The sequence below is a fragment of the Diadema antillarum genome, unplaced genomic scaffold (assembly GCF_040938485.1).
Source record: "Diadema antillarum isolate AM-2024a unplaced genomic scaffold, OU_Dant_1.0 seq00001548_RagTag, whole genome shotgun sequence".
NCBI lineage: Eukaryota > Metazoa > Echinodermata > Echinoidea > Diadematoida > Diadematidae > Diadema > Diadema antillarum.
Window position 1 is genome coordinate 186,481 of NW_027272277.1, and position 144,179 is coordinate 330,659.

The window sequence follows — 144,179 nt, forward strand, 5'->3', positions numbered from 1 at the left end:
GAATTACATGCAATCTGTCTGATGTATACAGCCAGTACTAATCTTAGTCAGGAAGCCTGTTTGTGTGTGTAAATATTGAAAATGTCTTCTCTATCCCCCCCCCCCCCCCCAAATTAATGTACAGAGTGAACGTCATGATTTTGTAAATGTGTACAAATACAAACCATGTCCAGTCAATGCCTTATGTGAGACATGGGATATGCTGTAGTGCCATCGGTATGAACGTTGTTTTGATCAGGCTAGTAAAATTTGTTTGTTGGATGTAGTTAAGTTATCATTATTTTCTCTTTTTGTTTGTTTTCTTTTGTTGTTGTTGTTGGTGTTGTTGTTTTGTTTTGATTTGATTTGTTTTATGAAATGGTAGAAATGTTGAATGTGCCATATTGGGGGGGGGGGGGGGGGCAAGTAAGTCTATATCTTCCTGGATTTTGATTTGCCATGAGTTATTGTCTTGTATTTAAGTTTATTACTGTACAATTAAAAATTATTTGGGGGGCATATCTTTCATTAACTCTTCATCCTGTTAAGTTCATTGGGTGTGGCATCTGACACACTCAAAGCATTGTACACCTACATTTTGACCAATGATATGACAGCTTTTAGATTGTCATGTATATAATAGTCTTCTATGGAATATCTTTTTTTTTTGTTGTTGTTGTTGTTCGTAGGGTGTCTATCAGAAGCCACCTTGCAGCCAGGCAGTCTTTAGAAAGATACTTTAACATATGTTAGTCTTGTTAGTTTTACACTGTGGGGTGTGAGTCTAGAGGGAGAAAGTCTCCATATAACATGAGAGGGTCTATTGTTGTTGTGCGGCTTTGCAGCACTCTATTTGTTGATAGTCAAATTACAATGAACGATATGATATCAATACAATGGCATAGATTGCTTAAAGGCAGAGTGATTAAAGGCCACCAGTAGATGGTTTGAAAGATCTTGATGCTTTATCTATGCTTTATGTCAAGAAAATTTGTCTCTGATTCTCAATTTCAATATTATACTGTCAGCATGTCAGCATTTTTGTCCTTCTCGGATAGAGGGCAGTATTTATTCTAATTGTCAAAATCGAAACCAGTGGACTTTGCTGTACTATGCATTGTCATAGGTCTGTCAAAATCCATAATCCATTAATTTGTACTCATTAGAAAAGGATGACAATTTCACACACAGGATTGTAACAAACATTTTGCTATGATTAAAGACTAGAAGTATATTTGTCAGAAATTTTCTGGCCAAAGTAATCAAAAAATAATGCAAAATAAGAAATGACCAAAGTCAACTATTTTATTCAGTCAAATTCAGAGATGTAAGAAAAATATATTTATCATTATAGTATTGCTTTATATTTATTGTGATATATCGTGATGTTATCAAACTATCATGTTATTTCATTGCAATATTATTATTGCTATTTCTAGGCAAGATTGGCAAAACTGAACCTGAAGCTGCAATATTACCAAGATTTTGACTTTAGTTTGTTGACATGAATATCAAACATGTATAAAGACTAATTGCATACAGGTACGCAATTATTACGGGTCTCATAGATCTACATCTGTGTCAGTAAGTTTTAGAAGTTATCATCTGTGTCATCATTTTGGTCACAGTTTCTCACTCTGCACGCTATGGCAAATATTGTGTTTGCACTTATTCACCGAAACACAATTTAGACAATTTTGTTTTTAAATGAGTTCACAGCTCAAAGGAAAATTTTTGGTGTGATCCTGAGATTAAGATTATGTTTATGCCTAGGTACTGTAACAACTCACCATCGTTTATTCATAAAGGTGGATCATACATGATTTGTGTGTGTGTGTGTGTGCTGTACATGTTAAAGAAGGGAGTAGTGAAAACAGGAAAGTTATGTTTGAAAGTAAACTTCCATTCAGATTTTTTTTTCTAAGTGAATGTGACCAATGCGTCGGTAGACTCTATTTTTATAAATCATTGTGATTTTTCCCCAATTTCATGCTAATAAACAATCTTGAAACCAATTTGTTTATTGTATATTGAATATGTTTCTTACCCATTACCTTGTGAGTCACGCATTGTGCCATAAAATCTTTCATTTGGACAGTATGATATAATCAATGTGAATCCGTTTGTAAAATTTTGAGTTGCTCCAGTAGGCCTAAGTTATCTACCCACCCCTTGCAAGCCAGAAAGTTAGCCGACGGCTTGTGTCGAGTAACATCTACAGAGAATAATACACTGTACATGCACTTTTTATGCCTCCGCCACGAAGTGGTGCCGCAGGCATTATGTTTTCGGGTTGTCCGTCCGTCCGTCCGTCCTTCCGTCTGTCCGTAATGAATTTTGTGGACAGGGTAACTATCAAAACCTTTTGAGGTAGACTAATGAAACTTGGCATGTATGTGTATTAGGGGGTGAAGTTGTGCCTATCAACTTTTGAGTGCACATGCTCAAGGTCAAAGGTCAAAAGGTCAAGGTCAAATGCTTAAAATTGCACTATTTCCCCCATATCTATGCAATGCCTGAAGATATTTTCTTGAAAATTAGTGTATACATGTATTACCCAATTAAGATTCTTTGGTGAAAGTTTGGGGTCATGAGGTCAAAAGGTCAAAGGTCAAAAGGTCAAGTAAAATGTTAAAATTTCACTTTTTTCTCTGTATCTTGGAAATTGTTCAAAGTATCTTTATGGAACAAAGTATACATGCATGTACTGACTGTCAGTAGTTAGCTAGGGAATTTGGGGTTTATGGGGTCAAAGGTCAGGGGTCAAAGGTCAAGGGCAATACTTCGAAATTTTACTATTTTCCTTATATTTATGCAATTCCAGCAGGATTATTTTTTTTACAACTTAATGTATGCATGTATATTACCCACTAGAGATTCTCTGGGATTTTTTTTTTTTGCCAAGAAGGTCAAAGGTCAAAAGGTCAAAGATCAAGTGAAAGTGCTGAACTTACTACTTTTTCCATATCTCGGAAGCGGCTCAAGTAATCTTTAAACTTAGTACATATTTATGTATGTTCTGCCTGACAGTGATTCTCTTATGAATCAAAGGCCAGATGAAAATGATAACAATTTACTGTTCAATACAGAAATTGCACTTTTTCTCCATACCTTGAAAATTACTCAAGTGCGTAAACTTATGAAAGGGTCAAAGTCGAAGTTAAAGTACATGCTCTCCTATTCATCCAATTAAACATAGGTCAAGGAAGGTAAACATTCGATGCATTTGTGACAAACATGTCATTTTAATATTTTGCCAATTTTGTGAAAATGTAATCACACATTGTCCACATGTACTATAGACCTATTAGGAGAATCGTGCATTATGGCGGAGGCATACCAGTCGCCATAGCGACATTTCTAGTTTAATAATGCAAGGGACGTGAACCAGGGAACACCTTTCCTGATGATTGAGTTGGCAATAGTGAATGTCATTAATTATGCCGAGTGGAAGCCTCCTACAGCTGTAGTTGTTCCGAATGGCATGAAGTGAGCGCCATCTGTAGCTCAAAATACTGCTATGCATGAACTCTGCCATGACCATAGGTAACCTTTTTGTGCACACAGTCAATGAGCATTTTCACTTCATTGTCCTGAAATGAGTTCTCAACATCATGTAGGCCTAGTGGCGGATCCCGGGCGCATGGGGCGCGCGCCCCCTCTTTATTTTTTGTTTTATTTTGTTCATTTTTTTCTGAAACAAAAAGAAAAATAAAAATGGGGGAGCACGTGCGCCCCCTTTAATTTTGTAAAGACGCCTCTACGGAATTCCTGGATCCGCCCCGATCATATGATGCGATAGTCTTGTTCATAGACCCTCAAGCTGTTGTCCCCGAGAGCATAGCGAGCCCATCCCGGGGCTTGCCTTTCGCTGTTTGCTTGACTCCGACCTGTCTCATGCTGTCTTAGCTTGTGGTAATTATAAAAGCAGGCAAAAGAGGACCTTTGACAAGACCAATAATGTGTTAGCCAGAGGGTTGTAAAACTCAGTTGAACGATTCCTATCAAAAGGAGACGTTCAAAAAGAACTTACAATGCTCTTTACAGTTTTATTTCTGATAGAATGCCCCCAAAATAGGCCCACCATCCCGGTACTCCGGAGAGAGAATGTGAGTACTTCGTTGTATTGTATTAGAACTCTCTGACTTCTTGGTATATGAGAAATTATCAAAGGGGCATTCCAGACGATTTTCATAATTTCACATCGTGTAGTGATATACATAAATTGACATCTACATGTATAGATTGGCGGAATTTATTGTGGTCCTTGAGCAGAGAAACCACTACTCTGTAAAATCTTAAACAAATTACACTGAACAAGGATGATAACATAGGATGCTCACATACTTCAGAAATGTAGTGTATGTGCGTGTGTGTATGTGTGTGTGTTTTCAAGTGACTCGAACATGCTAATTTTTGTAAAATCTTAAACAAATTACACTGAACAAGGATGATAACATAGGATGCTCACATACTTCAGAGATGTAGTGTATGTGCGTGTATGTATGTGTGTGTGTGTGTGTGTGTGTGTGTGTTTTCAAGTGACTCGAACATGCTAATTTTCTTTTACTCGTGGCTCATACAACGGACTGATTTTGTTGTTGTTGCTGCTGTTGTGGTTTTTGTTGTTGTTGTTTTTTTTTGGGTTTTTTTTAAAGAAAGAAAGAAGAGAGAGAAAAAAAAACATTTTTGCTGATTTTGCTACAACATGCATTTCCCTTAGACACCAATGCCCGAGTATACTCTCGTCTCGCCCTCAACAGGTTTTAAAGAGGGAGCTCACTTTTCTACTCCAGGAGTGTCAGACAGACATTCGACAGGCATTCAAAGACTCCATCATATAAAGGCATCATTTACCATTTGCAGATGAAACAAGAACACAGCATTAGTGCTTCGAAACAGTTCTCAAAGTTGAGTTAGAGATAGAAACAACCAATGTAAAGAATTGAACCAGTATAATCGATGTTAAGTATATTGTTTAATTAGTATCCCTAAAAAAGTGAACAATAGTTACAAGTAAAAAAAAATTCTAGAGTAAACCGTCTACAGTAAGTATGGTTTAATGAGAAATATGGTGATATCTCCTTTCATTTTAGGCTTTCTTGCCAAAATGTTATATGGTAGGATGTTTTGTGATACTTTACTGACCTTCACATATGCATCAAAAGTGATACCTTGAACATTTTTTAAATCACTTTTCCCAATGGTAAACAGGACCTTTAATAAACAAACAAGCACTGTTACAAACAACCAGACGGGAAACTAACAACAACAACAACAACAACAACAACAACAACAACAACAACTTAAATCTTTGTTCGTTTTGGGTTTTTTGTTTTGAAAGCAGCTGCAGTACATCAAAAAAAAAAGATATGTATAATTCACATGTTTTCCTCCTTGCAATGGTGTATTATTTTGTATGTACTCAAGAAACTCTGATTTTGGGTTTGAGTTTAAGTTAATTTGTGTAACAGCAATAAAAATAATGGTGTTTAACAGCAATAACAATAACAATGTATTATATCAGAGAACAGTTTGACATTTAGATTCACAGATTTAGCACTGACATACTAGTATTAAACAAGGTAAAATAAGAATGCATACGATAATGAATACACAGAATGTTACCAGCATGCATGTATAAATAATATAATTTCCTTTAAAAGACATTTAGAAATCGCAGTAATTACAATAGTAACAATAATAATCAATGTTTCTCACCAAATCAATATAAATCCAGTGTTTATCCGTGAGGGATAAAGCATTAACATATAGTTACATGCATTGTATAGTACAGTATATCAGCCGATATTTCGACCTCGGTTTCTGATGTTCCATGTGTTTGAGGTAGAGCTTAGTTACCTTGTAAGAGATAACAGTGATAGCCTCAACAACCAACTGCTCACACACACAAAATAGTCATCGACCAAAATGTTGTACTCGGTAAGTGTTATAGATGTGAATGGTGATAAGAATGTAATAATTCTTACTATACCAAATTCTTAATCCTGTGAAACAATTTTTTCAACAGTCTTTCCAATAGAGCGTAGCTACAAACCAGTAAGAGTGTTATATATAGCAAAGTGTTTGTTACATTATACTTCAATTTACCAGCAAGGTTTCATAAATTGATTCAGATTAGCACATAACATCATTTGGCAAAATGTCCCCCCCCCCCCAAAAAAAAAGCAATCTCTGCAATATACATATTACTGAAATTGCGTTTTTTCTTGGGGGGGGGGGGGGGCTTCATTAGTCTTCATTATTTTTACAAGATACATGGCAAAAATGATATAAAAGTTATGGCGCAATGTCGACGTTAAGCAAAATCAGATCAGGAAGGTACATGATGACTTGTGTGAGCTAGAGCTTTGCAGATTTGCTCTAGTCAGAGTCAAACCAACCTTTCTATAATAAACAAAGAAGACAAAATGAGAGAAAAGATATATATCACACAACATGCACACATTCAGGCACACACAGGCATGGACCGGTGTTTTTCGACGGATTTCATGAATTGCATTTTTTTTTCTACTGGCAGTGTTTGACAAGTGGTTTATAAGCATCATCCCCTATAGCTATACCATATAAAAAGGGGGATGCGTTAGTGGTAGACCTACTACCCGAAGTGCATAGCTCTATTTAAATAATACTGTTAATTGCAATCCCTTCGCGATTTTTTACTCTTTGTAAACGTAATCTTGTGTTTTGTATTTTGCGCCAGATTTTGTTCTTCGATTCTTTCATTATTCTGACGATGTGATTGGACTGTGTGTTTTCATTCTTTTATAACATTACGTTCAATTTTCTCATAAAAGTCATAATGCGTTATATCGATGGCACTCTGTTTACTCCGTGATGCCAGTTTCAGTTCTTTTGTATCCTTTAACAATGATATATTTGTTCGGGGGGAAACCATGCCGTAATGGAATGATGTTTGTATCCTCGAATGGCGCGAGAAGAAATGAAGCAACGCGGATATAGCGGAGACTGGCTCGTTTACTGATGCACAATCACTACCTCCTATGACTTCGAGGAGTTCCATTCCATTGTAACACACAGAATGCGGAGGCACCTCGAGCGCAATTCAAACAAAAGGCGTATCACCCCAACAAACCAACCACATGTTTGTCTTCTAATTGTTCACCCCTCTAAAACGATCCAAAACTGAGGCAGCCGTAAGAATTGTTGGGCTAAACATCTCCTGGTATAATCGCTCCGTGTTTCTACCAACTTGTCGTTCTATATAGAAAAGCAGCGTTGCGCGGATTTCTTGTTCCAGTGGAGTAATTAAAAGCATGGTTTCCCCCATGCGAATGGTCGTCCGAGTGAAACCGATCGCGTGGACAAAGTTGCTGAATCTGTAATGTCACTGACACTGTAAGAAGTAGCAAGAAAAAAGGTTGGATCTTTTTTTGAGTCGAGATAATCACCATGATGCTTCGTAACTTCCCTCCTCATTTGGGAGACAAAATGCGGAACTCAGGAGCGACTTGTTTCGGTAGGTATTAAACGACAGCTCATTGTGTGTGACGGATTAATATATTATATTAAAGTATCTATACAGTTCGTTATTTCCATGATGTCTGCGAGCAGCTACAACTCAACTGGAACATTCCACTAAAAAAAAAAAAAATGGAGTGTGCGCTGCAAATTGAGTCGTTCAATCGTTATCATAATAATTTCTTTAATCCTTGAATTGTCTGTAATTCTACAAGCCAATCTACTGGCAGGGAGAGGACTTTGTAGTGGGAAACTTTAATGAAATATGTTCATTTGCTGGATTTTCTCTCTCTCTCTCTCTCTCTCTCTCTCTCTCTCTCTTGGCTTTGTTGTTTTTCATGAGGGTAAAATTAACGAAGCTTGAAATTAATGACAATAAACGAGTTATACGTAAAGGAGGAACATTTAGGTCACTTCTACATAACAGTCGCACCTGCATTGTTGACTTTCTATACAAATCAGTGCATGCCATTATATAAGTATACAAATCCATGGTTACAACTCACACAGATTAAAGGGACTGTACAGAAGTGGTTGAGGTAGGGATTCATGTTTTGAACATTCCTAAGTGAGATAATGAAAAGCCTCTTATGAAATGTGAAAGAGCATGTAATTTTAAGAAGGATTCAACGTTTATTTGATGAAAATTGGTTTTCAAATGGCTGAGATATCCAAAAAAGTGCTAATAATAAAAGGCGACATGCCCCAACTTTATTAGTATCTCTTTGTTTCACCTTGTTTTTGGATATCTCGGCCATTTCAAAACCGATTTTCATCGAATAAACTTTTGATACCCCTTAGAACTGCATGCTCTTTGACATCTCATAGAATGGTTTCTGAATATCTCACAAAACGTTATAAGCTAAATCTTCACCTCGACCAGAACTGTACACACCCTTTAAGCAGTGAAGGCTTAGAAGGGGAGTTCAGTTTTCATTAAAAGAAAATATTGGTTTCACTTGATCGAATTTGATTGAATTTGAATTTGAATTCTATAAGGAGTCTTGCAGTCACTTAATCGTTTAATTCGTCTAGGATCCAATGTCATGTTCTTATGTACATTCGTAACATATTATATGACAAATGTATTTTGAGTTGCAAGAAACACCGAGGTGATTCAGTACACTTTCAATGAATCATACGCATGTACATTGTAAAGTGATTAATTGTATAAGTTGATGATGCCTGCAAGCTCTTTGGCAAAATTGCATTCTAAGAAAGAACAACTACTGTGTCAGAGGTGAAGACGAAAGAAAAAGAAAGGTGAGTTAATACCTCCAACAGCTGTCCGAGGCAGTTATTAAAAGCAATTAACACAAAATACATGTGTGTGTATTTATTTACAATAGGATGCATAACGAATAGTCCACACTAATCATTATGATTATCACACTTACCTACATTTGACTTTCAATATCACTTGGGATCATAATGAATATTTGGGGAGGGGGTGGGGTCGGGGAAGGCAATAATTCTCGATGAGAGAATTGGCCGGATGCCATATCGAATTGGTGTTTCTTGAAAATCAAGAAAGCTATCCAACGGACAGCCAGTGTCTTCAATGAAATAGAGGCGGTAATAGGTCTCTTCGTGTTCATTATACCCCAGTCTTCTCTGTTGCAATTATTACTTCTTGCCTAATGTAACCACTGTTTAAAGGGATTGTATAGTTTTGGTTGAGACGTACTCTCTAAAAAAAATCGAGTGAAATTTTTCACTCTAAAAAGAGTGAATACAAAAAAAGAGTGAATTTCGAGTGAAATTGGAGTGACTTTTGAGTGAAAATGCTCATTTTCACTCATTTTGGAGTGACGTCAGGGATCACTCCAAAATCTTCGAGTGATCCCTGACGTCACTCCAAAATGAGTGAAAATGAGCATTTTCACTCAAAATTCACTCCAATTTCACTCGAAATTCACTATTTTTTGTATTCACTCTTTTTAGAGTGAAAATTTTCACTCGATTTTTTTTAGAGAGTAACTTCAGGTTTTTAACATTTTATGTTTTTGTTTGTCGTTTTTGTTTTTTTGCTGATATAATGAAAAACCTCTTACGAAATGTGAAAAAGGATATTATTTCAGGAGGAATTCAACGTCTATTAGTTTATGAAAATTGGTTGTGAAACGACTGAGATATCCAAAACAGAGCGATCCTAATAAAGCCGGGGCCCACCTTTTATTACAATCGCTTTCTTTTACTTTGTTTTTGGATGTCTCGGCCATTCCAAAACCGAGTTTCATCAAATAAACTTTTAACTCCTCTTAGAATAATATGTTCTGTACCATTTTATAAGTGGTTTCTTAATTTTTCGCAAAATAAAGTTTAAGTTATATGCCTTATCCTCATCTTCACCAATACTCTACCATCCCTTTAAGTTGCAATGTTAGCGACGAGAGGAAAATATATTCAGGTTCCCCTCCCCATCCCACTCAACCCCCCCCCCCCCTCCCACTACGACAGCATATTAATGTGAGGGGACAAAATAAGTCATGGTCTATTAATCATTCCTGCCATAACGCTGCCCATTAATATACGGCGATCGCCGCCCAACGTGCTTTAAATGCCGATTCCGTACTTCGCATCAACTCTGACATTTTGTTTATGAGAAATGTTGTCATGACAACTCATCAGTCGACGGAATAAAAAAAAAAACCTCTTAAACAAACAACGGAATTTTTGTTATAATCTACACCCGGCTGTCGTGCAGAATGGAACGTCGGTAAATAAAGGAATAAGGGATGCGGACAGATCGATAAAATAATGTAAGCGTAGGTGTAAACACACAGATCGATTTTTTTTTTTTTTAATACTGGCTCCTGGTTGGAAGTTTTGTTCATATTCATTTCTGTATAAGTTACAGCATACACCTGCAAAGGTGCAGTATTTATGGTTATGAGACTCACATGCAGAGTGCACTACTGGTGCGCGATGAACAAGCCGAACAGGGGAGGGAATATCAAGTAGATTTTATTGTTCAGGCTTGCACACTTTTAAGAGCATGACCATAACGTTGGTAATGGACAGTGATGTGTCTTTTCGTTGACAGATGGACTATAAAAAGTGTTGTCAACATCATATTCATACCTCGATGTGAGCGTGCGTCGGATGGACGCACTTCCTTCGCACTTCATCATGAGTGCATTTTCGGCGCCATTCGGATAATCGTCGCCCGTGGTTCGGGCATGTCGTCTGCCACGGGGGCCATGGACATGCTGGGATATGCTACGGTAATGCAGTAGGGACAGACCTTCCAAAGTTTTCTCCAGTTTCACCTCCGAATGATCTGTGACTGTTTATTGTCGTCACCATGAGCAACAGTTCCTCGGAGGCGAGGTGGGAGTGGAAGCGGCAGCGAGCCCTGATACTCGCCAATCTTCACTTCAAACAGATGCAAATCAACAAGAAAGCAGCCATTCTCAAGCGACACAACAGAAAGGTGAGAGAAATATCTATTCCAGTCAGAGCCCTGATTTAATGGGTTTTAGTAGTTCTTAATGCCTCTCCTATTGGAAATCAGACACCGGTCTATCATGAATGATAAAAATCCTTTATAACTACAGGGCTTTCCTTATACGTTGTCAGTGTGTGGACTGGCCATATCATAAACTTAAACGTCATTTTTTGCTGTTAAATTCGATACAGTTGGATTAACTGTTTAATGTACCTTATTGTCGTTTAGCGGTTTAACAATGAAGCTTCAGCGTTCCGCATCCAGTTTTCACACTCTCTTTCTGTCTGTCTGTCTGTCTCTCTCTCTCTCTCTCTCTCTCTTATACTCTTTTCATCATCAAAATTCAAACTGAAATTGTAAGATCCAGTTATATCAGATATTTGAAGCAAACTAGATTGAATCATTTCTTTCATTTCCTACACCATAATTGTATTGTGCTCTAAATCAGAATTCCCCTTCAAAATTGAATTTACGTCATTTTTTAAACTTACACAATGAATGAGCTTGAACAAGACTATTCTAAAATGAGAGGAGAACAATCCCAGATTATATATCGCATTGAAAAGAAAAAAATCTTAAAGCGTGTACTGAAACACTTAAAGATAGATATTATATCGGTATGTCAGCGGAATGAAGATACTACCACTAAACCTGTTTTTATGGCAGAAATAGGGAAACTGATTAAAAATCACAGATTTTGTTTCGTATCTGAGGTCCGTGATAAGACAGGGAAGAATAATATAAATCCCATGAGCTCGAAACTATAGGAAAATAATCCCTATGAGTCCTCCGACAGTAGGCAAACAAGGACAAACGAGGCCGACACACTGTAGGCATGGTGTAAGCCTAATGAGCGTCAGATTCTAGGGCCTTTTTGGTCTAGAGTCGCCCTTATGGACCTTATTCGCCTAGTGACGAGCTTGTGGCGTGTTTAACTCGTGATGGGCTGTATGACTCGTTAGTGTCGGACTCGTACCCGAGCAAAATTGGATGTAGGAGAGTTCTGGAAATATTATTGATATCAAAAGTCTGGTCACAAGAGGTGGGGGATGTTTCACGAAGTCGAACTTGATTTAAGTTTGACTAAAGATTATAATATGGTATGCCACTGGTTTCCTTGTTTATTTTCATTAGACTAATCATCAACCACTTCAAATTATCAGTAATGTTTGCAGAATAATTCCATTGTTATTTATTCTACATTGTATTTTCAAAGGCTGTGTGAAAAAGATCTCCAAAATCTTCATTTTCATTAGAAACTTGAGCAACATTGAAAACACACACAGAGCATACCATGATTTTAGTCAATTTTAAATGTCAAGTTCGACTTAAAAATCTTTGTGAAACACCCTCCTGCGTACCATATTTAGTCACGGGACCTACATCCTTGCGCACAATGTATGAACCATTACTATGAATATAATCAAAATAGGGCAATTATTGACCTATGGTGTCTTTATACATGTATTTATCCTGTGGTGTAGACGGTGTGTATGTACACAGGAACAGGAGAATAGCGATGATGACAATACCCAGGAATACATGGCAGTGTCAACAGCAATGACCATAACAAGGCTTATCAAGAAAGTGCATACTTAATTGTAATGATTCTAGTGACAATAAAAATAGTGATAAATATTCGCTATCATTATCATCATTATTATGACGATTATTGAAACAAGTATGCCGTTTTCTTCATTGCTGTCATTGTTAAAAGATTGAGATTTGCAGTCTAATCTGACGAAGCTTTGTGTGTATCTTCCATACTGAATTTCGAATATCGGGTGCGAAATGACTCTCCAGTGGGTGGGGGAAAAAAATCCAGAATTTGCATTCAGCTTCAACGATCTCATTTGATCTAATGCGAAGATCCCACTAATCAGCAGTGTTGTTGGTGTAGAAATCCCTCTATTTGTGCAAAAAAGCTAAAATATTCAAAAATATAAAGTATATGAATTTGCCATTCTATAATGTGTCTGTGTGTGTGGGGGGGGGGGGGTCGGGTTGAGGGGTCTTGATACCTAAAATGACGCTGTATATTTTCGCAGAGAGTCCAGGTGTACTGTAGTATGACTTCAATTGAATTAAAATATTAAATGTTAATAGCGCACATTATCATTTGTCACAGCACATTTTTTTTTCTAATTTCTAAATGCTTATTCTATAAAGATTTGCGTTCAAGGCATTATAAGCCATTTGCAGTTGAAACAAAAACCCAGTTTTGGTACTTCAAAAATAGTTCAGGAACGTGAGTTAGGAATTATAGAAACAACCGATGCAAAAGAATTGAATCAGTATAATCGATGTTACATATTGTTAAATACACAGAATATGAACAACAGTTATGATTTAAAAAAAATGTTTCAAGACTAAATCGTCTATAGTCATGGTTTATTCAGAAAAAATAGTGATACCTCCTTATATTTCAGGCTTTGTTGTGAAATATTTATATGGTAGGGTGTTTTTGTGATACATTTGACCTACACATATGCATCAAAATGTGATATCTCAACATTTTTACACCATTGCTCCCAATGGTAAACAGTATACCTTTAAGAGGGTATAGGTTGCAAATATCTTGGGCATGTTGGGAGCAACTTGAGCAGGCCCTATGCCAATCATTAATTTTAATCAAACTTTACGCTTTTACGCTTGGCGTGTTCTGTGTGCAGACCTCTCTTCTTTCTTCTCTCCTTTTCCTTTCCTGTCTATTGTTCTTCGTAGACTTGTATTGTTACCGTCTTCTCTCCTCTCGGTACTGTCTCGCGTCCAATAGTGTATATGCGTGTGGGTAATTGAATGTGTGTACGAATGTATTGTCCTTGTCTTATTTTCCCGGTACATGTGGTTCAATGAACAGTGTCCGGGCACTATAGCATTGGTATTCTATATTTTTTTTCCCGACCTGTGTATCTCAAAATAACTACATGTATATTGTTATAGAATAGTATATCATTCACTCATTATTTATCTAGCGATCCACGTCCGACAAGCTTTGCTTTTTAGTGGATCACTATTTTCCATGATCGAATTTACTTTCCGCTCGCCCACGTAGTATTTGTACAGTGTTCCTCTTTATTATTGTACATATATGTTGTTCTATAATTTGTCTCGTATATTACATGAATCTTTTGCAAGCGTTTGAACAATATCAGTTAATGACATGTATACATTGTACTATGTTTTTGATTTTCGTTGATTGGAAATAAACTATGATTGAATTGAATTGAATTGAATTGAATAATTACAGTGATCTAGAGATAATAATATGTGACCATTGATCCATTTCTATAGAATCAGAGACGAGCGCGGATGAGAGGTCATTAGGCTTATTACGTGGATTAAGTCATAAAATATGTACGATGCCCCAATACACCGTGATGTCACTCCACATACAGGAGAAGCCTTGATACACGCTGCAGTCTTTATATTCAGAAATTGTATAGAAAAAGCAAAGTGGTGCTAAATCACTATACGACAAACTGGATGCTTTTAGCAGCCAATTAGCGTTGACTTTGCCATCCTTGGACTTGGGCAGCTTATATCGTACAGGTGCCTTGTGCAAGGATGTACATTGGGCGTATACATTGGTAATTAGCTCGCCATCTGCGGGTCCATCATTCTGATTCACATAAACAGATGTTAAGGACAAAGGATTCGACTTATTCTGTGGTGGGGTCCGTTGTAGTAAACAAACCTGCGTTTCTTTTCTTGGCATTCAATGCGAGATGACGTTTCATGCATTGCCGGTGAATGCGTATTCACGAATATCGATTGACATAAAAAAAAGGAGACCGAAGTTGCTGCTGTATTTGTAGTGTACGAGCGCAAAGTCATAATACTGACTGTGCAGTATCTTATGCGTGATCGCAGTACCGAGAGATCAAACATAATTTCTGGTGCGCTTTACATGGATTTTCCCGCTATCAATTGCCTGTCTCGACATCATGGATCGTAAACGTGACATCGCCATGATCACGAATGTTTGCAATATGTGGCTGAGAGTTGCATCTATGACGCTGTGCAAATAGCAACGCTGCAAGCGGTAGGAACGTCGGTGTGGAGGCGGCTATAGCGCTCTTCGGAGTGATGTTGCTATGCTTGTCTGTCGTGGATTAACGTATTAACGTCGACATGATAATATTTGCGGAAAGTTTGAGCATGCATGGAACTCGAAATGGTAACTGCAGCGACTGCATAATTTTGGATCGTCGGATTCAATGAACCTAACGAGAGGCAGAGCATGAATCCCCAAAGTGACTTACTCGTCATAAGCCTACTTGTACATTGCGAATATAATTGGCTGATTGTTTTTTATATTCTATCGATACCCCTTTTCCATTTTACCTCGAAACAAAATGAAAGGGCTTGGAAACCCTAGCTGTTGAAAAATCATAATTATTTATATAGGTGCATCTTTGAAGGTGAATCAAGCTCGAAGTTGTAATTATGTCATCTGGTCATGCATAGTATCTCTTTCTTGACCTTCTGCGTCAAGTTTGTCCTGTAACAGTACATCGTGGGCCATCGATGGCTGCATGAAAACTATTAACTCGAATAAACCTCCGCTGCTTCCGGTCAAAGCACCTTCGACAGACTCGTGTCGAGAGTTCGGCCAATGCTATCTACGTTTCTAACATCGTTCTTTTGCAAAGTCCACTTTTTTTTTCGTTTGCGGTCTGAGATAGTTGGTGTTCACAATGTCGAACCCGCAATTTTTGCAAGTGAACGACCAGCGGGTCAACAACACCGTGTCGCCGGGCAGACGTCGCTACAAGCTGTCACCGGTGGCGCCCGGTTACGAAAGGCAGGGATGGGTATGTCAAACAAGTTTTAATGAACCTTATTTAACCTTATTTATCTAAATAACCTGACCTTAACAGAAGCTGTTCCAACATTTCTGAATGCACTAGTAATCAAGATGACTTATGAACAACATTATATTTTGAATTAAAAAGTTCATCCTTTAGTAATTGGTTGAAAGAGCTTCATGTGATTATGGATTTTGACTTTCAGAATGTGAGCCTGTTTTATACTCCATGCCCATGGTATGAAAAATAACGTCACTTTTTATAACATTATCTCATTACTATTTTGTAAAATGATGTCACAACGCAATATTGTGACATCGCGCGTTGCTTCGCAGTGCGGTCACTGTAGGATCCCTCCACAACATCACACCTACCTCATGACTTGTCGCCTCATTTTTCTCTTCTTTGCTTTTGTCCTAAATACAAAACATTGATTTCAGTCTGCTTGATTTCGAGTTTCTCGCTCAAACCATGGGCCTTAATTGGCGCTTCAAAATTACTGTTCACTTCGGGGATGCGCCCGTCAGAAAATAGTACTATTTTGGAGTCACCTCTGCCTATAGTTTTAACCACAAACTCTCAAGGCAAAGAAAATGCATCACGTATATACGCGTGACAATTTTTGGGGGGTTTGTTTGTTTGTTTGTTTTTGCTCAGAGCTTTTGAAAGCATGCGAAGAAACAGGAACTCCTCGAGAGACTGATATTCAACTAGATTTCGCCCATAGTTCTGAAGTTTTTTGACAAGAACTACTTTGCTTTGCTGTAAAAGGTCTTTACGCATTCATCATGTGAGCGTGTGTTTATGAATAACTCAAGGAAGTTTTGTTACCGACAATGGCAGCAGCAGGCGTTATAAGTATGAGATCCATTTCAAATAGCTTTTTCTTTTCACAGACGTATTGATGCAAAACTGAATCCCTTAACGAGCTTAAAGGTACAGTTTACCATTGGGAGCAGTGATTAAAACAAATGACTATGTTCAAGATATCACATTTGATGCATATGTGTCGGTCAGTTATATTTTAGGCTTTATTTCAAATTTTTTTTCACATGGTAGGATGTTTTGCATGATACAAGGAGATATCAATATTTTTCTCACTAAACACTGTAGACGGTTTAGTCTAGGAACATTTTACTATAACTATTGTTCACACTATGTATATCTAACAATTGGTTGTTTCCATCGTTAACTCACATTTTAGAACTATTTTGAAGCACTAAAGCTTGATTTTTGTTTCATCTGCAAATGGTTAACAATGCATTTAAAGGGATCAGTTTTGGTTGAGACCTAACTTCAAGTTTCTAACATTTTTGGTGAGATAATGAGAAACCTCTTATGAAATATGAAAGAGCATGTAATTCCAAGATGGATTCAACGTTTATTCGATGAAAATTGATTTTGAAATGGCTGAGATATCCAAGGTGGACCCACCTTTTATTAGGATCGCTTTGTTTTACTTTGTTTTTGGATGTCTCAACCATTCCAAAACCGATTTTCATTTAATAAACTTTGAATTCCTCTTAGAATGGTATGCTCTGTATTATTTCACAAGCAGTTTCTTAGTATCTCGCGAAAAGTTAAAAGCCCAATCATCCTCTCCACCAATACTATACCATCCCTTTAACATGGAAGAAGTATTCCACCTCTGAGCCACAATGTTTGATTGGTAATGGGGAAAATGTGTATCAAATCGTAATGGGTTAGCCTCCAGCGATGCAATCTAGAATGAACTTTGCTCGACCTTAGTGTTCCATGAAGAATCACTCGCATTAGTATGACAATGCTGTGAATAGCCTTCCATTTTCAATAACTCATCAAATTTGGCAGATATAGCATAAGCTGCAACGCGTTTTATGTATTCAGCAATGCTCACACAGTTAGAACGGTACTGGGGAGCAATATATTATGAACGGAAAAATCAATGGCCAACCCAGCAAATGACAAAAGGCATCGGACTAAAGGAAAAGAGTAAAGACGAGGGCCATTTATTGATTAAGACCGCCATTGAAACGATCTTCTACCCATCCCCGGATGTTAAGTACGTCTACCTTATAGACGTTCGACAGTAAACAACTCATACTGCAACGTTCTTTCAAACCTATCTTGATGTCGAAGGTTTTAATCGTGGTTACTGCCTATAGGTGGACTTTTCTGTTAGTATTTCCTCGATTTTTATGGTTGTTGCTCTGTATCTTATTGTTTGTTTGTTTGTTTGTTTGTTTGGGTCAGTTTTTATTTCTTTGAAACGTTGTTGCGCACACAACTTCTATAGAACTACTAATTGCAAACACAAAGCATTAAGTTCCCAAAGTGAGCAGATGAGCTCGTTCTACAGCTTAACATTATACATCGAAAATAATTATGGCAAACTCTATAACGAGTACCAGAAGTATGATAGGAATAATTCCTTAAACGGAGACAGTGAAGACGAGAAATCATACGAAATAATCAATCTAGTAAACTTGGCGTATTGACAAAATAATGTTCGATAAATTTGCATGAACTTAAAAAAAAAGTAATACTTTTCTTTTCATTAACCTTTCATTTGGATACAGCGATTATTCTTCGTACCTTAAGCCATTTCCTTCCATTTCGGCAAAGAGAGAGGGAGACAGAATATTCATGGGTAATGTTTCAATTCTTACGAGATAATGATGAAGCCCCATTTTCCTCTTCAATACCATTCCTTCAACATGTTCAAATTTACTTCTAATATCAATACCAGACAAAGTAACGGCACGCACTGTAAAATTTGTCCAGCTGGGGTAACAAAGCAGGAATCACATGAATTGGTACACCAGTGTGAGTGTGATTTGAATGCTCATTTTGACTGGTTAGTCTACTAGTAGGCCTACTTTTTTTTTCTGCCTCGCCGATCCGAATACATCATGTACCTACATTTCATTCATAATCTATTCATATCCTTTATGTGCGCGCGTGTTTGCAATTTACGATAACGCGATGGGAGTGTGATAGCGCGTCATACTCTCTAAAAAAGATTGAGTGAAAATGTACACTCTTGAAGGAGTTAATAACAGAAAAGAGTGAATTCAGAGTGAAAATGTTCATTCTCACTCGCTTTCGAGTGACCTCATCGTGCAGGGATAACTCCAAAATTTTCGAGTGAACCGTGAGGTACGTCACTCCAAAATGAGTGAAAATGAACATTTTCACTAAAAATTCACTCAAACTTTACCCTAAAATCACTCTTTTTTGTATATTGACTCTTTCAAGAGTGATTGTTTTCACTCGATTTTTTTTTTGTTTAAAGAGTAATACCGCATTTTATGAATTATTTTAGGAGAGGCTCAACATGCAATATAAGAGTCTTTGAAGTGTAATTTAGACACATGTGGTGCACGTCATTGTAACCGTGAGTCGACCAGTTGCAGAATCATAAGCCACATTAGCCACATCAATGTGGGATAATGCAATGCTGTTGATGTAGATATGGCAATATGACGTAATCATGCTGCGGATCATTAAATTTCAACTCGCCGACGCCCAGATCTCTCTATTTTTTACAACAGTTCATATCAGATTACCGTTCATCATAAACGACTGGTGTCGTAGGATTATGTAAAGCGTGAAATGTTGAAGAATAATCACCTGCGATCAACTTGTGATTAGGAATTACGTTCATGCTTTCATGCCCCAGCAACGTTTTCTAATCTAGTACATGAAGGGGACTGAATAAAAACGAGGGCACCGTCTGCTATCAATATACAATACATTATTTTGAACTATTTGCTGTTCGAATTTGTGCGTAATTGAGCAGATTGCTCTAAAAGCAGCCCATTAGACATCATGATCTACACTACAACAGAAAATAGAACGCCAATAAAAAGAGAACGTCTATTCTTTTACCGACACAATTTGCTGAAAACTACCCATGAAAGGGTACAGCACTTTGACGCGTTAAAGTATCTCATGGTAGTTACGAATGCGCCATTAATTCGAGAATGCCGCGCAATTACGTTTCATTTCGGAGGCTTCTAAAACATTAACATTGGAGGCATTTCATGTTTTTCTATATTTCGTCATCTAGATTACTAGTACATTTGATATTTTCTTGTAGAAAACGCTATCACGTTATCATAGTGTGTAGATGCATGTAAATTGCAAGGTTTTGAAAAAGGCAAATATACGTGTTCATGTCTCAGTTCAAGATGAACACACAAAATGAATAGACTGTGGGGGAAAAATACATTTCGTTTTCTTTTGCCAGTCGACATCCCAAGTTTCAACATGTAGACCCTATATCATGCTGAAGATAGTTTGCAAAATAGGATTGCAGGGGAGACAAAATGCACAAGTTACAGGTTGCACTCTCACAGTGTACGTGTTTCCGTCAAATGATAAGGTAGAGATATGAAGCTTAATAAATCTCATCAATTGAGCTGATAGTGATATGTGATGAAGGTCAAATCTGATCAAGGGAGTTTAATGGTGATAGTTTATGTGATGAAGGGTACAACTCGTCGCGTACATGTCGTATCGAATTAACCAAGATCTCGAGGCCATTACAGCTGCATCCCGCCCCCCCCCCCCAAAAAAAAAGGGTGTATAGCGCCATCTCTTATAAACATACTGCTATGTGCAGTTTCGTATAATAACGCGTTCTGACGTCACTGTGCGCATTCTTTTGGAATAGTTTTCAATAGCTGTGCGTTCTTTTGCGATTTCTTTAATCGTTTTTTTTTTCATGTAAAATGTTTCAATCACAAGCACGTAACTAGCAATCGCAAGGACGATAATCGTGACTATAATAGTACGGGAGTTATATACAGTGTATGCAGCAAAGTAACAATTTTGAATTTAGACTGAATAGGCCTAATGTCGATACAAAACAGACTCTCATCGGGGTAAATTCGGTTGGGGTAAATTTCAGTGTCTAATCTGGAGCATGAAGAAGTCAATTGGGAAAATAAAAGGTGTTTTGCCAAAAGTGGTTTAAGTGGTGCATAGCTGTGAATGAGCCAGATTTAAGCGTTCTTTACATGCATAATGATACGGAATAATTATTAATCAAAATAATTGATGGAATGATCAGTTTGAATGATGAACACAAACACGCTTGAAATTAGAAGGGGGTTGGGGATAGCAGTGGAGCAGTGTGTTCATACCACAATCCAATGCCTCTTCTCTGTAGGACCGTCAGAATGTTAGATGGTTTCCATCATCACTATAATGTTGTCGCGTTTCTTATGTAGCACATCTTGTAACTTACTTTATAAATGTGCTCACGGACCAATCGGCACTATACTTTGTTGTTTGATCGAGTGTCTTTTCAACATTCTTTATGAGTGAGAGCTAAAGTCTCACGAATTGATTCCCTGCACGTTGTTATCACTCCCCGTACGTTAATGGTTATTAGCTTTCCAACTAGCAACTTTGAGAAGCTCTGCTGAAAATTGTTTGCTGAAAAATGCTAACAGCCTTTCATTAGAAAAGATCAATTCGTCGCTTGACTATTCATTAATATTGTCCTTGCTGATCATTTCCGTAAAGTGGTCGATTCCATTAGGATCAATGATTCAGCGATCAAAGGCGACACGTTCGAATTAATAATCTATCATCGGGCAAATTACTGCGACGATCAACACCTCAATGTCAATATCACCTCTCGGCTATTTAAAGGCAGTATGTGAAACATGGTTTTCTAACACGAAATTATCTAGCCGCTGATTGGTCCTACACGTGACCGGTGTCTCTGATGTGTCTATGGTGATTATGAAAATGTTCCGTAACTTCTTCAAGAAAAGAATAGTTACAAATCTGTGATTTACTTAACTGCCTTTTCTCCGTAGATAATCATGTGATAGAATAGGGCCTACACTCATGGGGAACAGTTCGTCATCGTGAATACAATCGTTGTCAACTTAGAATGTAGATAAACTTATAGTCCTTAAATGTTTCCTCATTCTTTTGAGCGTAATTGTTGTGTAACACTGTCAGCAAAGTTTGATATAACTTTCATATTCATCTGTATAGGCCCTATATAATGTGTTGGTTAATATACACATGCATTGACATACATTATCGAGCTGAAGGGGTACTTTTTATCTTATAGAATATAATTAGAAATTATCTCTCACAGGTTATAATGGAGTTAAAAAGCACTATACCCTGAACAAAGAAGACAACTTCACAACCAGGCGGTGATTGTAGATTCGATCTCCCGTTAGCATTTTGTGACTTGTTTTCGTTGCTGTAGCAACCGCTGAGATTGTTATTTCCATAATAATACTGTTAATTCCGTCGCTCTGTGTTTGCCTGTGTTTTTTTCCCCTCATGCTGCTCAGCAATGGTGAGCTTTCTGTTGCTAGGTAACGAGTACAGCTCGGAAATGACGCTGAATGCACGAGAAATCGATTTAAAAATCTATGATGAAGACCCCTTGGAATATAATGGTATTTTGTATCTTTGAAGGTCAGCTTCGCTTTGCTTTGTGTAATTTTAAAGGACACCTGTCGTAATTCAAGACATACATGTAAATGCAACGTTGCTGATTGCGGCAGCTACTAGTGTTATTTGTGATTACATTCAATATACACATTTTAACCAGGTCCCACCTCCCTGTTTTAACCTTGTCCCTTCCTAGCACATTTGGTTTAGGATTAGAATAAAGAGCAGTGATTACATTGATACATGTATCTTCAATGAAAGACAACATAATGTCCGTCTGCAAGAGAAGAATTACGATGATAAGGAGAAATAAAAGGATTGTTACATTTTTAATTGTTTTATTTATTTCAATACGGCTGAAAAAACTGTCGGATGAAGACCTGAATGAAATACTACTTCTAGAAATTACAGAAATCTTACCATGCTTAGTGATTGATTCCAAGCAATGACTTGTTTAACCCTCTGTGTGCTTTGACACAGTTAAAGGACAAGTTCACCTTTATAAACATAAGGATTGAGAGAATGCAGCAATATTAGTAGAACACATCAGTGAAAGTTTGAGGAAAATTGGACAATCGATACAAAAGTTATGAATTTTTAAAATTTTTGTGTTGGAACCGCTGGATGAGGAGACTACTACAGCTTGTGAGTCATATGCGTACAACAGTATAAAGAAAATGTAAAGAAAATTCAACATTTTTTCACTTTTTTCGCATAATAAAAGAGCACTTGACTTGCCTCTTTCTAAAGACAGGGGGAATGATATTACCCCTAACATATGTCGGTAACGAGTCAAGGGAATGTGTACTTTTTTCAAAAGATGAAATTTTGTTAAATTCTCTTTGTATTTTCCTTATATTGTTGTACGCATGTGACATCTAAGTTATTCATACAATGCAGTAGTCTTCTCATCCAGTGGTTACTACATTAAAACTTCAAAAATTCATAACTTTTGAACGGATTGTCCGATTTTCCTCAAACTTTCAATGATGTGTTCTGCTAATATTGCTACATTCTCTCAATCCTTATGTTTATGAAGGTGAACTTGTCCTTTAATACAGTAAATCCCATAGTCTTGTGCACACTGTCCAAGTCCCTGACACAGAAGGGGTATACAACAAATTTACTATTCCATGAATGTAGAATATGCCTATTGCTTTTTCATGCTATGTTTCTATAATGGGACTCTTTGATGAAAAATGAAAATAAATGCATTGAAAATTTAAACAAAAATAATCAAAGCAGATAGACATGTCTTTAGGATGAGGAAAAGATTAATAGCAACAATAATATTTGCCTCAAGCTAGATTTTCATATGCTTGCAGCCTGCAGAAGGAGGATGTTACTTACAATGTATTTCATAGCTGTAGACTAATGCTACTTTCGTATCATAGACAGTCGCCCCCGCTTGTTGTGACAAGTAAGACCACTGTCCGGATTTGATTAGGTCACCAGGAGGCGACGGCATTTTTTTTTTAATTAGATTAATGTGATACATAGTTATGTTCTTCTTTACGTTAGCTTCATACAGATTTCTTTCACAAGGTCGTTACTTCTAACTTTGCAACCCAATCTTCACCTCACTTGTTTTCATTGCATAGGGCCTACATGTAGCTCTTGCCCGTGAGTGGTATTCAAGTGTGTGCAAGTTACAGAGCGATTAATATCTGAATTTTGTGGAGTACACAAGTAACTCAGTGTCTGACCTCTTTTTGATATGGAAGGTTGGTTAAACGGGACAAAGTGCTTTCTCAGGAATTGTCTCGGTTAAGCAGTGGCGACTGTACTTCATCTAATTATCATTAATCTCAAGATCATCAAGTTTTGTCTATGGCCAGTGAAGCGCATGTTGCATAGTTCCGCAATACACATCAGCTGCTGCTATATGTTGATAAGGTTTTCAGTCTGTCATGTTGAGTGGTTGTCATGGTAACCGTAACGGTAATCTATGAGCATTCCGAAAATGAATAGTGCTCAATTCTCTCTTATTTGAAAATGAACTCCATAAACGTGACGAGGTCACACAAAATAGAGACTCTTTGTGCAAATTGAACATTCTTTGTTTGAACTCCCACGAGATAGAGAGTCATTTACATGACTAAGCCATGCACTATGATGGTGACTTTGCAATACTGTCTCTACGTCAACATCTATATATCTGTATTGTATATTGTAGTGTGATGAATGAAGTAAATTAGTATAGTCTAGTATAGTCCAATGTACATTTCTCTGGTCAAGAATAGCGTGTTCGTGTGAACTAAAAGGGGTATGTGTCGGGTGGTGGTAAAAGTCTTGAATTACAAATGTATCGACATAGCTGTTAAAAAATACTATCACCTTTAACCGCGTGATTATGAATCAGTCCATAATTGCACTGATAATAAATTGTATGTGACAGGACACCACCACATTGGTGTCATTTTTTTTTTTGGAAAAAATAACTGAGTATGGGGGAGTTACCTTAATTTAGTGATGATGATGATGACTGTCATTGGGGAAGGTGGGGGTGGGGTGGGCAGGAAAGGGAAAGATAGTATCTGGTGCATTTTTTGTGGTATGGTAACTTGGATCATAATATGAAATTTAGTAAAGCCCCCGTTCCACTATCACGATCTGGACCCCGATCTCTCCCGATCTAGCACATCGGGAGAGAGCGGCAAAAGCGTACGGGGATCGGAAGCATCGTAGCAGCAGCGTGTGGAGGTCGGGGTTGGAGCGGGCATTTTTTCAGATCGGGAAGAAATTTTGAACCTGTTCAAAATTTCTTCCCGATCTCCCCTATCAAAATTGACCTAAATTTAATCGTACGGCAAGCGGGGAGAGCGTACTGACAGCGTAAGCGCAGCGGGATGAGCGTAACAAGGTCTTTCTGAGTGTAGTAACAGCGGCACAAGAACGGGAAGAAAACTTACACAAAAATGTCTGCCAGAAGAAGATCAAGGAGATCGAGAGGCAGAACTGTTGAGGAGGAGGATGGCATTGCCACTGCACCTGTCAGGGCAGAACATGAAGAAGAAGGAGCTCAAATTTTCGAAGAAGGAGAAGAGATGAAGAAAAAGAAGAGAAGAAAGCAGCAAAGCAGCCACCCAAAAGGCGAAGAAAGAGAGACAGCACGTGATGCTTAAAGAGGAGGAAGAAGACATAGCAGAATTTTGAAGAATGTGAAATCATCTACAACTGGAGGAAGACGGACTATAAAAGCAAGGACATCAAGAAAAAGCCTTGGAAAAATCAGCACGTCTTTGTTTATAATAATGCATTGCTGCAAAAGAACCGGGAGTTGAGGAGACTCTTCGAGGTACACAGTATATTTCTTCGGTTCTGCATGCTAATAAGTTGACGGACTGCAGATCGACAGTCGAATCGGGGTACATCGGGGTCATCCCACGAGACCGACACCCACGAGTCATACGGTCCACGAGACCGACATCAATTAAAGGTCCATGAGTCATACAGCCCATGAGTTATACGGCTCAGGAGTCATACAGCCCATGAGTTCGACACTAAGCACAAAAGGCTCATGAGACCGACACTAAGCAAACACAGCCCACGAGACCGACACTAAGCAATAAAGGCTCACGAGACCGACACTAAGCAAAGAAAGCCCACGAGACCGACAGTAGGCAAAGAAGGCCCACGAGACCGACACTAAGCAAAAAAAAAGGCTCACGAGACCGACACTAAGCAAAGAAAGCCCACGAGACCGACAGTAGGCAAAGAAGGCCCACGAGACCGACAAGATAAACAGCGCCATCTACATGTCAATTACCTGTACAGGGTGTTCCATGAACGGAAAAATAACATACTGGCGGGTGCAATTTCGTCACGCTATCAAGTGAAAGATGGTAACCATCTACATAATGAACGACATCAAATATGTATTTCCACATACTTCCAGGGGGCAGGTATGTCAGGGAGCGACATTGTTATCAATTAGAAAAATAGAATTGCATTCTTCATGCCCCCCCCCCAACAAAAAAAAAAGGAGAAGACAAAAAACACATGGTCAAATGAATTGATAAAAGAGGACAAGAACGATGTATGGATTAATTTTAGAGCTTTGATAATGCCACCGTGCTACTTTTAATAGGCTTTCCTAGTTTTTAGCTAGAAGATGGACAGGATGTACTTTTCACGTCTTCTCTTTCTCTATTCACTATCTTCTTTAAGTTAGGCTATATTAGATATCCTACCCCCGTGCTTCGACGTTTTGGAGTAAGATCTATTTGTAATTTTCTCTGTAACTATAATGTATGTAATTCAACTGATTAAAACGTTTCATATCGCAGGGAGTCACCTCGATTTGTGGCTTGTGTTATTCTCCTCCAAAACAGTACATTTTTCGTGAAATACAATAGCTGTTTTCACACTGCAAAAAGTCCGGTGTTAAATAGTGAACACCGAGCTGGTGTTAAATTTTCGGTGCTCATTTATGGTGTTAAATTAACACCTACGGGTGTCATTTCCAAATTTTAAACTGTTTTTTGAAGAGTTTCGTAGTAACTGCACTTCTTGTTGATTTTTAATTTAAACAAGACGATCAAGAATTTTACATTAAAATACTAGATTTTTGAAAAAATGTGAAAATAAATTTACACCAAAGTAACACCAGCTGGTGTGGTCCCTTATTGAAGCTGGACGGGTGTTAAACCATTGATATTAACACCAGCAAATATCAAATCAACACCATGTGGTGTCATTTTTTAATTAACACCAGTACAGTGTCAAAATAACACCAGGTACAGTGTCAAATTAACACCACGAAGTGTCAGGTGAACACTTTTCAACACCATCACAGTGCATTTTCAACACCTGTGGGTGTGGTCCTTTATTGAAGTTTGATCGGTGTTAGATTTAACACCAGTGGTGTTAAATCTAACACCGATGTTTTTACAGTGTGGCATGGATGCATCTTTTTTTTCCGAATCCGAATCGAATATGTATATATTATATAGGACCTTTATGAGAAATTGTCATTTTTTAATCATTTACTGCCATCACATTTCGTGATATTTTCTTCCTTGATAATCTGATTTTTCGAGCCAATGCAGATTAACATCATAGTACAACAGAATCTCATAAGATCCCAAAATCCGTATGTGCTATTTAAGACCACTTATCTCTCATCAATTCAATGTATTGTATTTGCATTAAACAAAATGTATAATGCTTTATTTTCTTCCTAATTCGTTGAGTTGTATTAAATTCTTGTCTCCAGCTCCACCTTCTCATCATATAATTTAAGTGATGTTAATTTGCCAGTTCTGTGACGAGTTTTCCACAAGCAACCACCTACAAGAATAAAAACGTAATGATTTTGGTAGCCACTTTGTTTATACGATTAGATTGAATTGCACTAACAATTTTTCTTACAAGCCGTTTTTTCTCTATTCAAATCATAAGCATACTCGAATCATGCCGATTTTTAGTCTATAAAATGCCTCCCACTAGAATATAATAACAATCACCAAAGGCAGATCTCTTTCTCTCTTTCTCTCTTTTATTTGGGGGGGGGGGGGCTGGGAGTAGGAATATATGAAAGAGGTGAAAGGGTTAACATGCAAACAAGGGTGTCTTGGCATCTTTAGTTAATGTGGAAAGATCTGTTGCACGCTTTTACTGAATTTTGTTCACTCTTTCACAAACACACACCCACGCAAACACAATTAAAGATCCTGATCATTTTTTTTTTTTGGGGGGGGGGGGCAACTGAAGGGGTAACAACCTGGCAACTCTTCTTTTCCATCTCTCATATCTTCCTTATGCCATTATCAGGACACCCTATACAATTTATTGGTCTATAGGTGGCGCTGTTCATCCTGTCGGTCTCGTGGGCCTTCTTTGCTTAGTGTCGGTCTCGTGAACCTCTTTTGCGTAAATCTAAATGTCGGTCTCGTGAGCCTTGTATGCGTAGTGTCGGTCTCGTGGACCTTTTAAGTGTATATAGTGTCGGTCTCGTGGGCTTTGTTTGCCTAGTGTCGGTCTCATGAGCCTTCTGTGCGTAGTGTCGGTCTCGTGAGCCGTATAATTCCTGGGCTTATTATACTTGATGTCGAACTCGTGGGCTTTATTTACTCAGTGTCGAACTCGTGGGCTGTATAACTAGTGGGCTGTATGACTCGTGGGCTGTATGACTTGTGAGCTGTATAACTTGTGGGCTGTATGACTCGTGGGTGTCGGTCTCGTGACGTGCACCCGGTACATCGGGGCACATCGGGCACTTTTCAGCTCTCTGAACGGGGTGATAGCGTGATAAGATCGTATAGATCGTTCAGAGCGTAGATACAGCGTGCATCGATCGGATAACATCGGCAACATCGCACTGACAGCGTAGCTACATCGTTCTAAAGCGTAGCTGCAGCGGCAGAGATCGTAATGCCTCATTCCCGATCATCGTAGTAAGAGCGTAGCAAGCACGTGTTAGTCGTAACTGCAGCGTACTTAGAGCGTTCTAACATCGTACTGTGTCCAGATCGGCTCAGATTTTACCCGATCCTTCCCGATCTGAGAAAATTGTCAAATCGTAGCGAGAACGGCATAGTGGAACAGGGGCTTTACTGTTCTCCAAACGAAAGCTTTGATCAACATACTATGTTCATATTCTATTGAGCCACGAACATCTGGCCACTTTACTTTACTCATAGGAACAAAAAAGCACACAGGGGTAAAGCAACAATAAAGATGATGGCGAAGGGGTTATGGTAGTTACTGTCCTCTCTAGGCAACAACACGAAATTGGTCAGCGGAAATGAACAGTTAAATACGAGGGATGTAATAAATTTTAATGGAAGCAGAAAGCACATTATCATTTGCACAGAATAGGTGGTGGACTAATCTATTTTTTATCATCCTACTTGGTCGTTAGATATGATATTCATAATGATAATAATAATGATAATGACTATGATAGATATGATATGATAAGACAACGAAATGATGGTATGAAAGAGTGAATCTAAGACTGAAAAGTACTAATTGCTATAGGAATTGAATGCCAGCAAGAGAAAGGACCTTGATTATGAAAAGGATACGGAGAATACTTTTTATTTTTTGGTAATCCCTTGAAAAAAAAAAAGTATTTCTCTGCATGTCAGAGAGCATGCACTGTCCTTACTTCGTATACCCTTTCCTACTTAATTTCCTGATGGTAATCAATTAAGGGTAATGACAATGTAAGTGGTATCCACGTATATAATCATATAACGCTTTATGATTAGCTTTACATAATATACTACGCACAGGCATTTTGCATCCGTTACAGTGTCTGAAAAATCATGACTCATCAGTTGTGCCCAGATCAAATAGAGCTCACATAACAAACAAACACACACAGACACATAAACACACATACCCACAAAATTATGATTACACTGTTTGTATAATATACATGGATACACAAGGAGAGAGAGGACACTTTCTCTGTGTGTGAATGTGTTTGTGTGTGTGTGTGTGGGGGGGGGGTGTTTAACGAATCCCGGGCAAATCAAGGTCATAACAACCTCATTGTGTAACGCAGTTAGCATGGTTAGTATCCTTGCATCGTTAATCAGCACTTGCGCCTCAAGACCAAATGATTTCACAGATACTCTTTGCCTGTGTACAAACCAGAATTGAGCCCGGATGATACATTTCACTCACCGCCATTCACCCGGGGAGATCCTCAAGCACAAGGGGTTGGTATCTTCACTCGTTTTATAGTGCGCACGTGCCTGAGTGTGTGCGTGATATGTGTGTAAAACGGTAAAATTTTTACCGGATTTGCATCCTACTTCAGTTACAGTGAATTATAGCTGGATCTTTTATGTGCGTCGTATATGACTCCTTCTTTCTCTAAGGGCTGGCGCCACACTGTCCTGAAATTGGCACAAAATGGCCGTACGCATAGGAATTTTTCATTTCGAGCGAAGTACTTTAGTCCCTAACCTGGTTAAAAGTTAAGCAATAGCGAAAGAAAGTACGATCTTTTGTTAGCAGCCTGAGAAACTAAATTGGTAAGATGGCTTTAGAAGATGCCTTAACGAAAGACCTGATGTTTAAACGATCAGAGCCGAATTTGAAAATTTCCTTGAGTGTGTGTAGATTTTATCTTTGCTTATTTTCGGAAGAGTTGAAGCCTGCTGCAGCTTTTCTCTCACCAGGACTTCGGCTGAAGATCAGATTGGCGTGCATAGCATGCAGAAAGTCTGCGTGATCACGCGCAGCATTTTGCTTTGTTGATCTCGTGAGGGCGTCGAACTTGATACCTCCTATACAATCTACCTGGTCAGTCGAAAATGGTTATCCATAGCAATGATGATCCTACTAACCACTGGATTTGAAAACAAAAACAAAACCGGCAGCCGCTCCAGCAGTCGAACTTCTTCAACACGTTAATATCCACACTAGACGAATTCACGCGGAGTTTATATCCAAACCTGACTCTGTAGGATTTTAATTCGGAGTTGTGTTGACAAGCTTTGATCACGAAATAAGAAAAAAAAATCTTACTTTCTTTGCCCTTCCAATTTGTCGTTTACTTTCTGCTCTGGCCTAGAATATAGGTATTGTGGATCATAGCATTGTCACAAATACTGATATATCTCAAATTGAATCGTAAATTGCGAAAGACGGGCGTATATGTGTTTTTTTTTTAAACGTATGTTCGTTTGCACGCCTTTTCAAGGAAAACGTTGGTATTTGCTTCATAAAATTATCACATTCACCTTTTTTTTTTCGCTGTGTCTTCATCTTAACTGTAAATTGGAAGAGTAGAATCTATCTTTTCAGTTTCATGGTGAGATAATAGCTATCTACATAGGTCTTCCTTGGAGGAATTGTAGAAGCTGATAGGATTGTAAATTTGAATTGATTCAAATAACACTAACTTAAATACTAAGTACTTGTAGCATTGGCGGCAGCTTTGAGATACGATAGGAAGACAAAACACAGTGGCAATCCCTTCAATTCATAATCATAGAATACAAACAAAAAGTCAAACTAATCCATGGATGTTTCTTAGTTCAGTCTCGTCGTCATGTTGTTGTCCCAAGCGAGATAGAACGCGACTTTACGAGGTGGAGTGTAATAAGCAGACGGACGGCGATCGATTGCAGTTCGGTGCCGATCGAAGGTCGACACAAAGCCCGGTAGATCGATGCGGATGACTTGTACGATCCTTTTGTCTCCCTATTTGAACACGATTTTGTTTTCTCCATTTCAAGATTCAAGGAAGCTCCATTGATCGACCATCAGCCTACCAGACCTGAAGTCATTTTAAGAGTTTACTTTCCATAAAACGTGGGGATGTCGGAAATACAGAGTTTGTTGTGAGGATGGCAGGAAAATATGGACGAGCATTATCAGAGTGACAAAATATCGAGGATATCATAATTATCTTCAAACAGACTCAGCGTTGTCGTCTTATGGCACCCGTGTTGGATTTACTTTGTGTTGATCAAGATGATTGGTGAGGAGTATTGTGATGGAATAACGTAAACGAGGTATGTTTGTCGGGCGTGACGTATAAATGGATATGAGAATTGGGAGGTTCGTTAAGTAAGTGAGAATTATGCGCTACGAACATTTACCCCAAAGTAACTAGTATCGTTATGGGACTTTTTCCTGTTATACGAGAGAATTAATGATCGCTATAATATGATAAGGAAAAAAAGGCAAAAAAACAAAAACAACAACAACAACAAAAGAAATATTATGTATATATCCTCACGGATTTTACAGGAGAGCCATAATGAAATACATGATACCAAAACCTTCCTGTCTAATTGAAATGTAACATAACAAACACACAAAAGAAAAACACACATAGAAACAAACAAGAAGTATAGGCAAATATGACAAGAAAAGTAAATAGCATTCATCTTGATTTCTTTAAAGTGGTGTTTTTATAGTACATGACATGCTCAATTACATTCTAATAGTCAGAAACTGTGCTTTTTGCACACTACTTTATCCCCAAGTTTTGCGATTTACTATATTATTTTAGTATCCATGCAATAAAAGTGAAAATTTTGGGAACGGGATACTTGTTACATTTAACACGTGAAAATGGTCGTAAATCTATAGGCAGAGGTGACTCCAAAATAGCACTATTCGATTCGGGGCTGCGCCCCTCAGTGAATAGTACTTTTGGAGGCACCGAGGCCTATAGTTTTCACCAGAAACTCGAAATTAGGCAGAGTTTATTAGTGGTTATTTTACATTTTGAATCAAAAATTTAAACAAAAGAAGGGGAAAATGAGGGGCGAGAAGTCTTGTCATCAGTGGCGGATGCAGTGTTGTGGAGGGTTCTTACACTGACTGTACGAAGCAGCGCACGATGTCAGAGTGTGCTTTGTGATGTTACAATTATTTTTTTGTTAGAAATTATTACATTTCACTAGTGACTACACGAAGCATGGAGTGCGCAATATCAGAATTGCTTTGTGATGTCACAAATGCTTTCTCTCATCATTTTGCAAATAATATATTTTGCAAAATGTCGTCATAAAAGTAACGCCATTTTGCAAATAGTACGCCATGGAGTGTCAAACATACCAATATTCTGACATGATAGCTGAAATGCCTACACAACAATCACGTGAAGCTCTTTCAACCAATCACTATATTCTGGAGGATAATTTTTATCCAAAATATGATATTCACATCCAAGTGCATCTGGGACGGGGAGGTAAATTATCCTTTAATCTTCGATCATTTATCAGAAATTGTCTTGATGTATCTCATTGTCTTGAAAGACGCAAAGGGTTCTTTCCTGACCCGTTGTTCTTGTCAACCGGAATCATCTCCTACTAACAGCATATAATCTTTTCATTTTCCCTCCTGCATTCAAACCTCTTCAGATGAGAAATACCTCGTCAATTTAAATATGTTTGTACTTTAATATTCATATTGTTGATAAGTTTGATTCTATACTTTCATGTCTTGTATTCCTGTTAATTGTATTATTATCATTGTATCCGCAATGACTGTATAAATTATCTGTGATTGTAAACTTTAACTTAAATTTGGTAATAAATCATTCATTCATTCATTCATTCATTCAATTTAGTTCACAAGAATGTGATTGTGAATCGATTGGTTCAATGTAATGATATATCTGTATAGATTTCACCAACACACTCCCGATGGGTTGGCATATTTTGTTTAGCATAATGATAACACTTGAAAAAAAAATGAAGATAATCTCGGTTAAGCTAACTGTCAATCAAAATATGGGATTCTTCAAAATGACATATGAACGACATAAGTAGCCAAAATGCTTTCAAAGATGAAGTCGACATTGTACTTCAATATCGGCATCATCTTTTCAGTTCTAGTCGGAGCACCAAAGATTTCATTTCTGTCGATAATGTCGTGTGCAGCACCGTCTTACGGTTCGTCCACTGTTTCTTCTGTATAATACACAACAGTAGCCATATGTTTTTGGTTTTGTTCATCTTATCAATGCCTTTGTCTTTGTCCTTACTTTTGTCCTTGCTGCTATCTATACCTCTTTGTCAGCGTCTGCGTGCCACTGAATATATCCGTCATTCAATTACTGCTCTACGTTACTGTCGCTATCGTTGTCTTTGTTTATGCGTATAATAAATTTACATAGGATGTATTGTATTTTCCTTATGCCACAAGCTGTCCACTGGTATACCACTCAATAAAAGGCTGATGAGATGTTCAATGTCACCTCACCTTACTATTCCTCCACAACCCCCCCCCACCCGTCTCTTTCCTCCTTTCTCTCTCTCTCTCTCTTATACTAAGTATTCGTTGCAGCCTGTACTACTCATGGGTTGATGATAACATACAAACCTGTCATCTACAGTGGTCTGTTCTTTTTCAAGCAAGTGCAAAATCATATAAAAGTTAAGGAAAAACATGACATTTTTCAATATGGCGGAGACAGAGAAGGGGTGGTAATATAATCAATGACACTTTACGTGATTAGAAAAAAAAATGTACTAATATACATACTTTAAGCATATATGATATTAGCACAATATAGCCATAATTATCCAATCCTTTTCAGCATTGGTTTTGTATAAATTGTTGAAATCAACAGAATGAAAATATCTGAAAATTCAGAATAGATTTAAGTTCTATCAGTGGCCAAGCCGTGCTGTTTTGTTTGTTGTCCTTTTTAATGTGTGCTTTACTTTATACTATCTAGTGCTATCTAGTACCTAGTGCTATTGCATCTTGTATAATGTATTACACTGATTCAGGAAAAAGGATCAGAGACCCAGAACTATTTCCTGTAAAAGTTTATATTTTGGTTATTTTCCATCTTCACTTCATTTTCACAATTTTACATCAAGGAGGGCCTCTGTATCAGAGCGATTACTATCAAGCAATTACTATCATACTTGATTTGATATACAGAGATTGCAACAGAACGTTTGTGTAAACGTGTGTGTGTGTGTGTGTGTGTGTGTGTGTGTGTGTGTGGAGGGGTGGGGGACTCCGAGCTTGGTGTGGTCAAGGGTCAATGAGAAAAGAGAAAAACGCCTTGAAATATCTTAAGCCTACATTATTCGGATTAGATTGCTACTTTCCGAGAAATTACCCAAAATAATGACACGCAGTGACATAATTACGTCGAATCATGATCTTTAAAGTGTGCAGAAAAGTTATGTAGATGAACGGATATATATCGATAGGTCGATACATTGTATAAAAATGCTGAGAGAGCTGAAAATATGGTAATGGTTCACAGAGACTGCAATTGTGACCCTGCACCTCAAAACAAACAAAAAGTCGCCAGACATGAATTTTTAGTTAAGACAATATTCTGAAAGAGCAGACTTCAAGCTTTAAAATGATGTATAACTCAAATCAAATGGACTCTCCTAATCTATCTAAATATTGGAAAGAAGCACAAACTCAGGAAAAGTGGGAACTGAGAAAAGAGGCTCTGAAGTGCAGTGTCTATTCAAGCGCTTAATCTTTACCAAACCGTGCTGGCTCTGCGATGAATGGGACAAAAAACAGGAAGTAAACCACCAGAGTAACAACAATGAAGGGATTATCAGATTAAACTGAAATTAAGCATGCCTCATTAACACATTCTGTCCATAATTAATGCCAACTTTCAAAGCAGTAGCACCATCCTTTCACAAGTTATTAGAGTTGAAAGTGAAGAGTGTGGACAAGGTTTTTCAGAAATGAAAAAGGGATTCTAAAGACACACCTAATCACACTATTCTACCAAAATTGTTCGAGATAAACTGCTAAAAAAACACATTTTCCTGCCCGTTTTATGATACCAAATTTTACCATAATGTAAAAGAAGACCCGCTCTTTCAGAAAATATGAAAAAGTCAAGTTTGGCTAGGTTGACCCATTTCACTTATTTTCAGTCCTCACGCAAAATCAGTGTGTGCGACTTTATGTTCGTTTTGAGGTGCACGGTCACAATTACAAATGCCTTCGGATCCTGCGCATAATCCACTGAGTAGTATCAAAGAACCTTCGTGGTCACTGACTTCGTAGTCTCAGCAACACTTGCACGTTTCATGAGGAAGAAAGAGATGGAGAGAGAGGAAAAGAGAGGAGGGAGGAGCTATACGTTAGTGCAACAAATATACCAGCGATCGGTTTCGCTGGTACCTGTTCCTACCAGAATGGTACTGTTGGTCCATGATGGCCAAAGCCATTTCCCCGTTTGAGACCAGCTCGCACTCAAACCCCGTTCCATGATTTTTCCCTTTCTCACTCGAAAACAATGTGCCAACAACGGCGTATCGATAAACCTACAGCAGCCATGCCACCTCCCTTTGTCCGCAGGGAATGTTGTTTCATACTTTGCCTTCCTGGTCCAGGCAACACATTGTTGTTGGATCGATATCGGTATCGATTATTCTCACCCGAGAGGCTCTCTATCGAGAAGAAATCTCTATCGATAAGATATCGCAGTCACGCTATTCTAACTTTGTCTGGCTACATTGGCTAAGTCCTCTTCATAACCACATCAATGGCACGTATACCGACCATGATTATGTTGCTATGCTATTATTTCGTTTGGGAATTCTTCTCTGTTAGTTTGTTTTCAACCCTCATGTTTCTTACGCTGGCATAAAGTCAGAAAATGGAAGCACATATTGACAGCTACCGAGAAGACATACTTATCAACTGTTTTATCTTCACAGGATTTAGAAGTTTATGAACGGCACTGCAGTTATGTGTTTAGGCAGGGAAAATATTGTGCATAAAAAATCGTTTTTCTCGCTGACGAAGTGCATTCATGGAGGTTGATAAGCATTAACATGGTTTTGTTTGGTACTCCAACCATGAGCCAACTGAAGTTACATTCTGCAGGTAATATTTTAGTGTTGTTGATTATACGTTACACACTAGGGCCCGAATTCACGAAGGTGGTACAAATGAAACCATGGTCTAAACCATGGACAAAAACTTTGGAGCTCCAAGTGTCGCATGGAATATTTTGTTACGAAATCAGTCATTTCGTCGATGAAATGATTACTTTGTGACGAAATGACAAAATTTTGTAACTAAATGAACATTTCGTCCACGAAATGATAATTTCGTTAACGAAACGGTCATTTTGTCGACGAAATGACCACTTTCGTAACGAAATATTCCGTGCGACACTTGGCGCTCCATGGTTTTTGTCCATGGTTTAAACCATGGTTTCATTTGTACCACCTTCGTGAATTCGGGCCATTACGTGTACGATATGTCATGTGTGAAAGGACTGCAGCAATGATGTTTCAATTCCTTCATGAGATACACTACCTGTTTTGTATTCACAATAGGTGTCTTCTGGAAGTGACGACATTGGATATCAGGAAGACTGGGAGGACGAAGAGGACGACGACATCGTCCAGCAGCCTCAGCCAACCCGAACCCGTCGTCCTCCTGTGGCGGAGGAGGACGACTACTCTCCCCGCGGCGACGCCATGTTCGACTTCACCCCGCCCCAGACACGCCTCAATAAAGCGCCCCCGAAGAAGCAGCAATCTAAGCAGGGAAGGTTCACCACGAAGGTTGTGACCTTTTACCGCAATGGCGACAAACACTTCCCAGGCGTCACGCTGCCACTCAGCGTGCGCAAGTACGCCACCATGGACGTCCTCAAGGCATTTCTCACGGGGAAAGTCTCGTTGCCTTACGGCGTGCGAAAGATATACTCCCTTGCCGGTATTGAAGTGCAAAGCGTCGAGGACTTTGTTGACGGACGCGCTTATGTCTGTGCCAGTGGCCAGTTCAACGACCGGACGCCTTATGGGAGAGCCGATCACACGCAAAAGCACTGGCGCACGGAGAAGCCGTCAAACGGACTTCGAGGATCGGACCTTAATCTGTTTACCAAAGATAGCACGAGCAACACTGTTAATGTCCTCGAGGAGGACTTTCCTAAGAGTAGGTTCGGGAACATTGCACGTCGGCACTCACTGAACCTTATTTCCAAGAACCCTTCCATTGATCCGCTGGTTGCGCAGTGGGCCAAACCACGGGTCATCCAAATTGTGAGCAACACCCATCGGTCGAGCAGGGCAAAGATTCTCCTGAACCCCAAAACCTTGCAGTGTTTCGATGATGTGTTGAAGGACATGAGTCCAGCAATCATGCTTACAAATCCACCTGTTCGGAAACTCTTCACGTGGAGGACTGAGGAAGAGGTAAGGGACACCTAATTGAAATCTAAGTTGGTGTTTTTGTTTTTTGTATGTTTGCTGCTGTGTTTTACATTTTGAAAGACACTTGATTAGGTTATATCAAGAAGTACGAACACTCCTGCAACAGTTACATTCCTTGTTACTTTGTCTTCATTGCCATGCTCGTTTCATCAATTTCCTAGCATGACAAGTCACTGGTATTGCTCAGGGAATGATATCTCAAGCAGCAACTGAGGTTTCATATTGCAATCTTCTCGCATATCTAACTTTATGTAGTTCAAAATAATTATATTTGCTCAGAAAACTGGCGAACTGTTCGTAATAGGTTTTTTTGGAGAATGATTCTTTTAAATAAAAGTGTAAAGGTATGGATTGAAAAAAAAGACCTCGACAGATATTGTTGTTGTTGTTTTTAGATCATTAATGTGTTTCTTCTTGGTGACAACGCGCTGCACGAGCAAAACAAGATTGTTAATCCCAACATCCCAGTCTCTGCATGGTCGACTGCAAATACAATTATTGTTTCTATAGTGATACGCAGACGTTACATGTACGATATCAATTGATCTCGACCATTTATGTAACAAGTGCTTCCCTGGTACTGCATTATTCTCTATGGCAACTAATCCTTTCCCTCTAGGTCCTCAGTTTCACACAACTCTTTCGCGACTTCCGGGACCACAGCATGTTCATCGCCTGCGGTATAGAGCAGCTGAAGCGGTCGTCGCATCTCGGCAAGGCGCGAAGCGAGTCCGAGGATCCCGAACCACCAGCCGCGGAGAGGTTCGAGGTGGACGACATCTTCGACGACGTCCCACGACCACAGCGGCAGCCGGCGATGGCGAAAGTCGGTCGGTACGTCACGATGTACCAGGACTGGAAGAGGTACAAGGAGAAGCGGTGGAAACGGCCAGATGAGCCCGAAGTACAGCGAGGTGAGTAGAAACATACTTAGACGACGACGACGACGAAAGCGACAGGGATGAAAAAAGAATGAAAATCATTGCGATTTGGTTTTAAAAATGTAACATAATAACCAGTGGCGATAATAACACAGGTGGAGTATATCATAGTTGCATTATGTTTTAATTTTTTTTGCACAACCCCCTCATTATATTTCTGTCTTGTCTTGTGACACATCAAAATATTAAAAATGACTGATGTCAGACAACTGACGATACTGCAGTCTTTACTTACTATGTAATGGCGTAAGCTCAACTGATTTTTTGCTGAATAGAAAGAATTGGCAAAGGAAATGCTTCCCAGAACTTATCTTTGAAAAATTAAACATCCTTAAAGATAATAAAAGTAAAAAGAACAGATTAAACTTCGAGTTGTCTGCACCAACACCGTCCGATCAGTAGTGATGAATTATAAGTGACAGCAGTGTGGAACCGTCATGCGCAGCAATATCCTCAGTCTCAATGGATAAATCAGTGATCAACCTTGGGCTTCCATTTCCGTCTGTCGTGTATATTTTGGATATCTTCCTTCACTCGTTCAGAAACTGTTTATTCAAAGGAATAAATTGCGATAGTCACCTCAGATTTTTGTTGCACTACACATTGAAAGATCCTCGCCTTTTAATGATCCTTACTGCACCACACGGTGAAAGTTCCTTGCCATTAGTGATCTTAGCTGTACCACATATTGGAAGGCCTTTTCATGATGTTTTCTGCGCCACACATAGGTGGTCCTTGCCTTTGATGCTCTCTGCGGCACCACACATTGAAAGGTCATTGCCTTTAGTGATCTCAGCTGTACCACAAATTGGAAGATCCTTTTCTTTAGTGATCTTTGCTGTACCACACATTCAGTGACATTGGAATGTCCTTGCCTCTTGTGATCTCAGCTGTACCACACATTTTCAGTTCCTTGCCTTTAGTAATCTCCGCTGTACCACATATTGAAAGATCCTTAAATTTAGTAATCTCTGCTGCACCACACATTGCAAGGTCTTGCCTTTACCGATCTCAGCTGTACCATAAGACCATTTTCTTTAGTGATCTTTGCTGCACCACACATTAGAATATCCTTACATGCCTCTTGTGATCTCAACTGTACCACATATTTTACTGTCTTTGCCTTTAATGATCTGTGCTGCACCACACAGTAAAAGGTTCCGCCTTCAGTAATCTCTGCTCCACCACATATTGAAAGATCTTTACCTTTAGCGCTCTCTGCTGCACCACACGTTGCAAAGTCCTTACCATCAGTGATCTCAGCTGTAAGGCCTACAACGCATTTTCATGCCCTTGTCCGTAGTGCCCTGCACTTCATCACACGTTGGAAGGCCCGTGCCTTTAGTGATCTCTTTTACACCTCGTATTAATGGATAGGTCCTTTGTCTCAAGTGATCTTATCTGCACCCCACATATAGGAAGTTCCTGCCTGCACCTCACACTGGAAGGTACCATGTATTCCCCTATTCACCATCACCTGTTTTTCGTCATATTGTTTTTGATGTTTGGTATTTTTTATAGCCTATCCTGCCAGCCCAAGGAGAGCTCTGCCGTCGAAGGAAGATCCACTTCCACCGATGCGACCGCGAAAGGCCTTCCAGACGAACAACGGCAACGCCCTGGCGAACAGCTTGGGCAGCTCGACGGACGAGAGCCTCGAACTGATGGATTTCGAGGAGCAGAACGGCAACGACGACGGTTCGAGGCGCGGTCGTGGCGTGCACGTGATCGAAGACCGCACGCCGTACAACCTGCGCGACAGGAAGCAGAGGCTACTGGACAAACGCGTTCAGGTAAACACGGAGATCGATGCCTACGTACAGGTAGGACGCCGTGCGCGTCATTAACAGAATGTCGCGACATGTCGTGGTAAATCTAATGGTATTATGTCGAGGAAATATTTCAGTAACATGAAATACATATCGTTACACTCCCTCCCAAACAAGAACAACGACAATAACATAAGTAGGACCTACAGTAATTGCTATTTTACGCAATTTTGACTCGTACAAGATTGAGCAATACCAGATTAATCAGAAATGAAATATTGATCGCTGAGCAATGAGGCTAAAATGTAGCTACCACCTTTGCATGTAATAGATTTTTCATTTTCTGCTGATATTAATCATGTACTTTCAACTAATTAAGTCAGGTCAAATTGAAATGAATAGATTTGTCAGACAAAATAAACGCACATCATTGGATGATTATTTGAAGTGTTTACTACCTGAACATTACAAACAAAAATCAATGTCATTCCCGGCTTGAAACATTAAAGTCATGCCATGAATCATTAATTATACTTACCACGTCGTTTGTATTGAATTGTAAGGAGGGTTGGCTAGACATCAACGTATAGAAGAGCTCTTAGATATGAAAATGTAATTATTGATTATCCGTTTAAACAATTTAACAAATGCTAAATGTGACAAAAGTAACATTTGTAAATCGATTTTTAATATTTATGTTTTACATCTTTCATTCACCCAATGGACATCCTACAGCTGCAGAACTCACCGGAAGTGATCGTCTCGGACGATGGTCAAGAAGGACTGTCACCGGTCAAGAATCAGAAGCCGCTCGGGGCCCGCCGGAAAGAGAAGAGAGAGACCAAGGGTCAAAAGTTCCTACCGGCTCCGGTCAGCGTCGAAATCCACGGTCAGCTACGCGAGTTTCTCCCGCCTTCAGACGACGGACCCAAACACAGCGATAAACTTCCCGCCAAGAAACTCAAACTGGACTGGGTGTATCCTTTTTGTTTAAATGTATTTGTGTGTGTGTGTGTGTGTGTGTGTGTCTCTCTCTCTCTCTCTCTCTCTCTGTGTGTGTGTGTGTGTGTGTGTGTGTGTGTGTGGTTCGTTAGAGGGTATGTTGAGGATACGACTGATTATTACCTCAGGTGTTTAAATGGTGTAGGTATGATTAAACGTCAAATACATTTTATTTTGCGTAGTACAGCACACTAATAATGATTGCATAGTAACCCCACAGTCATCTGAAGGAATATTCCACCTCTGTGTACCATATCATCAAGGGGCTGTTTGAAGGAATTATTAACAAACTGCTGTGTGCATGTCTATATTAGGGTGATCTGAAAAGGAATAGATTTCGAAGTTACAGATACAACGGTCAGAGGTCTTGTAATGTAATTGCCTTGCTGAAATGATTCTCCACACTATCACAATGTTAAGGGAAACGTACCGTAGGTTATGGTGTTTGGTATGACTGAAATTGTAAAATATGCTTTACCAATTAGATGCAAATGCATGAGGAGATATGCAATATACATGTTTTGTGTGTGCGTTTATATAAATGCATTTGTTGAATATGTGTGTCCTTTGAAGTTGTTTGTATACAAACAACTTCAAAGTACACATATTTTTCAACATAGGCATATACATTCATTTGTGTGTATCACATATTCATTTGTGTGTATCACATAATATTCGCGTAGGTCCTACCGCGTGTTATGTGTGTGTGCGCAAAGGGCGCATTGATTTTGTTGATTATTTTAACGTTTTACTGTCTCATTACCTTCAGCAACATGTTTGCTATGAGCCAATCAGACGCAAGGATTTCAGTAGCTTTTAACAGTTGTCAGTGTAAATCAGTGACAAAAAGTTTCATGAAACGGTCCCCGGATGTGCATTTTTCCTCTCCATTCCTTAACCTTTTACTGCTACCAAAAGCTATGGGTATCGGGGCTTCGACGCCAGAAACAACCTCTTCTCCCTGCCGTCGGGCGAGCTGCTCTATTTCGTCGGAGCCATCGCCATCCTCTTCGACCGGGACCTCGGCGAGCAGCGGCACTACCTCGGTCACAACGAAGACATCCAGAGGTACCCTTGCCGTAGAGATACACACACACACACACACACACACACACACACACACACACACACACACATGTCAGTGTGATGTAATGAGTTTATAGGCCTACACATGCGACGGTAAGATAAAATAGATATGAAAAAATAAAAAATAAAAATGAATATAGAGATACAAAATTATACCAGTATACGAGGTACGAACTGGTCAGAGGGTGAACTACTCGTTACTACAAGCGTCGCAATTTGAACAGCTTTGGCATAATTATAGCTTTCTTTCTCGAATTAGAGATAATAGATTATATTTCATGTACCCTTGAAATAAGTAAACTGAAATGGCATTGACTCCTTAAACCATGAACCTTACATTTTCTGTCCGTGCCTCTGCATGCTCTATGAATAATTTAGACCAAACAACAACGCAGAACGTGTCGCTCTTGAGTAATATTTTGTCGAGATTACGAAAGTTTCATGTAATAAAGACATCTTTTTGACACGTCTTTACACCTGTCGTCTTACCGCCGTTACAAGATCCAAATAATGCACCTTCAGTATGATGCCTACTGTCTCAAAGTCATTCATTCATGGCTACTTTTTCTCTCTCCCTCTCTCTCTCTCTCTCTCTCTCTCACCAAAGCATGGCTGTCCATCCCAGTGGTGCGTACGTGGCAACGGGCCAAATGGCTGGACAACTCCCTGATTCAACGGTAAGATACCCAGCTCCTGCACTCAACAGACAAGCCTCTTGAATGACCGAATGACTGACTGACTGACTGAATGAATGAATGAATGAATGAATGAATGAATGAAATAATCAATCAATTACTTGATGAAATAGATGAATGGATGAATGAGAAATAAGTAAATGAATGAATACAAACGTAGCTTAACCATTTGAACGAATCAAGGTATTAAGTTTTAATCTCAACTACTTGATTTAATGAATGACTGATTAAAATAATTGATTAATAACACTTGAATGAATTATTAAAAAGAAAGAAGAATTCATAATAAAGATAGAAGAATTCCAATTTACTGTCGAACAGTTAGCCGTCGCTATCGCATATTATGCTCTAAAGACAAAGGAAAAACAACTATTTCATTTCAAAATAAAACCATAGCTTGGATGTAGTATGGGTATTTCTACAAGCGTCAGCAAATCGATGTCTTTTATTTCCAAGGTGACGAAGCTTTGCGAGAAACTAATGTATAGAAATATTTTGTGTGTGTGTGTCATTTATGTCAGTAGTTATTGCGGATACTAAAGAGTTATTTAAGAAATTGCTGTTACATCAGTGACGTCAGTTTAATTTCCGCAGTTTTATTCTAAGCCAATTGGATAGTGAATTGATTTCTTAAAGAAATAACAAACCAGCAAGAGATAGTGATTCCCGTGCTGGTTCACGAAAACAACAACAACAACAACAACAACAACAACAACAAAAACAAAACAACCGCAACAACAATTTCCAATACAATGATAGGGTTGTGTCAGATTTTGTAGAATATACGATTATGTCCTGTAAATTCAAAGGATTGAGTTTTGTTTTGCTATTTCCACGAGAGTAGCCCTCAGACGTTGCGATTTGCCACTGCGTAAGTATCTTGTATCTATATCCTTTTCTCTTCTTCACTTATTTACACGTCTGTTGCATTCTCACACAGCATTGTAACGTGTGTGGTGTTTCAATATTTTGCACTGTCTGCTTGGTTGTATTTGTATTTACAGGAAAGGTAGATTTTGATTTTGATTTTGATTTTGATTTTAATTTCTTCGTCCTTAGGGGATACACACAAAGTCTTTCCTCAGTAATAATGTATTCCACGGATCATTTAGCACCCTGCATCTGTGCATATTATACATACCATTATTGAATTCAGAATTTGTTGGCACCCAAGAAACAGTGGAGTGTGGGAAGTTGTCATTACTGAATGACGCCGTGACGTCAGAAATAATGAGCTAGTAACTATAAATACACCGCTATAGATTTGTTGATGAACGACCACACACACCAATACACCGGATAAGATATATCGTAGTCTGACAAGCCGTCCGGATATCCAGTCCATTGTTACTACCATTTGCCCCTGTATTGAATGAAATAGTCCAACCTGCGTTATCATCATTCTGAAATTTATAATACCGGTAGGTGTACCTTTTTGCCAAGTTTGATTGTGTCTCAACGATATTTTGCACAGCTGCCAATTAGTGTAATTTCTATAACACAGAGTGTTTGAACTGAGCACTCAACACATAGCACAGAGCTCTATAGTTTCAACAGACATTCAAGAGCCTGATTGGGGGTCAACTCATCTGCAACAGAGGCACTTAAACAGAGAAGAATCAGTGTTAAATGACTAAAACTGACAAACAGTTTGAGAAATTAAGATTTTATTCATGTCACTGGCGCATGTGTTGTTAGGCAACGCTGATTTATACCCATTTAGCGAGTCATACCATTTTTCTTAATAGACCTTTGGAGAACACATATTCATGCTTAGTTTTGTTTTTCTCTTTTTTTTTGTCCAAATAGCTTGCTTTTTCAGTTATGTTCCCTCTTCAATTTGCGCCATACTGCAAAACTTAACCGGTCGCAAATCAGTCTATTTATAAGTAATAAACAAACGGACATTATCTGACTCTATCGTTGAAAGTGAATATTTGAAAAAAAACCCAACACCTTAGTAGTCCCCCCCCCCCCCCCATAAAAAGGGCTGTAATGTGTGTGAGAGGGAGAGAGGGAGAAAGAGAGAGAGAGAGAGAGAGAGAGAGAGAATGAATAAGTGCTTGTTTACAATGTTTATGTTTCGTCTCAACCTCGATGTAGTGAACTCACCTACTCTGCCAGCGTCGTACATTAATTCCAATAATATTTTCGATTAGAAATGCACCCTTAGTCAAATTAGAATGTAGTTTGACTGCTTCGGATGATGATGAATAATATACATTTCATTGCAGCTAATGACCTTCACGAAATGCGTGTTTGACATTTTAGGCTCGAGTATTTTTTGATGAAAATTGTAGATGTTGCCTTGTATAATGATTAATTGTTGGTTTCTGTTGTGCAACTGTCAGATGGGCGCTGTTAGACCTCTATTGTGTTTTAATTCAAGGCATTTCATGATCACTTCAGCGTTGGTAATATGTATATACCATATATATATGAGAGGTGGATATCTAATACAACATACATGCACTTCCATCGCGTGCATGGGAAGCCTTTCTAGGCACGTAGTTTCACTGACAAGTTAAAATAAGAAAATGTCTCTTTCCAGTGAACACAGTGATGAATTGATGCAAACACTTCTTATTTCTGTTGTTTCTTTCATAAAGGACATTTTCTTAAATCAACACTTACATAATCAACTCAAAAATGTACTCTTACTTTTTTATTTCTTCAGTAAAAGACGTTTAATAATCTGACCTGCTAATCGAGATAATGATTATGTGATAGCAGACCACAAGAACTTCACAAGATATGATGAAAATATTCCGCGACTTCTGAACCCTTTCTGTACCTGGGACGTTCGCCAGTGTGTACAATGCTATGGGGTTTCGTGTGTAAATCGGAACTCAAAGCACACAAGGGGTTGAACTGCCATGTAGGGATCCAAACGAAGCTATGTGATGGATGCCATATTACGTCTGTATGTACATTCACGAGTCACCACGTTTCCTTCCGGGTCATACCTGCAGGCACACGTGCGAGTCTGGGAGGTCCAATCGCTGTGCACTCACGCCATCCTTGGTCTGGATTTCTTCTCCGAGGGGATCGCCTGTCTCAGCTTCTCGAACGAGGTGAGTATGTTCTACTACATAATCATTATCATGAAGGCTGGAGATACAACACGGTATAATCATGACTAAACAACTATAGTTGTGCAACATAATGACCAAAACTTAAAAAAAAAGAATTACACCAAATTTGATGGAAATTCCATGAACACCAAAGTACATCACTCTCAACGTAGATTAGAGTACGCTGGACCTTCAACTTCGAGCTAGATCATTTCTGGATATTATATTTGCACCGATGATCGATGTTCTGTCTTTTAATTGTTTATTTTAATGATATCTCTCACGCGGGGTTGACGAGTTAGGAATCAATCCTCATGACTACTGTCTGATGATTTACCTCATGACAATTGCGCATTTTATTGCACTACACTATGTTTTAAAAAGTACTTTTGCGATTTTGTTTACAAGAATAATGGTGAATGGCTGCTGGCGGTCGAGCAAGGAGGTGATCACGTGATCAGTGTCTGGCAGTGGCAGGAGGACAGACTACACACCAAGTCAAACGTGAGTCTCTGTCCCTTCTCTACCTCTCCTTCCCTCTCATCAACCACTCATCAAAAAGTTTGGGTATATCCGTTCTAGATGGAGGCTAATTATGCCAAATGTCAACTTTCATCCAGTTGTAAACGTATTCCTCATCTACTCCATTACTATTACGACAGTGTGACGACACATCACGTGTATTATTGCCACTGTCTTTCAATTTTATCGAATGTCTTTCATCTAAAAAGGTATAAGCACTATTATCACCATACCATGACCAATCCTGTCATCACCATCGTAGTCATCTCCAGCGATAGTATTTAACTTTCATATCAACATATTAATCAACATTATCTCCATTCCACCGCTACCCCTATCATTAACAGCGTAGTCATTTCCATCAAGAGCATTTATAGCTTCCTGAGTAAAGTAAAGCAGAATTTGTATCGTTACGAATCTAGTACGTCCCTATCTTTTCCTCTGGCCGGCCATCTTTTCAAGCAATGCTTATAATGGCGGCCCTCTGCATAATCGTTTCTTAACTACAAATGTTATTCTTATCACTGCTGCATAGACATGCATACTGTCTATTATATCATTAATTTCCTTTCATATCGTTGTTTATGCAAGTCAAAAGACTGTGTTCAATCTATTTTATACATTTCCTACATGTTCATGATTATGTACTTATATATAGCGTGGTTTATGCGAGTCAAACGACTCTGCGTTGAATTTACTTTGTATATTTCCTGCTTCTTCATGACTATGTAACTTATGTATATTGATTTGCAGAAAATAAAGTATCTATCAAAATATATATATATAGATATTGGATATTTTTGTGAGGAGAAAATCGTATGTTGATGATAATTTGCTCCATCGCATTTGTGCTGGACATTTTTATAATGTTGAGTCTCCCTCACCCTTCTCTTCAGTCATGTTTCTGGTTGTGCCTGTTTTTCTATGTGTCAGGTTGCCTATTTTTCTTTACCATTTCTCTGGGGTTCGCTCGTTCCTTTGTTGAGAAGATTGGATGATCATAGCAAACGACAGTAAACCATTCAAAAAAAAATATGATCATGCGTAATTATTATGATATTGCTTTTTCCTGTCATCGTTTTTTTATATTCTCAGGAGTACCAACTACATGACGCAGCGTCAACACAGGTTCGTTTCATTTTACTGTTTTATTGAGACAAGGAACGTTTACTGAACGAACAAAAACACACGCAATCTTGCACCATTTAGATTTACCTGCAATGTACCTGGACGGAATCATTAACCCGTTTAGGACGAGCTGATTTTGCTACAACACATCTTCCATACACGCCTGTCAAAGTATACTCGGATCTAATCTTCAACGGGTTATTAACCAATCTCTTCCAAATACCACGAGGCTGCCGTCGGCAATCGGTTGCATTGAGTTTATGTCGTCTTGAGGAGCCGTTGATTTCGAATAAAAAAGAAGAAGAAGAAGAATCGACGTTATAACTTACTGAGTAAGCTCGTCACTAGACTGAGATTAGATTCATCATTGAAGGGGGAGGACAATGAAGTGACAGCCCCTTTATATATTGGGCCCCATGGAAGAACAGAATCATTCTAATAATGAATCTGAAATGGGCACTCCGTCCATTTTGTAATCTTTGCTTATTCATGTATGGTTTAAGTTTTCTATGATTTTTAATGTGAAATGGAAATTCTTTGCCAATGTGTTACAAGGTCAACGAGAGGTGATTATATCAAAACACATCTATATCATTGTATAAGGCAATTCGTTCACAAAGTAAGCCTGTCATAGGAGTTAAACTGTCACCATCTGGTAACTAGTGGTAGAAATGCTATTAGTAATATGAGATAATGAATACGGGGAAAAGAACGACAACAAAATCGGAACATATCCTTTCAAAGTTTCGATAATCCGTCATCGGCTTCCAGGCGAACACGGATGCGATCGTATGCGGCGCTTTCCATCCGTTCGACGACTCCACGGTGGTGACGGCCGGTCGACATCATCTCTACTTCTGGACGCTGCTCGACAACCGGCTCGTACGGGACAAGAGGAGCGGCGTCTGGGATGTGAGTACAATGTGTTATAGAAACTGATTGCCGGAGATATGCATTGTTTGATATGATTTGTTATTTCTGCATTCAATCAAATACAAATTGAATTCAAATTTCAAAAGCACAAAAACGAAGAATAGCAAGTGCTGTGATTGAAAATGATAACATAATATTACACAAATAGATCAGAATAAGCAACAATGTTGTACAGCAAACATATACAAACATGCAGTAAGATAAGTAAATATTTTCCAGTAAATAACAGAGATAATCGAATGCACGAGACAGCCACAGTGAGCGATTAAGCTTGAATGGATGGGGCCTCGTGAAAAGACTATCCAGCGACACACCTCTGTTTGGGGAAATTACTCGTAAGTGATCAAATGGGTAGAGTGCAATTGCAGGTGTGGGTGTAGAATGCAGTTGAATGAAGAAAAATAGTGAGCGGAGCATAATTATGGTTGTATCAAACACCGCTTATGTGTAGTTTTTACAAAATAGATAGTTGAATAGTAAGGTATGGATGATGATGACGATATTTATTTATTGATTCATTCTGTCATATTCAAACAGGATAGTCCTCTCAGTTTTTCAACTGCTTTCCAGGGGAACCCTGTGTACAAATACATGGTAAAACATTGGAGTACAAAAGACTTCATAAAAATCACATGGAAGACAGTATAACACACATTCACAAACAATACACGCTTGATAAAACACGAGACTGACATAAAAAATCAGTATAGACGAAGTGAATTATTATAAAAAAAAACATGAAGTAACTGTGTAATTAGGGTCATAACCCACCGTAGGTAAAAACTGACTGATACGATAAAATGGGTTGGTGAGAAAAAAAATACAAACAACTGAAAAGCATTGAAAAAGAAACAATCAATTTACCACCGTTTTATCATTGCAATATATATTCGTTTAAAAGGTATACACGTTGTAACTCAACTGACGGCATAATTTTCTAAATCTTTCAAGATGTAATGATGTGTCCAATTCAATGCGTTATGTCCACAGAGCGACAAGCCTGCGTACGTCACTTGTCTGGAATTCTCACACACGGGCGACGTTCTCACCGGCGATTCCAGCGGGAACATAACCGTGTGGGAAAAAGGTAAACTACACTTTCTGTTCACTCTACCTAAGTTCCATTCCTGTGAGTGTGATGTATTGAGTTTGAGTGTGAGTCAGTTAAATCACCGAGACAGTAAACGCTGTCAATCATTTCATACGGGTGCACGTCACGAGTTCGATACCCACGAATCATATCGTACAGTCCACGAGTCATACAGCCTATGTCTTTGACACTAAGCAAACAAAGCCCACGAGACCTACATATTAAGATCCTTGTTGTATCTCGAGCTCTACGGCTGCGGCTGTTTTTACCTAGTGTCGAACTCGTGGGCTGTATGACTAGTGGACTGTATGACTCAGGGAGTGTCGATCTCGTGGGATGACCCTGATCAGACGTTGCATTCAGAAGCCGCTAATTCTATTCCTTTGTGTCAAATTTCTGCACAATCAACATCTTCACAGAAAAAATAAATGCAATTCCTTTAACGTGATGTGCCATTGCATTATATTAACAGCAATGTTTGAATGCTCATTTTCCAATTACCCGAAATTAGGCACTTACTTAACAATTCATTCAATCCTGCACTTTGTGATAATATTCAGTATCGAATGAATCGATGATATCATGTTAATCATTTAACTCATCACTCTTCGTTCCCTTGCAGATAACGACAGCTCGTTCAAGCTCCGCTACAAGGTGCAGCACGCGCACGAGCGCAGCGTCTTTGCGCTCTGTATGCTGGAAGACGGCACTCTCATATCTGGCGGCGGTCTTGACCGGAGACTACTAGCTTGGGATTCCCTCAGCGGATACACTTTCTCGAACGTCGAGCGGCTGGTAAGTAGACTAAAGGGCAGTTATATTTGTTTTTGTACTCTTCAACTTTGGGGTTTCGACAGCTCAAAAGGTACATTCTTCTTTATTAATGCATTCTCTACCTCCATAATCTGTTTCAATGCTGCATTCTCCTCCTCAACACACTAATGATAATCACACACACACACACACACACACACACACACACACAATTATTTTATAGGCTTTAAAGGTCGCTACACTGTGATTCGGTTTTGACCAAACAATATATAAGCAGATAACGATTTACTATAAGCAATCAAAAGACGATGCTTTAATCCCCATGTGTGGAACAGAAGAGAGTTAATTATGTAATTGAACACTCCTTCCTAGATATCGGTATGACGTCACGGCTACACGCACTGGATAATACTAAAACAACATAAAAACTGTATGTCCGTATGATTCAGAGGGAGGTTGAGATGGGTCTCGTGTATGGAACGCTATTACATGTATTAGTGACTATCTAGGGACCTATATTCCATGAGCTGTAGTAATAGAAAGTGTTATTCTCGAAGCATGGGGTAGTGCCCATCAAACTTTATTAGATAGATTATTGTTATTACAAAAAAAGGCACTTCGTATTATTTGTGGCGTTTCTCCACGTTCCCATGCAGATCCATTATTTATTAGATATAAGATATTAAAAATCAAAGATTTGTTTTTCTTTCAGCTGGGTCAGTTTATGTTTAATTATAACACAAATGCACTTCCCAGCATTTTTTATTCAATGTTTCCACGAAATCAATCTTTTCATAATTATCCCACCAGGCGATCAAATGAGTTTCATTTACCCCTTCTAAGAACGTTATTGGCTCAAAATACATTTATATACACTGGCTTTAGATTTTGGAATTCTTTAAGTTGTGATATAAAAAATTCCTTATCTTTGAATTCGTTTAAGCGTAAGTTAAAATATTTTTTGTTAAACTCATATTAAGATATATACGATTCATTACTTAGCTGGTCTTTACAGCCTAGGGGTTCATCGTCAATCATTGATTTCATCATTGTGTATTTTTTACATTATCTTATTTGTATAAACTTTGCTCGGCTGATTGAGCTGAAACACCTCAATTCCCTCTTCTGATCCCTATGTTCAGCACCTCAATTCCCTCTTCTGATACCGATGTTCAGCGTGTTGGCTTTTCCTTTCCTTTCATTTTTCTTTCTCTCATTTCTTTCCATTATTCTTTTGTGTTTTATTACTGTCATGGTATACCCTACTGTAAAGTCATGTAATGTCGTTGTGTTTCTACTGTCTTGTTCTGTCCTGTCTTGTTCTCTCCTGTCTTTGTAAAAAAAGTTTAATGTATTCACAAGAATCCTTTGAGTGGTTCACAATTTACAAGCATGCTTTTCAGTGAACCTCTCAGTTCTTTCTTTTTTTTTTCTTCCAGACATAACGTTGTATTCTGCCGGTATGCATGTATAATTTCCTATTTGTTAACCATTATCTACCATGTAAAGTCGAATACATGCCTATGTTATATGTGCTGATTCATTTCGTGTTATGTTTGACGAAAAAGAAAGAAGGAATGAAATAAATGAAATGAAAATGAAAGATAAAAACTTAGAGCCTATGAAGATAGGTACTATCGCTGTTTGCTTGGATATTGCACTGTTACCATCATTATGCTGCATTCATTTCACGTCATATTGTTACACCAATCGGGATAATTCAAATTGTTATCCCGAATCTGTGTTTTCACCTTCGCAGTTCCCCGACAGTGCGGGTGGCATCCGGACCATCGCACCTGTCAACCCCGGTAGTCCGGACGGAAAGATCGTCATAGGAACGACCCGGAACCACATCATGGAGGGGTCACTGCAGACGAAGTTCATCTACGTTCTGCAGGTTAGAAATTGTCTTGTGATGCGCGTAATGGTTGCCTGAATTACATCAAGAGGGAAGTAACATCGATGCTAACTCATAACTTTGAAAAGATGCAGAAATGCATGAAACAGGCGCAAGGGGTCATTCACCTTCCAGTTGGTACTGACGGACATATTCGACTTTTTTTCAAGTTTATTTCTTTTCTTTTTTTGTCACAGCAACATTTGTAAGAGCATTAGCCTTCATTCATTCGATTAACCAACAAAACTAATGGTCCTCCTTTTCCGTAAAATAAAGTTGATTTCTATCTTCTTATCTGTGTAATTGTCATGCACCATGCACGCTACTGAGTGTCCCTCACCGTAGACAAACAAACATGTACAGCAATCCAAAACAACAGCAAAGGCAACAACAAAATGAACAGACAAACATAAAAAGTATGCTGCAATCAAAATGGAGGCTAGACATATTTTCTATTCGCGTATAGAGGGCAGACCACAGCGGAAAACAAGCGAATAAACAATCTAACAAAAATAAAAGCAAAAATTCGTATATTCACATCTTCATAAGACAGTATGGCGCTGAACCCTCTTATCGTACTCTCGCCACTGCACAGGGTCACAGTGAAGAATTATGGTCGTTGGCGGCGCACCCCACAAAGCCCATATTTGCCACGGCGGGCTACGACCAGTACGTTATTACGTGGAAAGCCGATACACACAAGGTGCTCTGGAAGGTACATGCAGAAGTGAGTGAACTTTACTTTACCTGGTTCGTTCCCCTTAGGACCCGGATGAATTACATTATGCATTAATTCTGTAGCAATTTCCGCATGTAAGCATCTTAAAGGTGACGACTTAACACGTAAGATTAAAGATTGTTGATTTCAAGTGCATTGCAAGAGCAGACAATCATTTATATCTCTATTTTATAAATAAACAGATCAATGAATTGATATGTAATTGCATTTTGTAGCGCTCGATTGCTGAAAGGCTTTCTTATAATAATGATAATTACTAAAAACCGAACTAAAAAGCCCTACCAAGCACTTAAACAATTGGGTGAGGTTTGCATTTCTAAGAAATTAAGTATGCAGTCTTACTGTTCGTCTAATGATTGACAAAAATATAATATCCCAAAATAAGCATGAACCAACGAAACCGTGTTATCACTCGCGAAAATAAATCCTATTATTTGTGCACGTGGATGCCCTTTGTCCTGACTCGCCTAACCTTTGACCCCTGCACAGAAATGCTGCGTGTGCTGTGCCTTCAACCCGACGGGCAGCGTGCTGGCCGTGGGCACGACTGCCGGGCGATTCATGGTGCACAGCGCCACCGACGGTATGCATGTGAGCTCAGTGCAGGTCGGCAAGGAACAAATTGACGTCATCCAGTACTCGGCTGGTAAGGGTGTATAGGATACATGAAGTCGATTGTGTCAACTACAATGTAATTTGTTAATTTAGATCTCATTTTTTCATTAATTCATTTATTTCCTTATTTATTTATGTATTATTTATTTAAACATTTATTTATTTATTTAGATATTTATTTATTTCTTTATTTATTTACTTATGTATGTATGTATGTATGTATGTATGTATTCATTTATTCATGTGTACATTTATTTATTTATTCATTTACTTATTTATTCATTTTAGTGCAATACACCTCTAGATATCAAGCCCATTATGCTAAAGACCTTCATTCACATATAGATAGTGTGCTGATTTAATGAATATTGACAGCTTGATAAACTGGTAGATTGACAAATAATCGCAATGAGAAATACAATACAAAGCATATGTAAAGAAGGATGAACTAACGTACAGTGAGGAATGATCAGTGAAATTCTGTTCGTACTTCTCCTACTTTGTAAGATTAATGTCCAATGCTACTATCTGCAGAACATTGTGTTCATTTTTATGTCGAGGCAGTTATACATTCAGCTGAAAGTTTCACGTTATTTGTATTTTGTCATTTTTTAAATTGTACCTGTTGAAGGCCTGATTTATTGTAGGCCCCTATTGTTTGTATGACATTTTCTTGAGAGGTAGGAAAATTATTTGAAATTCAAACTGAAATGTGTCTTTATCAATGTCTAAGAATGAAAATGATATTCTAATACATTTCATAAATATAATGCCATTTCCCCAGACGGATCTCTTCTTGCTCTTGGGTCACATGATCACTTCATCTACGTCTTCTCCGTCATGGACGAGGGTCAAGTCTACCGGAAGCTGGGGGTACTGGAGGTCAGTGAACTCACACCTTCTTAAAAAGAAGGATGTGACAGAAATATAATCAGCTGTATCGGCAGCTGATCAAACTTTGTGTTCTGATTTAGAGTCTAGTCATCAGAGAAAGAGAAATATCTATTTTCTACAGAGAAATTCACGAGATATACTTAAAGGGGAAGGCTAGTAACTGATCAGTGGGAATCAGTAGAAATGCTGGGAGATGATTGTTCCAATCCTTATGGGATTCATTCAAGAGTTCATTGTATATCTATTGTTGTGTGAAAATGATTTGCTTCAGAATGGTCTCATATTCAAGTAATGTGCAGTTTAATGCTTCCAGGTTAGCGTCCCTGGTCAGGGACGGAGCATTAATCTGCACATTACTTGAATATGAGACCGTTCTGAAGCAAAATATTTTCACACAACAATAGATATACAATGAACTCTTGAATGAATCCCATAAGGATTGGAACAATCATCTCCCAGCATGTCCACTGATTCCCACTGATCAGTTACTAGCCTTCCCCTTTAACGATAAGTGTACTCACAGCAAGAGAATTGTAATCAAAACAATGTAGACCTACATAACTTTTCGAAGCAATTGTACAAGGCTGTGTGATAAGCAATGTTTAAGGATATAAGATATAATAGAAAAAATCATCTTCGCGAGCTATTCCCTTTGATATGTTATGGTGCTAATGCTTCAAGTGTTGTACACAATAAGTAGGAAGAGAGAGAATAAGACCGATAAATGATGAAAAATGACAAACGCACCCAAATTGTTAATCTAGGGATGATGTATGAATCTAAGAATGTAGCAAGACGAAAATAAAGATAAGAAGAAGAAAGAAGAAGAAGAAGAGGGGGAGGAGAAGGAAGGAGTGTATATGTGCCGAAAATAAAGATTAAATTCACTCTCAATTTCTGATAAAAACGGCTTGTTAATTTTGCAGGGTCATGCCAGTTTCGTCACCCACTTGGACTGGTCTGCCGATGGTGCCTACCTCCAGAGCGTCTCCGGGAATTACGATCTCCTCTTCTGTAAATGAAGCAATTAACAACAAACGCTGCCAACATCGTCCGTAGCGGCTTAAATACAAAACAATGTTCTATTCTCTTAGTTAATTCATCGCATTCGTTGTTACACAAATTTGCTCTCTGAATGTGCTTTTGTGTGTTCGTCCCGTGGGAATCAAATACTATTCAGTTCAAGTTCACTTCATTCTTTTTTTTTTTACCTGTTCGAAATTATGTAATACCTTTGCACACTGACACACTTGTGTAGATGTGTTACACACTATAATTGTTATTCATAACATGCGTTTGCTACTGTATGATGAATTATGCGTGCGTGTAGGCCGATATGATTGTATGCGTACACCATTATGTTTACTTCCATTGAAGAAAAAAAAAACAGGAGAAAAAAAAATACACAGACACGAACACTATTGTAACAAGCTGTCATTAGTAACATTGACTATTATAATAGATACAGATACCGGGACTATAGACAGTTGACTCACGACAAGGAGAGGTCCTCAATTTCGGATGATCTACGTTTTACAAGCTTTGCATCTGAGAAGATCACTCTTTTCAATCACTTTACTAATTCTAGGCGTATATTGCAAAGCGTGCATCGTTTTCCTGACATATGTTTATCCGTTTATATATTTGTATTATATTTCATGATTTGTATTTCATCATTGCTCAGTGATATGAATTGATAAATGCATATTTTGTATTATGTATTATTTTTGTTGGTGGAAATAAATTGAACTGAAAAAAAAACACCTAAAAACCTCAAATACCTTATACATTTATTGTACTTTACTGATGGTCAATAATGATTAACGTAACAAGCAGAGTTGACCAAAGCATTTCTGGTATATACTTTATAATGAAGTTCGATGACGTTTATTTCATGCCTACAGGGGACGTGGACAGCATACAAAGGGTTAAAAATAGCGTCACGAGGGACGTGGAGTGGAACACACACAGCTGCATTCTGGGATACGCAGTGATGGGTAAGAAGAGTATCAAATACCCACATACATATGACCCAACATATGGTCCAAGGCGGAAAAGGCATATTTGATTAGCAGAGGGGTTTAGATATGAGGTGTGATATTTGTTTTTCAATTTTTCAGTACCGGGAGAGACAATAATGAAGAAAATTATACCCCATACCTCATTCTCCTACAGAATAAATTCAGTCCTCGAGTCAAGACCTGAGGGATATTAAAATGAAGTGTTACTGTCCATAGCTGGTAATTTTCTTCGCGCTGGTTACATGTGAGGTGCCGGTATTAACAACTTAACAAAGTAGGCATGGTACTTAAAACGATATGATTCATAATATGACATGGTTTCGGTATACGAGACGAATGTGAGAGAGATAAGGCAAGATCTTCAATTCAATAATCACAGCAGTAACAAATCAAGAACTGTATTTGTGACCGTGCATCACAAAACGAACAAAAAGTAGCACTCCTTGATTTCACGTGAGGACTCAAAAAAGGTGAAACGGGTCAACCAAGTCAATCTTTAGTTTTTCATATTACGTATCTGAAAGAGCTACCCTTCTACATTATTTATAAGTTTGGGATCATAAAATAAAGGGGAAAGTGCATTTTCAGTAGTTTTTTAAAACCCTTTTTTGTAGAGTAGTGAGATCAGGTATGTCTTAGAGGCCCCTTTTCATTTCTTCATAGCCCTTTGCACACTCTTCACTTTCAAGTCTGATAACTTTTGAAGGGATAACGCTACTGCTTTGAAAGTTAGCATCAATCATGGACAGAATGTGTTAAAAGAGCATGCTCAAATTCAATTTAATCTGATAATCCCTTCATTGTTGTTGCTCCAGTGGTTTACATCCTGTTTTTTTGTCCAATTCATCGCACAGCTAGCAAGGTTTGGTAAAGATTAAGCGCTTGAATAGACAGATAGACCCTGTACTTCAGAGCCTCTTTTCTCGGTTCACACTTTTCCAGAGTGTGCACTTTCTTTCCAATATTTAGATAGGTTAGGAGAGTCCATTTGAATTGAGTTATACATCATTTTAAAGCTTAGAGTCTGCTCTTTCAGAATCTGTCCTTAACTAAAATTCCATTTCTGGCGACTTTTTGTTTGTTTTGTGGTGCAGGGTTACATTTATTGTTAAAACACAATGCGGAGAAAGAGCACTTCGTAAATATTGCTGTCTGTTAGAGGACTGAGATAAGAAGTCAGGATAAATGTGTTCATTCAAACATTACCGTGTGTGCTGTTTGTATTGATGTTCTCTTTCTCCTCCAGGCATCTGGCCGCAGCGAGACAAGGGAACGGATGTGGATGCGGTGGCGAGGTCGCCTAGCAACAGGCTCCTGGTGGCTGGAGACAATCTGGGAGCAATCTCCACGTACAAATACCCTTGCGTCTCTGTCAAGGTACATATTACTCTTGAGTATATTATATTATATGAATATTATTATATATATATATATATATATATATATATACAGTCAAACCTGTCTATAGCGGCCACCCAAGGGATACGTAAAAAGTGGTCGTTATAGACAGGTGGCCGCTATAGACAGGTAATCCAACTTTGTGTGCATTGCCTACATGTACAATGTACATGTATCATCAGTGTATACATCTATAAATACTTACATACAATGTACATATTATGTGTGTACGTATGCACACGTGTGTATCATGCATAACACAATGCCGGTGTTTATGAAATTGTTGCACAGTACATGTAGCATGTGCACAGTCGTGAAGAAAGCTTAACACTAGTGCATTACTGTGACTGAATGAGTGATGAATGCAGCTTTGGCAATCACTGAACGTTGCCCGGGAATGACTGGCACGGCTAAAAAGCAGAAAAACACGCTGAATTATCTGCTCGGCTACGGCTCCATCGGGTTTTTGGCCGCTATAGACAGGTTAAAATCTACCGCGGGAAACAACATTTGTGGCCGCTGGCCGCGTTAGACAGGTGGCCGCTATACACAGGGTCTTTAACATGGCTTTTCTCTCGGGGGATTTTTCAGTGGCCGCTATAGACAGGTGGCCGCTATAGAGAGGTGGCCGCTAAGGCAGGTTTGACTGTATATATATACATATATACATATATATATACATATGTATATGTATAGATATATATATATACATATATATATATATATTATATAAATAGTGCATGCTCTATGATGCACTATACTGGATTAGAGAACGACAAATACTAAATTATCCCGAGTGCTGTTTTGTTTCACCGAGGCCGCAGGCCGAGGTGAATAGAACTGCACGAGGGATACTTTAGTATTTGGAGTTCTATAGTCCAGTACTGGTGCATCAATAGAACATGCACTAATTATTATAGTAAATAGGTCCCTCGATCTACATGTATTTCCGTAGGTCTAGGCTAGGCCCTAATTTAAAAAGCTAACAAGACTCACCGTACCGCCGGCACTGCACTTGTTACACGCAGAGTTAACAACCGCAACCTACCGTACGTATTTGTTTACGTGCAAACTGTACACAGCGCGCGTGCGACGCTAGCTAGTACAGCCGTGTAAGCGTATTGCACATCACAGAGCAGACTCGGTTATAAACACCTACATTCTGCGTCCAGGTGGCTGTACGCGCGCATGACGTTGAAATGCTTGGCCTTGTCTTACTACGTCCATCGACCGCCTAGCTCCCTAGGCCTTGCGCGAATCTCTTCGTACATAAAGCGTAGGCACGCACTGTAAGCGTTCGGTATAGTGGCACGGTCGTGCCACTATACCGGAATTTTTGCACAATCACGTGATACTATCCAACCAATCACAACGCAAATTTCACTCTACCTATTTACTATATATATATATATATATATATATATATATATATATAATTATATATTTTTTTTGGGGGGGGGGGGGGGGGCGGGCAAGGCCTGGAGCAAGTGTGGAGATACGAATTAAAACCATAAAAGCCACGATGCTAAGCGGATGATAAAGCATACCAGTGACGTTACAACGACTGTGAATTTACCAGTGGTTACAGCAAAATCTTAGTGGGATTAGCGAATTAAACTTTTTTTTTTCGTTTGCACTTTACATTGAATATTATGTGATATAATCCCCATAGATATGTTGAATATCATAAACTTATGAAATCTGTCGTTATAAAGTAACCAGTCCATACACTGGCATAATTTTGAATTTATGTATATATGTCTGCATGTATTTATATTCGGAATTTTATTGATAATAATAATAGTTAATATTTTTAGAGCACCTTTTCCACTGGATACAAAGCGCTTTGAGATGTTATCCCTGGTCGCCATAGGAGATAAAATATTTACAAATTTACCAGGCAGTGACAGTACAAGTCCACTGCATATAAAGGGATATCAAAATAAGTAGGTCTTCAAATTTTGCTTGAAGTGATCAAGTGTTGGTGATGATTTCAGAAAAGGAGGGAGCTTATTCATCATAATAACTGAATATCATTGTAAATACGAATAGTCGGGAAATCAAAGAAAACATATAGACAATTCTTGCACTATTAATCCTGTTCATTTCCTTGATGTCTTTGAAATGATAGGCTCGGTCAATCGACATCAAGCACCACAGCTCACACGTGACGGCCATCCAGTTCCTGCACGGCGGCGACCACCGGCTCGTGACCGCGGGCGGCCACGACGCCGTAGTGATGCAGTTCACGCTGGTCGACCGTCTGGGGGACAACTTCAGTGGGTTGAACGACAGCCTCTGACATCACCTGGAGCTTCTGTGGTCATCGACGTCGACTGGAGGTCCTTTTCTTCAATTGTTTGTATCAGTGTCTTAACATGTTGCTTGCCACATATGGTAGCACGCCATAGAATTGAACCCTTTCAAACTGCCATTGACTAGGAAGGAGTAAGGATGGCGGACAGTCAAATTAAAGCCTAAGCAAATTAATGACGGTCAATACTTATTGTTTCTTTCCTATATACGCCATTGTTTATTGTATGCATTCTGCCAAGAGCTTTCATCAGATCTAGTGCAAGTTGAGGGGATAGGGGAGAGAGGAGATTGGGTTGGGTCGGGGGGGGGGGGGAGAGTGAAAAGGGTATGGCTAACAGAATGACGACTGTCCGAAAAAAAAATTAAAAAAAAACCAAACTAGCAACACACATGCAGTTGAAATAGAGTCTTGTAGTTCCTGTTGCTAGAAAAAGAGTAGAAAGTTTGACGTCTGGTCTGGTTATGTGGAAAACCACAGAATCGAAAAAATCCACTTATCATAATAATCTTCCCAGTAACATGGAGCCCGACTTTCCATTAGTAGTTCAGTAAATGACTTTTCCAAAACTTGCCAACGTGTAGAATCATTTAACCACAGCCATGAAAGCAAGACTTGCCATCTGGGCGGTTTTGAACGTTAGCGGGCGCTCTTTCGTCATGAACTCCCTCTGCCATCAAATTAATGTAAGTGTCGACTTCCGGTAACATTTACCCAATGACATTTGTCATCAACGATGTTTTTTGTAGCTGTTTTGTTTTGGGTTGTTGTTGGGGGGGGGGTATTCTGCAGAATCATCATTTTAAGAAAAAAGGTAATGATAGTAACTATTCTCTCACTTGCGTTTATTTTACAGTTCATTTTTGTTTTCCCCTAACTCTGTCATGTTCCTTTTCGTAACGACATCTTTAACGATACTGCTTTAAGATTTATGTTCTGCTTGCGATGACGTTACTTAAAAATTCAAAAATGCTACCCTGACAATCAATTCAACGCTTTTAGATTGTTTATTCAAGCCTAATTCAAAATTATTAATTCACATAGGAGATGAAAAGCCTCACTTGCCAGTTCTTTTGTCACAACAATGTAAATAACACGCTGTGGTGTCATTTCCGTGTTTCCTATGATTGGATGGACCAACACCCAACTCAGGTTTCGTGTAACGATTCCAGTTCCACTGGATTATTTTGATTATTAGATTATTTGATTGACACTGATATCAGTAGCATCGTTGGTGTTGGTATGACAAACGTACACCAAGATACAAAGTTGATATCATTGCCACAGTGTCCGCACAAACCGTAACGACAAAGCTACGAAGTACTACTATGTCGATGTGGTATTTTTTTGCTTTGATACCGTGTTTTACACGAGCACATTATTTTTACAATGCCAATGTTGTGTAAATACTATCATGACGTTCCAAATAAATTACGGCAAAAATATAATTACAAACACAATGAGAATAATGAGTTATTTAGTTTCTGTCTGAGTAACCGTATTGCAATGATGTATCTAATGCCACGAGAGAGAGAGAGAGAGAGAGAGAGAGAGAGAGAGAGAGAGAGAAAGTGAGAGAGAGGGAGGGAGAGAGGAGAGAGGGCTTGAATATAATATGCATTATTGCAAAAATATTTTTATTTCATTTATTTCCATGACTAAATTCTATTTTTTTAAAGCATACGCCAAATCAAAATTAGTAATCTAATCCATACTCTGAAAGTAACGTTGGACATAATTTCTCAAAAGCAGTTACGCTTCTTGTACCAAAACATGATCGCGATTTTTTAGTCAAGGGTGCTAACCGTATAGATGGTAAAAGTTTCAACAGTGCAATTCATTCATTCATTTCATTTCATTTTTTTTCGAAAAGAACATAAATATTTCACCTTCCTTGGTAACAGGGAATAAGGTTGCATAATCAAAACAAAGTAACTGAAAAAAATATATAATTGTGGAACCTCGTAGTAATTAAACGTTGTTATGAGAACTGAAGTGATAAAGACGAAATAACAATACGCAAACTTTGAAAAATTGAGGGGAAAAGGCAAAGCTTGTAGAATGTGGGCCCCTTAGGCACAGAATGTCAAATAGAAAAATAAGCTCATGCACCAAGGGGAAAAAAAGTAAGGTAAAAAAGTCTGAAAAAAAGTTCGAAAGCGTGGAAAACTTCTTTGTGGAAAACAAGAACATTTAGCATAGAACATTTAATATTTAATTTGATATTTCATTAAAAAAAAAAAACTACGATAAAAAAGGGGAATAAGGTAAGATACATGTACACACCGGAGCATGATACATAGAAGAGCTAATAACAATGTCTACAACTGACACAGAACATCAGGAATTACGAAGCAGTAGGAACTTTCCAGGAAGGAAGAGCCAACATTATGTGAAGTCAAATCCTGAAAACATAAAATCACAGCTAACCCGACCAAGTACTGAGTGTAAACCAAATTTACAGATATCTATTTGCGACAAAACTAGGGGGGAAAATTAGAAAAGGACTGTGTAAGACATGTCGACAAGAGGGAGTTATCATTTGCATTTGGACAATCAGCTCTTTCATACGGCACCAGTACCAGATTTTTTTTTTCCGTAACCCTAACGCGTCGAAATTGCCCATTGTGTCACTTGAGCAAAGACTATCAGTGTACAAGTTGGTTTCTGTACGCATGTGCGTGGACTGCTAACCACAGAATCAGATTACAACGTGAGACGCCGTCCTCCAAGCAGAAACATAACAACGGGTTTGTGTATGGGTATGTGTATGCGCGTGTGTGAGTGGTTTGTGTGTGTGTGTGTGTGTGTGTGTGTGTGTGAGTGTGTGTGTGTGAGTGTGTGTGTGTGTGTGTGTGTGTGTGTGTGTGTGTGTGTGTGTGTGTGTGTGTATGTGTTTCCACTTCACATGTCATCGCCATCGCGTTCGGCTTTGCCTTAGGTGGTATTTCTGTAGTTTTGTTCGCTGTCTGCTGACACTTTTCCTGTGTCTCGCGAGACTTGCGTTACTAGGATGCATGCAAACTCGACGTCGTCATCAATATCTTGCAAAAAGTAAATTGGAAATCTAATTGAAGCTTGGAATAAATCATAATCAAAGTATTATATATACGTAGCGACACGTAGCGGTTTATAGGTTAGTGAAGGAACCTTCTTTGTCAAATTTGTAATCTGCTATTTACATGTAGATTAACGTCTGTATATCTGTTCATTTTACTCATGTTTGTATTCCCATATACACTTGAATCTTGTATATCTTTTGTGCCATGTGTAGTCTTTGAGTATTGTATTCACTGGTTTGTTATATTGTTATCTATACTCTTTGTTTGCTACTCTCATACCCCGAGAGGAGGTCGAAAGAGTCAATAAAATTCACAAAATTCACAAATATTTAGGTCTGCAGCGATTGCTATTGTTAAAGGGTGTGTACAGTTCTGGTCAAGGTGTAGATTTAGCTTTCAACATTTTGCGAGATATTCAGAAACCACTCAATGAGATGTCAAAGAGCATGCAGTTCTAAGGGGTATCAAAAGTTTATTCGATGAAAATCGGTTTTGAAATGGCTGAGATATATCCAAAAACAAGTGAAACAAAGAGATCCTAAATAAAGTTGTGGCATGTCGCCTTTTATTATTAGCACTTCTTTTTGGATATCTCAGCCATTTGAAAACCAATTTTTATCAAATAAACGTTGAATCCTTCTTAGAATTACATGCTCTTTCATATTTCATAAGAGGCTTTTCATTATCTCACTTAGGAATGTGCAAAACATGAATCCCCACCTCAATCAGTACTGTACAGTCCCTTTAACATTGATCATGTTTATTAAGCCCCACAAAATCAGATTCGAAGAGGGCATTTGGTCTTGGGTAACATGGATGAACTCCTGGGTTAATTTGGGTTTATCCTCCAACTTCACAATGATTCAGAAAGGCGTAGTATAGGCTCCTTTTTAGTTCAGGTTCATATATTATATCAACGTATATGATTACATTCTCATGCAATAACATCCATGATGAAGATGGGGGAGGGAAGAGAAACTGCGGGAGGGGGGGGGGAGCTGGTAATCATCGATTTTGATCGATGAAATCTCTCTATAAATATTTTAATTCAATTAGCTTTAAAAAGGCATTTTGGATCGGCATTTAAAAATCAAAAGATGTACTATTTCCATCAAAATCAATTCATTTTCCCATCCATACATGCGCAAAATTGCTCTAGTATCACGGTTTGAATGGGCTCTATCAATAATTTTTTGATATTCACTTTATCATTGCCAACCCTATACGGTCCTTCTCATCACTTACCATCGTCACCTCTACCATCACGACCATCATTGAAGGAAACCAAAACCCAAAAAGAAATGTGGATTGAGTGAAAGCAGCAACATTATAGTAGAACACATGCAGTGAAAGTTTAAGGAAAATCGGGCAATCGATGCAAAAGTTATGAATTTTTTAAGTTTGGATGTTGGAACCACTGGATGCATGACATCATGTGTGGGCAACAACATAAAGAAAATATCAAGAAAACAAATATGTTTTCACTTTTCTTGAGCAATGGAAGAGCATTTGATTAACCACTTTCAGAAAGTAGGGGGAATGATACCCTTAACATAAGTCAGTATCAATGAAGTTGATGGAATGTATAATTTTATTGTTTGTTTTTTAAGTGGAATTCTCTTCATATTTTCTTTACATTGTCGCCCATCATGGTCTCTATAGGAGTCTCTTTATTCAGTGATTACAACACAAAAACGAAAAACTTTGCATCGATTGTCCGATTTTTCCTCAAACTTTCACTGATGTATAATGCTAATGTTGCTGCGTTCACTCAATCCATATTGGTCTTTGGATTTTGGTTTCCCTTAATATCAACCAATCATTACTACCATCATTGCTTTTATTAGATTACCATGCACGACCATAAACATCATTACTATCATTTCACAACTGGATATCATCTTATCATCATCACCACGACTATCACTCGTATTACCATCGTATACATATCACCACAAGCAATATATCTTCCACCACTATCAACACTTTTTTCCATGTCATCAATCCATCAACAACAACTTCACGAAATCTCTTTCAAAGTTTTCAGCATCATCATCATTATCATAAGTCTAAATAAGTATTGCGACTGGCAATATATTCATACTCGATCCCTTCCTCCATTGCCCACATGGCCTAGCACCCGTAATTGAAACGATTAAGAGAAACGATTGAATATTAAAACACTGATTTGTTTGTTTGTTTATTTGTTTGTTTGTTTGTAAGAACAGTAGCTGCATTCACACGTACAAAATAACTGGTTATCGAGCGCGCTCCAAAACTCGAGAATTCTTGTTATACTCGCAACTTTTTATAAACTTCATGATCGATATAATATTATTACAGAAACAAACACCAGGCTTTAACTGGTATCAGATTCTCAGGTGGGTTCATGACTTTAAATGTGTATAAACCATTTGTTGTCGACTGACACCCAAAAAGGGAAGCCATGCATGATTTGCTGTCTCGAAGTCGTGCAGTATCGTACACATAGAGCTGTGATAGAAGTTTACCAGTATATGAAGTTTATCAATATCAGCATAGCCATATGTTTACTAGGTATGTGTGAGAGAGAGAGAGAAAAAAAATCAAACCCACAGCTCCGATTCTCAAGTAAAACACATTTGTAGAAGAGATTTGAAACGATCGTTTTATAATGTGTTATTTGGCACAAAATAATTTCACTTATTTTTAATAATATTAATCGATAGCCAAATGAAAATCAATTTGCCCGATATTAGCCAAATTTAAGATCTTTTCATTAAGTTGGAGCAACGAGCATTAGTTCAGAGTTATACAGATGCTACTTTCGAGTTTTTATGAAATACATTCATAGGAAACTGATAACTATAAGTTTGAACGATGATAGCACCCAAAATATCATGGTTACAGTTCGTTATTGAGAAGGTTCGTTATTGAGAAGTTTCTTTATTCCGAAGGTTCGTTATTCCAAAAGATTCGTTATTCCGAAGGTTCTTTATTCCGAAGGTTCGTTATTCCGAAGTTTCGTTTTCCGAAGGTTCGTTAATCCGAAACTGAAACAAAGCTCGTTATTTCGAAGGTTCGTAACGGACCCTATTTCATTGTCGGATCAATGAACCTTCGGAATAACGAAACCTATTTTATTTTCGGATTAGCGAACCTTCGGAATAACGAACCCTATTTCATTTTCGAATAAACGAGCCTTCAGAAAGCGAACCCTATTTTTTTCGGATAAACGAACCTTCGGAATAACTAACCTGCGGAATATCGCCACAAATGTTCGGAATAATATACCCTTTTTGATTTTCGGATTAACGAACCTTCGGAATACGAATATCCGAAACGCACAAATTCCCTATATACTTAGAGGTTTGTTAACCCTAAAGAAAGGTTCGTTAATCCGAACATTTGTGACGTTATTCCGAAGGTTCGTTAGTCCGAAAATAAAATAGGGTTTGTTATTCCAAAAGGTCGTTTATTCGAAAATGAAATAGGGTTCGTTATTCCGAGATTCGTTAATCCCAAAATCAAACAAGGTTCTGGAACGGGTCATAAGACTTTTTTTGAACGTTCTGATATAAAACGTTTTTAAACGTTCTAGAGGGTTTTCAAAAGTTATCTGGATGTCTATAACGTCCAAACGTTTTTCTGTCGGTCCTTAAAACTTTAGAAAGTTTTTTTAGTGTTATCTTACCGTTTAAAACAACATTTTTATAACGTCCAATCGAAACGTTTAAATACGGCGAAAACCTTCCACAAGAAGACGTTCTGAAAAAGTTTTGACAAAACGTTCAAATAACGAACTTGGAATGTTTCAAGAACGTTTAGAAAACGTCTTTGTGTTAGCTGGGTAAAGACGTAAAATTCAAGTCAGTTTTGAGACGCATTATTCACTTCATATTTACGACGTATTAGTGAAATAAAATTTACTTTGCTTTGCAACCTATTTACCACGTCATACTAATGACGTGACGTTAAATTTATGTCAGTTTTGCGACGTCTTTGTGACTTCATATGATAAGGCCTAGGAATTATAATTTTTTAGAGTTATATCAGTTTGTGACATATATACTGTCGTCAGAACGACGACAATTTCACGTCAGTCAACTGTCAAAAATAAGATTTTTTTTTTTGCTCAAATGGAAGACATAGAGAAACGTCATTATTGAGACTTTAGAAAGGCGTAATAACTGTCGTTTGTTTGCGGTAAATAAGCAAAGAAAACAGACGCTATTATGACGTCTCAAACTGACGCCAATAAGTCGTACTGTTGTTAGAAACCCATATCTAAAAGACGTCATATTTGTGACGTCTTTCTGACGCCTGGTTGGTTATACGAAGACGTTGTAAAGACGTGTAGATTACTAATTTAAAGTCTTATAGACGAAAATAAACACAGATACTTGACATCATATAAACGTTTCAAACTGACGTGAATATATCGTATTTTTCAAACTGACGTCAATATAATTATGTCGTATTTTTGCTCAAATGGAAGTTGTCCCAAAGATGTCATTGGTAGTCATTAGATTCGTCTAAATGACGTGTAAATCACAATTCTAAAGACAAGATTTACGTCAGAATAACGTCACGAGCACGTCATCTACACGTTAATTCATGCCTTTTTGATGTATATTGGAAAAGAAAAAAAGGAAGACGTCTGAAAGACGCCTTTTTCACGAAAACTATGTAAACAAGGAAAATGGACGTGATTTTGACGTCATTTTTAGATCGTGGGCGGTTAAGGTCTAAAGCGCATGTGAGTACCTCAAAGTACAACCATGATACAAATCTGGGTCCTAGCTGACATTTGGACGTTTCTAAACGTTCTTGAAACGTTCCAAGTTCGTTATTTGGACGTTTTGTCAAAACGTTTTCAGAACATCATTTTTCTGGAAGATTTTCGACGTATTCAAAACGTTTCAATTGGACGTTATAAAAACGTTTTTTAAACCTTAAAATAACAAGAAACCTTCTTTCTTAATTCTTTAAGGACCGACAGAAAAACGCTTGTATACGTTATAGACATCCAGATAACTTTTGAACAAAAAAAGTCTTATGACCCATGCCAGAACCCTGTTTGACTTTTGGATTAATGAACCTTCGGAATAACGAACCCTATTTCATTTTCGAATAAACGAGCCTTTGGAATAGAACCCCTATTTTATTTTCGGACTAACGAACCTTCGGAATAACGTCACAAATGTTCGGATTAACGAACCTTTTTTTTTTTTATTTAGGGTTAACAAACCTCTAAGTATAGGGAATTTGTGTGTTTCGGATATTCGTTATTCCGAAGGTTCGTTAATCCGAAAATTAAAAAGGGTATATTAATCCGAACATTTGTGGCGATATTCCGCAGGTTAGTTATTCCGAAGGTTCGTTTATCCGAAAAAATAGGGTTCGCTTTCTGAAGGCTCGTTTATTCGAAAATGAAATAGGGTTCGTTATTCCGAAGGTTCGCCAATCCGAAAATAAAATAGGTTTCGTTATTCCGAAGGTTCATTGATCCGACAATGAAATACGGTCCATAACGATCCTTCGGCATAAAGAACCTTTGGAAACAAACTTCGGAATAACGAACCTTCGGAATAAAGAACTTCGGAATAACGAATCTTTGGAATAACGAACCTTCGGAATAAAGAACCTTCTGAATAACGAACCTTCTCAATAACGAACTGTAACCATGATATTTTGGGTGCTATCATCGTTCAAACTTATAGCTATCATTTCATAAAAACTCGAAAGTAGCCTCTGTGACTCTGAACTAATGCTCGTTGCTCCAACTTAATGAAAAGATCTTAAATTTGGCTGAATATGGGGCAAATTGATTTTAATTTGGTTATCGATTAATATCATTAAAGATAAGTTAAAGATAATTTTGTGCCAAATAACACATTATAAAACGATCGTTTCAAATCTCTTCTACAAAGCACATGTGTTTTACTTGAGAATCGGAGCTGTGGGTTTGATTTTTTTTCTCTCTCTCTCTCACATATAGTGAACATATGGCTATGCTGATATTGATAAACTCCATATACTGGTAAACTTCTATCACAGCTCTATATGTACGATACTGCACGACTTCGAGACAACAAATCACGCATGGCTTCCCTTTTTGGGTGTCAGTCGACAACAAATGGTTTATACACATTTAAAGTCATGAACCCACCTGGGAATCTGATACCAGTTAAAGCCTGGTGTTAGTTTCTGTAATATATCGATCATGAAGTTTATAAAAAGTTGCGAGTATAACAAGAACTCTCGAGCTTTGGAGCGCGCTCGGTAACCAGCTATTTTGTACGTGTGAATGCGGCTAGTGTTCTTACAAACAAACAAACAATCCAACAAATCAGTGTTTTAATATTCAATCGTTTCTCTTCATCATTTCAATTACGGGTGCTAGGCCATGTGCGCATTGAAGGGAGGGATCGAGTATGAATATATCGCCAGTCGCAATGCTTATTTAGACTGATGATAATGATGATGATGCTGAAAACTTTGAAAGAGATTTCGTGAAGTTGCTGTTGATGGATTGATGACATGGAAAAAAGTATTGATAGTGGTGGAAGATATATTGCTTGTGGTGATATGTATACGATGGTAATACGAGTGATAATTGTGGTGATAAGATGATATCCAGTTGTGAAAATAAATGATAGTAATGATGTTATAATTATGGTCGTGCATGGTAATCTAATAAAAGCAATGATGGTAGTGATGATTGGTTGATATTAAAGGAAACCAAAACCCAAAGATGGACTGAGTGAACGCAGCAACATTAGCATTATACATCAGCGAAAGTTGAGGAAAAATCGGACAATCGATGCAAAGTTTTTTCGTTTATATATATTTTGTGTTGTAATCACTGAATAAAGAGACTACTACAGACCATGATGGGCAACAATGTAAAGAAAATATGAAGAGAATTCCACCCCCCCCCCAAAAAAAAAAAAAATCGATGAAATTATACATTCCATCAACTTAATTGATACTGACATAATTTATGTTAAGGGTAGTAATCATTCCCCTATACTTTCTGAAAGTGGTTAATCAAATGCTCTTCCATTGCTCTAGAAAAGTGAAAACATATTTGTTTTCTTTGGTTTTCTTTATGTTGTTGCCCACACATGATGTCATGCATCCAGTGGTTCCAACATCCAAACTTAAAAAATTCATAACTTTTGCATCGATTGCCCGATTTTCCTTAAACTTTCACTGATGTGTTCTACTAATGTTGCTGCTTTTACTCAATTCACATTTCTTTTTGGGTTTTGGTTTCCTTCAATGATGGTCGTGATGGTAGAGGTGACGATGGTAAGTGATGAGAAGGACTATATTAGGGTTGGCAATGATAAAGTGAACATCAAAAAATTATTGATAGAGCAATTCAAACCGTGATACTAGAGCAATTTGCACATGTATGGACTAGGAAAATGAATTGATTTTGATGGGAATAGCACATCATGATTTTTAAATGCCGATCCAAAATGCCTTTTTAAAGCTGATTAAATTAAAATATTTATAGAGAGATTTCATTCGATGATAACTAGCTCCCCCCCCCCTCCCGCAGTCTCTCTTCCCTCCCCCATTTTCATCATGGATGTTATTGCATGAGAATGTAATCATATACGTTGATATATATGAACCTGAACTAAAAAGGAGCCTATACTACGCCTTTCTGAATCATTGTGAAGTTGGAGGATAAACCCAAATTAACCCAGGAGTTCATCCATGTTACCCAAGACCAAATGCCCTCTTCGAATCTGATTTTGTGGGGCTTAATAAACATGATCAATGTTAACAATAGCAATCGCTGTAGACCTAAATATTTGTGAATTTTGTGAATTCTATTGACTCTTTCGACCTCCCCTCGGGGTATGAGAGTAGCAAACAAAGAGTATAAATAACAATGTAACAAACCAGTGAATACAATACTCAAAGATTACACATGACACAAAAGATATACAAGATTATAGTGTATAATATGGGAATACAAACATGAGTAAAATGAACAGATATACAGACGTTAATCTACATGTAAATAGCAGATTACAAATTTGACAAAGAAGGTTGCTTCACTAACCTATATACCGCTACGTGTCGCTATGATACGTATACATAATACTTTGATTATGATTTATTCCAAGCTTCAATTAGATTTCTAATTTACTTTTTGCAAGATATTGATGACAACGTCGAGTTTGCATGCATCCTAGTAACGCAAGTCTCGCGAGACACAGGAAAAGTGTCAGCAGACGGCGAACGAAACTACAGAAATACCACCTAAGGCAAAGCGGAACGCGATGGCGATGACATGTGAAGTGGAAACACACACACACACACACACACACACACACACACACACACACACACACACACACACACACACACACACACACACACACACACACACAAACACTCACACACGCGCATACACATACCCATACACACAAACCCGTTGTTATGTTTCTGCTTGAAGGACGGCGTCCCATTCTCACATTGTAATCTGATTCTGTGGTTAGCAGACGACCATGCCAATGGTAGTCTGTATACTCTGTAACAGCACGAACGCAACGCCTAACTGATGAAGTCCACGCACATGCGTACAAAAACCAACTTGTACACTGATAGTCTTTGCTCAAGTGACACTATTGGCAATTTCGACGCGTTAGGGTTACGGAAAAAAAAATCGCCCCCGGGGCATCCATGCCGTGCCAGAGGAGCCCGTCTTGCTGTGGCTGCCACCCTGGCTACAGAAGAGCTCTAGCGCCATCTTGTAGGTAAATTGTTACCCATTCGCACTTTTCGCGTAGGAGAGAAATCGACGTGCGGTGGTTTGGGGAAGGCGACCAGTGGGAATTACAGTTCATTATTCGTTACCCCCGCAACAAAGCAATATAAGGGTCGTTATTTCGGGTGCTGTTCGTTATTCCGAAGGTTCGCTATTCCGAAGGTTCGTTATTCCGAAGGGTCGTTAATCCGAAACACACAAATTTCCCATACATAGCTATAGACTTGTTAATCCAAATATTTGTGGCGTTATTCCGAAGGTTCGTTATTCCGAAGAAAAATGAAATTCGGAAAAATTAACCTTCGGAATAACGAATCTTCGGATTAAAGAGCCTTCGGAATAACGAGCTGTAACCGTTATTTCGCGGGTTCTTTTGTAAGGTTCGTAATTCCGAACGGAACGTGGAATGCACTCTATTTTTTTTTTTTTTTTTGTGGCGGGGGGGGGGGGGGACTAACTTGATTTAATCTGAAATCGGTGTTAAACTTTTGATCTCAATGCAAAATATCTAGCTCCGGAATATCTTGTGTTGAGATCAAAAGTTTAACACCAATTTCAGTTGAATTTCCAATACAGATGAGCCTCTACTTTAACTTTATTTCATTTCCGAATTGAATTATCAAGATTACGAACTTTCGGAATAAGAAAACTTTGGTTGATTTTCGGAATTATTCACATTCGGAATAACTAAGCTTCGGAATAACAACACAAATGTTCGGATTAACGAGCATCTATGGTATACGGAATTTGTGTGTCTCTGAGCAACGAACTTTCGGAATAATGAACCTTATCTATTTTTGGATAAACGAACCTTCGAAAAAACAAACGTCACCCGTTTTTGGGGTGGTAAGTCGTGAAAAGAAGGGTTTCAAAGATTTAGAACATGTGGTACAGCAGAATACGCCAGACCTTTTGTAACAAGTTATATTTTTGTTTTATCGTCTGTAAAAATCAATTAAGAATATTTATATCATGTGTTTCTTTTGTCATTGCTGGTTATCGTTGGGGATTTATTCCTTTAGCTCCTTTATTTTCATAGACGTCCAATGGGCGACGCTTTCACGCGCGAGAGGTGGGCAGGTCCACGATCAGGACGGGCTGATTTTGCTACAACACGCATTTCCCATAGACACTTGCCCGAGTATACTTACTCGTCCTCAACGGGTTAATAGTGATTCTCTACGCTAATTTTCAGTGCCTGGCGCAGCGGCCCTACTGCAGAGAGCGTCGTGTCTTTCACCCCACTATGAGTGCATGGTGTTCACGCTTTCTGACGGAAGAAGTCTTGCGTGAATGCTTTCAATGTTCCATTCTTGTCGCAAGAGACGCTAGTTGGTCCGTAACCATGCGGATGATAATAGAGACCTGTAATCAACACCGTGTCCAATCAGGTTCTATTATGACAACGATGCCACCATTTCATTCGTAGCAAGTAAACGTTATTTAACCAAACGATTTTATATAATGAGTCACATGGCTCCCTTTGTTCACGTTTACTTAATTCTAAAGCGCTAATATATTGGGGAAAGCGTCACCATTAGCAAACAACTGAGTACATGAAGCATGTCCACCTATCTCATTTCATTTTTTTTTTTTTTGGGGGGGGGGGGAGTTCTCTTTCTCTGCCCTCTTTTCCCCCTTGCTCTTCGTTTCTATCTTTTGGGATGCAATCATGCGTAAGAAATGATCACAAGGACAAAATGCCGTTAAAAAAGTCAACCGTATGATAGCAATCTTTTTGTACGCTTGAATAGAATGTAGTTAACCTAACAACAAAAACGCGATTTGGAGGCAACAGAGTCGCACTTGTTTGACGAAACAGTGGCCGCAACCGTGCAGATCTGAACTACGAAAAGAACTACCCAAAAGACACTGTTCCAGACAATGACGAAACGTGTTGGTTAATAAATAGTAGATGAAGACACAATAGCACGATTGTAAATGAGCGAACAACATGGTATGGATTTGCTTCTTATCAGCTCTTCTGTTCTAGGTCTGAGCTGATTATCAGATAATGAGCGCACCCTGCTTAAGTTGCGTTGGTCCTTTTTTTCGCAGTCATATCGGCAATACTACAAAACTGATTTGTGATAATGTGCGTACTTGGCATGCTGAAAGGGAGACTATAGAACTTATGTTTCTTTTTTTGCGAGATATGCTTGGAGTTGTTACCCCCTTCTTCCGTCTACTCTTTATATTTTCACTCCTCTTCATTCTTCTGCTTATACGTGGTAAATACAATCGCAAGCCACATTTCGTCCTATTAGTTCTCTTTTCATAGTGCTACAATTTTCATTGCATTTTGTATCTTGCATAGAATACCGCACATAGGCCTACATGGTTTTGATTAGGAAGAGCCATTATATAGTTCGAAGACCATAGTTAATACGTTGATTGTATCGCACCATGGCAGGCAAGACTGGAAGGTGAAATTTTACGTACAAGCTACCAATACGTTGGTTGAAAATCATTGTAATTTTTTCACGAAGTGCCAAGTTAGAGAATAATGACGCTAATTATAAGATTGATAATAACAGTGATATGATGGTATCAATAAGATGAAGCAGAAAAAGAAGAAGAATATGTGAGGGTATGAAACATTCATTATCGAATGATCCTGACTCATCCCAAGAATAAAGGAAAAGGTACACATTGGAGTAGAATAAAGTATTGTAGTATGTGCATTCTGTATCAAGCGGTAATAGGGTGTGCTACACAGAGTTTCATTGAAAGCGAGCCAAAACCAGAAAGCTACAGAAATTCAAGTTCCAATTCGTTTCATGAACAGTTACGTTGATGACAATCACGAATAATGCCATCGCCACACAACTTTCCTTCCTTCTTTGTTGTTATTGTTGTTGAAAGATATTATGAAATAACTCCCCAGTAAAAATAAAAAAAGAAAAGAAAAAGTAATCGTTGCTAACTAGTAATAATTCATTAAAATTCCATACAATAGATACAATTCTTCTCTTCTTTTCATTCACAGCGAACAGAAAAAGAAAAATCAGTGAAAGCGTTCAACACACTTGTGAGGCAATGACCGTTAGGTCATCTAATTCACAAAAGTAATCTCTACTAAATCATTCTTTCCCCGAAAACATACAAAAATCGATGGATCGTTAACTTTCCAATTCTATTTTCCGATTTTACTAAAATTCCCACTGCAACCCTGTCTGTCTGATCGCACTCTACCTTATCATGATTATTGCAGAGTTTTTCTTTTTTCTTTTTTTAAAGTCAAGACAACGATCCTTTTCTTCTGCCTGTCCTGGGGATTTGCAAAGGGACAGAAAAGGTGAATGGAGAGCTGTAATAATCTGACGAAGGTAAACACAGAACGAAATGAGAGCAGTGCTGTAGAAGTTACCGACATCAAAGGTCAACGAACTGCCCTTTTTTTCTATCGAAATAAAGGACATATTATGCGCATCCTTTGTCATTTTGTGCCCAGGATAATCACGTTGGCCGGCTTCGCTTTCACTCCCGCGTCTCGTCTTACTGCGCCAGAAAAAACGCACAATGAGGTGGACATCGAACCCTGATTTATTTCACGTGATTATCCGTCTCGATCTGTGTGAACAAAAAGGATATTTTAACACTCTTGCATCGCGCTGCGCTTTTCTGCGGGATCGTTTTCATTATTTCGCGAGCTTTTTTGTGTTTTGCTCAGAGCCGAAGACCCCCCGCTACGCAAGGGATGCTGAAGACGATACCGATAACACTATAATCGGTCATGGCGTTTTCCCTGCGTTGGTGACTTTGTGGTCCAAAGGTAATATTATGTTTGTGGCCAGTATTCTGATTCATGGATTCGAAACCTTAAACGATAAAACATATAATTAAAGAAAAGGTGTAGTTTCAACTCTTGCGTTTAGGTCCGATTTCAAATTGACACAAGCTTGCCAATTGCTGGTTTACAGCAACGCTCCACAGCTACGGCTATTGAAATGAAACAAACAAACAAACAAACAAACAAAGAAGCAATCAATCATAATAAGCAAACAAACAAAACAATTATGGCAAGAGATCACTCAAATGGTAAGCATATTTGTGAGCTCTACCCGTGAAGAAGACGGAGAACATTATCATCTCAGTTTGATATCTTTTCGTCAATTTTCCGTAATCTTCCCTAGTTTAGTTAATGTCTTGTAAACATTTCAACAACAATTGATGATGCAGTCCGGTTGATATCAAACGTATTTAATTTTAGCCAACCTACAAGTGTACACATGGAAATTGTTCTACATGAATACAATTCATATGAAATAAAGCAAGAAGCACGCACAACACACTGCACAAAGAGTTATAAGTAGGGAACTATTCCAAGGATTGTGTGCTGAAAATAAAAGTGAACATTTCAAACTTCATGAAAAAAGTAACTGGTGGTCTTCGAAGTAAATGATTATATCATAATTTCATTTCACAAACTCGTCCCATCTTTATACAACAGGAATGGTGAATGAAGAAGCGAGGGAAACTGAGTATGCGATGGTTCCCTCATGTTTTTCTTCGCAAGAGCGTTAAAGCTTGGGGGCGCACTACAGTATGCCCCCCCCCCAAAAAAAAAAAAAGAAATACAGTCAGATTTCCGCATAGATTACATTCAATGTCATGATTAAACTGAATGTTATTTTCAGGGTCCAAAATATAACAACTTACCAACATTTTGCAGAAAATCCCATTCTATTTGGTTAAGTGGTCAAAGAGAAATGTGGATCGTTGTAAAGCATGTCATGGATCTGTTTCTTCCAAGTTTAGCACTTGGATGCTAATGTGTGAACACTATGGACAGAACTTGGAGGGAAGGGATTCCCGACATGCTCTACAAAGATCCTCATTTCTCTTTGACCACTGTAGCAAATTGGATGGAGTTTTCTGTAAGATGTGGGTAATAAGTATAGTTTCATACTCTGAAATTGTATTTGGATTGGTTCACCTTTTTTAAAGTTATTGTTACGGAGGGTCCCGTTGTCATCTTTTTTTTTTGGGGGGGGGGGGGAGAGACATACGGTACATTCTATCAAATCACAAACAAGTCAAATCAACGAAGGGCTGCGCCTTATTGTAGATTTTTATTCTATAAGAGTGACACAGAAAAGAAAAGGCAGAGGCAAATGCGATTTGTGTATATGTGTCTTCCTTTATTTCGCTGTTGAGAAGAGATAGAACGTGAAATCACAGCCTGTATCATTCAATGAAATGGTAACCGACGCCGAGGCTAAGCCGTCGCATCCCGATTTATCACACCTAAGAATGTGTGGTTATGTAAGTCATACCCTCTTGATAACCATAATGTATTAATGCTATCCTTTGTTGTCCAATGAAAGAGACCGACAGGGAGCGCCTGAGAAAATGCGGCAAAAGCCGAAAATTGCCGTGACAACAATCACACAGGACGAGGAATTTACCTCATTCAAACAGTGATCCATGCAAAACAATTTTCTTGTCATTTAACTTTCACTTAGGACTTTTACTGTATTCTCTCTCCCTCTCTCTCTCTCTCTTTCTAACTCTATCTCCTTATGTTTATATATCTCTATAAAGTATCTTTCGCTCTCTCTCTCTTTCTCTCCCTCTGTATCCAAGCAACTAAAAGTAAAAGTCTTTTCCTTTCTTTCTTTCATCCGCCCTTTGACTCTTCATCGCTTTCACTTCTATAGGCACACATACGCACACACACACACACATACGCTGTTTTTTTTCTTTCTCTTATGTGCCCTGTCTAATCTCTCGTCTCAAGTTGTCTACTACGAGTATCATATGACAGAAGTCTCATCTGTCTCCAATGAAAGCGGCTAATGAGCTATATCTGAAGGAAGAAAGAAAAGTTTGAGAAGACTAATGGATAGCGTACGTAAGAGGGTTAGGAAGCGTCTTGGCGTCGCGTAGCCATGGAAACGTAAGAAAGAAAGCGCCAGACAAGATAGTTTTCTCAAACTGTTTCTCAGTTATTCTTCTTTGTCGGCTTTTCGTCTGCCAACTCTTTCAGCTTCCCTTTTCGTCAATATGATCACCAACATGTTTTCCTTTCTTGTTTTCCTTTCTCTTTTATTAGAGAATATGGAGTACATGCATATTAATGTAAAGGGTTTTTAAAATGGCAGCAATAATACAACTTGAGGAAAAGAGATGGGAATCTTATTCGTTGGCCCCGTTCAAGAGCACGGCGGATGTTAATTTACTGTGGTTTCAGTTTAAAGTGGTTAATACAGTTTCACATGCAAATAAGATGTTGAATAGAATTGGGCTGCTTGAAAGAAAAGGATGTCCGTTTTGTTAATATGTACGTTGAGACTTTAATACATTTTTGAGTGAGTGTCAATATGTTGATAGATTGTGGGTTGAAGTGAGAGAATGGATCAATGTTAACGAGGGGTTATAAACAACATTTACGACGAGTTTTGGGGGTTTTAACGATTCGACATTGAATTGTATTACTATGCTTGTGAGATATGAAATGCATGTTTGTAAAATATGTTTGTAAAATAAAAACAATAATACCTCGTTTTGATATAGAGATCGTATAAGGGAATATTATGATAAGAAATAATATATTGCAAGAAATAATCATAAGTTGCAAGTGTTTCAGAAAAAATGGTGTCCGTTTAGACACCTGTTCTCTTAATATTATGGTCCGACTCGCGATATTTCATTGTCTGTTTTTTAAAGTACTTTATTTTAAATATTATGATGTATTTTGTGTTTAGATGAATATACATGTATGTTTGATGTAGAATAATAAATATCCCATATGTTTTCCTTTCTTCATATCTGTGAAAAAAACAATCAGATTTATGATGATTCACACACATACATACACACATATAGTACACAACAGTAGCACGGAGTAGAGCCACCGTAGCCAGAACAAAGTGTCAAGCTCAATTTTCATTTCATTTCATTTCATTTCATTTCATTTCATTTCCGGCGAAAGTAGGGAGTTTTTCAGGCACGGGTCTTTGTATGATTTCTACAACGGTTCGCTTCATCAATTTGTAAAGAAGAAAGAGATAGACAGCGTGAGAGGGATGGACGAGAGGTTATAGTTAGCATAATCACGGAGTGCTCGAAAAAAAGATCGAGATGTCATTTGATTGTTTGTCTGTCTGTGTGTCTGTCTGTCTGTGTGTCTGTCTGTGTCTATAGTCTGCCACTTTTTCTAATTATATCTTGAAGAGTAAGTACTATTATGATGTTCGACCCTTCATGTGCTGGAATCAAACTCTAAGCAAACATACAAACAAGCAGACAGACAGATAAACAAACTGGCAAACAAACAAACAAACAAACAAACAGACAAACAAAATCTGATATCTAATTTCGCAACTTTTTATGCAAGACGTTCTGAAGCGCATGATCTCATACCAGTCCTTTCACCTCCTGGCTACCACAGCTTCGATTTGATGACAAATGACGCTATCCTGCCTCGGTCCCTGAGAGCTGTCACTACAATTGAGCAAACAGCAATCTACGGATAAAAGACAATCCTCAGTTATTAGCCATCATCATTACGTGGTAGTAATCCTGTTTTTATATATTACAGCACTGTGACTTTTGTGGAAAAGTCGATGGCAAATCACACCCCACTTACCTTTTTCCCCCAGCAAGGGCACATGCATTAGTGTCGCTATCATTTTGACCATCTTCTATAGAGACAGGTCGTTAATGAGGTATAGATTCTTGCTTGCTCCTTCAGGTGTGTCGAAATCACTATTTTGTTGAGAGAGAATAATTACGTGAAATTAGTGTGGTTCCATCTCGCCCGAGGGTGGAGTAATCCTTGTGATAGATTGCGGACTGATAACCCATAGCTGATAGAATGATAGGCTAAATGATGAGATCGGCATTGGGCATTATGAACATCTTTGTGTTACAAATGAATAGATAAACAAACAAACAAACAACAAATAAAAAGTGAAATACGTTGCCGCAGTAGCGCCACTACCTGTAGAGTGGACAAGGAAAGGTCGTGCTGGACAATAATGTTCTAGATTATGGATGTCCTGCATGTAGGGAATAATAGGGAGCCTTAGATTTATTTTGCTGCGCGGACGTTTGAGACGACGCTTGAACTGGACGTTCTCCTCTTCCCTGCGTCTTGTTTAAAAGTAGCTTTAGATTACGCTGAAACGCAAGGCATAAAAATAAAATGGCGCCCCCCCCCCCCCCTCCCCCCAATTATGATCGGTGCATCAAGTAGCTCTCTACGTCGTGAATTGAGCGGACGTAAAAATAGCCCAGAACGCGAAGTGAAAACTCAGGCGCGCGAGCTATAAATGTATCGCGTCTAATACGCGATTCATGCGCATGCTCAGACCAGGTTTTTTCGCCTCTGAACGTCCCCGTCGCGAAAATCTAAAGCTCCCTATTAGGGTTGGGGTGGTAGAAGACGAAGAACAGCGGAAACTCTTTTGATTGACGTCACAACTTTTAGGAGTAACTTGAATAGCCGACAGAGGCAACGTTGAGGTTTTGTGGAATTACAACAGGCTTTTCATGAAAGCGCCATGATCTCGGTATTGGTTTCGTCTTTAACTCCCTCGTATCCGATTCCAAGGAGAGGAACTCAGCATCCACATAAATCTACACACTAAATAAGCACCGGATACACCTCTCGACGGTTTTAGGGGGAACTCGTCGGATTTCGCGAACTCATAATTTTGCTGCGATGTTGACGTACTCGGCTTCCGAGTGAGCAAGTTACATCTTACTTACGTTGTCGTCACCTACGGAAGTATGGGACTATCAGACTTATGTAGTTTTATTAACCAACACCATGAATAAAGTATTTCCTTTATAATTTTCCTCATCCCCATTCCGGAAACGATTGCGACACCTTGCCAATGGCAATCGAGAATATTTTGCTGTTAAAAGAGAATTAAAAGGAAAAAAAAACACACCAAAGAAAACAATGAGAGAGGTGGAAAGAGAGAGAAAGGCAAAGAGATACATAGAGATACATAGGAGAGATATAGAACAGGAGAGAAAGAAATATATCCTGCAATATCAAATTTGTATCCAGTGAAATCTGGCTTCACTGCAATATCTGACCTCGGAAATTGTTATCTGTAATAACATTTATGCATGAAACAACTTTTACCGTTCATTTTCTGGGTGACGTATTTTGAACTTTCGCTATAAAATGCTGGAATACGTATGCGAATATGCGTGTATGTGCGCATGCTGTATGTGTGCGTGTGTTTGTGTGTGAGTGTGTGGGGAGGGGGGTTGATGGGTGTGTTGGTATGATGTGTACGTTGGTGCTGAATCCCCTGGGGCGACGGGAATATTCGTAACTGCGTGCTCCCTATTCCCACTCCCCTACACAACTTCGACGAGTCCAATCAAAATCCGCCAATAGGGATCGCGCATTCCTGCACACTTTTCAGTAACTTAGCGCTATTACGTCTGACCAATAGCGGACGGGCATGTCGGGCACACTCATTCTTCGTACTTTATAGTTATTGTTCATATCTATAATTCTCTACCCCTCCTCCCCTCCCCCACTCCCTCCCTCCCCCACTCCCTCCCTCCCCCTCCATTGCTCTTTCAACAAGCAGAATAATACGCTAAGGTAGCAAAGGTGACTACGACACTCATTGTGTCTGCCCACGGAGCCTATCTTTCGGGGTTGATTGTTCGGGGCGTATCGCTGTATTCTAGCTTTTTTATTCGGCCGTTCGAGAGACGTGGAGTGTCGGAATTCTGAGTGTGGGAAATGGTTAAGAGGTGATTTCACACGCGTGGCAAACTCTGAAGTCAACAACCACGGGAGAGACGGAGAGAAAGATATATAGAGAGACAGAAAGTGACAGAGAGACAGACAGAGAGATAGAAAAATAGAATTATGGAGAGAGAGGGAGAGATGGAGAGAGAGCAAGGATGGGAAAACAGCCAATCTCAGAAAGTGTAGAACAACAAAACAATGGAATTTACAGAGAGGCACGTGAGAAAATGACAGAAAATGAAAACACGGGACAAAGGTATACAGAACGGATGGGGAAAGATAGATGGTGGGAGAGAGAGAGAAGTATACACGATATGTGATGATAGTAAGGAGAAGCACATAAAAGGAAAGAAAATGGGATCGAGCGGCGACTATAAGAGAGGGTAAAAAGCGAATATGATTGAAGCAATGGGGCATGAAACAACAATAAGGTAAGTGACAAGATATACGCAAAAACAAAACCCGAATCAAGCTACAGAATAGAAAAGGGAAAGAAATAGTGGGGTAGAGATGGTGGGGTGAGCGAAACTGACGCTCAGTTGTTTCTATTGTGCGCGGAATAGAGGCACAGAAACAATGATTTAGATTTTGAACGATAGCCAAAAAACGTGGGAATTTCGGACGTCGAGTCCTCTAAGTGAACTTCATGTCAAGCTTCATTGACTGCTGTCCAAACAATGATTTAATTTCGACAAAATATGATACCACAGAGAAATATGATGTACATGAAATACTTTTCTTTCACTACCTCCCCCACCCTCATCTCTCTTTCTCTCTCTCTCTCTCTTACTCTCTTTCTATCTATGCAAATGCATCCATCTTTCCGCGATGGTTACATTTAATGCTTTTAAGTGGCGTATTAATCTCTTTGTCGTGTATTGGTCTTCGTCAGACAACGCGTAAAGTAATGGAAAGCGAACGAAGTGAAATGTGATAATTTTTTTAACCGAGACGAGAAACGCACCTGTACGGGAGCAAACACGAGTGCACCTGTTACCAGTTTCCGCCACATCCTGGTAAGGATCACAGCTGCTGCTTGCATCAAAGGTGTGAATCATCCTTTTGTTTCAACATTTAGGAATAATCGATAAAGGCCATCCACCACGAAACTTTCCAGTCTTGTGAGGATATGAACTCATTGATAGTCACTTTCTGCCTCGCCGAATGATTACCCTTGCCCATCGGGGAAAACATCCCACGGCTTTTTGTTTTTGGTAGATAGGAGCAGGCAGGTGTCATCGAAAGGTTCCGGGGTGCGAAATGACACCGAACGAAGAAGACAGGCTGAAGGTAAGGGGAAAAAAAAGAAAAGAAGAAACCATTCAAAGATTTGGTGTGTGATACGTGTTCACATAATTGTTGAACATTATTAATTTGTTACCTCCACTTCCAAACATGTCTTTTAAAACTTTGGGTATTTCTCTTCTCAAAGCTCTCATCCGCTCTTTACGCTATTCTATTCACTTCATGTGCTAAGTTATAGAGACTAATCCAGCCAGTACCTTGTACCTTGTTTTGATCGGTTCATTTCACGAAATTATTTTTGTTTGTCATCACCTGAGCATGTCGTCGTCAGAGGTTTGTTTTCATTGATGTTTCTTTCGGAGACAAGCACTGAAAATTAATAATACGTTCAAAGATATCATTTCGGATACGAAAAATGTGACAGCATTCGTGTAGGCGGCAACAGGACTGCAGCGATCCTAAGCAATGAAATAGGCCCCTACTAGTTCTTTTCTTCTTAAAACAATATCAAACTCTTGGAGAATATCAAAGTTACACCCATCCAACACCGGAGGTTTGCAAAGCCATAGCGAATTAGCACGTGGCTCGGAGAGCATCCGGGATACAAGAGGGGAGTCATTCTCCTCCGCTAGTCACTCGTGAATGTTTCCATGGCAACGGCGTAACCAAGGGGTGGCCCTCTTCGGGTGTTATGCAGAAAGGGTGGCGTTGGCCAGGTAATACATGTACACGCGTTACGGATGCATGACCCAACTCGTCAAATGATGCACCTGCGTCAGCCATGAAGTTGGAAGCTATTGTACCCCCTCCGGGAGAAGACTTGCCAACCCTATTGTATGAGGGATGTCATCCCTTCCCGCTTCGCTCCTCTGACTGTTCTAAAACTTACAATCACTTTACAAGGAACAACTGAACTAATAAAAGTGACTTTGACTGACTGAAAGGAGAATGGTCTTTGGAAACACAAATGTAAAGCAACTGACGTGAAAATAAATTATGGATAACATGAAAATTATGGATAGAACATCCATTTTTAATATAGGCCTACATCAATCAACTGACATGAAGCCTCAGATTGGCCTATAACTCACCCGTTACCCACGCCCATTACACAGGTTTAATGTAGCTTTGATACAGGTCATTGTAGGTTATGATCTTCAACATTTTCCTCTTCCGCATTTAAATGTATGTTCATATATTTTGTTTATTGTTTATCGATATATTCTATTTATTTGTTTGTTTGTTTGTTTGTTTGTTGCAATTGTGTATGAAATCATTTATGGTGTTGAAAATAAAATCTGAAATGAAGTAAAAAACGAAAACAAAAAACCCCCAAATCTATCGTTCTCTGTATGCTAGCACGATTCATCTTTGCATTCTCACCCACACTATTATAGAAAATCTATCTTACCCAGATGTGTTGCTCAGGAAGGCAATTCGTGAAAAAAAAAACGAGATTGAAAACTACTTCATTAAGAATTTTGAATAAAGAAACTAAAGCAATGATATAGTATAACTGAAGCCTAGCAACTGCAGCTCACACTATTCAATATCCCAGCTAGAAACTAGAAACGAATTTGAGAGAAATGTGAAAGAAACAGGTGTCATCAACTTGCCGTCCTCTTGCGACACTACGAACACGTTGAGACCAACACTTTTTGATCCTTTTCCATTGTTAGAAAATACTTTGGTTCTCTCGAGTATGCAAAAGCGCCGCGTTACAAATTACTTCTAATGGTTTATGGAAAGATTAATTCGGCCTAAAAGTTTCACAGTTTTCGTGTTCACCCTTTCTTTGAGTTGTGTTTCTAATGTGTTATAAGCTTCTTGTGTGTTCCCGATCGGCTGGCGTAGTCTTTGGCGATAAACACTCCTCTACACAAAAGTCGCTAGGAATATAATATCAGTTCGTGATCAGTGCTAATAGCGACCTGGGAATATCTCGCGTGGAAAAAATCACGGTCATCCCAAGTAAATCCTCTCAGAATTATCTTCTGGAATAAATCATTACAACTCCTTGATGGAAAGAACACAATGTCTCACAGTGTGTTCACAATGTGTTCATATAGTCGACTTTGCGAAAAGGCTCGAATTTAACAGTGTGAAAATGATTTCACACTGTGGTGTAATTTTTCACCGAGAGTTTACTTAGTAATGTTCTGGTTCACATTGTGAATTGATGATTTACAATGTGGTCACAATGTGAAGAGATTTTACACTGTGTTCATACTATGTTTCACATTGTGTTTCACACTGTGGAATACTGCATTCTTTCCAGAAGAGGTCGTACAACTTTTTTTTTTTCGTACACTGCAAAAAGTCCGGTGTTAAATAGTGAACACCGAGCTGGTGTTAAATTTCGGTGCTCATTTATGGTGTTAAATTAACACCTACGGGTGTCATTTCCAAATTTTAAACTGTTTTTTGAAGAGTTTCTTAGTAACTGCACTTCTTGTTGATTTTTAATCTAAACAAGACGATCAAGAATCTTATATTAAAATACTAGATTTTTGAAAAAATGTGAAAATAAATTTACACCAAAGTAACACCAGCTGGTGTGGTCCCTTATTGAAGCTGGACGGGTGTTAAACCATTGATATTAACACCAGCAAATATCAAATCAACACCATGTGGTGTCATTTTTGAATTAACACCAGTACAGTGTCAAAATAACACCAGATACAGTGTCAAATTAACACCACGAAGTGTCAGGTGAACACTTTTCAACACCATCACAGTGCATTTTTAACACCTGTGGGTGTGGTCCTTTATTGAAGTTTGATCGGTGTTCGATTTAACACCCGTGGTGTTGAATCTAACACCGATGTTTTTACAGTGTATAATTGTATAGTCCAAATTATATATTGATTTCTCAATCAAGACAATTTCTTCATTATTTACACAGTCAGGCATTCCTTCCGCACGTCTGAATTTGACGAAACTTCTACGGTTCTAGAATTCAGATCTTTACTATACTTATTACAAATAACAAATAAATAAGCAGATAAAGCAAGTAGGGGCACAGATAGAGGACGCCGAAAATAGACAAGGGCATATCTTTATACGTCTGTGGCATTTTATCGATAAGCAAGAATAGAAGTTTGAACATTTTGAAACCTCTCTTGAGAAAGATAAAATTGCGCCCTTCTCCAAATATGGTCGCAGATGTTCGCAAGTGTTTGTGATATGTCATACGTGACTAGAATGTACACGTTCATGGAACTTTTACGGTTCCTGAAATTCTCAATCTTTCTGCTCCTGTTCGTGGATTACTTCATCGTCTTGATTTCTCTGGATTCACAAAACGTCTTTCAGTTTCATTTAGTAGACCTAAATAGGACAAGAACGCTGTGTGTTTACAGTTATTATTTGTGTGTTTGTGTGCGGACACTTGTCTGAAACACAGATATATTTTAAAGCAACCACGCCGAAACCCTTCTCAACAGTGCCTTATTTGAAGAAAGACATCATTAATTCAATTTATTTCTGTTCAGTTCAATTCATTTGAATTTCATTCAGTTCAATATATTTTTCATTTTTTCCAGAGAACATAATACGATTCCTATACGAAAATCATAATCTTGTGTACACAATAGAAGACTGTATGCGATACAAATCACATATTCATATTAAAGTGATATAATTCACAGTCTTACAGCGTACGAATGTATTAGTTTAGACCGTCAAAAACTTTTGTTTGTTGAGCCCCCCCCCCCCCCCCCGACCAAAAAAAAGAGAGAAAATATATATAAAGTTTTGGCAAGCATAACATTTCTGATATGAGTTCATTTTGTGTGGAATAAAGGGGAAATCTGACTCTTAATTGATTCCCAATCATGAATTGTGTCAATTAACTTCAAATTGGCGTGACAATTGATAAAGAGTAGGAGAAGAAAGAATTAAGGCCGCTGTTTACCATTGGGAAGAGTGATTAACAATATTCGCATTGATGCATATGTACAGTTCAGTTGTGTAACAAAACATCCTACCATATAAACATTTTGCAAAGGGAGGTATCATCAATTTTCTCAATAAACCCAAACTGTAGACGGTTATTCTAGAAACGATTTGAATAAAACTATTGTTTACACTTCATACATTTAACAATACTGAACATTGATTGTACTGGTTAGCATTTGTACATTGGTTGTTTCTATCCCTAACTCACATTAAAAATTATTTTGAGCACTAAAGCTTTTTATTTTTTCATCTGCAAATGGAAAATAGTAGCTTAACTGTGCCATTAAAGTAGACATGTTCCTTGGTTACATTTTTTGAACATTTATGTTAACACACATTCTTTCTTCCGCTCTTCCTTAATTATCATCTGGACTCGTAAATTAATCATTTCATTTATTTCTTTGTCCTTTTCTGGAATGAAGTCTTCCAAACCGATGATGGAAAAGAGACGTCGTGCTCGCATCAACGACAGTCTTCATCAGCTGAAGAACTTGGTGCTCGACGCCCTCCATAAAAATGTAAGGCCATTTACACCTCCTTATCTACTACTTACTTTTACTTAAAGTACGTGAGCTGTAATTTGCAAAAGCTCATCGTTGTTCTGGATTTGACCCATATTGAAAGTGACTTTATTTTGTTGTATCACACATTCGCCATAGTCCGTCTCTTATGTTATGTTATGTTATGTTATGTTATGTTATGTTATGTTATGTTATGTTATGTTATGTTATGATATGTTATGTTATGTTATGTTATGTTATGTTATGTTATGTTTCTTATTGATTGGGAACAGACCCGGATGAGTTTAATTAGTCTAACAATTTTTTCTCGGTTTTTTTTTTTTTGCCCATGCTGACTTCAATGATTCCAATTAGATATTTCTACGACCACGTATATATGTTGACTAAATATAGCATATTAAATTGAAAATAAGCATTGGTACACACACATACACATACTAAACACACACAATAGATCAGATTTCTGTCCACTCGTATGGAAGCGTTAAAGGTAGACTAGGGAAAAGATAAAAAGAAATAGAGAGAGAGAGAGAGAGAAAGAAAGAAAGAAAAAAGAAGTTGGGACTGGAAAAGAGAGCATTACAGAGAGGAGACAGAGAAGGGGAGAACTTGGCCGTGGGAAAAATACTCCAAAATATTCTGAAGGTGACTCACTCGAGGGTCGTGAAGAGCAGGTAGACGGAATAATGTTTGAGTGATTTATCATGCATGAGAACTGTAAACAACACCAGTGAATTGACGAATTATCTCCTATACCTCGCACAAACTGTTGGCTTTGCTCCGTTCACAGCGAACGCATCATTCTCTTTCTTTCAATAGAAAAAGAAAGAGAGCACAAAAAAAAATATCCAAAGGGACCCTAGGAATTCTCACGGGATGGGAGAGGTCATTGTTTGGTTTTGTACAGGTGCATGGGTTCGAATGGGAGGGGGCGCGTAGATGGAGCTATTAATGCTTTTGACGTGTAGATCATACCAAAGTTTCCAGTGACGACTTAACACCGTAAGGAGCTATCTTTGCATGGGTCGAAAAAGTCGATTCAGGACGAAAGACGAGAGAGAGAGAGAGAGAGGAGAAGAAGAGTTGGTGGGAGGGGGACTCTGACAGGGCTGAGCTGCCAGGGAGAATTACCTTCGCTGATCTGACAATGATGTTTGCAAAAGGCACATGTATATCGATTCATCAGAATCATGCGAACAGGTGCACTGTGTAAGGAAGGGGGTGGGGGACGAACTAACTTCACGCTTAACCATGCGGGAAATGCCGGGAGTAATTGTATCTATGATTAATGTTACTTTTTTGTGTGTGCAGATGCTATTGCATGTTGAATATCTTTGTTTGGGTATCAGTTTCCTCACCTTCTTTGTCTTTGCTTATGGGGGGGGGGGGGGAGGGGGACTTACATTAGAGTAATGACAGTATTAACAACCTTTAATCCCCACGGGTGGTATTCTGAAAATCTCCTAAGTTTCTTCCTAAGTCTGTACCTATTTTTTTTTCCTATACTGGGGAAGAAACTTAGGAAGGGGGTGGGAGTATGCAAATTTCTGACTAAGGGAAAAGTTGGTATTCTAGAATGCACTTAGGAAAGAAATTTAGGAAGATATTTAGGAAAGCTCCACCCCTGTTCTAAGTGCGCTGTTAAGAATAGCAAGCTGCAAACATCGTGATATGCGCGCTTGTCATTCACCGCGCGCACATGTATGATATTGTGTAAAATATAGTTATGAAAAAGCCACGATCAAAGTGGTTAATATCTAAAACTGAATATTTGGATTTAACATATCTTACCGCAATAGAGAGTAACATCATACTAAACCATTTACCAGCATGATGATATTAGTAAAATATATTTGGATTGTGGCAAAATAGTTCTTAGATTAATGATATCATTAAGATATCTAAAGTCCGCAAACTTTCATTAGATTTGAGTCCCACCATGTAAAAAGTTATTCCTTAGCAAACGTGGACTAACCTACGTTGTATATAAGCTGATGGACTAAGCCGAAGTGTTTATACCAAACCGTCGCAAAATGAAGAAATGTTCCTTATTTCGAGAGCGCACTTTAAAAGAATGCTTTGTTCGCAAACAGAAGATACTTGCATCAAATATCATGTCATGTTTAACGTCCTCTTGACATTTTTGTTTGTTTGTTTGTTTGTTTGTTTGTTTTATTTTGGTTGAAAGAACCCAAGGCACTCCAAACTCGAGAAAGCTGACATCCTGGAAATGACTGTACGCTACCTGCGATCTATAAACCGGCATCATGTCGCTGGTAAGACCCGGATACAAACCCCCTGCATGGGTATCGGTAAAGCTGCATAAAAGAATCTTAAAAGATGTCATACATTCCAAATAAACAGGCACAGGACATGCTAATGCATGTAAATGAGAAATAAAAAGGTATTAATTCTATGAATACTCACAAAACTTCAGATTTTTCTAACCACAGACTTGTAGTGATTCGATATCAATAATACTGAGATTGGAGTTTATTTCAAGGATGTGTTCTCGGGTGATGCATTTATTCAGCTTTCTACTGTTCTTCCTTTCAATCTCTGCCAACGCCCCCCCCCCCCTCCGTCTATCTATCTATCTATCTATCTATCTATCTTTTTGTCTCTCCCCCCCCCCCCCCCTCCACAAAAAAAGCAGAAAAACTAACTTACGCCAAAGATTAAGTCAGTCTTTCTGTTATGAATCAGTTCAGTTGAACATCGCTTTGGGGTTGTCTTTATAGAGGACATGACATCGCGGGAAGTGATTGGGCCGTATGCATAAAATGTAGCAATTAATTGCTTCGAGCACGAGTACAAGCTTGTCAAACAAAATAATTATCAAGTTCTAGCAATTGCTTAAATCCCTATGCATAAACTTTTGTTTGTACTTAAACCTTGTGCTTGCCCTACACAAGCAAACATCATCAACTCGCTCATTTGAATATTCACAAGACTTATCAAGAAATGTTTTCCGAAAAATAGGAAATTTCATAATGTCATATCTTCCTTGTTTCTTATCCGATTTTTGTCTTCTTTGGAAAGTTCTGATGGATTTTTTTTTTTAACTTTTGGAGATTATTTTGGGGGTGGATTTCCTCTGTAAGGGACTTCTGGTTTTTCATCAGTGTGTCAAGAAATAATTCTACTTGCCGTCAACCAGATTTGCTGCTTAGTTCGATGTATTTATAAAGTTTCTTAGTGTACTCGTTCGTTTATTCAATCAACGTCTTCTGACTTCTTCGTCTCTTTGTCTTACCAGGCATGGCGTTAACACAAGACCCGATGAAACTTGCTGAGTTTCGAACTGGATACGCCGAATGTATGAAAGAGGTGTCGCGTTACCTTGGCAACGCAACACCCAATTATTCATCTAGCCACGACAGTGAGGTCAAGGAAAATACTTTTAGCATCATTAACAAGAAAAGCAATAGTGATGCGTGTAGTGGCAACATGGCGCACGCGACTGGCAGCGTGGTTGATAGAGAGATGGAGGTCCGTCTCCAACTTCTAAGCCACCTGGCTACGCAGTGTAGCAGCACCGCCCTGGATTTGCAAGGGACTGCGCCCATCCCACTGGTAAAGGGCACTCCTCTAGCTCCAGGCGTAATCAGCTCCAAGGAAGTTCAGTCGTCGCCTGTCCACGTCGGCGGAATATCTGTGAATGGGTCTGTCAATGAAACGCAAAGTCCAATGAGGAGAGCGGTAATGGACAGAGTTAACGATGAGAAGGAGTTGGCTAGACTCCCACTGCCAGTCGTCTATCGGCCTCAAAGCAGCGTCAGTTCCGAGGTACCGACTATTTCCAAAGGCGAACTGACATTGCACCCTCCTGCCAGTCAGCCCAATCTAGCACCAGGAGGGGGAGGGATTACCCTTGTACTTCCCCAACATTTCGTTTATTCGGACCATGTCCCGACACATTTGATACCAGTCTACACAGGATGCCCTCCGATCAACTCGGCATCACCCCCGCAAGCACCGGCAGCGGTGTCCTCAAACGGTGCTCGCTCATCACCAGCGCATATGATGCCCAAATCTGTTGCCCCTAGCAACCTCCAAATAACTAGCCCTGCAGGAGAAGCAACCGCTGCTTATCGTGTTATCACATTTCCATCTAATCCTTCCCCTACCACTCATCATCATGCTGGTACTAGACGTCCTTGTCAAGGAGCACGCAGTATTCACTCAGACGTAGACACTCCTCGTCGAAAGAAACGACGATCCCTTTCACCTCCATCATCATCATCGTCATCTCATTCATCATCGCCGTTCTCATCATTAGCTGTATCCTCTCCCCCGACGTCCTTCCCTCCATCTCAAAAGGCGACAACGAAACGATGTCAACCGGAACGGCTCCTCCCTCTTAAATCCAACTTGCAGTCTGCGCCATTCACTCCTGTTGCCATCACACTTCCCATCACAACACAATTCCTGCCCATCATGCCAGCTGGATCGAAGCTGACCCACCCCAAACAACAACGACTCGCCACCCCTCTCTCTCAGCCTCCCTCATCATCGTCACCACCCCAAGCTCCAGCTCCCCTCCCCTCCCCTTCCGCAGCCCGCTCGGGCACTGTCAATGTCACGGCAAACGCAGGTCGAGGAGACGATGACGTAGTCTCTCCAGAGGTCAATGCTGAGGTCAAGCCAGATCCAATGTGGCGTCCCTGGTAACCAGCTCCGTGGCAACAGTTAAAGAAGCTTTCAAAAGGGGGAATAGCAAGATCATTAAACAGTGCGTCAAATTTCTTCCTTCGTTCCCATCGTATGTATTACACACAAAGCACTCCCACTTTCAAATAATGCACTGTTGCTTGATTCGCGTTTTTATTTCTTGTTTTTCGCTAGGATAATTCTGTTAGTTGATTTTGGTAGTTGCAGCTACAGTCAAGCTATTTCCTGTGTGAACAGAGTTGTACAATATTGAGAATATCAATATAAAACTCTTCTTATACTGATTCATCAGAAAACCGAAATTTGAAATGAAGATATATCGTATACAGGAAGTTCGTTCATCATCGGGGGAAAAGTGTGCGTTGTATTGAAAAATTATTGACGATAACAGTCCAATCTTCTTATAGAATGAGATGTGACCACTATGGAATATTAACACGACGTATATAATCTACTGTGAAGTGGTATATTCCGTTAGATCTGAAGATTCGTGTGAAGTTTAGAGACAGTTCTTATAAGTTCGACGTCCTGTATATTAGTTTTGCGATTCCCATACCACATTATTTCCCTAGATGACTGTCGTACTTGGGACTCAATACAAACATAATGTATGTTTATAATACGAGTGTAATTCTGAAATCAGACTAGCGAGGGGAGTCCACTTCCACTATGCCATTAAACCAGTTCGTAATTAGCTCATGTACACATTGGTACAAATTTCCTTTCTTTTTTTCTCAGCTGGTTTAGGCACTTCACTCGTTTTCAAAGCGGCACAATGCATACCAGTAAGCTTATCCGAATGGAATTCGTGCCCAAACGAAGAATGAACTTGCGTTTAGACCAGGTGACCAGAATAGTTCGTCAGTTGACATTCTGGGTGCTGTTCGTTTTTCCGAAGGTTCGTCATACCGAAGGTTCGTTTGTCTGAAAATGAAATAGGGTTCGCTATTCCGAAGGCTCGTTTATCCGAAAATGAAATAGGGTTCGTTATTCCGAAGGTTCGTTGATCCGAAAATGAAATAGGGTTTGTTATTCCGAAGGTTCGTTGATCCGACAATGAAATAGGGTCCGGATTAACGAACCTTCGGAATAACGAAACTTATTTCATTTTCGGGTTAATGAACCTTCGGAATAACAAACCTTATCACATTTTCGGATTAACGAACCTTCGAAATAACGAACCTTCGGACTGAACACCCTTCGGAATAACGGACTGTAACCGACATTCTAGCAGGCATCCCTTTCATTGTTTTGTATTGAATGCAATAACAACTTTTTTCTTTTTCAAATACCAGGCTTACTGTCTGGTGGATTTGCTTGCAAGCACTGTTTAGATGAGGATCACGTGAATGATCATCACATCACAGATGCTTAGCTCACTAAATTAACGAAGCAAAATGCCTTTCGGTACAAATGACCTTTATCTACTCATGCGCAAAGTGTAGATTGTGAAAATAAAAAACTAATATTATTATCAGGACACTATAGTAGAAATATATGGTACAATAAAAAAGACACACAATTAGTGTATACATATTGAAGTTGAAATGCGCGTGTGTGTCCAGTACGAGATGATCGAAAAATTCCTGGAATTAGCCAACCACACCACTCCAAATTTCATCCCAATCAAGATACCTTTATACCTTGATAATATCATAATAGTAGTTATGATTAAAATAGAAATTGTCAGTAACATATACCTGTTGGTATTAAATGAGTGTGTAGACAAGGGTTGAGGCACTCGTACATAAATTGATTATGTCTGACACGTTTTGTGCCCCCTTAGAAGCCTTACAGATCGCATCCAGGTGAAAGTCACTTGAATGACAGAGTCTATCATCAAGCACAACAGCTGTTTGAGGAACCATTGATAATGATAATAATGATTTTTAAAAAATGAAGTGAATAATCCAATGACCGATTCCCAGAATACCTGCATTTTTTTTTCTGGTATAAGACATATTATGAAGTACTCTTGTTTTTATCAACAATTTAATTTAGTTCATCTATAGTCTTCTGCAGTGTAGTTATAAGGCTTGTTTTCGAAAATTGTGTTGCGCGTGCGCATGCGTTGTCATGCAGTTTGGAAGTCGGTCATCTCGAGTTCAGAATCGAATTATATTTCTTTTCTTTGTTTGTTTGTTTTTTTTTCTTTTTAGTTAGAATTAAACTGTTCACACTGTGTGATTAACATGTCGACATTATTATGTGCAGTCAGGAGTAAATTCTAGCGTGTCTTCGTCATAATTTGTATTGCATATGTGGCTGACAATAATAGTTCCGTGACGATCTGCCCTTTGCTGCTAAGTAACTAGTATGTTGTACATGGTGCGACCCAGTGCGACCTTACATCAATTTGTGCGTGCGCTCGCGAGAGTGCGTATGCAGTGTGGTGGATGTGTGCGTGTTTTAGTAAGCGTATGTGAAATGTATGAGTAGGCCTAAATGTTCTGAAGACCTGATTGGAGACATTCCATGTATTTGACTGCATGATGACAGCGTGACGACGAACCGTAAGACAGTTCTCGTAGCTAATAATTGTTGGTACGAAGATACAAATAGTAAATAGTCAGGTAGAGGGGAAGTAGAAATTTATTCTTCAAGTGAGCTGTCGAAATACTAGAATTTATCAGACAGGGTAAGTTGCTATCTTTGCGTGTCAGGCTTGGAGTACTTACAAAGCTATTCATACCACACAATATGTGAATCCAACAGTGGAAGCATTTCATTCACAGTGACATTTATCTCTCCTCTTAATAGGGATTGTATCACTATACAGTGGATATTGGATGCCATCATAATGACGGTCAGTTTGAAGCTCCTCATGACATAATCGGCTCAAAATAGGGCCATAGTGATCACACTACGTTGCTTATCCTCGAATTAATCCCCAATACCCTTTCAACAAAGGGGGAAGGTGTGATCACATCCATTCATGTTGTATCAAATAGGTCCAACGTGTGAAGGCCAGATAATTTTCCATTTAAAACTGTCTACACTGTAGCGAAATGCATCGCATGGAAAGAAATTGTAGATATACTTAACCAGTTTGAAATACACATACACGATCACAATCTTTTTATGTATCAATGATCTATCATTATTTCATAGGTTCATTCTGGTAGCTAAATTATAAAGTTGCAGAAAAACCTTAGATACAACAACAACAACATTGAGTTTATAAATATTTCGAAATATATTTCAGTTATAGAAGTATCAGTTGCACATCATCGGGGTCACAAATGGTAAGAGTAATTTCAAAACTTACATCTACTCTTATTTAACTTATCTTTCTAAGTCGCTCCTCGTCGATTTAACGTTTGATGCACCGAGCTATCCTGGAATTAACATAATTATCGACATTTTATTTCACAATAGGCCTATACTTGACAGAAAGAAACTGATCAATGATTGATCATTGAGATTCAATTCTTGAATCGTTTAATTGTTGTATTGTATGTGGTATTTTGGTTTTCGTCACGAAAAGATTGACCTGCAAACAAAGAAATATCATACTTTGGCGGAGGGATGACCCTACTCAGCGCTGTTATCGTAACGGCGCTGTCACTATATAGGGTGAGAAATTAAAAAAAAGACGTACACAATTGCATGAAAATATAAGAAACTACACGTTGAAATTCAGATTAGTATTTGAAATTGAAAATTGTATGTAATCAGAAACTCAGACATTCAAATGTAACGTACAAAAAAAAAACATTTCCGTGTCAACAGAGAAAAAAAGTGAGTATAGATTGACAGTGGAATATATGATACACAAACAATTACATGAAATCGGAAATATAATTTCGTAAACCTTTCAAAAATATGAGTGGACCCTAGGTCAATTTTAAGACATGAGGCATGCAGTGCATTGTATTGTAACGATCCTCTATAATGTGTTGATTTTTTTCCCAATAATCAGTAGGAGGCTTCCTGAGAACGGTATGTTACCTGCGTTACGGAGAGATTAAGTGTAAGAATAAATTGTTTTCCAAGACCTGAGCAATTTGAGTTTTGGCACCTGAATAAATCTACCAGGTGTGAAAAAGGCATGCATGGCATATCGGCTCACACGAGCAATAGCATTAGCATTTGGTAATCGTAAGCTTTCTAAACTTTCAGTCAGTTGGTGATGGATTTCTGCTCACTCTGTACAGGTGCTTAAATGCTGTTACCTTCTAAAATTTAAGTTATTATTATTATTATCTTAATAACCTGTGTGCCTAGTTTTTGCTGTATTGTCTTCATGATTAGTAATTAAACGGTTATCTCAGGTTTATTTTTTACTACGAGATGTTTGCCAAATGTTCCCAATGTTATCCTTAATTTAGATTTCGCTCTTGTTGGGCGTACAAATTAGTCGTCAATGAAATTCGAATAGTCCTGTTGTACAGTGGACTCCCGTTATAACAAAGTCCTCGAGACGGCCGGTTTTCTTTCGTTATATCGACATTTCGTTATAGCCGAACAAATAATCGATAAAAGACATAATAGCCGGGTTCACACGTACAAATTAGCGGGATGACGATCGCGATGCTCATCCCGAGTTTTTTTGCGAGCGTCCACACGTACCAAATTAGCGGGATAGCGATCGCGATCGGTATCCCGCTAATTTGGCGAGCGTCCACACGTACCGAATTATCCCGCTAATTGCCGATAGAGATAACAGCAAAGCCTGCAAACTGGGTCACACAGCGCCCTTCTCTATCACTGCCTGCGCGCACTTACCTTTGTCCATTGTCTTTTACGCGTCAGCGGTGTGGTTCGCGCGCTGTTGTTGTTGTGCTCCAAAGAGGTGAAGGACCTCTTCGCAGAGGCCTCGCTGTTGTGATGTGCGCATTGCATGATGGGATATAAAAACTCGAGATTCTAATCCCGACCGTTCACACGTACCAGCGCGGGGCCAATTATCCCGCTAATTGACGAACCAGCGCAAGATTTCTTGGGATTAGCATCGCGATGCTTATCCCGCTAATTTTCGGGTTTTTTCTGTCCACACGTGCAAAAAACTCGGGATGACGATCGCGATGCAAATCTCGAGATTTGTATCCCGCTAATTGGTGTACGTGTGAACCCGGCTATAGAGTGGTGATGTTGCGACCTGAAAATTGTGCTTCGTTGTAACCGGAATTTCTTTCTAACCGTGTTCGTTATAACGGGAGTGCACTGTACATGTATTCGCAAAATCGTTTTTGACGAATCGACTTTCTAAAATTAATTTGAGTATTTAATACACTGAGAGGTACTTGTCAAATCTATAGAGGAAAAAGAAAACGTTCGCTTTACAAACTTGCTCTGATTGTTCTGAATGATCAAAAAGTTTTGTATGTTTAAAGGGAAAATGTAGAGCGGATAGACTAGCTGTTACCACGTAAAATTGGACATGCTCGTTTGATCTTTAAAGAGAAATGTTCAGTTAATGAGCTGCTAGCCAGGCTAAATTAATAGCCCTTAGCTTTCAACAGCCAAGCTACATATATGTGTGTGTTCTGCTCGCTCACTATCAATCCTCGTACCCCCTCCCCCCCCCCCCCCAAAAAAAAAAATGTAGAAACAAATGTTGTTGTTTTTTCTTCACAGAACATAATATAGAAAATACAAAATGTGATCATGGGTGCACATTAATTGATTCCAAGATGAAAATTACATCTAAAGTAAGATAGTGTGTAGCTTCTCCATGACGCAAGGGGAAAAAAAATGTTCTCTCGTGCATTCCCGCCCTCTCTGCTATACTCCTTCCTCGCCGGAAACGCTTTCTTGTATTTTTTTTAACTCCTCCTCTTATCCTGCTTTTCCTATATTTCATCTCCTTCCCTCTCCTCTTCCAAGCTTTTTCCAAACCTGAGACGTAATCCTGCTTCTTAGGTTGTTGTCGATATGGCTTCCCTATGAAGAATACTCTGCCAAAAGAAAGAAACGAAAGACTTGTAAAATCGGAGGAGAGTTCGAGAGAAACGTAATAAGTTGGATTGACTTCATCTGAGTCGTTGGATTGACTTTAACTAAATCCGATTGACTTCGACTCTTAAAGAAAACGTATAGTTTTCTCTGTCAAGGTCTCAAATAACACTGAAAGGAAATATTGTGGAGATTTCGAAATACGTGAAGGCCTAATCATCTTGCGTATTGAGAGCTTTGGATGAACTAATTGGATATCATACGGATCTCGGATCTTAGTCTCGAGAATCCGGATCTGTAGGATTACGGCGATAAGAAAGACGGATGGATCCAACAGGTTTTCATCCCCGGATTTACGCACTGGAGGGGCTTCGTCCTCCCACCCCCTTCCAAAGCTAATTCTGTTTGGGACAAAAAAATATAAGTCAGGTGAAGTCAGCTACCTTTTTCAAAGACAAGGCATTTGTAAAACTTACCAATGCTATAGTGCTCCCCGAAAAAAAGTTCGTAAAACCTTGTTTTTCGGCAGTACTGATATGGTCTTGCTCCTGATTATTCCCTTCTATCCATAAAAAGAAAAGGCGGTAACCATCCGACATCCTACATCCTACCGAAACCTGCTTTTTTTTTCACGTGTGTATGACCACAAGATGAACATCCTAGGTGAATAATTTTACGAGAAATAATCAAGTCTTTATAATAATGGATGAGAATGATAGTATAATGGTAGTATAATGTTGTTAATACTTTCCCGTTCTGGGGTACTTCTGTCAATTTGGTAAGATTTGAATAAACAATTTTTGTCGACATACCAACTGCTTGTTGGTCTTGTTTTGATTTTACCTCTTGATTGCCAGGAGTATTACACTTTATAGGCAAGGCTTGCTCTCAGCAACTCTGCTCAATGAAACAGAATGTGAATTAAAGTGCTAATGATCATTGTTATGTCATCAGAAATCATAATGGTTATATGCACCTTTAATCACAATCGGGCAAAGCCATGTATACCTTGTGATAACAAAATTGAATATGAAATCAAAATGTATCGCTAGGTGACATAAGTTTAGAGTACTATACACTGTAAAAACATTGGTGTTAGATTTAACACCACGGGTGTTAAATCTAACACCGATCAAACTTCAATAAAGGACCACACCCACTGGTGTTAAAAATGCACTGTGATGGTGTTGAAAAGTGTTCACCTGACACTTCGTGGTGTTAATTTGACACTGCACCTGGTGTTATTTTGACACTGTACTGGTGTTAATTAAAAAATGACACCACGTGGTGTTTATTTGATATTTGCTGGTGTTAATATCAATGGTTTAACACCCGTCCAGCTTCAATAAGGGACCACACCAGCTGGTGTTACTTTGGTGTAAATTTATTTTCACATTTTTTCAAAAATCTAGTATTTTGATGTAAAATTCTTGATCGTCTTGTTTAAATTAAAAATCAACAAGAAGTGCAGTTATTAAGAAACTCTTTAAAAAAAGTTAAAAATTTGGAAATGACACCCGTAGGTGTTAATTTAACACCATAAATGAGAACCGAAAATTTAACACCAGCTCGGTGTTCACTATTTAACACCGGACTTTTTGCAGTGTAGTACTAGATCACACTCGACGTTTTCTTGACAGCTGAAGATGAACCAGAGAGATCTAAAGCTACCAGCCATTTGCTCTGTTAAATTTGCTTTGTTGATTTTAAAACTATACATGTCTAAAATATATATTGAAAAAGTAAACAACCAAACAAAAGAACTGTTTCACGGGCTATAGTTACACAGTCAGGCGCGAGTGTTTCTTCAGAAGTTCATCGCAGTAGAGAATGATTATGATGGCTAAAAGAGAAAAAGAGGAAAAATACCCGGATACAGGCCCTACACCAACAAAATGAGGACGATTTAGGGGCTCCTCCCCTCCACGCTTTTCTGCCTACATGAGCGCAAACCTCAGCCAGGCACGTGAACACAAGGATGGATGTTATGAGTCCTACTTCCAGTACCTTTCAGTTCTGGTCCAAGTCACGGACACGGTCCATCGATCGACTGAATCTAAGGAGCTCAAAAAAGCTAGCTAGGGTATGCGGAATAACCGATGGAGATGGCTTCACAAGGCTTCCCGTGGAACAATCCCATTTTGGATATTTGTTTTCTTTCTTGTTTTCGACACCATGGTCACTCTTGCACACTTTTCCCATGAAGGTTCTATTTGGTTCGATAGTCCAACATTCCTATTTGCAATGAGCCTCATTGTTGAAAACTGTGTAGAAAATATGAGTGAAGCAATGGGAAAGGAAGCAGCTATTATGATTATGAATGCACGGTTAGAGTTCGTTATTCTGAAGGTTATCGTTAATTCGAAAATTAAATATAGGTTTGTTATTACGAAGGTTCGTTATTCCAAAGGTTGGTTATTGCGAAGGTTCGTAATTCCAAAGGTTCGTTAATTGCGGATTTTTCCCCAGGTTGTGATAGCTCACGATCCTTCCCCATTCCTCATCAGTTTTCACCTCTGGTTATATTTGTTTTTCGGATCATTAAAAAATCGGGTTAACGAACCCCTACATACAGAGAATTTGTGTGTTTCGGAGTAACGAACCTTCGGAATGACGAACCTTACTTCATTTCCGGTTTCAGTAAGTTTTATTTCACCACGTGTCTGAAAGAAATCCGTAACATGATAAAATTTTAATATGAAAATAAAGAGTATCCATTGCAATTATGAATGAAAAATACTTATATTATATTCTATTGTACATTCATTTTCGGAATGACGAACTTTAGAAATTAAGGAACTTTGAAATAACTCTACAATTGTTCGGATTAACGAACCTCTACATAATATTCTATGGAATTTGTGTGTTTCGGGAGAACAAACCTTCGGAATATCGATCACCACCCGAGTACACAAGGTCAAGAATGTTGTTCTGACTTTAAAATGAGTAACCTAGTCAAGTAGAACAGAAATTAAGCTTGTTATTATTCCAGAAGCATGAGAGTGTGAATACATAACTTGGAAGTAGAAAGATAGAATGCCTATTTGAATGGAAAGTGTAATGGAACAGTTAAAAGCGTAACTCATTTTCCTAAGCGAATGAATGACGATGGTGTGCCTGGCGATGCCCGACACTATAGTAATGAATTGATGTTATCAGAGTTCATGCAGTCCAGCACCAAGAATGGTCGGGTGCACGTCACGAAACGTACCGACACCCACGAGTCATACAGTCCACGAGTCATACAGCTCGCAAGTCATACAGCCCATGAGTTATACAGCTCAGGCCCCCGTTTCATAAAGCTGTTCGTAAAGTTACGAACAACTTACGAGCGACTGGTGATCAGTTCTTGTGCTGAATTATGGAAATTCTGATAAATATAGCGCATCAGAACTGATCAGCAGTCGCTCGTAAGTTGTTCGTAACTTTACGAACAGCTTTATGAAACACCCCCCCCCCCCCCAGGAGTCATACAGCCTATGAGTTGGACACTATAGCTAGGAAGGCCCACGAGACCGACACATTAAACCACGTGTTGTATCTGTCAAATTCGTTGGCTGTTTTTACCTAGTGTCGAACTCATGGGCTTTGTTTGCCTACTGTCGAACTCATGGGCTGTATGACTCGTGAGCTGTATGACTCATGGACCTGTTTTCAATGTCGAACTCATGGGCTGTATGACTCGTGGGTGTCGGTCTAGTGGGATGACCCCGAATGGTCGTGCCTCCATTTCCACCTCCCGGCATTGTATACCCCGTATCATTGCAATTAGAACCTGAATTAGAACCTGATTATATGTTACGAATTATTTGGTCAATCCCCAAGTATGTATGTAATGATTATGATACCTGAAAATGCGCTGCATAATTTACACTGGACGTATATCCACTTTGAGTCATGAAATATTATTAAAAGTCTCTATGATTATATTTAGTTTACAAAATAGATTTATGCCGCTTTTCATTGATCTCTGCATATTATATGATCTCTATGTATGTTACAAACACAACACTGTTAATTTGCGTGGAAACTTGATAAATGAATGAAATGAATGAATGAAATACAGTGTATACGGTTACTAGGATTTTAGCGGGTCGTAGTGAATTGTAGGCTTGCTTACTATTAATTGAAATCCAACAATTCCCGAAATTTTCCGTTTGGTCCGGCTTTGTCTGACAGTCAGTACTGGGTATTGTCAGATTGTGGTTTGTCAAAACACTTATGTTTCGTTAAGGCTGACCAGCCAAGAAACGTGAAAATAAGGTTAATATCAATTCGTATCCCAAAGGGGGAATTACACTCTCCTAAAGACACCAAATGTGAGCGTAAAGTAACTTTATTAAGCCCTTTGCCTATAAAAGTGCCCTGTCATACTTCATTCGCTAGGCATATTTTTCTTCTGATTGGTTTGACGTTTTTCCAACTCACACAAAAAGTTCATTCACTGCGGTATGCGTAAATATGAGGTTAAGATAACAAATATTACTCCATACCGGGTGAAAAAGTCCACCATGCCTGTTGAAAAGAAACTGTATTTTTATTATCAATACCGCAGCACCGTAGTATTGTTAATTGGTTCTCAATTCCTGACTTGATTATAGGTTTCTCGAAAATGTGGTCTTTGTTACAAGTTCATATTCACTGCATTGCGTGTGTTGTGTGTGTGTGTGTGTGTGTGTGTGTGTGTCTGTGTGTCTGTCTGTCTGTCTGTTGGTCGGTCTGTCTGTGCAATGGGGGCTACATGAACAGGGTAGCTCTTATTGATGATGGGGAGGGGGATCGAGGGAGGCTGAACAGTAAAGCTACCTTGCACAATTAAATTTTCACATGTTCTCATGAAAACAGTAATGTTGATGGTAGCCACAAGATCAAACCAAAGAGTTGAAGATGACGTCTGGCCTAAACCAGTTTCCCACTCACGAAATCATAAAATACACTTTGATAAGTTGCAATTTTTATATGAATTAAAAGGAACAACGGGAGTTGTTTTCTTCGTATCCAACATTATAGTCTTTAATTGCATAGTTATAATTTTCGAGTTAACCAACCTTATGTAATCTTACAATTAACGAACCTTCGAAATTTCGCCACAAATATTCGGATTGATAAACTCTATTTCATTTTCGCTTTAATGAACGTCTATAGGTACTAGCATATCGAATTGTGTGTTTCAGTAAAACACAATAAATACCAAACATTAACCGATATGACACCATCTCTTCTTATCTGAGTGTGTGGTTATACAAATGATGTAACTATGCGATGAAAACTTTGGAAACTTTTTACCTCATAATTAAAAAAGTTCGAAGTCAATTTGCATGGTTACAGTTGGTTATTCCAAAGACTCGTTAAACCTACAATGAAATAAGGGTCGTGAATTGATGTGGTCATTTTACCAAACCTTCGGAATAACGAACATCACCCATCTTCCTCATGGTGTTGAATAACAGTTCTAACGGGTGCACGACACAAGACCGACACCCACGAGTCAACAGCCCACGAGTCATAGAGCTCACGAGTCATACAGCCCATGAGTTCGACACTAAGCTACCAAGGCCCACAAGACCGACACATTAAGCGCCGTGTTGTATCTGTCGAACTCGTGGGCTGCTATTTTAGGGTGCTGTTCGTTATTCCGAAGGTTCGTTATTCCGAAGGTTCGTTAATCCGAAACACACAAATTCCCTATACCTAGAGTTTCTTTAATCCGAAAATGAAAAAGGGTTCGTTAATCCAAACATTTGTGGCGTTATTCCGAAGGTTCGTTAATCCGAAAATGATATAGGGTTCGTTATTCCGAAGGTTCGTTGATCCGAAATGAAATAGGGTCCGTAACGAACCTTCGGAATAACGAACCTTCGGATATAACGAACCTTATTTCATTTTCGGATTAATGAACCTTCGGAATAACAAACTTTATCAAATTTTCGGTTTAACGAACATTCGGAATAACGAATCTTCGGACTAAAGAACCTTCGGAATAACGAATCTTCGGAATAACGAACTGTAACCGTTTTTTACCTAGTGTGAAACTCATGGACTGTATGACTCGTGAGCTGTACGCCTAATGGACCTCTTTTCTATGTCGAACTCGTGGGCTGTATGACTCGTGGATGTCGGTCTTGTGGGATGACCCCGTTCTAACTGCTTGTATATTCCAAAGTTTCGCTTTTCTGAAGGTTTGTTAATCCGAAAACGAAATAGTGCTTATAGTTCCTAAGGTTCGTGTGTAAGCACATTCTCTTCATGTTCAGATTATAATGAACCTTCGGAAAACTGAAACTTGCTTCTCTTTTGGATTAACGAATATTCGGAAGAAAGAATCTTATTTTTTTCGGATTTACGAACCTTGGGAACAACGAACCTTATTTCATTTTCGGACTGACGAACCTTTCCAATAATGAACCTTCGGAATGACGCCACATTTAAAAACAAAAAACTATTAAAGAACCCTATTTCACTTTCCGAATTAACGAACATGTAGGTATAGGGATTTTGTGTGTTTTGGCATGTTGAACCTTCGGAAAAACGAGCATCACCCGGTTATATCACGTTGAATGACAGTATAATGACTACAGAAAAACATCAACAAGAAACAATAGACAGAAATAATTCTCATATTCTTTTTTGCCAGTGGTGTGCGTGTGATACATGTATTATTGTAGAGTGTTTTTCTTTTTTAATGACAGAACGTATGTTATTAATTCATTGTAAACTGCAGCCAACTACCGCCCATCATCCTCTTCCACCCCTCCCCCCCCCCCTTCTATCTCTCTCTCTCTCTCTCTCTCTCTCTCTCTCTCTCTCGTCTTGACAGATTGAATAGGTGAGCGAATATTTGTGTTGTTTTGTTTAGGAATATTTTTCAATGACATGAGGACCGCATCTGGCATTTGATGAAAAGGGGCAAAACTAAAATAAGTTCGCACGTTCGGGCACGTGGGAAAATTATTGCGAGTGATAGAAATTTACATTACTAGAATGCGGAAGTGCTGAGGGGGTATTTACTTATTGTTAATAGTACGGTCTCAAAGAAAGAATCGACCGAAAGAATACACGGCCCTACACATATACACCTGCTCGTGTGGAATTCACCTTTCTCACGATCATGACTCATGGTCAATGGTAGTCTTGTTTCAAAGAAACAGAATTTAATACCAAGATTGAACATATGCAACATTTTGCATCAAATTTGATAAGGGAGTAGAAAATAATATAGACAGATGGCATTATGAGTACCAGATGTAAGTGTTTGTTTAGGTTTGATTTCGAGTTTGTGCGATCATTCACCTCCTGGTAAAGTGCCTATTTTTGGTCAAGAGTTGATCGATGCCACCACGTTAGCCAAATAAACTGCTATACCTCATACACAGGGTATTATGATCTGTGGTTGTGAAACGATTGTTATATTTTCAGAAGTTAAGAATACATTCCGTCAAAAATTATGATAGTACGCTATGTGATAAATGCTGTTCGCCTTTCTCTACCTGTCTGTGTGTCTCTATCTGTCCTTCTGTTTGTCCTCCCTTTGTAGGAAGTTTTGTAATTCTCGTCCTCATCAACATTATGATGCCATTCATAAAGTCTACCACCCAGATTGATAACTAATGGTAAGTCTTTACGTCGGCACACCTTGTGGGCATTCAATAATTATTTCATCACTCTAAACTCAAGCAGCAAAGCTTTCGTCTGAGACTAGTCAACTGCAAACGCCCTTTTTCAGAATCGTGTAGCAAACTCTCTTTTTAGCGGTACACATATTTTTTCTTCTTTCCCCTTTCGTCCTCTGAAATGTCAACCCCTTATTTGCACTTGTGCTCCTTATTTGACCACAAACGATTTAGTGCACTGGCCACCTTTAAACAGTAAACCCCCTTCGCCTTAAAGCAGCCTCAAACACAAACTAAATGCGAAAAGAGCTACAAATAATAACTAAAATCGAAGCGGTACAAAGTCAGAGCTGGCTTTGCAACATTCCACAATGTCCCAAGTGACCATCGAACAAATTTCAATTGGCGCCAAATCTTAGACACCTTAACCTGTACCCCCTAAGCACACACACACACACACACACATACACACGCACACACAAACATACAAATATGGGTGCATTACAATAGCAGCAAATTATTGATTACATATCGCAAAGAGTTCAAACAAAAATTATATATATCTTGCTGTCAATAAATGCTATCACATTGAAATATGCGAAGCTGTACCTGTATATCATGCCTAAGGCTTTAATCCTGATTAAGAAAAAAAAAATGATACATCCATATCTGCAAACTAAATGGTCATTGCAACTTAGCATTGCACCAAGTAATTGATTTGCTAACTCGAATGTGCTGCTTAAATGTCATAGGTCCTAAAAGTTCGCTTCATAAAAGTTCAGTTCTAACATCAGGTTATAACGAATACAACTTTTACAGCTTGAACGTAAGACTCTGCGCATGTGCATTGAAGACCGACGACAATAATATCAAGGAGAGTCTGAACGGGTGTTTGTACTCGTTTGGCTTCACCGCGCGGTGTCGGAAAGTTCAAACCATTCCGACAGCAGTGGGTGAGTGCGTGGGAACATGGAATTCGCTTCGTTCTCTTCGAATTGTATCAGCAAAGTTTCCCAAAAAAAATGAAGAGGAAAGAAAAAAACACTCAAATTAGAGGGGGAAAAGTGTGATCAGGTGAGAGGAACTGAAAAAGGTAAACAAAGGACCACGCGACTCTGCCGCAGCTAGGTGAACAAAAAGGCGCGAACAACCTCCACGTAGCGCCGCCACGTTATTTGTAGCACTTTGGTGTGTAGTCTGCACTTCTGAACTTACGCTATAAAATCATTTTCAAATATTATATATGTAGTGTATATATACCTCAAGAGGAAGCCGATTACATTTGCTGATGTGTATTTCATAATAACCATGAAACTCCAATAATCTAATAAACTTATACGCACATGCTTTCTGTTTGCAAATTCTTATCGACATATGGGATTGGGGACAATTGTCATATCTTATGTCGTCTTGTGTCTGAGAAAGACACAAGAAACACTGTAATTCCTCTGTTAATATTAATTTCAAAGAAGTTCACTTTTTGTGGTCTCTCCATTTTCCCTGAACATATAATCCAGCATAAAAGAAGAGTTATGGCATATTCCCCACTTATTTCTGATTGACACGATTGAAAATTAATGTGCAAGTGGTGTATTTGTATTCATTTTCATGTGTATGTTGAGATAGTTTTATATTTATAATTTCATTATATTTTTACGCTGTCCCATCATGATTAAATGTGCTATATTGCTATATGTTCGACTTCCTTTAGTATCTTGTGTTATGAATTATATTCTATTGATAAACTTATTCACTTAGGCCTATACTATTTATTTCATACGTTGAAAAAAGAGATATGACTATAGAACCAAAGTAAAAAAAAAAAAAAACCTTCCTCATCTCAACTCCATGCATAATGTTTGTAGTCCTATGTGTATTTTGCAGAAAAATAAACTGAAAGTTTAATATGAGTGAAAAGTTTATCTTATTGAACAGTTTTCAAGAAAGGTGTTGAATTTTATTCTTGCTTCTAAATTTCTAAAACTTGTAAACATAAGGATATATTTCCAGTTATCGTCATGGTAAATGTAAAGTCGTTCATGTGCCGTGCTTGGCAGCAGCCACTTCGTTCTCCATTGACAGAAGCGGACGAGCATTCTTTTTATTTCAGAAACTCTTTGCGATGTTGTCAGGTAAGCCTACGTCTAAATTGTTATTGCCATGTTGTTATCGCATCGCGTTTTGCATCCTTTGGGCTTTTGGCGTAGCAAACAAAAGACGCAACTGTCCAATTAACCTGAAAACGATACTAAACAAAACTGGAAAACGGTAAAGGAAGACCTGTACTCAAGACTACATTAACTTTTATCATCTTTCTCTCCCCCCCCCCCCCTCTCTCTCTCTCTCTCTCTTTCTTTTCTTCCTCCTCCCATTTCTCTACCATTCTCCATTTCCCGTTAGGTTTTGACGAATTGCACACGTGACGAAATTGACAGCTTTAACGTCACTTTGCAACAATGCACAGGTATAGTATTTTCCTTGTCGTGCGACTTGTGAACGTGTTTGTGCATCATTGTGTGAAGGAAACTTTTTTTTTTTGGTTTTTTTTTTTTTTATCTACCCTCCCTCTTTTTCTCTGACTCACAGCCCAAAACCTCACGCAATTACTTCCAGAGTAGAAAAGTGTTAAAAAAGGAGGGCCCGAATAAAATATAAACAAGGGAGCCAAACCAGACTTCGTTCCCATGACTCGATGATTCCCATCCTGAAACGAACACGTTGAGTTATTCACGCTTTTTCATCGTTTTCATTTTGTATTCGTTCTGGTTTTTTCGTAGTACTTTTTTTTTTCTATTCGGGGAGAGTGAAATACTCTAGGTATTTTGTTTCCCCGACGGGTAACCACACGTGGGAAAGAGTGTTTCCATTCATGGCGCGTTTTCCCTCACGACCCTGGTCAATTATCATTTATTATTCCACCCCAGATTATTCTCTTGCTAGGTTCTCGCAAGGCTTTGGATTAACTGTGCGCGAATTCATTCTATCCTACCCCCTCCCCCGGCCTTAGTAACTCTTCATTCTAAAACTTCATTTGCTCATTTGCACTAAATAATATTGATATCAGAGAATGTATTCAAACATCAAACGAAGTTCAAATTCTTTAAAAGAGATGTGTAATGGAATTCTGACAGCATTGTACAGAAAATTATTGCAGTGAAGCGCAGATTCCTTCGTGTAGAATTCGAATATATCCAACCCATGATATAGCGTACAGGTCGTTAATCTGAAGATGAACGAAAATGAAACATACGTTCGATGTTTTCAAGGTTCGCTAATCCGAAAATGAAGGTTCGTAATTCCGAAGGTTCTTTACTATATACGCACCAGCTTTACTTGTACGGATTGAATAATGACAACCTTACATGTATTTCGTTTTTGGAATAACGAACCTTCGGAATGACGCCACAAATGCTCGGATTAACGAACCCTGTTATATTTTCAGATTAACAAACTGAGCCTCTCATTACGTAGGGAATTTGCGTGTTTTGGATAAAGGAACCCTCGAAATAACGAACATCACGCGATTATATCATCGCCTTACAACTCTCCCCTGGTAGCTGCAACAGAAAAATATAAATGTTATATACTTTTTGTTTTTATTCAGTAATCTTTATTTGATTTCTATAATGTAACATAGCAGAACATAACATTCACCTTGAATGTATGCAACAGTATTCAATCAACAATGATTCGGAAAACGAGAAATAATCAGTAGGCCTATACACGCGCGCACACACACATACGCGCACACACTCATACTTTTAACTCATATTCATATAATAGGCCCCCTATATACATATATGTATAATGTATGTTGTAAAAGATTACAGATTTTGTTGCGTTATGAATTAGCAGCTGTCTCCTTATAGAAAATTCATTGATGCTGAACAATTTAGTCCTAGTATCTCAGGATGCAAAGGATAATCTATTTGCTCCAGTCTTCATTTGACATTCTACTCTCAATTTGATAGGGAAGTTTCGGGATCTGTACGCAGGTCAAACTGCTTTCGGTAGGGGAAATCAGTACACCATCTAATTTGCATTTCATGGGCAATATTGCTATAATAATTGCAAAATGTGGAAATTCAAAAAGACAAATCCCATGCAATGTTCCCTTACTACATTTCGTTTCATTTCATTGTGTTTATTTCATTTCTAACAAAAATATAATTGCAATGAATTATTTGAATACACAAAATAACACAAAACAGTACAACAATGTAATTAAGAAACTGTGAACTGAAATATATTTATGATGTTGACACTTGAGATTTTGAGATGTTGGAAATGGGTGGAGACTTCTTAAAAGCAAGTCTTGTTGTTTGCAGTCTTCTCATAAAAAAAAGGACTTTCTTTCATTTTGTACTAGTGTCTACATTAAATGGGTTTAATTCCAATTTCCTGGAGCCAACTTGAACAAAAATGAATCTTTTATGTAAGCCCTTGCTTTCGTAAACCATCTGCGCCAAATATCAATCCTATGCATGGGATTTTACGTATCTCGAAAACTCAGATGACTTAATCGAGTCGGAGGATACGTAAATGACAGTTCCAAGGAAGAATTCAATATGGGGACATTGATGGATATTTGGTGTTGTTTGAAATAAAAGTTGACACATATACAGACGCTGAATCAAGAATTGTAAAAATGTCATACTTTGAACGCCATAAAGGGGAACCACTGTATTCCAAAAAGAGGTTATGGACTGTGTGTGTGTGTGTGTGCGTGTGCGTGTGCGTGCTTGTTCGTGTATGTGGGTTTTTGTCAAGGCTTCTTATTGGTATAAAAGCTCACTCAACAAATAATGGGGTCATGCTAATCAAATTTTCTCGGCATCAGCACCTCATAATATGTGTAATAGACTTAGCCGTCTCTTGTTCCCACAGGCATTTAATACCAATAAGTCAGATTTATTTGATTTCGTTTGACCTCCGCGAGAAATTTCGCAGAAATAACGAACACAATTACTAGATAAAGTGCGGATATGATATATAGTAAGCGTGTGCAACCATTCAATGTAGAAATGACATTAAAACCGACAGCGCAAACACACATGCAACACACTCCAATATTACTCGTGCGCACTCGTGCTCTAACACTATGCAACATTACCAATCTCCTGTGAATTTCTTTGATTCTTTGAACCAATTTAACATATTAAGTCCTGGTTATGAGCATAAGGAAGCAAACCAAACACAAAAGAAAGACAGAAGAAAGAATTTATGCACTACGCCTAGATAGAGAATGGAATGCCGGTGAGTCTACATGCTTGCTCATTAGCACGTGAACATGTGGCTGAAATCTAATTTGGTTTTGAGTACGGTGCTGCATGGCAGTCCGCGGGAGTGCTAGGCTGGATATCGGGTGCTGTCCCGCGGAGTTGCATGGGAAGCAGTAAAATAAAAATTGAACATACTGAGATAAAAAAAAAAATAAGATAAAACGAAATAGAATAAGATGAAATACAATGAAATAGAAGGATTTAAGTTATACAATAAAAATATTGGAAATGAGAAAAAATGTGAAAAATTCATTATCAAAACTATCAGAAAATCAAAATTGAATGTGTAGTGAGACATGTAGAAATGATAGCAACTTCTCATGAAGCTAACAGCTGCTACAAGTTGTATTTGTTTCGGTTTGCAGGTCCACTTCAGTACAGATGGAGGGTAAACTCGTTTCTCGTTCTTTGATCTCGATCATTTCTGTATCTATCTATTTTCAATTTCGAATTTTTGAAATCTGAATTTGCATTCGAATTGTACGTCTGGTAGGCTATTGTTAAAAAATAGCTTTCATACAAGAATGCCCAGATTAAAGAACGTTTGATATCATATTTCTGCTGGTAAAGATTTTATTTTCGTTCATTACCCATTTCATTTATCAAATCCTTCAGAGAGGACAACTCGTTTCAGAAAGTAATGTGGTTTCACTATATAACAACTAAAAGTGGAGAATGCTGTAAGAAACCTGACAGGAGGAAATTAGACCAAAAAAAAAAAAAAGATATATGAGATATCCTCCATGCTTTTGCGGTACTTCAACATTACGAACTTTTGATTAAATTCAGAGAAATCTATATCATCCGCATAATGGCAGTGTACTATATGGATGCACTCTTTCCCGTCAGAAATGGATTTAAGAATGTACAGAAATGCAAAATTTACATAAATGCAAAAGATACAGAAATGCATTTCCATGGAAATACAAAAATCTTTCAAAGTTTAGATAAAGCTTTTCAGGCTTTTTGATTTTTTTTTAAAGCTGGATGAACAGTTCTACCTGTATGAAAACAAATGAGACAGATTTTGAAAATCATTTTAGCAAAAACAATAGAGTTTTGTGCTGCATCGCCATGGCCAACTCACACATAGAGGAAGAAGCGATTTCTGAAAATTTCCTTTACAATTTGAATCATGTTTTTGTAAATGAATAATTGAATTACATGATCGTTTCACTGTTGGAATACTTCTAGTATTCAACAAATTATGAATTCATGTAACCTTGTGGATTGTGCCCTTTTAAGCTAATATTTACTATCTAATTATAAATTCAGCACGATGTCTAACTCCAGACTCTTAGTCGTATGGATTGATAAAAAAGGTAAATCAACTGAGGGAATCGATAGAATTTCCTTTGTCTCTTGTCATCAAATGTCTTCGCATGTTTAAAAAAAACCCCAAAAAAGCCGTGAGAATACAGCCAAGAATGCGACGAATATTTTTTCTCCAGCTCGTTCACGCTGCGTCGCAAATGCATGAAAATGCTACGAGGAAAATTGAGGCTGCGAAAGGGCGCATAGCGCGCGCCTTTACCTTCCCCCTCGTTCTTAGCGCCAGAAACTCTATGGCTGTCGTCTGCTGAGAGCAAAATGTTGTTAAACGGCACCAAGGGGAGACATTAGAGAATGATCAATTCCCTTGTTTCAATTCGGGCCCGCGTACGACGTGACTTTGTTGGCAGGGAAGTAGTCTACAATCACAGACACCTGTCCATGAATTCAAACTAAATCAACAACAGAACCAAACGGGGTGCAATGAGTACAAAAAAAAAAAAAAAAACAGAGACTAACAAAGTTGTAACATATCAAAATGAAATTCAAAAGTGATCACATTATGTGCAGTACGGGCTTAAGAAGACAGTGTTGATGTTTCACCAAATGATATTCCCGAGAAGCAGTGTGTAACATAAAGGAATTCGTAAGGTAAAAAAGGGGGTACGGATCGAAATTCAGCCAGGGCTGGCGACTAATAACAGACAAGGGGTTAATCTCCACAAGCTTCAACGCAAATTACCCATAAACGAACAAGTTGCCCAACAGTAATTGTCACGCATACCGTGCGTGACAGTCACTCAAAGGGCACGGAGCACAGTCAATGTCCCAAAATGAACGTAATCGTCGACCTATTGCGGAGTGACAGAAGAAATGAGAAAGTGGACGAGAAGAAGAGGACGTCTTTTACACTCTAAAAGAGGTCCATTCTTAAAACTGTATGTTCCATAGGATATTATTTAATGTCCTCATGCCTCATATAAACCCACCATATAATGCTAGAAATAGATGGTTGTTCTTATCATATTCTTTTTCTTCTTCTTCTTCTTCTTCTTCGTACGTTCTTCTCGTGTTTCCTATGTTTTGGCCTTGATTGTCTGCTCTTTTCTGTTTCTTCATCTTAATTCTTAATTCTCTTTCTTTTTCTGGAAGAAAATTATTCTTTGAAATCTTGGCCTAATTGAATATTAACTCTTGAAAGTGTTTATCAGAATGCTCAAACTTCATATCATTTCGATCTACAATATCCCTCTGAAACTTCAACAATTTCTGTCTCTGTCTCTCTCTTCTCAGATTTCTCAAAAACGTGGCCTAATCAGCCTATACAAGACTAAAATTGGGAAATTAAATGAAAAGTGAGCTCTCTACACGAGTCAAATGTGCAGCTAGTTATCAATAGTGGGGAGAATCACCAGGGTTTAATCTTGCAGAATTAAATTCAAGCTTCATATTTCATCCTCCGATATCACTCACGACTTAGTTTATAGTTCTCGTGAGGTTAATATTAAAAAAAAAACACACACACATCTTGATCATGAGAGGAAGTCAGAATTGGTGTAAGTTGAACTTTCCGTTCACCTTTTACTGTGAATGCTAAAGTGGCTTATGATAAAATAGACGCTCTGTCACGCTAAATCATCTCGCTGCTTGGTCTTTTCTCCCGATGACATTCGATGTCGGGTCAAGATGAAATCCGACGCTCGTGTGAAAGACAATATCATCATAACTTAACAGGGGGAAGAAAAAGAGAGAGACAAAAAACTTTATTTTTCCGCCCAAGTGAAAGGATGGTACAAGTAGAAGAGCCGGTATGTTTACTTGACCCTGTCTGAATGCTTCAGATGCTATGGAGTGATAAATTGACGTGTCGCATGCTTTGTGATGAATTGAATTGAAAGGCAGTCCCCCCCCCCCCCCCCCCCCAGCCCCCATTGTTTAGCTGAACGCTCCTCAACAGTGCAGTATTTACGGTACTGCTCCACAGGCCTGAAGAGCGCCCCCTTGTGTCTGTAATCCATCATCACGTGCCAAATCCATAAGGTTATGAACTCTTTGAGACGTTTGGCCTGCAGCCGCTCCTGTGTGATTAATCTTGCAATATGTGGTCATACGGTGACGTAGTAATTTGAGTCACTTTTCTACAAACTTCAGTCATTAAATCTTTACATTGTGTCATCACTAAGAAAAAAAAAATATGCACGAACTCTGGGTATCTGTAATTGATAATCGGGTGAAAAGCGTAAGGAAGCTTGATTGAAATCACATTGAGATAGAACTTTGCCATGGGGGGGGGGGGGGTCGTGAGTTTGAAATTCGTCAATAAGGGTATAGAATGTTTTCTGTCCTTGGTCATGGCTATTATCGTGGTGCGTTGAGTTGAGCGAACTCTAGTAGTACTGATTTATATTAGCATGATCACGGTCATCTCTTTAAAGATAACATAAAGTTTTGGTACCTCAAAAGTTTCCTTGAGTTTCCTTGTCTTAGTTTGTGTTTCAGGTTAAAGTACCTTTCATACAACTAACACTGTGAGACTTACTCGCCCCAAAGTGCTCTCATGTCTTAGTAATCATGCAATAATGGTTTCGTACCAGAGCACAGCGGGCTCTGAAAAGTTCGAACGAGCCGTTAGTTTGACTCGACGCGGTACCGCGACAATCAATATACACGTATTGTACGAAACCATAATTGCATGATTACTAAGACATGAGAGCACTCTCATGTAAGTCTCGAGTAAGTCTCACAGTGTTAGTTATATGAAAGGTACTTTAACCTGAAACACAAACTAAGACAAGGAAACTCAGGGAAACCTTCGAGGTACCAAAACTTTATATCATCTTTAACGATGTCACCAGAGTGAGACTGGTCCCCCCCCTCCCTCCCGTAGCGCGATTTTATTTTGTCAACATTTTTTATTCACGGAGTGTCTGTTCTTGGACTTCTGTCTGATAAATGACGTGGCAGTCTTGTTGACGATAACAACATAATACGGACACGGACATTATACAGAAGGGCATTGCGCGTGTTGGCGTACATTCTGTGTTTGTCTACGCATAAAATCCATTGCTATTGCTATACGAAACGGTAACAAGTCTTAGACCAAAGCGCTACTGTAACAGCTGTTAGCGAATCACTTATAGTCACCATACCAACCCTTTTGCTGTTCCTTTGAATGCGTGAGCAATGTGTAATTGTCAAATGAGAAATCGAGGATTGGCTTATGTAAACCGCAGCGGCGGCAACAAAAAAAAAGTGAGTTTTAAGTCACAGACAGAAATCTAGAAGATTCTTAGTATAGTTTCTTTATGGAACGAATATACGAATATAAGACGAATAGACTACTCAGTTCGCTGTCGGCAGAAAGCCACATTGTTCTAATATATAAATGGCAATGCCAACTTGTGACAACTTGCAGTAGTCTGTGACTGTCTCAGTGTTGAGACATTCGCATCCCTTATTCCAGACATGTCTGAACATGATTTGACTCCGCTTCCTTATCAAATCGATAGCGATACCCTCATTGTCATTAACAGATATAATTATGGAGTCGCGCGTCACAAGCCCAACTGAAAAAACAAAACAAAACAGAAAAATGAGAAGAGCAAACCGCATAACGATGATATCAAACTGAAGAGATTGACGTCAGGACTGCCCCGCCCACTTTTAACGCAGGGGGCGTGGTCTGTTCGTGTGACCACCTTTTGTTATGATCATGAATTGACAATGCCTGAGCGAGTGGTGTTGGCAATGACAAGACAAATACAATAGCTACAGTGTACAATCATACATCCCCTTTCTTTTCTTTCTTTTTTCCCCCTTTTCGTAATATAAGCGGCAGGTCTCCGTGGCACAAGTGTAAATATTGATAAAAGCAGACTGCGTGGATTTTGTTTCTCCTTTTTTTTCCTTCACAGTGATTGCATGATCACATCAGGTAGAAGTTCAAGTACGTGATAAGCGGTCCATAACTTGTTGAGACTTGATTTTTAGAAGTTGTAATCTTTTTTTATTATTTCAAAGAGGGCAGGTGAGCCAAATCACCGTATCCTCCCCATAAACAGGTGAAAAGAAACACCGACGACCCCCCCCCCCCCCCCCACGCAGATGGAGTAACTGAGCACTGTCGGCAGTACTTGAAGCACCAAAAAAATCTGGTGATATTTTTCTGTCGATGTCCTGCACAGAAACAGTCTAGGAGAGAAAATATTTCAAGATGAAAAAATCTTGAAGATGAGAATGTCTGAGTTTTAGCCTGGAGGACAGTGTACTCTAGGTAGAAACTTGAACTGATGAATTCAACAAAGCAAAAGGTAAAGGTCGGTAAGATTGGGAAAATCTTGATTAACGTGATGGTCATAATTTGAAAAGTCTATAAGGACAGAGCACACTACATTACATTACATTACCCCTAAACCGCTTATATTATTTCTTTTTCGTCGATGCAATTCACCATTCTCGACCGAAATATTCTAGATATCAAAAATATGTGATTTTGTGGCTTTTTATCTTTTCAGAAACAAAACAAAAGCATTAAACAACGTCGCATTTTGTTACTAAAAGGTAACCATGTAAGTGCAATTCACTCTCGCAAGCGAATACCGCTATGGTTCGATATATTGTAATCGATGTTGCGGAATGTATCCATAGCAACCATGATCGGGTAGGCTCTGAGTCTGTAACTACTTCCAGTGAACCTTTCTTGGTTAATATTTCGCATTTTCGTCATTACACAACGGGAATCGTGTTATTATGGGGTTTTCTTCACACATTTCTTCTACAGAAGTGTAAAGATTAGAGAAAAAATCGATAGTTTGCATGCACACGAGATCTATCGTGACGATTTGAGACTACAATAACCATAATAATGCATGTTACTCTTTAAATTTTGCGCTGAATTTATTCTAGTTGAAAAAAGCAACCTTTGGGATTAATTGTATGATATTGAACCATACTAAGATAAAGTCTTTCCCCTAAAATTATAAGTTTTGCGCTTGGGTTAGTTTTTGGAGGAAAAAAATCAGTTTTTAAGTATGAATAGATATAACTAAAGTTTTCATATAACCCACCAAACACAATAATTGAACTTTTTTTTAAAAGACTTTCCTGCAAAACTGGCTTGGGAGTGATTGATATACTAAAACTATCTTGTTTTCTTTAAAGACAAGATTCCGAATCCACCTGTCGAAAAGGAATGAAGCTGTCTTTCAGAAAAGAAAGAGGTTACTTGATCTTTTTTTTTTTCTTCGATGAATTGAAAGGTATGTTCTGATGCGTGCAGGACTGTGAAAGAAGCGTGCGTCCCGTGGCCTCAGCGATAACCTATCAAACAAACATTAAAGACAAAATAGCACAAACATGTTTGCTCAAATCTCGTGTCGGGTTACCCTCTGTTGACTTTTCTCATAGTAGAAGTACGTGTTACAAGATTCCCCCCGTTTGCTCTCCGTTATCGGAAAACAAAGACTGGAGTGCGTCATATGTGTGCTCTGGAGTTATTACCCCTGGCGTTCCAGAAAAGCAGATGAGTCGGATTCTTGGGCAATGCACTCCGATAGCTCTTCCCTATAACCCTGCCATTCGCACCGGCAACTGTATATCATTCAATGCCATTGGTGCATTGACGCAGCGGTTTAGAAAGGGTTAAGGGCAATAAGCAGACATATTCGAAAAAGAGGCCAATTTGCATTCCGACATCGATATTCGTTCCAGCCATCTGAATTGTAATTCTGATAAGGAAACATCTATTGCTTCTAGCTCAGATAACAGAGGTTACTACTGATATGACTTGGATATACAGGCCTATATATATATATATATATATATGGGATTATAGTCAAAACGTATACTAGTACTTGAGCCTACAAATAATGTTAATACGAATAACAAAAACAAAACATGTGCATATATAATAGGGCCTATGATATAGGCCCTATTATATATGTTGATGTATATATACATGTTATTATGCACATAATATCTGGCAACATTTCACGCTTTTAAGGCTATAACATTTTTTTCGTGCAAAAAAAAGGGGGGCATTGCAAGACAGAAAACCAGAGGACAAAAAACAGGATTATCCTTCCAAACTCTAATTCTTTTTCACCCTCGGGATTTGTTTCACTGGATCTCGGATGATCCGTTCCGCCTTGTGTATGGAAAGGTATTTGGAACACCGCGTACTTGGAACTTTGAGTCAAAGTCTCAAAGCCAAGCCACTCATATCAAATGTATTTTTTTTTTTTCACTGTGTTCTTTAGTGCTTTCTCCTTTTTGTTTTAGCATGTGTCCTTTGGAATCGAAGGAAACGAGATAAAGGTGATTCCGTATTCTCCTTGTTGTGCCAGATCCCGGGACCCGTTATATCCTTATTGCGCTTTTGGTGATTTGACGAGACCTTAGAGCAGATTTAGCCAAGCACGTTCCCAACATAAGATCAGCGAATTCCGAAGCTTGAATTCTGGGTTCTAAAAGGCAGACGACATTGATACCAAATCCTAATCTTAAACCCGCGTTTTACTCTAGCGCGGCGCTCTGCCTTGTCAAATTAGCACAACTTTCATCACGATCCGTCCTGCGCGTGAAACCAAACACGACAACATTTTTGTCCAACTTCACGTCCATTCGTATATCTCTTGATGCGTGATTAACTCACCGTTCTCACAAGCAAGCAACACGAAACTTGGTGATCCAGCTCTACTGAAATCTGCACATTTTCTCCTTTTTTCACGTTGCTGTCTCCAAATCGGACTCCCATCCCAAGCAATCCTATTTTATGGCGAGGAGATGTAATGCTGTGCCCCATTCCACAAATACTTTTCAATAATTTCTGTTGCCGTAACATCAGCTACAATGTGCTTGTTTGCCTGTGTTTTGCTTAGAGTTCATTTTGTGAGTATTCTGGACGTGTATCCACCTCAAATAGTGTACAAGTTAAGCTTGGACAGAAGGATAGCCAGATGTTAAAAAGAGAAAGGCGTGTTACACAGTGGTGACGATTAATCATTTTATAAGCAGCTTGCAGCGCGCTGAAGACTGATTGCAAGTAACTGCATCTTTTGTCTTTCCGAAATTTCACTCGTCAGTAGTTTGCTTATCGAAGGAATGGAGCTAAGATCTCATAGTTACAATCGAGGGGCATATGAGAGGACAAGAATAACTTTTATACCAGGTGGTTACATAATAATCTAGGCTCTACGTACATACGCATATATATAATTATATATATAATTGCATAATTGCATATGTATTTATCATTATGTATATTTTCCTGTTTTTTCTATAATATTGGATGTGAAATAATTATGATTGTGTTGGGTGGATTTAATGCAATTTATTTGTAGTGAATTTCGGTAGATTCGTATAATTGAACGAATGATTAGAGTTATTTTTTGTGTGTGTGTGTGTTTCTTAGGTTAAATGTATGCTGATATAAGTTCATTTTAGTGGGGTTTTTTTTTTCGTCCTGAAACAGCTGTTCATGTATCATGTTTGTGTGTAAATGTACTTGTATACATGTATATATTTGTGTAACTGTCAATTGTGGTGTGATGGACCGAGTCCACAGTATTTCTTTCCTTGTACTTACCTGCCTGTGGGCAGGTAGTTTCCTAGGAATATTCGTCACATGCTTTAATTTGCAAAGGAAATAAAGTATGTTATATATATATATATATATATATATATACATTTAGTTACCTGGTATTATACTGTACAATACACACACACACACACACACACACACACACACACACACACACACATTATGAAAATATATGTAGGTCTGTATTACAAATATATGTGTGTGTATTATACTTCAAAGCCTCACTCAAAGCTCACATACATTATTTCACCAGGCATTCAATTGATATTAACTCTCTTGGAGGAGTCTGCGCCTTTGAATGTTTCTCTAACAGATATATGCAAATGCTGCAGCATACATATATATATATATATATATATATATATATATATATATGTTTATATATATATATTTATATATATTAGATATATATATATATGTTTATATATATATGTTTATATATATCATTCATACGTAGTGTGTCTTACCAATGTTATAGAGAGAGAGGGAAAGAGAGAGGAGAGATGTTTAGATAGATGGATATAGATTATGTATCTGTTTATGAATTTTAGTAGTCTCAGGTTTGTTTGTTTTTTCGGAAATGGAGTGTTCAGCTGTCATCATCGTGACCGAAAGGAAACGGACAATAATGAGTGGAATGTGTTTATTTCTTCAAGAGTCCTTTCTATATGATGCGATCATGATTCACATTCCTGATTCCTGTGACACGCTGTTTGATCTGTTGTGTCTGGAATAATCCAGAGGAATTCCTAGATGTAACTTTGAAGAAAAAAAAATCGGATTTGGACCGGGTGATGCTGAATTCGGGAATAAATGATTTCATGTGGTGTGATATCATCACTATAGTAAAACAAACCACCTTCGTTCTTATCCTCGATTTGGTCTAAATGGGGAGAGGTGTATTGGAGAATTATTTTGTGTGTGCATGGTTTTTTTTTTTCTTCTAGTTTTGAAACTGAGATATCTGACAATCGTTTAGTCAGGTAGGTGCAATGGGGTGTATACGTAATTCATGCAATGGTTAAATCGTTCTGCAATAAAAACAGAACGATTCTTGAAATGAGTACAAAAAGGTGAATTTAGAGATTATTCTTCGAATAGATCAGATGAATCCAGAATTAGAAGTGTAAAAAATAATCAGATTCCAGGAAATATGCTATAATGGGCGATCATGAAGATACGAATGCCTTATCTGCTCAAGGAAGCAAGGAATTTGTAAGTTTTAAAAAAACAACCTGTCACAAGTGGTAGAATTTGTCATAATCCTCACGGCTTGCCTCCTTGTTTCTATTTTTGCTTGCCAGGTAACTGATCAATCTCCTGCACAATTGTTATACCGGATTGTAATCTATTTCTTTGAGGGTAAAGGTTGACCCGATGATCGTTCTTTATTCTATTTTATCGCCCTTCCCAACCTTTGCCCTACCTCGATAGCATTATCAGCGGTGATGTACTTCACACCTTCAGTGTCATATCGAGCGCTTTTGGTTATCGGTGGTAAGTATGAAGTCGATATGATGTTGGACAATTTTTCCTCAACCTTTCCCACGGTCGGAAAGTCGAGATAACGACATAAGGGTTCGACAGGTCGACGGGGATGCATGACGCCCAAGCGGTGGTCTTGGTACCTTTCATGGGTGGTGGTTCGCCCTAGAGAAGCTCTTCCTTCCTTGTCTCGGAGAACGGGCGCTCGAATGTCTGATAAGTCGGTGATAATCGTCGTTTTGGATATTTCCCTGCCTATAATTCGCAACAAACAAGCCTCGATGCTGTGTTCTGTCTACTTCCACACCTTTATTGCCACGAAATATTCCTTTAAGAACAATACATATCTGGCTGACATGGGGGCATTTGGGGGACATAGGTGAAACGATCACCCCAAGTATCTCTACTTTCTCTTTCACCAAAGCACCCAACACATACCCACAACGCAGTCTCGCAGTGACTCTATATAATGAATATCCTGAAAGTCTTTTTGAAAGTTGTTCCAAGTTTAGTATTCTCGCCGCGACAAAAACATTGGGGCCTACCGCTCGTGCAAGAGCGTATGTGTTTAAATCAACGTGAAAAACAGTGCGAATGAGCATGTATTTGTTCCCAAAGTTCACACACACATACAAATGATGGCCTACTGATCTTAGCATTTTCTAATACACGTAGTTGACGACTTTCCGAGTGGTGTTGTAAAACTGTTATGTGATATAGGAAGTTTTGTGATACAACTGACCTACACATATGCATCAAAACTGATATCCTGAACATTTTTAAATCATTGCTCCCAAAGGTAAACAGGAATGTCTGTAAATACGAGCCTAATTTTGAACATACTTTTTCTAGGATACTTTGAACTACTTTCTGCTCAGAAACGTGTGGTTTCACCAAGAGCTTATGTTTGATGACTCGTCCATGTCACAAAATAAAATTTAGATTGAGATAAAGCAAATACGACTATGCATTGTGATCTCCATTGCGTCTTATCTTTATAGCTTCAACAATTACCCTTGTTTGTACGTTTGTTTCAGTTCGATGCACTGTCCCGATCAATTTGCGATGATCAGCTGCTACTGTGCAATCTTTAAAAAAAAATCGTATCGATATTTTGCCATCACGTTTCTCTCTCTCTCTCTCTCTCTCTCTCTCTCTCTTGTTCTGAATGTCTGTTTGTCTGTGTGTCTGTGTGTCCGTCTGTCTGTCTGTCTCTCTCTCTATCTACGATGGTAAAGGAAGACATAGTGATGGATTCAGATGAATTAAAAAAAAATCGACAACAAAGAGCGATCATTCCGCCCCGCCACACCTGTATAGGGCTTTTTACACTTGTGTTTCTTAACCCCGGACTTTCTCTGACCCAGGACTATCGTTAGTCCCGTACCAATTTTTTCAGCTTTTTACACTCGCCAATTAGTCCCGTACTATCTCTTGTCCGGGGCTAAGGAGAAAACTGACCTTTTTACACTCGTATTTCTTAGCCCCGGACTTTCCAAACCACATGAATATTCATGATTACGCTGTGTACTGTACACGTACACGCACGCACCGGCAGCACTTGATTACCTCGTTTCTGATTGGTCAGTGAGGGTCGGACTTCGTCTCCGTCGCTTAGCCCAGGATTATTTTTTCGTTCTGTTTACACTCACTTGCTTGGCACCGCAATTGCGGTGCTAGCACCGCAATTGCGGTGCTAACCCCTGCTATTTTGCAGGGCCAGATAGTACCGTACTATCGGTGGGGCTAGCCCACTTTGGCGAAAACGAGTGTAAACAGAAAGTGGGCTAAGGATAGTCCCGTACCAACGGTGGGGCTAAGGCCCCCCCCCCCCCCCTTAGCCCCACCGTTGGTCCGGGGCTAAGCAAAAATTTACAAGTGTAAAAAGCCCTTTTGATACTCAAAACTGATACCATTGTTCTCTGTTCTTCCTGCGGTGGGTTCGATACGACCTCAGCACACAATGACAGAATCATATCAAAGGTGCTTTGTGTCTCTGATACACCCTTAAAAACATATCCGTCGTATTTTCTAACCCTCTCTGTTCTAACAGTGTTACTTTGGGCCTTCAGTGGTATAAACAATAATTTGTCTTCATATACTTAGTAAACCACGGAATATAAGCTTTTAGAATGTCCATTCAAGTCACCTTTCTTTTTTATTTAAAACAAGATGATATCTTTGATTATACTTGCTGTAACGTTACCGGTCTCTTTTTCACTATATTTGTTTGTTTGTTTTTTCATTTTATTCATTTTCCACTTTGTTGATAATAAATTTTATTTCTTTACACGGAAAGCGAGCTATTAAAGGGGATGGCTAGTAACTGATTAGTGGGAATCAGTGGGAATGCTGAGGGACGATTGTTCCAATCCTTGTGGGATTCATTTAAGAGGACATTATATATCTATTCTTGTGTGAAAATTATTTGCTTCAGAATGGTCTCATATTCAAGTAATGTGCAGTTTAATGTTTCCAGGTAAGCGTCCCTGGTCAGTGACGGGGCATTAATCTGCACATTACTTGAATATGAGACCGTTCTGAAGCAAATAATTTTCACACAACAGTAGATATATAATGTACTCTTAAATGAATCCCACAAGGATCGGAATAATCACCCCTCAGCATTCCCACTGATTCCCACTGATCGGTTACTAGCCATCCCCTTTAAGATATGACAAAATCAGTTTTTACGTCATAAATATTTCAATTGTGTGCCTCACATTATTTTAGAGAATTACTTCAAATCGGCACACAAGTTAGGGAACATTCAATGAACAAGTAAAGACTTATTAAGTTTGTTACTCCAAACAAGAACTAAATTCAAGTGTGAATTTCTTCAATTTGTCTCCCTCTACAAATAAAATTTGTTAAAGGTAGGGAATCCCATTTGCACGCCTTAAATGAAGAGTTGTATAAATACAGTGGTATGTTGAAGAGAATATCATTTTAGAAACTCCCATAAAGTATTGAAAGTGGAAGGTAACATTTAGTACATTTTTTTGACGGTTAGATTTTGAATTGAATTGTTTTCGGGGCTCACCGTAAATTCCAGTACATTACTAGGCTACCTTTGCAGACCCATGTACTGCATGTGTGTCCATCATGTATATTTTGTGAAGAAAGTTCATCAACACTTACAAACATTTCTATATACATTCTTACCACACACTCTATATGTTATTACATCAGCTCTTGTACTTTTAGATTTGTGTTTATAGATCAGAATAATGCAACAAAAAGGCTTAAGTGTGGCTGACACACAGAACTACTGAGTAGTTGAGTTTTGTGCATTATTCAAATTTTAGATAACTGTTGACTTCCAAATTTCTAAGCAGTGGCCTTAGCAAGTCCCCTGAGGTTCATATTTAACGTTTTGCTGCATTTTGGGAGGTCTGTAAAAGGTATCCCCTACCTTTAAGATCACAATTGTTGATTTATAAATTAACACCCCTCTGAATAATACCTTACTTTCAACAACCAAATTTTACGTAGAACGAACATTTTGCATCTAATCAGGATGTTTATACCGTATGGAATAACCTACCCCAGAATGTAAGGCAAATTATCAACATCAGTAGATTAAAATCTTCCTCGAAATATATATATATTTTACAATTTAAGCAAACATGAAACTATTTTAGGTACTGTCGCAGTTGCGTATTGCATAGTCTTTCCTTTTCTTAAACAAATAGAAACATATTACAAACTATGTGTTATGTACTACATAATCATTATTAATGTATTTCCATTGTTATTATCATTGTTATTATTCATTATTATCATTATCATTATTATCAATGTTGGTATCAGTAGTAGTAGTAGCAGAAGTAGCAACAGTAGTAGTAGTAGCAGGAGAGACCGTCCTTCAAGCATTATGGAATAGTCTATACGTCGCCGGTCATGAAGCTTCCAACTAGCACAATAAATGGCAAGTTTCATAGCCAGTGATACTGGTGTTACTTTAGCAACTATAAGTCTCCTTTGACCTTAAAAGTCCTTAATTACTCATAAGTTACAATAGTGGATTAATTTGATATGGCCTTATTGTAACACATACTCTCTATTGTCTGAAAATAACAACGAAGAAGATAAATAAAATATATAGAAGTTATTGTGAAAGCGTCGAGATTTCATTGCTGTATTTCACTTTGAAAGCAAGAGATTATTAAGCGGGGGGGGGGGAGATATGATGTATGAGTTTTCTTCAATTTGTCTTCCCTCTCTACAAATGAAAATTGCAACATCGCAATTGCAGATCTACATTTTTAACAAACGTGTATTTTACTTTCATTTTTGGTATCCGATTCTTTGGTTAATACCACTTTTTCTGCTTAGTTATCTGTTTGGGTTAAGCTGCATCAGACTACGAGTAAGTGATGAGACTGGGGCGGAATTTTGCTTTAAATTCAGATGGTTTACCAGACAGACCCACTGACACAATTTCACGTTTCGTGAGCAGCATTGTTCCAGTTACATCATGTGACTCGTGGAGTTCGTCGTCTGTGACAACGCGTTGCCCCACTTCTTAGCCATGGGTGAATGCTGGCCTTTCTTCCACTCGCTTTCATTTCTCACTTGACTGCAAACCATATCTCCCACTGTTGTCATTTCCCTCCCCCTGCAAGGGGCTGAAGATATCTAAAATTATAGGGGAAAGAGAGAGAGGGGGAGGGAGAGAGAGAAAAAAGGCGCTCAAATTGTACAATTGTTTGTGCTCTTAAGCTTGCAATGAAAGAAAATCAAGACAGCAAAAAAAAAATCTACATGAGCTCAGGAAAAAAGATCGTTATTTCCACAAGAACAATTAAGGGGAAAATGACAGCTGCAGGAACCCACTTTATTGGAATCATGCATTTTGTGTTTCTCTGGGAGGAGGGGTTCTCAAAAAGTGACAGAATGTTATAATGTCTATCACATCAACAACGAAGGCAGCAGATAAGGCAGCTCAACTTTACAACATAGACCCACAGTAATATTCGTCTGAGATTGCTACCTGGATTTTTATCTTTCCATAGCAACGAATGTGCTGTAGGCTTACGCAGTCCTCCGTAAACTTACATTACATGGGCGTGATATTATGAAAAATGGCGTCATAATGACAATGACACGCGTATCCTCTCTCCACTGCGGTCTGCAATGACCTAAACTCAAATCTAGCTCTGAGAGTTAAAGGGATCGTACAGTTTTGGTTGAGACTTATTTTCAAGTTTCTAACATTTTTTGGTGATATAATGAGAAACCTCTTATGAAATATGAAAGAGCATGTAATTCTATAAGGAATTCAACGTCTATTTGATGAAAATTGGTTTTGAAATGGCTGAGAATATCCAAAAAAAGATCGATTCTAATAAAGTGTGGGACCCACACTTTATTACGATCGTTTTGTTGTACTTTGTTTTTGGATGTTTCAGTCATTCCAAACCCGATTTTCATCAAATAAACTCTGAATTCCTCTTAAAATGGTATGCTCTGTACTATATCATAAGTGTTTTCTTGGTATCTCGCAAAAAGTTAAAAGCCCAATTCTCATCTCCACCAATACTGTAGTATCCCTTTAACGTGAAGCCTGTCCATCAGGCTAAACATGAAAATGAGAAATCCTAACAATTAAATGCGCTTGATACGGTAAAGATTAGAGTCCAATTTAATGGCTGATCGTAATAATCAGTGCACTAATAAAAAGGATAATAAATCTGGCGATCCTAGGCCTTCAGGACAACTATCTCCGAAATTAAAAGGGATGATGTGGTCCAGTACGTTTCAGTGTCCTTTATCGTCCCGTATTTTATGAGCGGCTTTAAGGATTTAGTTTTGTAATAGGGTTGAGATGCGCCAATATATTATTTCTCAACAAACACTGATGTATTTTGATTAAATTGGTAGGGTGAAGGCATTGTAAAGTGCAGGGCCCAGCAGCTTAAAGCCATTGTTATGAGAAAATGAAAAACCAACTCTTGTGATATTAGTCAAGGAATGTCTATATCTCAAATTACCACTTTTTGTGGTTTTGCTTGAAATCAATTGACCACTCTATACAAGAGGGAAAGCCACCCCTTGTAGTGACGGAAAACCTATTGCCATAAGACAGGTAGGTGATGACAGATACCAAAATAGACAGGGATAAAGCGGCATAGGTTGACTATAGGGGAGCTTATTGGCAAATAGATGCATGGTTTGGGGAACAAAACATAATAATGATGATGGTAGATTGAGATATTTTATGCTTTTAAGGATGGTAGACACAACACCACACTTCTTGTGAGGATGTGTAACTTGATCACCACACTTCTTCAGATGATGTAAATGCAGATGATATATCACATTCATATATGGCTTACTATAGGACTTAAGACGATACATAAATGAATACATTAAATCAAACTTAACTAAGATAAATTTGAAAATGGATAGTAAATCCAGTGTGTTATATCAATAAAAGTCGTAAGAGTGTAGAAGATTGACTACGACTGTAACAGGTATGATGTGCGGAATGAATAAAATTATTTACACATGAGCAAGAAAGGGATGACTCCATCAATTACACTGATGGTTTGATTTTATGATTATAGTTCACAACCTACAGACATTTAAACTTACACATACACGCGCAGCGCGTGCATAAACAATGGCAAACAGACATAGGCATCAGAGAAGCAAAGAAATGGAAAATAATCATATTTTTTTATGATAATTTTCATCGTAAACGGACAAAATTGTTATATTATTGTTATGACGGTTTTCATCGTGGTGTCGTTTATGGTCTCCCAAATGTCACCATTTTGTAAAGCACCGTAGAAAACGCGTCGGGTTCATGCACTTCTGCCATTTTAATGTGACCACAAGAGTATCAATACTCCACAATATCTCGCGCTGTAACAGTAAATATCAACTTCATCCCTATTTTAGGGTCAAAGTCCTAAATACAAATAATGAGAATAATGACAGCGATATGAGCTTGACAGAAAGAGAGATAACGTTCTGACATTCACAAACATACTGCTGACACAAATTGGCCGAAAACCAACCTTTGTCCAAGAAAAGAAAAGAAAATGAAAGAGAAAATGAAAATAAATCATCCTACTATCTACCATCACTTGTCAATGACAGCGGCTTTTAGATATTGTGGTTTTCAGAAAGTTCGTTTTATTCTTTTCTTTTCGTTTTCCCCAAAATACATTTAACCCATTTTTTTAAGGTATCTATATCTTCAAAACAAAACAAACAAACAAACCAATACTAAGTCTCTTTGTCACGACGGAAAAAAAGTGTCAGAAATTCTTTCTTAGATTATACTGACTTAAGCATTTTTCATCACTTGTTATTTGGACACAGCATGATAAACATGATATAGTGATTTTTTTTTTTTACTTTTTATTTTTTTTCAACTGAAAGAGATTCGGCATTGAGATAACTGAGGCCAATATTTAGAGGAGAGTCAGAACAGATGTGTGATCAGTACGTGTACTTTGACACTAAATATTATACAAATACCAAAACCTCAATGTGGACAGTTTGCAGAACCTGTATGGGGTTATCCCCACGACATGAAATCGGTATTATCAACGGCATAATTATGTAGAATCGGAATAGCATTTCAAGAATTTTGATCGAAAACCAACGATCCGAGATCAGCATATGTACTTTGATAGCATATTACCAGAACATCACTGATTGTGGACAGATTGCCGAACCTGTATAAATACATTACCACGACGTGAAATCTCACGCAGATTTATAATAAAAACGGTACTTATGAAGGAGTGTTATAGCATTTCAAGTTATCTTGATCGAAATCCTCTATCCCTTAAAAATCGTTGAAATGTTGTGTTAATTGGTGTGTGTATATAAAGGTGTGCTTTCCGAATGCTTTTCAGAAAAAAAAAAACTCTGTAAATATTGTTCATACACGGATACATGTTGCATATCATTTGGTAAATCAAATAACACGGCGTGTTAATATACATTATCTTCAGTTGTCCCCTAGAACATGTTTAACGTAACAACGTGCAATCCTCAAAAGTCAAAGGTCGACATAAAGCTATAATCATAAAGAAAATGAGAATGATTCGGAGATTTTTTTTGTTTTTATTTTTGCAATATAAAACTTCCCCCTTTTCAATTAAGAAGTTGAATATATGTGTGCTTATGGGCGACCAAATCTAATCAATAATACTCATTCTTACAATATCTATTTGGCAATTTTTGTTTAGTTTTTATTAAAGCAAAATGGGAATTAGCTTGAAAAGGGAGAACTAGAGCACTCAGCTGAGATCTAATCTTTCTTGGCATGAAACATCCAATTAACTGATATGTAAAGATTAGATAAAATCGCTTTCATATTGTAAAGAACAAACTTTAATTGTCTCGTCAAAATCAATATTGGTTTCAGAATTAAAGACGGCCAATATACGAACATTCTGCTTTCAGTTTTGTATTTGGAGATATTAATACTTGTAGATAAGACGCTTAATAAAGCTGGAAACTTTGGATTTATTTTGTTGGTTTAGGAAAATACAGCAAACCCGAAATATTCAAAGAAAGTCAACTTTATTTCTCAAAAGACAAGATATACTCCTTAAATTCTCTTCTCTGCTTGATTACTCTCCGCTTGAATCATAACAATTGCACTGCCTTATCGATCATGATATTGATTGAGATTAAAGCGGGAGGCGGAAAGATGAAACAGGAAATTAAAGTATTAAAAATATTAATTCCAACAGAAGTGAACAACCAATGTTTGATTGAAAAGCTGATAAGCAGACAAGTAAAGGAAGCGTGACAAAGAACCGCCATCATTACATAATGAACACGCCCCAACAAAGCGCCCTTCGACTCCCGATGGTTGTCGCCATAAACTCACTCAAACTACCTGCATGCAAATAGTGTAACCAGACATGATACAGTGATGTTAGCAAATACAATGTCGTGATTATTGCTTGTGATATATCCATTTACATGATGATTGAAATAAAAACTACAGTCGTGTATTCAAAATTGCGTTGTGTGTATAATCATGTTTAAACTGTATAGAGACATATATTTACAATTGGGAATAGTGTAGACACAGTTACACGTTTATATGCAGTGACGGATTCAGGGGGAGCGCACCCCCCCCCTTATTTTCTGTTAAAACAAAACATATAAAACAAAGACAAAAATGGAGGGGGCCCGTGCGCCCTCCCCCTTTAATTTTGTTAAGCCCCCCCCCCCCCCTTACGGAATTCCTGGTTCCGCCCCTTATGTTAACCTATGTGATTGTCTGTTGGGAATCATTACATTTTAAGTATAAAAAAAAAATAGATTGTATGAAGGTCTTAAATGAAAGCTAGCGACCATATGTATGGCAAGCGAACTGTCACTGCGTGCCTCAAGGAAGCATGCCGGAAGAAAGTGGTGCGTGCCCTATCGCCGAGCTATGATATTTCAACAAACTTGTCATATTTTGTCGTGTCGGATGCGCGTGCCTGTATCATGTTTTGTTTGCTCTGACTCTCCTCAACCCCGTCCTCCTTTTCACGGGGCAACACATACCTTTCCTCGGGACTGGTCGCAGAAGAGTGCAAAATGTATGAAAGGCTCGAGGTAAAAGGTGTCCCATAATTTTTTCGACTCAATATTGCACTCGACAGAACCAGATGAAGTGGCAATACGCGCACTACAAGGATGTAGACCTAATTGTATGTAATGAATAATTTCAGTCAATATAGCGTATATTCTACATGTCACATCTTTAGGTGTCAACCAAGTTCGTGGGGTAGTTTGGCGGTCGTAAAGACGAATTGTTCTGTGCACAAGCAGTAATAAAAAATAAAATAATAAAATCCACGTTTAATTTTACGTTCTACCCTCCATTACGTTATGAGTAAAAGGTAATATTTGAATGTGTATGTGATCACTTTTGTTGATGCGTGGATAATGATGTAATATCATGTAAGTTTAGCGTGTGTATTCTTACTTCCCGCTGAACGTTCCATATGTGAACTTACTTGCATTGATACGATATTCATGGTAGTACAGGCAAAACAGGTATCACACTGCATTTTTCATGTAAAAAGTACCTTGTGTGAAGTGTTTTTTAGTTGCGGGCATAGGCTTATAGATATGGTGATTATCAATTTTATTATTAGTCCTCAACACAAACTTTTCTCAAATCTCCGCTGAAGATTGATACAATGAAGAAGAGTATCTCTAAATATTTCTTCTTTTGCAAGTGGAAACAAATGAATCACAATGTCTTTTCTTCCTATCAATAGAGAAGACGTAGTTTTCAAATAAACAATGTCTTTGAAAGAAATATATTGTTCAGATAGGTGAAGGGTTCAGGTGTAAGTTTCTTCAATTTGTCTCCCTCTACAAACGAAATTTGTTAAGATCGCAACTGCTGATCTGTAAATTAACAAACATGTCGGAAAAAAAGGAACCAGTTGGACTCTACTGAAAGGAGAGGGAGACAATATGAAGAAACTCACACCTGAAACAATGTCTTTGTCACATTAAAAAAAAGTTATGTTGATATTTGTATTATTTTGTAGTTGATTCTTTTCTATAATTGTAAAGCACTTCGAAAATTTTTTGTCTTAAGCGCTATTCAAATTTTCCATGTTAATATTATTATCTTAATATTTGACTACCCACGTAGATGGCATTCAAAGATGATTCACATTGAACGGGGTAGTGTAATGCAATGTACCACAGAGATTGAGCAGAACCTTGGTTTGGGTGGTGGACTGTCACGTATCAACTATAGCTAAGAAGTACCCCGACTATAATGGTTTCATCTCCGCGGTTGTGTTGTGACACCGTGTACCATACCTGTTTTTTGAAAAATTAACGGGGAGAACCGCATCACCTATCAGTGGCGGTAAACAGGGAACCTGCTGCGTGCGTATTTACCCGGCGACCCGTTTCTCACAGAGATGAAGTTACAGATTAAAGGTTGCAGAGACATACGACACTTCTATTTGCTTAAATTTCTTCTTCAAAAGACGAGCTTTGAGAGAATGGACAAGAACACAGCGCAGTTCCTTAAAATATTTGCAAGCAGTATACTTCAGTATTAAATATAAATTCAACATCAGAACGGAATATGTTTTTAGAAGATCGAAACACTTAAAGTTAACGAATTTGAGATTTTTGTTTCACAAAGCACTGCTTTTTGAATAGTCCAAAACACCAATGCAAATTAAATTAGATATTTATGTCATCTCTTCGAAAGCTAGCATGAAAATCCCCTTGATTATAGCGATGATGTTTGACACCTTCATTGATTTTGACTCAGTGTTGTTAAAAAGTCTTCTGATTAAGCGATCCATTTCGGCCGGTCTTCGATAATACTCTTCTGGTTTCACAGGTCTGGTCGTCATCGCCGTCTTCATCATCATCTCACTCATCGTCATCATCATCATCATCATCATCGTCATCATCATCGTTATCTCTTGATCATCTTCATTGAAAGTTTATTTTAGATGCTTGTCTGGTCTCAGTGGGGCTCCCGACCGGCTGGCCTTACTCTGTAGCCTACAAAGATGTTTCAGGAAAATTAATTGGTTATTTACAACTTGCTAATTTAAAACACGAACAAACAAACAAACTTCTTCTCCCTTTTTCTATATCAAATCTGTATTTGGAAAAAAAAAATATTTTATCCCCCTTCACCTTTCAAGGGTGCCCCCTTCTCTTTCAATCTCCATATATCTATCTCATGGATTCCGGATTTTGGTTTCTAGTTTTCCTCATCTTTTATCAAACTTATAGAGTACCAGAAGGGGTCTAGAATGCATTTTATGTATAAAGTATGCAGATAGCTATTGTGATGTCTTCACGTGTAAGTGCATGTGTGTATTTTCTCAGAATGTAAATGTCTTCCTAGAAGTGCATCCTGTTTATAGAAGCAGTATAACGATCAAGACAAACCTAGACTTTGCACTTGTCTGAAATATTTGCTGTCACAGTAACTTAGTGTCAGATGATCGCAATGTTCATGTTAAGCATTCTGTGATAATTATGAATCTATAGTACAATGTATTCTCTATAAAACGTAGTCCGGTTTATATATACCCGTGTTTCCATCAGGACTAATGTGCGCACACTGCAACCATAAATCAACTGAAAATAGAATGTTCGATTGGCCGCTACAGTATATCAATGTCTGTCTGAAAGCCTACATCATGCTTAAAAATTCACATCAAAACTTACATTTCATCAATAGTTCTTTGCGATTATCAGACTACTAACCAAATTTCGTCACACTTAGGCACGAGCTCCCAAAAGATATGTCATGACTACAAGCAACATACTATGGGTACAATTAGTAACATCATTCTCCAAAAATTAGCAGCGATATATTTCCCTATCTTAATTGTTAGCGAATAAGCACGTCTACCTCGTCGTCACATTTTTGATACTTTCAAATGTTACGTAAGTTTTGAGTGTCACTAGGAGGACAAACTGACTCCCCACCCTATCTATCCTCTCTCGAACCAGAATATGAGAAGGGCAGTCAGTAAGGTTGTTGTGAGATCTGGGGCCCGTTTCATAAAACTTGTCATCAGTGACAACTGCCACATTTCTATGACAAATTTGCTCTCAGCCAGTCAGATGCAAGGATTTCCGTAGCTTGTCACATCTATGACAACTTGTCACTGATGACAAGTTTTATGAAACGGGCCCACTCTGCTTTTCGGGTTTACGAACAAGACGAAGCCAAGAAGGCGAGAGAGCCAATTATGAGATTTCATCTTCTCGACATCTCGGGTATAAGAAGACGAGTTGAGAGATCTGGGGGCATTTCATGAAGCGTTTTGTCCGACAACTTTGTCGGACGAATTTGCTCTCAGCCAATGAGATGCAAGGTTTTCAGTAGCTTAATTATAACAGTTTGTCAGAAAAAATATCTGACAAAAATGTTTCATGAAATGTCCGACAGGTCTTCTCGCATTCTCGAACCCGAAAATGTCGAGAAGACAAGCAAATATCTCGATCTCGTCTTCTCGGTAGCACTTGAAGAGATGGTATAATCTTGGTTGAGATGGGGGATTCAGATTCTAACTTTTTGCGAAGTACATGTAATTAGAAACCACTTTTGAAACATGAAAGAGCATACATTTCTAAGATGAATTGTCTGAGATATCCTCAGGGTGAAATAAAGTGGTCCTATGATAAAAGGTGGGTTCCAGCTTTTATTATGACCTCGTTGTTTTTGGATATATCATAACCAACTTTCATCAAATAAACTTTGAATTCCTCTTAGAATTGTATGATCTTTTATATTTCATGAGGTTATAATTCTCACTATCTCACAAAAAGTTGGATACATGAAACCCCATCTCAACCAAAGCTATGTCATCCCTTTAAAAGCTTCCGTACAATGGCTTATGCAAAACTATCCGCCCTAGATTCCAGTTCGGTGCCAAATAATCTAACACTGGCTTCATATCACTGGGTCACTGATATTCGGAACATACTGAAAATTTCGGACACGTCGGAGGCGCAACACAAAAATCCCTCACGCATTTCAATTATTGTACATTGTATTTGCAAAAGATAGTTTGTGTATTATACAACACAGCGGTGTTTATGGATTTGTATGGGTCACTGGAGATGTACTTTTATTTTTGCAGCACCCCCCCCCCCCCCCCCCCAGAGAGAGAGAGAGAGAGAGAGAGAGAGAGAGAGAGGGGGGGGGAGGGGGCGAGAAGGGGACGGGGAGAGGGAAGGAAAACTAGGTTAGTGTGGCTAGTTCAGGAATGCATTCCCCAGTTGTTACTTCATTTCGTGTGCTTGTTTATTTTTGTGTTATCCTTCCATGAAATTGATTCAAGAGCACAGAACAAACAAGCAAGGTCACAATAGATTCGAATTTGACTTGTTCGAGAGGAATTTGGATTGTTTACTGCTGTGTACTCAGGTGACCATCGGGATATCGGGGATTTTCTTCAATGCGCAGTAGATCAGCACGTCATGCAGTGCATCAGATGTCATTAATGCCCTTCTGACATTAATGGCTAGTATGGCAAGTGGTTCAAGTTCGACCCTTCAGCGAGTTCGCTTGAGCGAACTTTCCGGTTAGAGCCTAATATTTGCATCATGTAATGCTGTGAGTTCAATTCCATCACAAGTGAACTTTCTCCAAGATCTGACCGACTTAGCAAGATCTGATATTACATGATCTTGGTGTGCCCGAACGGATTGTCGTTTATTTACTCGTTACTATTATGTGATTGGTACATTAAGCTGGCAAGATCAACCCCCATGAACTCTACAAGGGGTAAAGTAAAACGATTATAAATGGCGCGCGAAGCAGTTTGAGGCTTACGAGCTGCACGTATGATATTTCGTCTGTGTGATATCGTGGTATTGTTTGTCTAAATATAAAACAGACGTCAATACCTCGGCATGCTCCTTGGTGTTTTCCCGCGCTTCTCAACAAAGGAGAGACGGGCGCGTATCAGGATCTCCCGATGCTGTGCGGGACCGTTCATATTTCCATCAATATATTGGTTCCACCTCTGCGTGAAACACTAGCCGGTCACTGAAATATTTTTGTTTTTCTTGACCACAAGAAAACAGAAAACTCGTGTCTATTATGTCCTGTCTTTGGCTTACTGTCAGCTCCACTGTCGCGCCAGGAATGCGGATTTTGAAAGAAAGAAGACGTTATTTGTTGACGTGTCTCTGCGGGTATTTTTTCGATGGGTCTCGATAGATGCGACGCTGCGGGTAAAGGCATTGCGTATTCTTTGGGGACCTTCAATGCCCGGGATCACTTCCAGAAGGTGGATTTCCTTCTTTCAAGCGATTGACTAATATTACTAGTAATCGTAACTTTTCGGATAGATGGAGGGCGCCATCATAGTTCCCTTTCGGCAACAAGTCTGCTTTGAAGACTTTGACTGGAGAGCAGTCAATTTTAAAGGGCAAGTCGGGACCATTCAAAAGTTGGTGTGAAAAGAAAGAGTAAAATTCTATACGCGCGACAGAATAAACAACAACAACAACAACAACAACAATCCCCCCGCGGAAAAAAAAAAACACATCAAAAACCAAACACCACAAACAGATCAAAATGGGATAAACATCAGGGGAGTTATAAAATTGTGCATATTCACTTTTTGTTGGCAAACAGTTCTTTAACAGTTGATATGAATATGCAAATGAGTAAGCTGATGATGTCATCACCTCACACTCTCAATTGATCGTGTACAAAGCAAAAACTGACGAAAATTAAATTTCTGCTATAACAGAGCAAAACACAAGGTTATTCCCGGCTGAATAACTTTTGGGAGAAAATGGTAAGTCTGATATGTTGCGATTTTGTGACTGGAGCGTAATGGCGGTTGCAAAAAAGAGAATGAGAATGTCAAGATTGTATGTACAAACAATAAAGTTTTCACTGTTGTGCTTATCAAAAATTCGTCTTTCTTTTCAGACACGTTTTTAACTGGTCTGGAATTGTTCTTTATGATCCCTAACTGTACGGACAGGAAGTTTATCTACTGTGTAAGCAGACAATCGAATAGTTGACAAGATTGTGAAAGAAAAATTGAACAAATTGTGCCTTTTGCAACTATTCTTCAGATTTTATAGCGTTCTATGTAGTTCCATAGCGTCGAGCGCATAGTTTTTTTTTTTTTCATTGAGAAATTGCCTGTGGGCCCGTTCACGATTAGGACTTTACATAATTACTCATTTCAAACTACTCAGCCAATTTTCTAGGAATGCCCTTCTTTATTTTGCCCAAAACGTAGGTCTATAATTAAAACGAGTAGCCCTACGGTCTTTACGAGAAGTAAGCTTCTCCGACGGTTTGGTCACTGTTGCGAACTTCATGATACATGTACTGTCGTTTGAAACCCTACGCTCTTTCCTAGAAAAGTACTGGCTCCCTGTAACTTGATGATGAAAGACCTGAACATACAAATATGATTGTGCCTACTCATGCTCAGCATTGCTACATTGCACATTGCATACCATTCATTGAAAATATGACTGTGTATGCGCCTAAAAAGTCAAGACGTTTACGTATACTCCAAGTGACAAAGAACAGGGCAAACTTTGTTAGATTTCTTAGCTAACTGCGGGAGAGAAAAACAAAAACAAAGGTCATGTACACGACAAAATAAAAAAGAAAAAAAAAGAAAGATATTACTCCCTCTGCATCATGTCAAAGAATGCTAGGTAGTTTGAGGGCGACATTTTGATGATGATCGCGATAAAACCGGACGCCGCAGCCCCAGCCCTCTAAGGATTCCGGTCGTCTGCTCCCATAGTCCCACGACGCGTAAAATTTGTGAGTAAATGGAACACAAACATCACTGTTTTCTCAGTTGCTGTACGCAGTCAAGGAGTGGATGTAGAGCTGCATTGGCTGAGAATGTAGAGGATACATGCCGACATATAATCTAACATTAAGAGAGCATAACGTTTATGGAGGTCTGTATCGAGTAAGAAAAGCAAACACGAATCCGATTAGGAGTATCAAGGTGGATAAACAAAGGCACGTAAAATCGTGAAAACTCGGAAGTTCGAGGGACGTAAAGAGTTTTTAGAGTGCTCATCTGACAGTGATAATAAGTGCTTCTGTCGTCAACAGAAAAGATGTTGAAGATTGCATTCTCATCCCCTTGCCAATCTTCTATCGTCTCTTTAACATGAAACTAATTCCGTCTTCTAGGAGTCATCAACAGTCCCCTTTAAAACAACAGATACCAAGGTCCTTGACTTTATAAACCGACGTCTCTCCGGCTAATTACTGGCCCCAATCTGAGCAGCGGTACCTAAACATGATTACATTTAAAAAGAAACGTTTGCACTGTTTTCCTGTCGTCTGCATGTTTTGTTTAGTGAAATATGTTATTCTAATCGTAACATGCAAGCAAGTTTTCTTCCAGTTTCGTGTATAGGGTAAATATGTTTGATCTGAAGCTTCCTTATAATCTTACGACATCAATCAAACAATATTCTGCCACTCTCAGAAATATACTACCAAAGATCTCCATGAATACAGTCTGAACGAGTAATGACCAAAATCCCACATCTTCACTCAATTTCATGTACCGCATGTGTTCTCCACTGCCTCTTCCACACACTCCCAACCTTTTCGTTTAGTCCCCCCTCCCCTCCCCCCTCCCGTCTCCGTGCTCTTCGTATTACCCCATCTCCTTTTCTGATTGGCCTTTTTCTTTCAATATTGTTGTTTCAGCGGTGTTCGAGTGCAGATGATATCAGCTATACCTTAATCCCGACGATGATATCTACGGGGTATACACCGCACAAATATGTCACTCCAAACACAGGATCGAACTCCAACCAGATGCAAAAGGCGGCAAGAAATGCGAATAATAAAGCCGGGTCTCTTTCTTTCAGGTGTTGAGGATTTTATGAGGAGATATATGACCCTGTATGTCATTCATTGCTATTACACGTTCATCATTTAATGTTCTCAAACGAAATTTTAAAGATTAAAAGAGTGCATGTTTCATAGTGTATTTTATGTTGAAGTCGAATCCTGCTAAATCTCTTTGTAAGAAGGGAATATAATTCGCTGTTTGAAAGGTCAGGGTGTTACCAAAGAGAACAAAAAGTTTGACATGCATGATTTTATGTGACGCTATACAATATTGATCTAAGTTAGATAGGAAATGACCTAACGGGATAAAAATTTAGTTTAATGTTGCAACAACAAAAGTCTCGTCCATCGAAGCAAGCTTGTGTGGAAAGTGGTAGGCAGGCAGACAGATTCTCGGAAGATGGAGGAGAAGAATAGAAGGCAGATGCTGTAAAAATATTGATTAAGACAAATAACTTGTACTATCAGACAGAAATATGGATAAATAGATAGATAGATAGATAGATAGATAGATAGATAGATAGGCCTACATACATACATATAAACATACATCCAGAAAGAGAGAGTGGGACTAGGAAAAATCGCGAAAGAGGCTGATGTAAAAATATTGATTAAGACAAATAACTTGTAGTATCAGACAGAAATATGGATAAATAGATAGATAGATAGATAGATAGATAGATAGGCCTACATACATACATATAAACATTCATCCAGAAAGAGAGAGTGGGACTAGGAAAAATCGCGAAAGAGGCTGATGAATATAAAAACAATATCAAGAATTTGCCGACTCGAGTGACTGCAGTGAAATTGTGACATGCAACTATTCAGTCGTCATTATGCGTTAATGAATGAATTGGCTGAATTCTTGGAGTTGACTTTGGTGAAGCCCAGTGAGACATTTTGTGATCTTGAAAAAAAATATCAAAAAACAACACACAAATCAATTAAGCCAGTGTCATTTATTGATTGCACTTATGACCCTTTGCAGCTACCAACAGCTCAACACACCAGTGTCGTTGTTTCTCGGGTCTTCCCATGTTATTCCACAGGTCTTAGGGAGCGCGGGGCGCGTAAGTTCGAAAAATGTAAACGTAAACTCCGCCATAATCGTGTGGGGGCAATAAGGTGATTTGTGCCGTCTCTCGGCGTCTAGGATTTATGCGAAAGGCGCTCGTCCCTAACATGCTCCGTAGGCTGTCCCTGTCTCTCTGCAACGCAAGGCCACATTACTCGAACTCTCTCCGCGTCGTAGCGTTTGTTTTATGAATGAGTAAATGAATGCTGAACGGCATTACGTGCGTGCAGCCATATTTCCTTTTGATAAAACGTATTATTGATCAAGCATTATTGATGGCTCCGTGCTGAGGACCTCCCGGTAGACGCCAGCCGTGTTCCTTCGCGTTATTTCTTCACTTTCAGACGCGAGAAGACAACCCGTTCATCTTGTACAATATGTCCAAACAATATATATCCCCATGAGCAAATATGAAACTATTGCGTCCAAACGCCCTATAAATGTCCTCGTGGATCCATAGTTTACGAGGCTTGACCAACCTTGCTAACAACATAATGTGGTTGTTTCTTCCAATTCACGGACTATCAATCACTTAAATATGTCATTCAGACTGATACAGCGAAACACAGACGTAATGATTCTCATCTGCGCTAGCCGAAACAAAACGTATTCATCTTGCTTTCTTTTTTCTTAATGTATATATTTGATTTATTACTGCGCAAAGTACATCTGTTGCAGCCATCATGCTTCGAATTATGCCATGTCAACAATAATGAAATCTGTTTCCGTTAAGCAATGAAGAAACAACAACAACAACAAAAACTGGTACAAAAATGAAGAATGTGCACATTTTTAGCTTGACAGAAAATTGCAAAGTAATGTTGTAATGCAAAAAAAAAATGGGGTGGGGGGTAGGTGGGTAGACATCAAATGTAACAATACCGTACTCCAAAGAAAAAGGAGAGGGTTTGAACGATAGAAATAGCAGAGTATAAAGAAATAAAGTATGCCAAAAATCCCGTCAATTGATAAACGAGAACACTCCTTTTCAGTCGGCCGGAAGTTGCCTTAATAGAAATTTGATATAGGCCAACTCAAACTTTAAAGTAGGCCCTAAATGCTGCATTTATCATGAAATTAATCACAACAATGTAACATATGTTTTATTTCTAATAAGTTTAATACTGAACCATGAGACATGCGTACACTTATCCGCACTGGATAATACTGATGTCATTTCAATATCAAATGGGTATTTCAGGTGACTTAATGTTGTGATGAAAAGATCGAAAGTGTAAGAGCAGTCAATAATGCCCGTCACTTCCCTAAAACTTCGATAAAATTCCATACCATATCGTGACCACGTGTCAGCGCAACGACTCGGCGGGTTTCTCCCAAAAACATACGGGAGATTAAGATATATATTGTCAGTGTAAACAATATCAAATATCGCACAGAAAGGGCTCGGCCACCGTTCCGACGTCCGATCCCACGCCGCTCTGGCCGCGATGCGGTCAAGCGCTAGTCTCACTAATGTATACCCCTTTCACAGCTGGACAGAATCACTTGCGAGGTTCTCATATTTTTCTCCTTTTTTTCCCCGCAAGATATCTTATTTTTAACAAATTGCTCATTTTGGAAAAGAAACGAACAATTCTATGACAATTCTACACATACTGTATTTACAATCATAATGATCGTAAAATACATTTTTGTTAAGAGCTAGTCATTATTGTTACAATCCTTCTGATTTTCACTTTACCTTTTCTTGTTGGTTTTGAGAAAATGGACATTCTTACCGAATTAAAAATATCACGCACGTGTTCAACATGGATTCGAATGAATTCACAGGATGTTCATTCGTTTTGCTAGGTTATACTATCTCTTCTTATAGTATACACACTTTCTTCAATATTCTTGACGAATTAATCTTTTGACCAAGTATCATAAATGAAGGTCACGAATTGATTCATTGATGTGAATATCAGTTTCACCTCATTTATAGTTTTTGTGAGGTCGAATCCATTGTCTTGTGTCTTGAAAGACAAAAGAAAGACACCCCCTGCAACACCAGATAATATGGTTAGCCAATTTTTACAAAACAAGAACAAATAAACCAAACAAATCAATTTATATTGAAAAATAACATTCCCAAATCGATGACGACAATGTTATAAGACAATTTGGATGACAGCGACTGAAAGTGCAGACTATTTCATAACCTATTTGGGTAGACGAATATTTATTTTCCATCCAGCGAGCCATAACGAGGCCAAACAGCGAAGTACACACCGTTCTTTGCTGGCCAACCCGCTCCGAGGTGCCAGAAAAATTAAAACAACAAGAAAATGAACCTGACCCTCTCCTTATAACTCCATCTTTAACCCATCAAGACTCAGGAGCCACATTACTGTGAGTTGACGTTGTCAATGTCAATTATGATTTTTACCAATCGTTGTCATGTTTCACACGGTCAACGAATTCACTGTGACATTACGTCACAGTCAATATTCGTACATAATAGCTTTTGTTGTTCATATTCAAATTCAGCGTTAATTCTCAAAAACATCTTATGATAAACGTATACGTCTGAATCCTATATATCAGCAACTCAAATGCAACGGCTAAATTCATATTTCCTTCTTGAATCACATAATATTTTGTATTTTTTCCTGATTTTGGGCAGATCAAATGAATTTAACAAGATCCATCTAACCATCCTCTAATAGATATAAGTCACGCGGTTGAATAAAGAGGGTGGATAATAACTTGCTATAGAGCAAATGGGCAAAATTAGCCAAGGATTTGATAGGTTAAAGAGGGAATCTCAAAGAAAAATTCAAATGGGGAGGGAGTGAGTAATGGCGGGAATATACAAGCAGTGATCCACTTGGTACTAGCATGACTTGAGTAGTTGTTAGAGTCTTGTTATTTGAGTAGCTGGTCTCGATCGTTCCCGCGTTAAATCCAGACGTGGTATTGGTCGTCAGTCTTGTGATTATTTTTTTTCTCGTTACGATATAATATCTCTCACACTGTCCCTTCGTAAATGGTGTGTTGACATATTGATTTAGCAAGATTTAACACAGCCATACATGTGTTCCATTTGTGTGGTTTTTGTTTCATTTTTCTGTCTCACCGCACTTACACATTCAAGCTTCAAATTTTTGTATTTCATGGATTTGTAGTTTCGTGCAGTAATTAATCAGTGTTACATCAGGCGCCTTTTCTGGCGTGAGTCTCGGAAAGCACAATTGTATAGGCTACCTACGTTGTAGGTCCATGGTGAAAGCAAGCCGACTCATTATGAGATATCAATGCTGCGCATGCGCATGGCGACGATTTTTTTTTTTTTTTTTACTGTGTGGTTCATCATGGTAGGCGCGTCATTTTTCACTCCTTTGGCTGGGTGTATCTCCTATACCTTATACCCAAACCCACAGAGCAATGTGAATTGAGTGAAAACAGCAACATCAATAGAACACATCAGTGAAAGTTTGAAGAAAATCAGACAATCGATGCAAAAGTTATGCATTTTTAAAGTTTTGGTGTTGGAACTGCTGGATTAGGAGACTATTAGAGGTGGATGACGTATGAGTGGAAAACAATATGAAGAAAATATGAATTAAATTCCACAAAAATTCACTTTTCTAGCATAATGAAATAGCACTTGACTAACCGCTTTCAGAAAGCAGGGGGATGGAATATGTAATTTTCATGAAAAATTAATTTTTGTGGAATTCCCTTTATATTTTCTTAATATTATTGTTGACCACTCACACGTCAGAAACTCTAGTAGTCTCCTCATCCAGCAGTTCCAACACCAAAACTTTAAAAATTCATAACTTTTGCATCGATATTTCGACTTTCCTCAAACTTTCACTGATGTGTTCTACTAATGTTGCTGCTTTCACTCAATCCACATTTGCTCTTTGGGTTTGGGTTTCCTTTAATATGTACGCATGCCGGCAACGAAACAAAGGGAATATATCAGGACATGAA

At 38.5% G+C, this 144,179-nt stretch overlaps 1 protein-coding gene across 1 annotated transcript; it reads left to right on the forward strand.

The window, feature by feature from the left end:
• The first annotated feature begins 10,789 nt into the window (after positions 1 to 10,789).
• LOC139710616 (echinoderm microtubule-associated protein-like 2) lies at positions 10,790 to 60,685 on the forward strand. The gene is made up of 22 exons (XM_071622540.1): positions 10,790 to 10,918; positions 36,921 to 37,787; positions 38,425 to 38,719; positions 40,268 to 40,539; positions 41,251 to 41,492; positions 42,436 to 42,585; positions 43,211 to 43,280; positions 44,143 to 44,169; positions 46,271 to 46,372; positions 46,781 to 46,876; positions 47,990 to 48,022; positions 48,794 to 48,934; positions 49,946 to 50,042; positions 50,668 to 50,840; positions 52,579 to 52,716; positions 53,312 to 53,443; positions 53,945 to 54,101; positions 54,855 to 54,952; positions 55,891 to 55,978; positions 56,869 to 56,961; positions 58,232 to 58,362; positions 60,515 to 60,685. Exons 1-22 carry the CDS (start codon positions 10,790 to 10,792, stop codon positions 60,683 to 60,685), a joined length of 3,702 nt encoding a protein of 1,233 aa, XP_071478641.1.
• The last annotated feature ends 83,494 nt before the right edge of the window (positions 60,686 to 144,179 follow it).

Excerpts from the sequence above, each read along its gene's own strand:
- LOC139710616 (XM_071622540.1), top strand. The coding sequence starts at position 10,790 with ATGAGCAACAGTTCCTCGGAGGCGAGGTGGGAGTGGAAGCGGCAGCGA. Across the intron at positions 48,935-49,945 it reads AGAGGAGCGGCGTCTGGGAT|AGCGACAAGCCTGCGTACGT; the intron begins GTGAGTACAATG and ends TTATGTCCACAG. Across the intron at positions 56,962-58,231 it reads TCTGGGATACGCAGTGATGG|GCATCTGGCCGCAGCGAGAC; the intron begins GTAAGAAGAGTA and ends TTTCTCCTCCAG.